Source organism: Hevea brasiliensis, chromosome 1 (assembly GCF_030052815.1).
Source record: "Hevea brasiliensis isolate MT/VB/25A 57/8 chromosome 1, ASM3005281v1, whole genome shotgun sequence".
Classification (NCBI taxonomy): Eukaryota; Viridiplantae; Streptophyta; class Magnoliopsida; order Malpighiales; family Euphorbiaceae; genus Hevea; species Hevea brasiliensis.
Genome location: NC_079493.1, coordinates 117198655 through 117342833, shown reverse-complemented (window position 1 = coordinate 117342833; position 144179 = coordinate 117198655). Strand labels below are relative to the sequence as shown.

The following is a 144179-nucleotide window of genomic DNA, read 5'->3' as shown; positions in this document are numbered from 1 at the left end:
TGCAACTACTCATCATTTTCATCATTCATATCCTCAGACTTTAGTCAATGATTGCATAGATTTTTCATGTTACATTGCAGATTCCGAAAAATATTTGCAAGTTGTGTACTTCTCGGTGGTTAATTTATATTGTAAAAAAAAATCTGCAATTGGACTTGTTCTTAAATATATTTTCCCACCTTATCGTTGTTAACTTTGGAAATTTCAAGTTTTAGCAAACAATAGCATGGATTTAATTTGCCGTATTTATATGAATGACAATGGATAAGATATTCGTAAAAATCACTCTATTCGAACTCGATACCTAATTTTTTTTTAATATTTGAATTTATTTTAAACTTAATTAAAATTTATTTTTAATTATTTAAACTTATTCCAAATTCTATTATTATTATCTGAAAAATACTTCAACCCGTTTAATTTTGTATATATTAATTAACAATTTAAAAAAATTATTAATAATTTATAATTTTATAAATATTTAAATTTTATTTAAAATATAATATATAAAATTTATGAATATTATTATAAATATATATATATATATATATATATATTTATATTTAATTAATTATCTAACATATAAAATATAAACTCGATTATATATTATTCAAACATATTTTATTAAAATTTGATGGGACTGAGTATTCACTATTCCTGTAGCTTGATGCATTCAACCAACATTCAAATCCATGGTATTTTGAGAACAAAATATCAGATTGATTGCTTGAAACTATAACAAGTCGTCAGTCATAATTTTTTTTTTTTAATGAACCTTTAGCATACCCATTTGATGTCCAAATTATTGAAGAATCCACTTTGGAGTTTCATCTTTTAACTAGGAACATAAATTCAATGTCTGCCAAATGCCAATCCATAGGTTTGATTGGAGGTCATTTTCTTTATGTATATTTTTCAACATAATTTGTCATTTTGTCTATAGTCGAATCATCTACATTGCACAAGAGTGAGTGTTAGATATATAAAGATATAATATATCTACCATATCTAAATTGATTTACCATACACATTTTTATTCTCTCTTTGAAATTAATAACTATCACATCTATGAGCAGCATTCCTCAAGCCCTATCGGTGCGTAGAGATAAGATGTAGACCCATTACTCAATTATATGTTGACAAGCATTTGTTGGTCCATTAAATTATTATATAGTCCAAGCCCATTGAAACACTCGCTTTTAAATGAGCAAATTTTGTTCTATTTGGATCCCTTCTTTAATTTAGGGAAAATCAATGACTCAGGCTTGTGCTCACTTCTATTAGACAATCAACTTATTTTGGGTAGATTGGTCTGGGTTGAGCTTTGTAAAGGGCAACTCATCCTCCGCCAGTCCACCTTAAATGTCAGCCAAGCCCAATGCAAAATGGGATATTTAAAAGCTTTGTTCAACATCTTCTCATCCAAGCATTTAATCCATTTTGGATACAATGGGTTTATTACTTACTGGTAAAGGTGACAGTGTATAGAGTGAGTATTAGGATTTAGATCTCATTAAATACAATTCCTCTCTTTATATTACTTGCAAAAAATATAATCAAATCTAAATGTGAGACCTCTTACCAACAAGAATTAGATACAACAGTAAGGCTTCCTGCATTATTGCATTTTATATAATAATGTATTATTAAAAGGGGCAATCATAAACTTTAAATGAATCAACTTTCTGTGAATCCTAAAATGGATATAAAGGGATATTTTAATAAATAAGACTTAGATTGCATAATGTAAATGAAGGTAATTATGAAAAAAGTTCATTTTATTGATATTTGTTAGTGATTAAGATTCTTAAGTAACATGTGAATGTGAGGGTGTGAGAAATCCAGAAATATATTGTCCAGGGGAGAGAAGTTTTCGGTTTAAACCGAAAAATCTAACCGAACTGATTGAATTCGGTTCAATTGGTTCGGTTTTAAAATTCAATTGGTTCAGTTTGATTTATAATTTTAATAATTTCGGTTAATCGGTTCGGTTCGGTTATTTTCATTAAAAAAAATCGAACCAAACCGAACCGAAAGTATTAATATATATAGGAAATCAAAAAAATAAAACCGAATTGAATCGAACCAAACTGAAATCAAAGAAAATCGAACCGAACCGAACCTTAAGATTTTTGAGTTTTGATTTCTAATTTTCTTTGTTTTTATGTTTTTATTATTTAGATTTAATGTTAAAAATATAAAATTTTATAAATTTTGGTTTGATCGGTTTAAAATCGAACCGAATTGATATTTATCGATTCGATTCGATTCGGTTTTCTTATCAATCGGTTCGTTCAATTTTTTAAATTTTTAATTTTTGATTTTTGATTTTATCGGTTTGGTTCAGTTCGGAACCGAACCGACCGTTTGCACACCCTTGTCCACGGTCCACAATGAATGTGCAAAGGGTTAGACACTGGCACAGAGCCACATTAATGTCTCCCATCCAGAAACAATGGTGCCTAGATTGACTTTCCCATGACACAGGCCATTTTATTATTTTCCTCTTTCTAGTGCACCAACCTGCCATGGATTTGTCTACTTCAATTATTTGTGCCAAACACTATCTATGGTTTCTTCTTTTTTAATTCCATTAGCTCACATAGGAGAGAAAACATTATGCCTTCTTTTAGAATAAATTATTTATATAAAAAAAATTAATTTTAAAATGTGAATTTGTGTGATCAAAGAATTAAGTTGAATTTTCTTATCGTTCATGCAATAATTTCGTATGCTTGTTTGATTTATAATTTTATTTTATTTTATTTGCATTCAATAATTTTTGTATCATATTAAGGTGATGTCACCCATTAATTTTTACATACAATATTAAATTAATCATTTTCATTGGATTAAAGATATATCATTTATTTTAAAATTAGTAAATTTTTGAATAAATTTAATCATTAAATAGGTCTTACCCAACTATCCAATATAAATAACTAAAAATGTAATATAAATAATTCAATATATAAAAAATATTTTTAATATAAAATTATATTTCTGTCTTGGATGTGGGGCCATGAATACGCTTGTCAATTAAAGCTTTTGGGATCTTATATCGATTATAGATGAGTATATATAAAATTATAAAAGTTAACGTGCTTGATAAAATTATCGTGATTTTATTAAGAAATATGTTCCTTCCATGTGCTTGTGTGTGTACATTTATCTTTAAAAAAAAAAAAAAGGTAAAATGCTAATGGGTGAGTCAATGTGTGTGTGTTTAGGGTAAAAACTTGGGGCAAGCCCATCCACAATGTGTTGGTTTTTTGGAATCTCATATCGATTGTAGATGGTTATGTGTCCCTTCTCTAAACTTGTGTGTGCGTATTAATTTTCGATAAATTAATTGGCTTAGCCTGATTTTCAGTAGCTGAAAATATATTATTCATCTGACATACTCAAATTCAAGTCCCACTCCTTCATCTCTACTAAAATAAACCTATAAGAGTTATATATATATATATATATATATATATATATATATATATATATATATAATGGATATGTAAATGTTTAAAACAATGTTGGTAATGGACATCCATGAACAAACAAAATTACAATAACAATGTAAAATTATGGTGACAATGACATTTTTATAATAAAATGTGCAACTACTCATCATTTTCATCATTTATATCCTCAGACTTTAGTCAATGATTGCATAGATTTTTCATGTTACATTGCAGATTCCGAAAAATATTTGCAAGTTGTGTACTTCTCGGTGGTTAATTTATATTGTAAAAAAAAATCTGCAATTGGACTTGTTCTTAAATATATTTTCCCACCTTATCGTTGTTAACTTTGGAAATTTCAAGTTTTAGCAAACAATAGCATGGATTTAATTTGCCGTATTTATATGAATGACAATGGATAAGATATTCGTAAAAATCACTCTATTCGAACTCGATACCTAATTTTTTTTTAATATTTGAATTTATTTTAAACTTAATTAAAATTTATTTTTAATTATTTAAACTTATTCCAAATTCTATTATTATTATCTGAAAAATACTTCAACCCGTTTAATTTTGTATATATTAATTAACAATTTAAAAAAATTATTAATAATTTATAATTTTATAAATATTTAAATTTTATTTAAAATATAATATATAAAATTTATGAATATTATTATAAATATATATATATATATATATATATATTTATATTTAATTAATTATCTAACATATAAAATATAAACTCGATTATATATTATTCAAACATATTTTATTAAAATTTGATGGGACTGAGTATTCACTATTCCTGTAGCTTGATGCATTCAACCAACATTCAAATCCATGGTATTTTGAGAACAAAATATCAGATTGATTGCTTGAAACTATAACAAGTCGTCAGTCCTAATTTTTTTTTTTTAATGAACCTTTAGCATACCCATTTGATGTCCAAATTATTGAAGAATCCACTTTGGAGTTTCATCTTTTTAACTAGGAACATAAATTCAATGTCTGCCAAATGCCAATCCATAGGTTTGATTGGAGGTCATTTTCTTTATGTATATTTTTCAACATAATTTGTCATTTTGTCTATAGTCGAATCATCTACATTGCACAAGAGTGAGTGTTAGATATATAAAGATATAATATATCTACCATATCTAAATTGATTTACCATACACATTTTTTATTCTCTCTTTTGAAATTAATAACTATCACATCTATGAGCAGCATTCCCTCAAGCCCTATCGGTACGTAGAGATAAGATGTAGACCCATTACTCAATTATATGTTGACAAGCATTTGTTGGTCCATTAAATTATTATATAGTCCAAGCCCATTGAAACACTCGCTTTTTAAATGAGCAAATTTTGTTCTATTTGGATCCCTTCTTTAATTTAGGGAAAATCAATGACTCAGGCTTGTGCTCACTTCTATTAGACAATCAACTTATTTTGGGTAGATTGGTCTGGGTTGAGCTTTGTAAAGGGCAACTCATCCTCCGCCAGTCCACCTTAAATGTCAGCCAAGCCCAATGCAAAATGGGATATTTAAAAGCTTTGTTCAACATCTTCTCATCCAAGCATTTAATCCATTTTGGATACAATGGGTTTATTACTTACTGGTAAAGGTGACAGTGTATAGAGTGAGTATTAGGATTTAGATCTCATTAAATACAATTCCTCTCTTTATATTACTTGCAAAAAATATAATCAAATCTAAATGTGAGACCTCTTACCAACAAGAATTAGATACAACAGTAAGGCTTCCTGCATTATTGCATTTTATATAATAATGTATTATTAAAAGGGGCAATCATAAACTTTAAATGAATCAACTTTCTGTGAATCCTAAAATGGATATAAAGGGATATTTTAATAAATAAGACTTAGATTGCATAATGTAAATGAAGGTAATTATGAAAAAAGTTCATTTTATTGATATTTGTTAGTGATTAAGATTCTTAAGTAACATGTGAATGTGAGGGTGTGAGAAATCCAGAAATATATTGTCCAGGGGAGAGAAGTTTTCGGTTTAAACCGAAAAATCTAACCGAACTGATTGAATTCGGTTCAATTGGTTCGGTTTTAAAATTCAATTGGTTCAGTTTGATTTATAATTTTAATAATTTCGGTTAATCGGTTCGGTTCGGTTATTTTCATTAAAAAAAATCGAACCAAACCGAACCGAAAGTATTAATATATATAGGAAATCAAAAAAATAAAACCGAATTGAATCGAACCAAACTGAAATCAAAGAAAATCGAACCGAACCGAACCTTAAGATTTTTGAGTTTTGATTTCTAATTTTCTTTGTTTTTATGTTTTTATTATTTAGATTTAATGTTAAAAATATAAAATTTTATAAATTTTGGTTTGATCGGTTTAAAATCGAACCGAATTGATATTTATCGATTCGATTCGATTCGGTTTTCTCTTATCAATCGGTTCGGTTCAATTTTTAAAATTTTTAATTTTTAATTTTCGATTTTATCGGTTCGGTTCGGTTCGAAACCGAACCGACCGTTTGCACACCCCTTGTCCACGTTCCACAATGAATGTGCAAAGGGTTAGACACTGGCACAGAGCCACATTAATGTCTCCCATCCAGAAACAATGGTGCCTAGATTGACTTTCCCATGACACAGGCCATTTTATTATTTTCCTCTTTCTAGTGCACCAACCTGCCATGGATTTGTCTACTTCAATTATTTGTGCCAAACACTATCTATGGTTTCTTCTTTTTTAATTCCATTAGCTCACATAGGAGAGAAAACATTATGCCTTCTTTTAGAATAAATTATTTATATAAAAAAAATTAATTTTAAAATGTGAATTTGTGTGATCAAAGAATTAAGTTGAATTTTCTTATCGTTCATGCAATAATTTCGTATGCTTGTTTGATTTATAATTTTATTTTATTTTATTTGCATTCAATAATTTTTGTATCATATTAAGGTGATGTCACCCATTAATTTTTACATACAATATTAAATTAATCATTTTCATTGGATTAAAGATATATCATTTATTTTAAAATTAGTAAATTTTTGAATAAATTTAATCATTAAATAGGTCTTACCCAACTATCCAATATAAATAACTAAAAATGTAATATAAATAATTCAATATATAAAAAATATTTTTAATATAAAATTATATTTCTGTCTTGGATGTGGGGCCATGAATACGCTTGTCAATTAAAGCTTTTGGGATCTTATATCGATTATAGATGAGTATATATAAAATTATAAAAGTTAACGTGCTTGATAAAATTATCGTGATTTTATTAAGAAATATGTTCCTTCCATGTGCTTGTGTGTGTACATTTATCTTTAAAAAAAAAAAAAAGGTAAAATGCTAATGGGTGAGTCAATGTGTGTGTGTTTAGGGTAAAAAACTTGGGGCAAGCCCATCTGTCAATGTGTTGGTTTTTTGGAATCTCATATCGATTGTAGATGGTTATGTGTCCCTTCTCTAAACTTGTGTGTGCGTATTAATTTTCGATAAATTAATTGGCTTAGCCTGATTTTCAGTAGCTGAAAATATATTATTCATCTGACATACTCAAATTCAAGTCCCACTCCTTCATCTCTACTAAAATAAACCTATAAGAGTTATATATATATATATATATATATATATATATATATATATATATATATATATATAATGGATATGTAAATGTTTAAAACAATGTTGGTAATGGACATCCATGAACAAACAAAATTACAATAACAATGTAAAATTATGGTGACAATGACATTTTTATAATAAAATGTGCAACTACTCATCATTTTCATCATTCATATCCTCAGACTTTAGTCAATGATTGCATAGATTTTTCATGTTACATTGCAGATTCCGAAAAATATTTGCAAGTTGTGTACTTCTCGTGGTTAATTTATATTGTAAAAAAAAATCTGCAATTGGACTTGTTCTTAAATATATTTTCCCACCTTATCGTTGTTAACTTTGGAAATTTCAAGTTTTAGCAAACAATAGCATGGATTTAATTTGCCGTATTTATATGAATGACAATGGATAAGATATTCGTAAAAATCACTCTATTCGAACTCGATACCTAATTTTTTTTTAATATTTGAATTTATTTTAAACTTAATTAAAATTTATTTTTAATTATTTAAACTTATTCCAAATTCTATTATTATTATCTGAAAAATACTTCAACCCGTTTAATTTTGTATATATTAATTAACAATTTAAAAAAATTATTAATAATTTATAATTTTATAAATATTTAAATTTTATTTAAAATATAATATATAAAATTTATGAATATTATTATAAATATATATATATATATATATATATATTTATATTTAATTAATTATCTAACATATAAAATATAAACTCGATTATATATTATTCAAACATATTTTATTAAAATTTGATGGGACTGAGTATTCACTATTCCTGTAGCTTGATGCATTCAACCAACATTCAAATCCATGGTATTTTGAGAACAAAATATCAGATTGATTGCTTGAAACTATAACAAGTCGTCAGTCCTAATTTTTTTTTTTTAATGAACCTTTAGCATACCCATTTGATGTCCAAATTATTGAAGAATCCACTTTGGAGTTTCATCTTTTAACTAGGAACATAAATTCAATGTCTGCCAAATGCCAATCCATAGGTTTGATTGGAGGTCATTTTCTTTATGTATATTTTTCAACATAATTTGTCATTTTGTCTATAGTCGAATCATCTACATTGCACAAGAGTGAGTGTTAGATATATAAAGATATAATATATCTACCATATCTAAATTGATTTACCATACACATTTTTTATTCTCTCTTTTGAAATTAATAACTATCACATCTATGAGCAGCATTCCCTCAAGCCCTATCGGTACGTAGAGATAAGATGTAGACCCATTACTCAATTATATGTTGACAAGCATTTGTTGGTCCATTAAATTATTATATAGTCCAAGCCCATTGAAACACTCGCTTTTTAAATGAGCAAATTTTGTTCTATTTGGATCCCTTCTTTAATTTAGGGAAAATCAATGACTCAGGCTTGTGCTCACTTCTATTAGACAATCAACTTATTTTGGGTAGATTGGTCTGGGTTGAGCTTTGTAAAGGGCAACTCATCCTCCGCCAGTCCACCTTAAATGTCAGCCAAGCCCAATGCAAAATGGGATATTTAAAAGCTTTGTTCAACATCTTCTCATCCAAGCATTTAATCCATTTTGGATACAATGGGTTTATTACTTACTGGTAAAGGTGACAGTGTATAGAGTGAGTATTAGGATTTAGATCTCATTAAATACAATTCCTCTCTTTATATTACTTGCAAAAAATATAATCAAATCTAAATGTGAGACCTCTTACCAACAAGAATTAGATACAACAGTAAGGCTTCCTGCATTATTGCATTTTATATAATAATGTATTATTAAAAGGGGCAATCATAAACTTTAAATGAATCAACTTTCTGTGAATCCTAAAATGGATATAAAGGGATATTTTAATAAATAAGACTTAGATTGCATAATGTAAATGAAGGTAATTATGAAAAAAGTTCATTTTATTGATATTTGTTAGTGATTAAGATTCTTAAGTAACATGTGAATGTGAGGGTGTGAGAAATCCAGAAATATATTGTCCAGGGGAGAGAAGTTTTCGGTTTAAACGAAAAATCTAACCGAACTGATTGAATTCGGTTCAATTGGTTGGTTTTAAAATTCAATTAGTTCATTTGATTTATAATTTTAATAATTTCGGTTAATCGGTTCGGTTCGGTTATTTTCATTAAAAAAAATCGAACCAAACCGAACCGAAAGTATTAATATATATAGGAAATCAAAAAAATAAAACCGAATTGAATCGAACCAAACTGAAATCAAAGAAAATCGAACCGAACCGAACCTTAAGATTTTTGAGTTTTGATTTCTAATTTTCTTTGTTTTTATGTTTTTATTATTTAGATTTAATGTTAAAAATATAAAATTTTATAAATTTTGGTTTGATCGGTTTAAAATCGAACCGAATTGATATTTATCGATTCGATTCGATTCGGTTTTCTCTTATCAATCGGTTCGGTTCAATTTTTAAAATTTTTAATTTTTAATTTTCGATTTTATCGTTCGGTTCGGTTGAAACCGAACCGACCGTTCACACCCCTTGTCCACGTTCCACAATGAATGTGCAAAGGGTTAGACACTGGCACAGAGCCACATTAATGTCTCCCATCCAGAAACAATGGTGCCTAGATTGACTTTCCCATGACACAGGCCATTTTATTATTTTCCTCTTTCTAGTGCACCAACCTGCCATGGATTTGTCTACTTCAATTATTTGTGCCAAACACTATCTATGGTTTCTTCTTTTTTAATTCCATTAGCTCACATAGGAGAGAAAACATTATGCCTTCTTTTAGAATAAATTATTTATATAAAAAAAATTAATTTTAAAATGTGAATTTGTGTGATCAAAGAATTAAGTTGAATTTTCTTATCGTTCATGCAATAATTTCGTATGCTTGTTTGATTTATAATTTTATTTTATTTTATTTGCATTCAATAATTTTTGTATCATATTAAGGTGATGTCACCCATTAATTTTTACATACAATATTAAATTAATCATTTTCATTGGATTAAAGATATATCATTTATTTTAAAATTAGTAAATTTTTGAATAAATTTAATCATTAAATAGGTCTTACCCAACTATCCAATATAAATAACTAAAAATGTAATATAAATAATTCAATATATAAAAAATATTTTTAATATAAAATTATATTTACTGTCTTGGATGTGGGGCCATGAATAAACTTGTCAATTAAAGCTTTTGGGATCTTATATCGATTATAGATGAGTATATATAAAATTATAAAAGTTAACGTGCTTGATAAAATTATCGTGATTTTATTAAGAAATATGTTCCTTCCATGTGCTTGTGTGTGTACATTTATCTTTAAAAAAAAAAAAAAGGTAAAATGCTAATGGGTGAGTCAATGTGTGTGTGTTTAGGGTAAAAAACTTGGGGCAAGCCCATCTGTCAATGTGTTGGTTTTTTGGAATCTCATATCGATTGTAGATGGTTATGTGTCCCTTCTCTAAACTTGTGTGTGCGTATTAATTTTCGATAAATTAATTGGCTTAGCCTGATTTTCAGTAGCTGAAAATATATTATTCATCTGACATACTCAAATTCAAGTCCCACTCCTTCATCTCTACTAAAATAAACCTATAAGAGTTATATATATATATATATATATATATATATATATATATATATATATATATATAATGGATATGTAAATGTTTAAAACAATGTTGGTAATGGACATCCATGAACAAACAAAATTACAATAACAATGTAAAATTATGGTGACAATGACATTTTTATAATAAAATGTGCAACTACTCATCATTTTCATCATTCATATCCTCAGACTTTAGTCAATGATTGCATAGATTTTTCATGTTACATTGCAGATTCCGAAAAATATTTGCAAGTTGTGTACTTCTCGGTGGTTAATTTATATTGTAAAAAAAAATCTGCAATTGGACTTGTTCTTAAATATATTTTCCCACCTTATCGTTGTTAACTTTGGAAATTTCAAGTTTTAGCAAACAATAGCATGGATTTAATTTGCGTATTTATATGAATGACAATGGATAAGATATTCGTAAAAATCACTCTATTCGAACTCGATACCTAATTTTTTTTTAATATTTGAATTTATTTTAAACTTAATTAAAATTTATTTTTAATTATTTAAACTTATTCCAAATTCTATTATTATTATCTGAAAAATACTTCAACCCGTTTAATTTTGTATATATTAATTAACAATTTAAAAAAATTATTAATAATTTATAATTTTATAAATATTTAAATTTTATTTAAAATATAATATATAAAATTTATGAATATTATTATAAATATATATATATATATATATATATATATTTATATTTAATTAATTATCTAACATATAAAATATAAACTCGATTATATATTATTCAAACATATTTTATTAAAATTTGATGGGACTGAGTATTCACTATTCCTGTAGCTTGATGCATTCAACCAACATTCAAATCCATGGTATTTTGAGAACAAAATATCAGATTGATTGCTTGAAACTATAACAAGTCGTCAGTCCTAATTTTTTTTTTTTAATGAACCTTTAGCATACCCATTTGATGTCCAAATTATTGAAGAATCCACTTTGGAGTTTCATCTTTTTAACTAGGAACATAAATTCAATGTCTGCCAAATGCCAATCCATAGGTTTGATTGGAGGTCATTTTCTTTATGTATATTTTTCAACATAATTTGTCATTTTGTCTATAGTCGAATCATCTACATTGCACAAGAGTGAGTGTTAGATATATAAAGATATAATATATCTACCATATCTAAATTGATTTACCATACACATTTTTTATTCTCTCTTTTGAAATTAATAACTATCACATCTATGAGCAGCATTCCCTCAAGCCCTATCGGTACGTAGAGATAAGATGTAGACCCATTACTCAATTATATGTTGACAAGCATTTGTTGGTCCATTAAATTATTATATAGTCCAAGCCCATTGAAACACTCGCTTTTTAAATGAGCAAATTTTGTTCTATTTGGATCCCTTCTTTAATTTAGGGAAAATCAATGACTCAGGCTTGTGCTCACTTCTATTAGACAATCAACTTATTTTGGGTAGATTGGTCTGGGTTGAGCTTTGTAAAGGGCAACTCATCCTCCGCCAGTCCACCTTAAATGTCAGCCAAGCCCAATGCAAAATGGGATATTTAAAAGCTTTGTTCAACATCTTCTCATCCAAGCATTTAATCCATTTTGGATACAATGGGTTTATTACTTACTGGTAAAGGTGACAGTGTATAGAGTGAGTATTAGGATTTAGATCTCATTAAATACAATTCCTCTCTTTATATTACTTGCAAAAAATATAATCAAATCTAAATGTGAGACCTCTTACCAACAAGAATTAGATAGAACAGTAAGGCTTCCTGCATTATTGCATTTTATATAATAATGTATTATTAAAAGGGGCAATCATAAACTTTAAATGAATCAACTTTCTGTGAATCCTAAAATGGATATAAAGGGATATTTTAATAAATAAGACTTAGATTGCATAATGTAAATGAAGGTAATTATGAAAAAAGTTCATTTTATTGATATTTGTTAGTGATTAAGATTCTTAAGTAACATGTGAATGTGAGGGTGTGAGAAATCCAGAAATATATTGTCCAGGGGAGAGAAGTTTTCGGTTTAAACCGAAAAATCTAACCGAACTGATTGAATTCGGTTCAATTGGTTCGGTTTTAAAATTCAATCGGTTTGATTTGATTTATAATTTTAATAATTTCGGTTAATCGGTTCGGTTCGGTTATTTTCATTAAAAAAAATCGAACCAAACCGAACCGAAAGTATTAATATATATAGGAAATCAAAAAAATAAAACCGAATTGAATCGAACCAAACTGAAATCAAAGAAAATCGAACCGAACCGAACCTTAAGATTTTTGAGTTTTGATTTCTAATTTTCTTTGTTTTTATGTTTTTATTATTTAGATTTAATGTTAAAAATATAAAATTTTATAAATTTTGGTTTGATCGGTTTAAAATCGAACCGAATTGATATTTATCGATTCGATTCGATTCGGTTTTCTCTTATCAATCGGTTCGGTTCAATTTTTAAAATTTTTAATTTTTAATTTTCGATTTTATCGGTTCGGTTCGGTTCGATTCGAAATCGAACCGACCGTTTACACACCCTTGTCCACGTTCCACAATGAATGTGCAAAGGGTTAGACACTGGCACAGAGCCACATTAATGTCTCCCATCCAGAAACAATGGTGCCTAGATTGACTTTCCCATGACACAGGCCATTTTATTATTTTCCTCTTTCTAGTGCACCAACCTGCCATGGATTTGTCTACTTCAATTATTTGTGCCAAACACTATCTATGGTTTCTTCTTTTTTAATTCCATTAGCTCACATAGGAGAGAAAACATTATGCCTTCTTTTAGAATAAATTATTTATATAAAAAAAATTAATTTTAAAATGTGAATTTGTGTGATCAAAGAATTAAGTTGAATTTTCTTATCGTTCATGCAATAATTTCGTATGCTTGTTTGATTTATAATTTTATTTTATTTTATTTGCATTCAATAATTTTTGTATCATATTAAGGTGATGTCACCCATTAATTTTTACATACAATATTAAATTAATCATTTTCATTGGATTAAAGATATATCATTTATTTTAAAATTAGTAAATTTTTGAATAAATTTTATCATTAAATAGGTCTTACCCAACTATCAATATAAATAACTAAAAATGTAATATAAATAATTCAATATATAAAAATATTTTTAATATAAAATTATATTTCTGTCTTGGATGTGGGGCCATGAATAAACATCAATTAAAGCTTTTGGGATCTTATATCGATTATAGATGAGTATATATAAAATTATAAAAGTTAACGTGCTTGATAAAATTATCGTGATTTTATTAAGAAATATGTTCCTTCCATGTGCTTGTGTGTGTACATTTATCTTTAAAAAAAAAAAAAAAGGTAAAATGCTAATGGGTGAGTCAATGTGTGTGTGTTTAGGGTAAAAACTTGGGGCAAGCCCATCTGTCAATGTGTTGGTTTTGGAATCTCATATCGATTGTAGATGGTTATGTGTCCCTTCTCTAAACTTGTGTGTGCGTATTAATTTTCGATAAATTAATTGGCTTAGCTGATTTTTGATGGTGAAAATATATTATTCATCGACATACTCAAATTCAAGTCCCACTCCTTCATCTCTACTAAAATAAACCTATAAGAGTTATATATATATATATATATATATATATATATATATATATATATATATATATAATGGATATGTAAATGTTTAAAACAATGTTGGTAATGGACATCCATGAACAAACAAAATTACAATAACAATGTAAAATTATGGTGACAATGACATTTTTATAATAAAATGTGCAACTACTCATCATTTTCATCATTCATATCCTCGGACTTTAGTCAATGATTGCATAGATTTTTCATGTTACATTGCAGATTCCGAAAAATATTTGCAAGTTGTGTACTTCTCGGTGGTTAATTTATATTGTAAAAAAAAATCTGCAATTGGACTTGTTCTTAAATATATTTTCCCACCTTATCGTTGTTAACTTTGGAAATTTCAAGTTTTAGCAAACAATAGCATGGATTTAATTTGCCGTATTTATATGAATGACAATGGATAAGATATTCGTAAAAATCACTCTATTCGAACTCGATACCTAATTTTTTTTTAATATTTGAATTTATTTTAAACTTAATTAAAATTTATTTTTAATTATTTAAACTTATTCCAAATTCTATTATTATTATCTGAAAAATACTTCAACCCGTTTAATTTTGTATATATTAATTAACAATTTAAAAAAATTATTAATAATTTATAATTTTATAAATATTTAAATTTTATTTAAAATATAATATATAAAATTTATGAATATTATTATAAATATATATATATATATATATATATATATATTTATATTTAATTAATTATCTAACATATAAAATATAAACTCGATTATATATTATTCAAACATATTTTATTAAAATTTGATGGGACTGAGTATTCACTATTCCTGTAGCTTGATGCATTCAACCAACATTCAAATCCATGGTATTTTGAGAACAAAATATCAGATTGATTGCTTGAAACTATAACAAGTCGTCAGTCCTAATTTTTTTTTTTTAATGAACCTTTAGCATACCCATTTGATGTCCAAATTATTGAAGAATCCACTTTGGAGTTTCATCTTTTTAACTAGGAACATAAATTCAATGTCTGCCAAATGCCAATCCATAGGTTTGATTGGAGGTCATTTTCTTTATGTATATTTTTCAACATAATTTGTCATTTTGTCTATAGTCGAATCATCTACATTGCACAAGAGTGAGTGTTAGATATATAAAGATATAATATATCTACCATATCTAAATTGATTTACCATACACATTTTTTATTCTCTCTTTTGAAATTAATAACTATCACATCTATGAGCAGCATTCCCTCAAGCCCTATCGGTACGTAGAGATAAGATGTAGACCCATTACTCAATTATATGTTGACAAGCATTTGTTGGTCCATTAAATTATTATATAGTCCAAGCCCATTGAAACACTCGCTTTTTAAATGAGCAAATTTTGTTCTATTTGGATCCCTTCTTTAATTTAGGGAAAATCAATGACTCAGGCTTGTGCTCACTTCTATTAGACAATCAACTTATTTTGGGTAGATTGGTCTGGGTTGAGCTTTGTAAAGGGCAACTCATCCTCCGCCAGTCCACCTTAAATGTCAGCCAAGCCCAATGCAAAATGGGATATTTAAAGCTTTGTTCAACATCTTCTCATCCAAGCATTTAATCCATTTTGGATACAATGGGTTTATTACTTACTGGTAAAGGTGACAGTGTATAGAGTGAGTATTAGGATTTAGATCTCATTAAATACAATTCCTCTCTTTATATTACTTGCAAAAAATATAATCAAATCTAAATGTGAGACCTCTTACCAACAAGAATTAGATACAACAGTAAGGCTTCCTGCATTATTGCATTTTATATAATAATGTATTATTAAAAGGGGCAATCATAAACTTTAAATGAATCAACTTTCTGTGAATCCTAAAATGGATATAAAGGGATATTTTAATAAATAAGACTTAGATTGCATAATGTAAATGAAGGTAATTATGAAAAAAGTTCATTTTATTGATATTTGTTAGTGATTAAGATTCTTAAGTAACATGTGAATGTGAGGGTGTGAGAAATCCAGAAATATATTGTCCAGGAGAGAAGTTTTGGTTTAAACGAAAAATCTAACGAACTGATTGAATTCGGTTCAATTGGTTCGGTTTTAAAATTCAATTAGTTGATTTGATTTATAATTTTAATAATTTGATTAATCGGTTCGGTTCGGTTATTTTCATTAAAAAAATCGAACCAAACCGAACCAATATTAATATATAAAGGAAATCAAAAAAATAAAACCGAATTGAATCGAACCAAACTGAAATCAAAGACAATCGAACCGACCCGAACCTTAAGATTTTGAGTTTTGATTTCTAATTTTTTTTGTTTTTATGTTTTTATTATTTAGATTTAATGTTAAAAATATGAAATTTTATAAATTTCAGTTTGATCGGTTTAAAACCGAACCGAACCGAAATTTATCGATTTGATTCAATTCGATTTTCTCTTATCAATCAGTTCGATTCAATTTTTAAAATTTTTAATTTTCGATTTTCGATTTTATAAGTTCGGTTCGATTCGAAATCGAACCGACCGTTCTACACACCCTTGTCCACGTTCCACAATGAATGTGCAAAGGGTTAGACACTGGCACAGAGCCACATTAATGTCTCCCATCCAGAAACAATGGTGCCTAGATTGACTTTCCCATGACACAGGCCATTTTATTATTTTCCTCTTTCTAGTGCACCAACCTGCCATGGATTTGTCTACTTCAATTATTTGTGCCAAACACTATCTATGGTTTCTTCTTTTTTAATTCCATTAGCTCACATAGGAGAGAAAACATTATGCCTTCTTTTAGAATAAATTATTTATATAAAAAAAATTAATTTTAAAATGTGAATTTGTGTGATCAAAGAATTAAGTTGAATTTTCTTATCGTTCATGCAATAATTTCGTATGCTTGTTTGATTTATAATTTTATTTTATTTTATTTGCATTCAATAATTTTTGTATCATATTAAGGTGATGTCACCCATTAATTTTTACATACAATATTAAATTAATCATTTTCATTGGATTAAAGATATATCATTTATTTTAAAATTAGTAAATTTTTGAATAAATTTAATCATTAAATAGGTCTTACCCAACTATCCAATATAAATAACTAAAAATGTAATATAAATAATTCAATATATAAAAAATATTTTTAATATAAAATTATATTTCTGTCTTGGATGTGGGGCCATGAATACGCTTGTCAATTAAAGCTTTTGGGATCTTATATCGATTATAGATGAGTATATATAAAATTATAAAAGTTAACGTGCTTGATAAAATTATCGTGATTTTATTAAGAAATATGTTCCTTCCATGTGCTTGTGTGTGTACATTTATCTTTAAAAAAAAAAAAAAAGGTAAAATGCTAATGGGTGAGTCAATGTGTGTGTGTTTAGGGTAAAATACTTGGGGCAAGACCATCTGTCAATGTGTGTGTTTTTTGGAATCTCATATCGATTGTCGATGGTTATGTGTCCCTTCTCTAAACTTGTGTGTGCGTATTAATTTTCGATAAATTAATTGGCTTAGCTTTGATTTTGATGGCTGAAAATATATTATTCATCTGACATACTCAAATTCAAGTCCCACTCCTTCATCTCTACTAAAATAAACCTATAAGAGTTATATATATATATATATATATATATATATATATATATATATATATATATATATAATGGATATGTAAATGTTTAAAACAATGTTGGTAATGGACATCCATGAACAAACAAAATTACAATAACAATGTAAAATTATGGTGACAATGACATTTTTATAATAAAATGTGCAACTACTCATCATTTTCATCATTCATATCCTCAGACTTTAGTCAATGATTGCATAGATTTTTCATGTTACATTGCAGATTCCGAAAAATATTTGCAAGTTGTGTACTTCTCGGTGGTTAATTTATATTGTAAAAAAAAATCTGCAATTGGACTTGTTCTTAAATATATTTTCCCACCTTATCGTTGTTAACTTTGGAAATTTCAAGTTTTAGCAAACAATAGCATGGATTTAATTTGCCGTATTTATATGAATGACAATGGATAAGATATTCGTAAAAATCACTCTATTCGAACTCGATACCTAATTTTTTTTTAATATTTGAATTTATTTTAAACTTAATTAAAATTTATTTTTAATTATTTAAACTTATTCCAAATTCTATTATTATTATCTGAAAAATACTTCAACCCGTTTAATTTTGTATATATTAATTAACAATTTAAAAAAATTATTAATAATTTATAATTTTATAAATATTTAAATTTTATTTAAAATATAATATATAAAATTTATGAATATTATTATAAATATATATATATATATATATATATATATTTATATTTAATTAATTATCTAACATATAAAATATAAACTCGATTATATATTATTCAAACATATTTTATTAAAATTTGATGGGACTGAGTATTCACTATTCCTGTAGCTTGATGCATTCAACCAACATTCAAATCCATGGTATTTTGAGAACAAAATATCAGATTGATTGCTTGAAACTATAACAAGTCGTCAGTCTAATTTTTTTTTTTAATGAACCTTTAGCATACCCATTTGATGTCCAAATTATTGAAGAATCCACTTTGGAGTTTCATCTTTTAACTAGGAACATAAATTCAATGTCTGCCAAATGCCAATCCATAGGTTTGATTGGAGGTCATTTTCTTTATGTATATTTTTCAACATAATTTGTCATTTTGTCTATAGTCAAATCATCTACATTGCACAAGAGTGAGTGTTAGATATATAAAGATATAATATATCTACCATATCTAAATTGATTTACCATACACATTTTTTATTCTCTCTTTTGAAATTAATAACTATCACATCTATGAGCGCATTCCCTCAAGCCCTATCGATGCGTAGAGATAAGATGTAGACCCATTACTCAATTATATGTTGACAAGCATTTGTTGGTCCATTAAATTATTATATAGTCCAAGCCCATTGAAACACTCGCTTTTAAATGAGCAAATTTTGTTCTATTTGGATCCCTTCTTTAATTTAGGAAAATCAATGACTCAGGCTTGTGCTCACTTCTATTAGACAATCAACTTATTTTGGGTAGATTGGTCTGGGTTGAGCTTTGTAAAGGGCAACTCATCCTCCGCCAGTCCACCTTAAATGTCAGCCAAGCCCAATGCAAAATGGGATATTTAAAAGCTTTGTTCAACATCTTCTCATCCAAGCATTTAATCCATTTTGGATACAATGGGTTTATTACTTACTGGTAAAGGTGACAGTGTATAGAGTGAGTATTAGGATTTAGATCTCATTAAATACAATTCCTCTCTTTATATTACTTGCAAAAATATAATCAAATCTAAATGTGAGACCTCTTACCAACAAGAATTAGATACAACAGTAAGGCTTCCTGCATTATTGCATTTTATATAATAATGTATTATTAAAAGGGGCAATCATAAACTTTAAATGAATCAACTTTCTGTGAATCCTAAAATGGATATAAAGGGATATTTTAATAAATAAGACTTAGATTGCATAATGTAAATGAAGGTAATTATGAAAAAAGTTCATTTTATTGATATTTGTTAGTGATTAAGATTCTTAAGTAACATGTGAATGTGAGGGTGTGAGAAATCCAGAAATATATTGTCCAGGGGAGAGAAGTTTTGGTTTAAACGAAAAATCTAACCGAACTGATTGAATTCGGTTCAATTGGTTGATTTTAAAATTCAATTAGTTGATTTGATTTATAATTTTAATAATTTGGTTAATCGGTTCGGTTCGGTTATTTTCATTAAAAAAATCGAACCAAACCGAACCGAAAAGTATTAATATATATAGGAAATCAAAAAAATAAAACCGAATTGAATCGAACCAAACTGAAATCAAAGAAAATCGAACCGAACCGAACCTTAAGATTTTTGAGTTTTGATTTCTAATTTTCTTTGTTTTTATGTTTTTATTATTTAGATTTAATGTTAAAAATATAAAATTTTATAAATTTTGGTTTGATCGGTTTAAAATCGAACGGAACTGATATTTATCGATTCGATTCGATTCGGTTTTCTCTTATCAATCGGTTCGGTTCAATTTTTAAAATTTTTAATTTTTAATTTTGATTTTATCGGTTCGGTTCGGTTGAAACCGAACCGACCGTTCACACCCCTTGTCCACGTTCCACAATGAATGTGCAAAGGGTTAGACACTGGCACAGAGCCACATTAATGTCTCCCATCCAGAAACAATGGTGCCTAGATTGACTTTCCCATGACACAGGCCATTTTATTATTTTCCTCTTTCTAGTGCACCAACCTGCCATGGATTTGTCTACTTCAATTATTTGTGCCAAACACTATCTATGGTTTCTTCTTTTTTAATTCCATTAGCTCACATAGGAGAGAAAACATTATGCCTTCTTTTAGAATAAATTATTTATATAAAAAAAATTAATTTTAAAATGTGAATTTGTGTGATCAAAGAATTAAGTTGAATTTTCTTATCGTTCATGCAATAATTTCGTATGCTTGTTTGATTTATAATTTTATTTTATTTTATTTGCATTCAATAATTTTTGTATCATATTAAGGTGATGTCACCCATTAATTTTTACATACAATATTAAATTAATCATTTTCATTGGATTAAAGATATATCATTTATTTTAAAATTAGTAAATTTTTGAATAAATTTAATCATTAAATAGGTCTTACCCAACTATCCAATATAAATAACTCAAAATGTAATATAAATAATTCAATATATAAAAAATATTTTTAATATAAAATTATATTTCTGTCTTGGATGTGGGGCCATGAATAAGCTTGTCAATTAAAGCTTTTGGGATCTTATATCGATTATAGATGAGTATATATAAAATTATAAAAGTTAACGTGCTTGATAAAATTATCGTGATTTTATTAAGAAATATGTTCCTTCCATGTGCTTGTGTGTGTACATTTATCTTTAAAAAAAAAAAAAAGGTAAAATGCTAATGGGTGAGTCAATGTGTGTGTGTTTAGGGTAAAAAACTTGGGGCAAGCCCATCTGTCAATGTGTTGGTTTTTTGGAATCTCATATCGATTGTAGATGGTTATGTGTCCCTTCTCTAAACTTGTGTGTGCGTATTAATTTTCGATAAATTAATTGGCTTAGCCTTTGATTTTCAGATGTGAAAATATATTATTCATCTGACATACTCAAATTCAAGTCCCACTCCTTCATCTCTACTAAAATAAACCTATAAGAGTTATATATATATATATATATATATATATATATATATATATATATATATATATATATATATATATATAATGGATATGTAAATGTTTAAAACAATGTTGGTAATGGACATCCATGAACAAACAAAATTACAATAACAATGTAAAATTATGGTGACAATGACATTTTTATAATAAAATGTGCAACTACTCATCATTTTCATCATTCATATCCTCAGACTTTAGTCAATGATTGCATAGATTTTTCATGTTACATTGCAGATTCCGAAAAATATTTGCAAGTTGTGTACTTCTCGGTGGTTAATTTATATTGTAAAAAAAAATCTGCAATTGGACTTGTTCTTAAATATATTTTCCCACCTTATCGTTGTTAACTTTGGAAATTTCAAGTTTTAGCAAACAATAGCATGGATTTAATTTGCCGTATTTATATGAATGACAATGGATAAGATATTCGTAAAAATCACTCTATTCGAACTCGATACCTAATTTTTTTTTAATATTTGAATTTATTTTAAACTTAATTAAAATTTATTTTTAATTATTTAAACTTATTCCAAATTCTATTATTATTATCTGAAAAATACTTCAACCCGTTTAATTTTGTATATATTAATTAACAATTTAAAAAAATTATTAATAATTTATAATTTTATAAATATTTAAATTTTATTTAAAATATAATATATAAAATTTATGAATATTATTATAAATATATATATATATATATATATTTATATTTAATTAATTATCTAACATATAAAATATAAACTCGATTATATATTATTCAAACATATTTTATTAAAATTTGATGGGACTGAGTATTCACTATTCCTGTAGCTTGATGCATTCAACCAACATTCAAATCCATGGTATTTTGAGAACAAAATATCAGATTGATTGCTTGAAACTATAACAAGTCGTCAGTCCTAATTTTTTTTTTTTAATGAACCTTTAGCATACCCATTTGATGTCCAAATTATTGAAGAATCCACTTTGGAGTTTCATCTTTTTAACTAGGAACATAAATTCAATGTCTGCCAAATGCCAATCCATAGGTTTGATTGGAGGTCATTTTCTTTATGTATATTTTTCAACATAATTTGTCATTTTGTCTATAGTCAAATCATCTACATTGCACAAGAGTGAGTGTTAGATATATAAAGATATAATATATCTACCATATCTAAATTGATTTACCATACACATTTTTTATTCTCTCTTTTGAAATTAATAACTATCACATCTATGAGCAGCATTCCCTCAAGCCCTATCGGTACGTAGAGATAAGATGTAGACCCATTACTCAATTATATGTTGACAAGCATTTGTTGGTCCATTAAATTATTATATAGTCCAAGCCCATTGAAACACTCGCTTTTTAAATGAGCAAATTTTGTTCTATTTGGATCCCTTCTTTAATTTAGGGAAAATCAATGACTCAGGCTTGTGCTCACTTCTATTAGACAATCAACTTATTTTGGGTAGATTGGTCTGGGTTGAGCTTTGTAAAGGGCAACTCATCCTCCGCCAGTCCACCTTAAATGTCAGCCAAGCCCAATGCAAAATGGGATATTTAAAAGCTTTGTTCAACATCTTCTCATCCAAGCATTTAATCCATTTTGGATACAATGGGTTTATTACTTACTGGTAAAGGTGACAGTGTATAGAGTGAGTATTAGGATTTAGATCTCATTAAATACAATTCCTCTCTTTATATTACTTGCAAAAATATAATCAAATCTAAATGTGAGACCTCTTACCAACAAGAATTAGATACAACAGTAAGGCTTCCTGCATTATTGCATTTTATATAATAATGTATTATTAAAAGGGGCAATCATAAACTTTAAATGAATCAACTTTCTGTGAATCCTAAAATGGATATAAAGGGATATTTTAATAAATAAGACTTAGATTGCATAATGTAAATGAAGGTAATTATGAAAAAAGTTCATTTTATTGATATTTGTTAGTGATTAAGATTCTTAAGTAACATGTGAATGTGAGGGTGTGAGAAATCCAGAAATATATTGTCCAGTGGAGAGAAGTTTTGTTTAAACTGAAAAATCTAACCGAACTGATTGAATTCGGTTCAATTGGTTCGGTTTTAAAATTCAATTGGTTCATTTGATTTATAATTTTAATAATTTCGTTAATCGGTTCGGTTCGGTTATTTTCATTAAAAAAATCAACCAAACCGAACCGAAAGTATTAATATATATAGGAAATCAAAAAATAAAACCGAATTGAATCGAACTAAACTCAAATCAAAGAAAATCGAACCGAACCAAACCTTAAGATTTTTGAGTTTTGATTTCTAATTTTTTTTGTTTTTATGTTTTTATTATTTAGATTTAATGTTAAAAATATGAAATTTTATAAATTTCGGTTTGATCGGTTTAAAATCGAACCGAATTGATATTTATCGATTCGATTCGATTCGATTTTCTCTTATCAATCGGTTCGGTTTGATTTTTAAAATTTTTTATTTTCAATTTTCGATTTTATCAGTTCAGTTCGATTCAAACCGAACCGACCGCTTGCACACCCTTGTCCACGTTCCACAATGAATGTGCAAAGGGTTAGACACTGGCACAGAGCCACATTAATGTCTCCCATCCAGAAACAATGGTGCCTAGATTGACTTTCCCATGACACAGGCCATTTTATTATTTTCCTCTTTCTAGTGCACCAACCTGCCATGGATTTGTCTACTTCAATTATTTGTGCCAAACACTATCTATGGTTTCTTCTTTTTTAATTCCATTAGCTCACATAGGAGAGAAAACATTATGCCTTCTTTTAGAATAAATTATTTATATAAAAAAAATTAATTTTAAAATGTGAATTTGTGTGATCAAAGAATTAAGTTGAATTTTCTTATCGTTCATGCAATAATTTCGTATGCTTGTTTGATTTATAATTTTATTTTATTTTATTTGCATTCAATAATTTTTGTATCATATTAAGGTGATGTCACCCATTAATTTTTACATACAATATTAAATTAATCATTTTCATTGGATTAAAGATATATCATTTATTTTAAAATTAGTAAATTTTTGAATAAATTTAATCATTAAATAGGTCTTACCCAACTATCCAATATAAATAACTAAAATGTAATATAAATAATTCAATATATAAAAAATATTTTTAATATAAAATTATATTTCTGTCTTGGATGTGGGGCCATGAATACGCTTGTCAATTAAAGCTTTTGGGATCTTATATCGATTATAGATGAGTATATATAAAATTATAAAAGTTAACGTGCTTGATAAAATTATCGTGATTTTATTAAGAAATATGTTCCTTCCATGTGCTTGTGTGTGTACATTTATCTTTAAAAAAAAAAAAAAGGTAAAATGCTAATGGGTGAGTCACTGTGTGTGTGTTTAGGTAAAAACTTGGGGCAAGCCCATCCACAATGTGTTGGTTTTGGAATCTCATATCGATTGTAGATGGTTATGTGTCCCTTCTCTAAACTTGTGTGTGCGTATTAATTTTCGATAAATTAATTGGCTTAGCTCGATTTTCAAGAGTGAAAATATATTTTTGATCTGACATACTCAAATTCAAGTCCCACTCCTTCATCTCTACTAAAATAAACCTATAAGAGTTATATATATATATATATATATATATATATATATATATATATATATATATAATGGATATGTAAATGTTTAAAACAATGTTGGTAATGGACATCCATGAACAAACAAAATTACAATAACAATGTAAAATTATGGTGACAATGACATTTTTATAATAAAATGTGCAACTACTCATCATTTTCATCATTCATATCCTCAGACTTTAGTCAATGATTGCATAGATTTTTCATGTTACATTGCAGATTCCGAAAAATATTTGCAAGTTGTGTACTTCTCGGTGGTTAATTTATATTGTAAAAAAAAATCTGCAATTGGACTTGTTCTTAAATATATTTTCCCACCTTATCGTTGTTAACTTTGGAAATTTCAAGTTTTAGCAAACAATAGCATGGATTTAATTTGCGTATTTATATGAATGACAATGGATAAGATATTCGTAAAAATCACTCTATTCGAACTCGATACCTAATTTTTTTTTAATATTTGAATTTATTTTAAACTTAATTAAAATTTATTTTTAATTATTTAAACTTATTCCAAATTCTATTATTATTATCTGAAAAATACTTCAACCCGTTTAATTTTGTATATATTAATTAACAATTTAAAAAAATTATTAATAATTTATAATTTTATAAATATTTAAATTTTATTTAAAATATAATATATAAAATTTATGAATATTATTATAAATATATATATATATATATATATATATATTTATATTTAATTAATTATCTAACATATAAAATATAAACTCGATTATATATTATTCAAACATATTTTATTAAAATTTGATGGGACTGAGTATTCACTATTCCTGTAGCTTGATGCATTCAACCAACATTCAAATCCATGGTATTTTGAGAACAAAATATCAGATTGATTGCTTGAAACTATAACAAGTCGTCAGTCCTAATTTTTTTTTTTTAATGAACCTTTAGCATACCCATTTGATGTCCAAATTATTGAAGAATCCACTTTGGAGTTTCATCTTTTTAACTAGGAACATAAATTCAATGTCTGCCAAATGCCAATCCATAGGTTTGATTGGAGGTCATTTTCTTTATGTATATTTTTCAACATAATTTGTCATTTTGTCTATAGTCGAATCATCTACATTGCACAAGAGTGAGTGTTAGATATATAAAGATATAATATATCTACCATATCTAAATTGATTTACCATACACATTTTTTATTCTCTCTTTTGAAATTAATAACTATCACATCTATGAGCAGCATTCCCTCAAGCCCTATCGGTACGTAGAGATAAGATGTAGACCCATTACTCAATTATATGTTGACAAGCATTTGTTGGTCCATTAAATTATTATATAGTCCAAGCCCATTGAAACACTCGCTTTTAAATGAGCAAATTTTGTTCTATTTGGATCCCTTCTTTAATTTAGGGAAAATCAATGACTCAGGCTTGTGCTCACTTCTATTAGACAATCAACTTATTTTGGGTAGATTGGTCTGGGTTGAGCTTTGTAAAGGGCAACTCATCCTCCGCCAGTCCACCTTAAATGTCAGCCAAGCCCAATGCAAAATGGGATATTTAAAAGCTTTGTTCAACATCTTCTCATCCAAGCATTTAATCCATTTTGGATACAATGGGTTTATTACTTACTGGTAAAGGTGACAGTGTATAGAGTGAGTATTAGGATTTAGATCTCATTAAATACAATTCCTCTCTTTATATTACTTGCAAAAAATATAATCAAATCTAAATGTGAGACCTCTTACCAACAAGAATTAGATACAACAGTAAGGCTTCCTGCATTATTGCATTTTATATAATAATGTATTATTAAAAGGGGCAATCATAAACTTTAAATGAATCAACTTTCTGTGAATCCTAAAATGGATATAAAGGGATATTTTAATAAATAAGACTTAGATTGCATAATGTAAATGAAGGTAATTATGAAAAAAGTTCATTTTATTGATATTTGTTAGTGATTAAGATTCTTAAGTAACATGTGAATGTGAGGGTGTGAGAAATCCAGAAATATATTGTCCAGGGGAGAGAAGTTTTCGGTTTAAACTGAAAATTGAACCGAACTGATTGAATTCGGTTCAATTGGTTCGGTTTTAAAATTCAATCGGTTTGATTTGATTTATAATTTTAATAATTTCGGTTAATCGGTTCGGTTCGGTTATTTTCATTAAAAAAAATCGAACCGAACCGAACCGAAAGTATTAATATATATAGGAAATCAAAAAAATAAAACCGAATTGAATCGAACCAAATTGAAATCAAAGAAAATCGAACCGAGCCGAACCTTAAGATTTTTGAGTTTTGATTTCTAATTTTCTTTGTTTTTATGTTTTTATTATTTAGATTTAATGTTAAAAATATAAAATTTTATAAATTTTGGTTTGATCGGTTTAAAATCGAACCGAATTGATATTTATCGATTCGATTCGATTCGGTTTTCTCTTATCAATCGGTTCGGTTCAATTTTTAAAATTTTTAATTTTTAATTTTCGATTTTATCGGTTCGGTTCGGTTCGAAACCAAACCGACCGTTTGCACACCCCTTGTCCACGTTCCACAATGAATGTGCAAAGGGTTAGACACTGGCACAGAGCCACATTAATGTCTCCCATCCAGAAACAATGGTGCCTAGATTGACTTTCCCATGACACAGGCCATTTTATTATTTTCCTCTTTCTAGTGCACCAACCTGCCATGGATTTGTCTACTTCAATTATTTGTGCCAAACACTATCTATGGTTTCTTCTTTTTTAATTCCATTAGCTCACATAGGAGAGAAAACATTATGCCTTCTTTTAGAATAAATTATTTATATAAAAAAAATTAATTTTAAAATGTGAATTTGTGTGATCAAAGAATTAAGTTGAATTTTCTTATCGTTCATGCAATAATTTCGTATGCTTGTTTGATTTATAATTTTATTTTATTTTATTTGCATTCAATAATTTTTGTATCATATTAAGGTGATGTCACCCATTAATTTTTACATACAATATTAAATTAATCATTTTCATTGGATTAAAGATATATCATTTATTTTAAAATTAGTAAATTTTTGAATAAATTTAATCATTAAATAGGTCTTACCCAACTATCCAATATAAATAACTAAAAATGTAATATAAATAATTCAATATATAAAAAATATTTTTAATATAAAATTATATTTCTGTCTTGGATGTGGGGCCATGAATACGCTTGTCAATTAAAGCTTTTGGGATCTTATATCGATTATAGATGAGTATATATAAAATTATAAAAGTTAACGTGCTTGATAAAATTATCGTGATTTTATTAAGAAATATGTTCCTTCCATGTGCTTGTGTGTGTACATTTATCTTTAAAAAAAAAAAAAGGTAAAATGATAATGGGTGAGTCAATGTGTGTGTGTTTAGGGTAAAAACTTGGGGCAAGCCCATCCACAATGTGTTGGTTTTTTGGAATCTCATATCGATTGTAGATGGTTATGTGTCCCTTCTCTAAACTTGTGTGTGCGTATTAATTTTCGATAAATTAATTGGCTTAGCCTGATTTTCAGTAGCTGAAAATATATTATTCATCTGACATACTCAAATTCAAGTCCCACTCCTTCATCTCTACTAAAATAAACCTATAAGAGTTATATATATATATATATATATATATATATATATATATATATATATATATAATGGATATGTAAATGTTTAAAACAATGTTGGTAATGGACATCCATGAACAAACAAAATTACAATAACAATGTAAAATTATGGTGACAATGACATTTTTATAATAAAATGTGCAACTACTCATCATTTTCATCATTCATATCCTCAGACTTTAGTCAATGATTGCATAGATTTTTCATGTTACATTGCAGATTCCGAAAAATATTTGCAAGTTGTGTACTTCTCGGTGGTTAATTTATATTGTAAAAAAAAATCTGCAATTGGACTTGTTCTTAAATATATTTTCCCACCTTATCGTTGTTAACTTTGGAAATTTCAAGTTTTAGCAAACAATAGCATGGATTTAATTTGCCGTATTTATATGAATGACAATGGATAAGATATTCGTAAAAATCACTCTATTCGAACTCGATACCTAATTTTTTTTTAATATTTGAATTTATTTTAAACTTAATTAAAATTTATTTTTAATTATTTAAACTTATTCCAAATTCTATTATTATTATCTGAAAAATACTTCAACCCGCTTAATTTTGTATATATTAATTAACAATTTAAAAATTATTAAAAATATATAATTATATAAATATATATATTATTTAAAATATAATATATAAAATTTATGAATATTATTATAAATATATATATATATATATATATATATATTTATATTTAATTAATTATCTAACATATAAAATATAAACTCGATTATATATTATTCAAACATATTTTATTAAAATTTGATGGGACTGAGTATTCACTATTCCTGTAGCTTGATGCATTCAACCAACATTCAAATCCATGGTATTTTGAGAACAAAATATCAGATTGATTGCTTGAAACTATAACAAGTCGTCAGTCCTAATTTTTTTTTTTTAATGAACCTTTAGCATACCCATTTGATGTCCAAATTATTGAAGAATCCACTTTGGAGTTTCATCTTTTAACTAGGAACATAAATTCAATGTCTGCCAAATGCCAATCCATAGGTTTGATTGGAGGTCATTTTCTTTATGTATATTTTTCAACATAATTTGTCATTTTGTCTATAGTCGAATCATCTACATTGCACAAGAGTGAGTGTTAGATATATAAAGATATAATATATCTACCATATCTAAATTGATTTACCATACACATTTTTTATTCTCTCTTTGAAATTAATAACTATCACATCTATGAGCAGATTCCTCAAGCCCTATCGGCACGTAGAGATAAGATGTAGACCCATTACTCAATTATATGTTGACAAGCATTTGTTGGTCCATTAAATTATTATATAGTCCAAGCCCATTGAAACACTCGCTTTTAAATGAGCAAATTTTGTTCTATTTGGATCCCTTCTTTAATTTAGGGAAAATCAATGACTCAGGCTTGTGCTCACTTCTATTAGACAATCAACTTATTTTGGGTAGATTGGTCTGGGTTGAGCTTTGTAAAGGGCAACTCATCCTCCGCCAGTCCACCTTAAATGTCAGCCAAGCCCAATGCAAAATGGGATATTTAAAAGCTTTGTTCAACATCTTCTCATCCAAGCATTTAATCCATTTTGGATACAATGGGTTTATTACTTACTGGTAAAGGTGACAGTGTATAGAGTGAGTATTAGGATTTAGATCTCATTAAATACAATTCCTCTCTTTATATTACTTGCAAAAAATATAATCAAATCTAAATGTGAGACCTCTTACCAACAAGAATTAGATACAACAGTAAGGCTTCCTGCATTATTGCATTTTATATAATAATGTATTATTAAAAGGGGCAATCATAAACTTTAAATGAATCAACTTTCTGTGAATCCTAAAATGGATATAAAGGGATATTTTAATAAATAAGACTTAGATTGCATAATGTAAATGAAGGTAATTATGAAAAAAGTTCATTTTATTGATATTTGTTAGTGATTAAGATTCTTAAGTAACATGTGAATGTGAGGGTGTGAGAAATCCAGAAATATATTGTCCAGGGGAGAGAAGTTTTCGGTTTAAACCGAAAAATCTAACCGAACTGATTGAATTCGGTTCAATTGGTTCGGTTTTAAAATTCAATTGGTTCAGTTTGATTTATAATTTTAATAATTTCGGTTAATCGGTTCGGTTCGGTTATTTTCATTAAAAAAAATCGAACCAAACCGAACCGAAAGTATTAATATATATAGGAAATCAAAAAAATAAAACCGAATTGAATCGAACAAACCAAAGAAAACCGAACCGAACCTTAAGATTTTTGAGTTTTGATTTCTAATTTTTTTTTGTTTTTATGTTTTTATTATTTATATTTAATGTTAAAAATATAAAATTTTATAAATTTTGGTTTTATCGATTTAAAACCGAATCGAATTGATATTTATCGATTCTATTCGGTTCGATTTTCTCTTATCAATCGGTTCGATTCGATTTTTAAAATTTTTAATTTTTAATTTTCGATTTTATCGGTTCGGTTCGGTTCGAAACCGAACCGACCGTTTGCACACCCCTTGTCCACGTTCCACAATGAATGTGCAAAGGGTTAGACACTGGCACAGAGCCACATTAATGTCTCCCATCCAGAAACAATGGTGCCTAGATTGACTTTCCCATGACACAGGCCATTTTATTATTTTCCTCTTTCTAGTGCACCAACCTGCCATGGATTTGTCTACTTCAATTATTTGTGCCAAACACTATCTATGGTTTCTTCTTTTTTAATTCCATTAGCTCACATAGGAGAGAAAACATTATGCCTTCTTTTAGAATAAATTATTTATATAAAAAAAATTAATTTTAAAATGTGAATTTGTGTGATCAAAGAATTAAGTTGAATTTTCTTATCGTTCATGCAATAATTTCGTATGCTTGTTTGATTTATAATTTTATTTTATTTTATTTGCATTCAATAATTTTTGTATCATATTAAGGTGATGTCACCCATTAATTTTTACATACAATATTAAATTAATCATTTTCATTGATTAAAGATATATCATTTATTTTAAAATTAGTAAATTTTTGAATAAATTTAATCATTAAATAGGTCTTACCCAACTATCCAATATAAATAACTAAAATGTAATATAAATAATTCAATATATAAAAAATATTTTTAATATAAAATTATATTTCTGTCTTGGATGTGGGGCCATGAATACGCTTGTCAATTAAAGCTTTTGGGATCTTATATCGATTATAGATGAGTATATATAAAATTATAAAAGTTAACGTGCTTGATAAAATTATCGTGATTTTATTAAGAAATATGTTCCTTCCATGTGCTTGTGTGTGTACAATTATCTTTAAAAAAAAAAAAAGGTAAAATGCTAATGGGTGAGTCAATGTGTGTGTGTTTAGGTTAAAAAACTTGGGGCAAGCCCATCTGTAAATGTTTTGGTTTTTTGGAATCTCATATCTATTGTAGATGGTTATGTTTCCCTTCTCTAAACTTGTGTGTATTAATTTTCGCTAAATTAATTGGCTTAGCCTGATTTTCAGTAGCTGAAAATATATTATTCATCTGACATACTCAAATTCAAGTCCCACTCCTTCATCTCTACTAAAATAAACCTATAAGAGTTATATATATATATATATATATATATATATATATATATATATATATATAATGGATATGTAAATGTTTAAAACAATGTTGGTAATGGACATCCATGAACAAACAAAATTACAATAACAATGTAAAATTATGGTGACAATGACATTTTTATAATAAAATGTGCAACTACTCATCATTTTCATCATTCATATCCTCAGACTTTAGTCAATGATTGCATAGATTTTTCATGTTACATTGCAGATTCCGAAAAATATTTGCAAGTTGTGTACTTCTCGGTGGTTAATTTATATTGTAAAAAAAAATCTGCAATTGGACTTGTTCTTAAATATATTTTCCCACCTTATCGTTGTTAACTTTGGAAATTTCAAGTTTTAGCAAACAATAGCATGGATTTAATTTGCCGTATTTATATGAATGACAATGGATAAGATATTCGTAAAAATCACTCTATTCGAACTCGATACCTAATTTTTTTTTAATATTTGAATTTATTTTAAACTTAATTAAAATTTATTTTTAATTATTTAAACTTATTCCAAATTCTATTATTATTATCTGAAAAATACTTCAACCCGATTAATTTTGTATATATTAATTAACAATTTAAAAAAATTATTAATAATTTATAATTTTATAAATATTTAAATTTTATTTAAAATATAATATATAAAATTTATGAATATTATTATAAATATATATATATATATATATATATATATTTATATTTAATTAATTATCTAACATATAAAATATAAACTCGATTATATATTATTCAAACATATTTTATTAAAATTTGATGGGACTGAGTATTCACTATTCCTGTAGCTTGATGCATTCAACCAACATTCAAATCCATGGTATTTTGAGAACAAAATATCAGATTGATTGCTTGAAACTATAACAAGTCGTCAGTCCTAATTTTTTTTTTTTAATGAACCTTTAGCATACCCATTTGATGTCCAAATTATTGAAGAATCCACTTTGGAGTTTCATCTTTTAACTAGGAACATAAATTCAATGTCGCCAAATGCCAATCCATAGGTTTGATTGGAGGTCATTTTCTTTATGTATATTTTTCAACATAATTTGTCATTTTGTCTATAGTCGAATCATCTACATTGCACAAGAGTGAGTGTTAGATATATAAAGATATAATATATCTACCATATCTAAATTGATTTACCATACACATTTTTTATTCTCTCTTTTGAAATTAATAACTATCACATCTATGAGCAGATTCCTCAAGCCCTATCGGTACGTAGAGATAAGATGTAGACCCATTACTCAATTATATGTTGACAAGCATTTGTTGGTCCATTAAATTATTATATAGTCCAAGCCCATTGAAACACTCGCTTTTAAATGAGCAAATTTTGTTCTATTTGGATCCCTTCTTTAATTTAGGGAAAATCAATGACTCAGGCTTGTGCTCACTTCTATTAGACAATCAACTTATTTTGGGTAGATTGGTCTGGGTTGAGCTTTGTAAAGGGCAACTCATCCTCCGCCAGTCCACCTTAAATGTCAGCCAAGCCCAATGCAAAATGGGATATTTAAAAGCTTTGTTCAACATCTTCTCATCCAAGCATTTAATCCATTTTGGATACAATGGGTTTATTACTTACTGGTAAAGGTGACAGTGTATAGAGTGAGTATTAGGATTTAGATCTCATTAAATACAATTCCTCTCTTTATATTACTTGCAAAAATATAATCAAATCTAAATGTGAGACCTCTTACCAACAAGAATTAGATACAACAGTAAGGCTTCCTGCATTATTGCATTTTATATAATAATGTATTATTAAAAGGGGCAATCATAAACTTTAAATGAATCAACTTTCTGTGAATCCTAAAATGGATATAAAGGGATATTTTAATAAATAAGACTTAGATTGCATAATGTAAATGAAGGTAATTATGAAAAAAGTTCATTTTATTGATATTTGTTAGTGATTAAGATTCTTAAGTAACATGTGAATGTGAGGGTGTGAGAAATCCAGAAATATATTGTCCAGGGAGAGAAGTTTTCGTTTAAACTGAAAATCTAACCGAACTGATTGAATTCGGTTCAATTGGTTCGGTTTTAAAATTCAATTGGTTCATTTGATTTATAATTTTAATAATTTCGTTAATCGGTTCGTTCGTTATTTTCATTAAAAAAATCGAACCAAACCGAACCAAAGTATTAATATATATAGGAAATCAAAAAATAAAACCGAATTGAATCGAACTAACTGAAATCAAAGAAAATCGAACCGAACCGAACCTTAAGATTTTTGAGTTTTGATTTCTAATTTTCTTTGTTTTTATGTTTTTATTATTTAGATTTAATGTTAAAAATATAAAATTTTATAAATTTTGGTTTGATCGGTTTAAAATCGAACCGAATTGATATTTATCGATTCGATTCGATTCGGTTTTCTCTTATCAATCGGTTCGGTTCAATTTTTAAAATTTTTAATTTTTGATTTTCGATTTTATCGGTTCGGTTCGAAACCGAACCGACCGTTTGCATACCCTTGTCCACGTTCCACAATGAATGTGCAAAGGGTTAGACACTGGCACAGAGCCACATTAATGTCTCCCATCCAGAAACAATGGTGCCTAGATTGACTTTCCCATGACACAGGCCATTTTATTATTTTCCTCTTTCTAGTGCACCAACCTGCCATGGATTTGTCTACTTCAATTATTTGTGCCAAACACTATCTATGGTTTCTTCTTTTTTAATTCCATTAGCTCACATAGGAGAGAAAACATTATGCCTTCTTTTAGAATAAATTATTTATATAAAAAAAATTAATTTTAAAATGTGAATTTGTGTGATCAAAGAATTAAGTTGAATTTTCTTATCGTTCATGCAATAATTTCGTATGCTTGTTTGATTTATAATTTTATTTTATTTTATTTGCATTCAATAATTTTTGTATCATATTAAGGTGATGTCACCCATTAATTTTTACATACAATATTAAATTAATCATTTTCATTGGATTAAAGATATATCATTTATTTTAAAATTAGTAAATTTTTGAATAAATTTAATCATTAAATAGGTCTTACCCAACTATCCAATATAAATAACTAAAATGTAATATTAATAATTGAATATATAAAAAATATTTTTAATATAAAATTATATTTCTGTCTTGGATGTGGGGCCATGAATACGCTTGTCAATTAAAGCTTTTGGGATCTTATATCGATTATAGATGAGTATATATAAAATTATAAAAGTTAACGTGCTTGATAAAATTATCGTGATTTTATTAAGAAATATGTTCCTTCCATGTGCTTGTGTGTGTACATTTATCTGTAAAAAAAAAAAGGTAAAATGCTAATGGGTGAGTCAATGTGTGTGTGTTTAGGTAAAAACTTGGGGCAAGCCCATCTCACAATGTGTTGGTTTTTGGAATCTCATATCGATTGTAGATGGTTATGTGTCCCTTCTCTAAACTTGTGTGTATTAATTTTCGATAAATTAATTGGCTTAGCTCGATTTTCAAGAGTGAAAATATATTTTTCATCTGACATAATCAAATTCAAGTCACACTCATTTATATCTACTAAAATAAAAATATAAGAGTTATATATATATATATATATATATATATATATATATATATATATATATATATAATGGATATGTAAATGTTTAAAACAATGTTGGTAATGGACATCCATGAACAAACAAAATTACAATAACAATGTAAAATTATGGTGACAATGACATTTTTATAATAAAATGTGCAACTACTCATCATTTTCATCATTCATATCCTCAGACTTTAGTCAATGATTGCATAGATTTTTCATGTTACATTGCAGATTCCGAAAAATATTTGCAAGTTGTGTACTTCTCGGTGGTTAATTTATATTGTAAAAAAAAATCTGCAATTGGACTTGTTCTTAAATATATTTTCCCACCTTATCGTTGTTAACTTTGGAAATTTCAAGTTTTAGCAAACAATAGCATGGATTTAATTTGCCGTATTTATATGAATGACAATGGATAAGATATTCGTAAAAATCACTCTATTCGAACTCGATACCTAATTTTTTTTTAATATTTGAATTTATTTTAAACTTAATTAAAATTTATTTTTAATTATTTAAACTTATTCCAAATTCTATTATTATTATCTGAAAAATACTTCAACCCGTTTAATTTTGTATATATTAATTAACAATTTAAAAAAATTATTAATAATTTATAATTTTATAAATATTTAAATTTTATTTAAAATATAATATATAAAATTTATGAATATTATTATAAATATATATATATATATATATATATATTTATATTTAATTAATTATCTAACATATAAAATATAAACTCGATTATATATTATTCAAACATATTTTATTAAAATTTGATGGGACTGAGTATTCACTATTCCTGTAGCTTGATGCATTCAACCAACATTCAAATCCATGGTATTTTGAGAACAAAATATCAGATTAATTGCTTGAAACTATAACAAGTCGTCAGTCCTAATTTTTTTTTTTTAATGAACCTTTAGCATACCCATTTGATGTCCAAATTATTGAAGAATCCACTTTGGAGTTTCATCTTTTTAACTAGGAACATAAATTCAATGTTGCCAAATGCCAATCCATAGGTTTGATTGGAGGTCATTTTCTTTATGTATATTTTTCAACATAATTTGTCATTTTGTCTATAGTCAAATCATCTACATTGCACAAGAGTGAGTGTTAGATATATAAAGATATAATATATCTACCATATCTAAATTGATTTACCATACACATTTTTTATTCTCTTTTGAAATTAATAACTATCACATCTATGAGCAGATTCCTCAAGCCCTATCGGCACGTAGAGATAAGATGTAGACCCATTACTCAATTATATGTTGACAAGCATTTGTTGGTCCATTAAATTATTATATAGTCCAAGCCCATTGAAACACTCGCTTTTAAATGAGCAAATTTTGTTCTATTTGGATCCCTTCTTTAATTTAGGGAAAATCAATGACTCAGGCTTGTGCTCACTTCTATTAGACAATCAACTTATTTTGGGTAGATTGGTCTGGGTTGAGCTTTGTAAAGGGCAACTCATCCTCCGCCAGTCCACCTTAAATGTCAGCCAAGCCCAATGCAAAATGGGATATTTAAAAGCTTTGTTCAACATCTTCTCATCCAAGCATTTAATCCATTTTGGATACAATGGGTTTATTACTTACTGGTAAAGGTGACAGTGTATAGAGTGAGTATTAGGATTTAGATCTCATTAAATACAATTCCTCTCTTTATATTACTTGCAAAAAATATAATCAAATCTAAATGTGAGACCTCTTACCAACAAGAATTAGATACAACAGTAAGGCTTCCTGCATTATTGCATTTTATATAATAATGTATTATTAAAAGGGGCAATCATAAACTTTAAATGAATCAACTTTCTGTGAATCCTAAAATGGATATAAAGGGATATTTTAATAAATAAGACTTAGATTGCATAATGTAAATGAAGGTAATTATGAAAAAAGTTCATTTTATTGATATTTGTTAGTGATTAAGATTCTTAAGTAACATGTGAATGTGAGGGTGTGAGAAATCCAGAAATATATTGTCCAGGGGAGAGAAGTTTTCGGTTTAAACCGAAAAATCTAACCGAACTGATTGAATTCGGTTCAATTGGTTCGGTTTTAAAATTCAATTGGTTCAGTTTGATTTATAATTTTAATAATTTCGGTTAATCGGTTCGGTTCGGTTATTTTCATTAAAAAAAATCGAACCAAACCGAACCGAAAGTATTAATATATATAGGAAATCAAAAAAATAAAACCGAATTGAATCGAACATAACTGAAATCAAATAAAATCGAACCGAACCGAACCTTAAGATTTTTGAGTTTTGATTTCTAATTTTCTTTGTTTTTATGTTTTTATTATTTAGATTTAATGTTAAAAATATAAAATTTTATAAATTTTGGTTTGATCGGTTTAAAATCGAACCGAATTGATATTTATCGATTCGATTCGATTCGGTTTTCTCTTATCAATCGGTTCGGTTCAATTTTTAAAATTTTTAATTTTTAATTTTCGATTTTATCGGTTCGTTCGGTTCGAAACCGAACCGACCGCTTGCACACCCTTGTCCACGTTCCACAATGAATGTGCAAAGGGTTAGACACTGGCACAGAGCCACATTAATGTCTCCCATCCAGAAACAATGGTGCCTAGATTGACTTTCCCATGACACAGGCCATTTTATTATTTTCCTCTTTCTAGTGCACCAACCTGCCATGGATTTGTCTACTTCAATTATTTGTGCCAAACACTATCTATGGTTTCTTCTTTTTTAATTCCATTAGCTCACATAGGAGAGAAAACATTATGCCTTCTTTTAGAATAAATTATTTATATAAAAAAAATTAATTTTAAAATGTGAATTTGTGTGATCAAAGAATTAAGTTGAATTTTCTTATCGTTCATGCAATAATTTCGTATGCTTGTTTGATTTATAATTTTATTTTATTTTATTTGCATTCAATAATTTTTGTATCATATTAAGGTGATGTCACCCATTAATTTTTACATACAATATTAAATTAATCATTTTCATTGGATTAAAGATATATCATTTATTTTAAAATTAGTAAATTTTTGAATAAATTTAATCATTAAATAGGTCTTACCCAACTATCCAATATAAATAACTAAAATGTAATATAAATAATTCAATATATAAAAAATATTTTTAATATAAAATTATATTTCTGTCTTGGATGTGGGGCCATGAATACGCTTGTCAATTAAAGCTTTTGGGATCTTATATCGATTATAGATGAGTATATATAAAATTATAAAAGTTAACGTGCTTGATAAAATTATCGTGATTTTATTAAGAAATATGTTCCTTCCATGTGCTTGTGTGTGTACATTTATCTTTAAATAAAAAAAAAGGTAAAATGCTAATGGGTGAGTCAATGTGTCTGTGTTTAGGGTAAAAAACTTGGGGCAAGCCCATCTGTCAATGTGTTGGTTTTTTGGAATCTCATATCGATTGTAGATGGTTATGTGTCCCTTCTCTAAACTTGTGTGTGCGTATTAATTTTCGATAAATTAATTGGCTTAGCCTGATTTTCAGTATCTGAAAATATATTATTAATCTGACATACTAAAATTCAAGTCCCACTCCTTCATCTCTACTAAAATAAACCTATAAGAGTTATATATATATATATATATATATATATATATATATATATATATATATATATATATATAATGGATATGTAAATGTTTAAAACAATGTTGGTAATGGACATCCATGAACAAACAAAATTACAATAACAATGTAAAATTATGGTGACAATGACATTTTTATAATAAAATGTGCAACTACTCATCATTTTCATCATTCATATCCTCAGACTTTAGTCAATGATTGCATAGATTTTTCATGTTACATTGCAGATTCCGAAAAATATTTGCAAGTTGTGTACTTCTCGGTGGTTAATTTATATTGTAAAAAAAAATCTGCAATTGGACTTGTTCTTAAATATATTTTCCCACCTTATCGTTGTTAACTTTGGAAATTTCAAGTTTTAGCAAACAATAGCATGGATTTAATTTGCCGTATTTATATGAATGACAATGGATAAGATATTCGTAAAAATCACTCTATTCGAACTCGATACCTAATTTTTTTTTAATATTTGAATTTATTTTAAACTTAATTAAAATTTATTTTTAATTATTTAAACTTATTCCAAATTCTATTATTATTATCTGAAAAATACTTCAACCCGCTTAATTTTGTATATATTAATTAACAATTTAAAAAAATTATTAATAATTTATAATTTTATAAATATTTAAATTTTATTTAAAATATAATATATAAAATTTATGAATATTATTATAAATATATATATATATATATATATATATATTTATATTTAATTAATTATCTAACATATAAAATATAAACTCGATTATATATTATTCAAACATATTTTATTAAAATTTGATGGGACTGAGTATTCACTATTCCTGTAGCTTGATGCATTCAACCAACATTCAAATCCATGGTATTTTGAGAACAAAATATCAGATTGATTGCTTGAAACTATAACAAGTCGTCAGTCCTAATTTTTTTTTTTTAATGAACCTTTAGCATACCCATTTGATGTCCAAATTATTGAAGAATCCACTTTGGAGTTTCATCTTTTAACTAGGAACATAAATTCAATGTCTGCCAAATGCCAATCCATAGGTTTGATTGGAGGTCATTTTCTTTATGTATATTTTTCAACATAATTTGTCATTTTGTCTATAGTCAAATCATCTACATTGCACAAGAGTGAGTGTTAGATATATAAAGATATAATATATCTACCATATCTAAATTGATTTACCATACACATTTTTATTCTCTCTTTGAAATTAATAACTATCACATCTATGAGCAAGATTCCTCAAGCCCTATCGGTACGTAGAGATAAGATGTAGACCCATTACTCAATTATATGTTGACAAGCATTTGTTGGTCCATTAAATTATTATATAGTCCAAGCCCATTGAAACACTCGCTTTTAAATGAGCAAATTTTGTTCTATTTGGATCCCTTCTTTAATTTAGGGAAAATCAATGACTCAGGCTTGTGCTCACTTCTATTAGACAATCAACTTATTTTGGGTAGATTGGTCTGGGTTGAGCTTTGTAAAGGGCAACTCATCCTCCGCCAGTCCACCTTAAATGTCAGCCAAGCCCAATGCAAAATGGGATATTTAAAAGCTTTGTTCAACATCTTCTCATCCAAGCATTTAATCCATTTTGGATACAATGGGTTTATTACTTACTGGTAAAGGTGACAGTGTATAGAGTGAGTATTAGGATTTAGATCTCATTAAATACAATTCCTCTCTTTATATTACTTGCAAAAATATAATCAAATCTAAATGTGAGACCTCTTACCAACAAGAATTAGATACAACAGTAAGGCTTCCTGCATTATTGCATTTTATATAATAATGTATTATTAAAAGGGGCAATCATAAACTTTAAATGAATCAACTTTCTGTGAATCCTAAAATGGATATAAAGGGATATTTTAATAAATAAGACTTAGATTGCATAATGTAAATGAAGGTAATTATGAAAAAAGTTCATTTTATTGATATTTGTTAGTGATTAAGATTCTTAAGTAACATGTGAATGTGAGGGTGTGAGAAATCCAGAAATATATTGTCCAGGGGAGAGAAGTTTTCGGTTTAAACGAAAAATCTAACCGAACTGATTGAATTCGGTTCAATTGGTTCGGTTTTAAAATTCAATTGGTTCATTTGATTTATAATTTTAATAATTTCGTTAATCGGTTCGGTTCGGTTATTTTCATTAAAAAAATCAACCAAACCGAACCGAAAGTATTAATATATATAGGAAATCAAAAAATAAAACCGAATTGAATCGAACTAAACTGAAATCAAAGAAAATCGAACCGAACCGAACCTTAAGATTTTTGAGTTTTGATTTCTAATTTTCTTTGTTTTTATGTTTTTATTATTTAGATTTAATGTTAAAAATATAAAATTTTATAAATTTTGGTTTGATCGGTTTAAAATCGAACCGAATTGATATTTATCGATTCGATTCGATTCGGTTTTCTTATCAATCGGTTCGGTTCTTTTTTTAAATTTTTTATTTTTTAATTTTCTATTTTATCGGTTCGGTTCGTTTTAGAACCGAACCGACCGTTTGCACACCCTTGTCCACGTTCCACAATGAATGTGCAAAGGGTTAGACACTGGCACAGAGCCACATTAATGTCTCCCATCCAGAAACAATGGTGCCTAGATTGACTTTCCCATGACACAGGCCATTTTATTATTTTCCTCTTTCTAGTGCACCAACCTGCCATGGATTTGTCTACTTCAATTATTTGTGCCAAACACTATCTATGGTTTCTTCTTTTTTAATTCCATTAGCTCACATAGGAGAGAAAACATTATGCCTTCTTTTAGAATAAATTATTTATATAAAAAAAATTAATTTTAAAATGTGAATTTGTGTGATCAAAGAATTAAGTTGAATTTTCTTATCGTTCATGCAATAATTTCGTATGCTTGTTTGATTTATAATTTTATTTTATTTTATTTGCATTCAATAATTTTTGTATCATATTAAGGTGATGTCACCCATTAATTTTTACATACAATATTAAATTAATCATTTTCATTGGATTAAAGATATATCATTTATTTTAAAATTAGTAAATTTTTGAATAAATTTAATCATTAAATAGGTCTTACCCAACTATCCAATATAAATAACTCAAAATGTAATATAAATAATTCAATATATAAAAAATATTTTTAATATAAAATTATATTTCTGTCTTGGATGTGGGGCCATGAATACGCTTGTCAATTAAAGCTTTTGGGATCTTATATCGATTATAGATGAGTATATATAAAATTATAAAAGTTAACGTGCTTGATAAAATTATCGTGATTTTATTAAGAAATATGTTCCTTCCATGTGCTTGTGTGTGTACATTTATCTTTAAAAAAAAAAAAAAGGTAAAATGCTAATGGGTGAGTCAATGTGTGTGTGTTTAGGGTAAAAAACTTGGGGCAAGCCCATCTGTCAATGTGTTGGTTTTTTGGAATCTCATATCGATTGTAGATGGTTATGTGTCCCTTCTCTAAACTTGTGTGTGCGTATTAATTTTCGATAAATTAATTGGCTTAGCCTGATTTTCAGTAGCTGAAAATATATTATTCATCTGACATACTCAAATTCAAGTCCCACTCCTTCATCTCTACTAAAATAAACCTATAAGAGTTATATATATATATATATATATATATATATATATATAATGGATATGTAAATGTTTAAAACAATGTTGGTAATGGACATCCATGAACAAACAAAATTACAATAACAATGTAAAATTATGGTGACAATGACATTTTTATAATAAAATGTGCAACTACTCATCATTTTCATCATTCATATCCTCAGACTTTAGTCAATGATTGCATAGATTTTTCATGTTACATTGCAGATTCCGAAAAATATTTGCAAGTTGTGTACTTCTCGGTGGTTAATTTATATTGTAAAAAAAAATCTGCAATTGGACTTGTTCTTAAATATATTTTCCCACCTTATCGTTGTTAACTTTGGAAATTTCATACCAATTTCTGTACAAGGACAGATAACATTTTTTTAATTTAGCACTATTTAACGTTAAATCAATTAACTAATTCATTAATTAGATAATTTAATCTAACAATAAAGGTGAAGGTAATTAAAATAAATATCAATATTTATTGACCGAAGTTGATTTCCGAACAAATTTTATCTATAAAATTAAAGAGTTTGAATTTGTTGAGAGGACTTTATTAAATATTACTCTCGTGAGTATGAAATGTTATATAATTAAAAAAAAAGGGTGTAGATTCAAAAGTCATCATTATATAATTTAATTAGTTCAAAATTATTATTAAATTAATAATTAATAGAGTTGAAATAGTTCTATGATTGAATATTTATTTTATAATATAAGAGATTAAATTGTTTTTAAAACTGTAAGTTTTTAAATTTAAATTTTAATATAAAATTAATTATAAAAAAATGCATATATTTTTTATAATAAAATATTTCATATATATATATTTTTTAAGTCTAGGCATTTATTCACTCTACAGCCCGTCAATCCTGCAAGGTATTTTTCTAAGCAAAATATTCCAATCGGCACTGATTTAGTAACTGTTACAAATTAATTTCTTTTTCATAATTATTGTTATATAAATGGAAAGTCAATTTCTTTATATATATATATATATATATATATATATATATATATATATATATATATATATATATATTGAATAAAAATGGACTTGATACAGAGGATTTGGGGGTCAAAGCCCCGGCCCCGCCAGACCAGAATACGACAAAATACCATGCTAATTAAATCATATTTCTAAACATTATAATTTGAAATTTAAATTTTGTAAATTATTGCAATTATTAAATTATTTCACTAAATTTTTATTTTTTTATATAATTCTTGAAATAAAAATTTAAAACACTCTAATAAAGTAGGAAAAAAAGTTTTGCCACCTTTTTTGTTTAAAATAAAAAAAATGGAATGCCCTCTTACTTATTATACACAATATTGCTAAATTGAGACTCAGTTTACTTATATATGTAGTTAACAATAAAATCATTATAAGTCATAGGTTACCAAATAAACATATTGATTTAGTTATTCGTCAAATCTTGTTCTATCTTCTCATTCTAAATCAATGAATCAATCAAATCACCGATCGTCATTTCACCAATCTGAGCATGACAAACAGCAAGACGAATTGGTTAATTTCTTTTGAGAACATATGAAGAAATTTAAATAAAAATATGAAGAAAAACAATCTAAGTGCCCAAAGCAATTTTAAACACAATTGGTTGATTTCTTCATTTGTTAAAAAAAAAAAAAATTGTAAATTCCAATATATGGATTCCTCACAAAAATTTAATTATATTTGATATTCCTCAGTAAACTCCGATCTTTGCAAAAATTGACTCATCAATTCTACAATTAACCGTACAAACAAACAAGTAAAACTTTCGAGTAGCCGAGTCAACACACCGATTCAAACCGATCAAAACTAAAACCCTCCAAATTAATGAAGAGGATAACTCACAAATCTCCGGCTTTAGACATGACGGAGAGCCGGCTGGGTCTCGTCTCGAAAGCGGCGCGACGCCGAAGATGATGCGAAGAAGGACGAATCAGAGCCGACAATGCTCTCTTCACTAGCTCTCCCTCCACACCTCCGATCCTTACAAGCGAATTCGTCATAGCCGATCGCCTAAAGTTCAATTTACTACCAGAGTGATAAGATGCCGACGCTGACTGTGTGCTGCTGCTTTGATGATTAAAGCCATTATTTCTCATCAATGCCTTATGGAAAGCGCACCGGAAAGAGCCAGGATGTGTCGTAGGGGAACACGAGCACGTTCTCTTCTGATTGGACAATGCATTGGCATTGGAGGTGTGCCTTGTCATAGAAATGGAACGGTTGGGAGAGATTGGACGATCGATTGAGAAACGTAAGGACGGCGAAGACTGATGATTGTTCTGATGATGGTGATGATTGTACATGTTCACGCGTGTGGGGGAGGTGGCGCGTGCAAATAAGGTGTTGGAGGTGGAGGAGGAGAAGGAGGGGGAGGAGGAGCGAGATGCGAAACTGGAGGCGGTCGATGAAGCGAAGGACGACGATGCCGATAATGGCAGCATCGGTGGTGGTGGCTTGCGGCACGTGCAAAGAGAATGACCATTCGATTTGTTTCTTGAGGTCGCCATTTTTGTACCAGTGACGAGCAAGAAAAGAAACAAAATATATTTTTGTTTTTTCGTTTTTTTTTAAAGGCTGCTTAAGGAAGGCAAATTCGGCAAACCTGGAGCGAAGCAAGACGGACATATATGGAGGGCACGGGATGGGCGGATTGTAAATAAGGGGTGGTTAGGAGGGTAGTTTTTAGGTAATAAATTAAATTTTAAAGGGCGGTTAGCACATAGGATCAGTGTAAGTAACTGAGGGCGGATTGTAAATAAATTGCTTTACTTTGCGAAGATCCGTTGGTCAGAGGAGGGACAGAACGTGGGTTAGGGTTTCGTTTTCGGGTCCTAATGAGAAGCCAAGCCGGGACCTTGTTCATTCCACGCACTTTTTAGGAGAGTGTCATTCACGCTCTTTATTAAAAAAAAATATTTATTTAATTATTTACACTTTTTTTATTGTAATTAACCAATTTTGGGTCGGACTAATATTAAAATTTGGCAAACTTAAGGATTTATAAGATTATAATAAAATTAAATTATATTAATTTGTCACAAATTTTTAATTATAATTATAAATTTAGAATAATATTCTCAAATTAACTTTTTGTAAATGTAAATATTGCACTTCCTATTATCAAACACATTTAGTGATCAATATTAATTAAATATAAAATTGAAAAATGTTTAATGCATTTTATGTGAAGCTTAGTTTTAGATATAGTTACATCGTTGGAGGATAAACAATTCGGAATGATATGAAACACAACTTATTCTCTCTTTTTGGAAACTAAATTTTATAAAAATTAAATTCAATTGATTTTTTTATTAATTTTTATATTTAAAATGAGAAATTTGTTTTTTTAAAATTCAATTTTAAATAAATAAAAATTAAATAAAATTATGTGAAAATTTAATTAATTTTTTTATAAATAATTTATTTTAAAGAAAGTCATTATCGTTATGAAGTTTTTATTTATAGTAAGTTAAAATGAAATGAATTAAAAGCTGAATAAGAAAATATAACTAATATAATGTTACATTAATTATACCTTGATGATTATTACATTCTAGTATAGTCTACTCATGATATTTACCCACCCTGTTTGGGAAATTTTTTTAGGATAGAAGGAAAATAAAAGATGAAAAATACAAAAAATTTTTATCTAGTATTTTTTTAATATAAATAAAAAATAGAAAAGAGAAAGAAAAATAATCTTTATTTGAAAAGAAAATAAAACAATTATATTTTCATAAATTTATTATTATACATTTATTTATATGTATATATAATTTTAAAATAAAATATATTTCTTCATTATTTTCTCTTTAAATTAGAGAAAAAAATATCTAAAAAAATTCCATTTGTCTCATAAAGAAAATTTCAACATTTGAGCACTTAAAAAATATTTTCTCAAAGAAAATTAAATTATTTTTTTGAAAAAATAATTTTATCTTTTAAAAAAATAAAACCATTTTTTAAATTTTAATAATATTATTAAAACATAAAAAAAATTATATATTCATATATGGATCATGATATAATATATATTATTGATTTAATATTATAATTAAATAAAAAATTTATGAAAAATATTTTTTTAAAAGATAATTTAAAAAAAAATATTTTTAATATATAAATTATTTTTTAAAAAAATAAAAACAAAAATAAAAATGATTTTCCCTCTCTCTATTAATTTTTTCCTCACTTAAAAAAAATCTTCGATTAATTTTCTCCAAGTTATTTTTTTTTTCCTACTTTCCACGTATCCAAACAAAGTTAACAAACGCTAACGATAAAGAAAACGAATCTAACCGTTTCAGAGGTTGTACGAAACAATGCAGTGGAGCGTGTTGGGAGTTGCCACCTGTGTGGACAGCTTTCACAAGTCACCTGTCAGTTTGACGTTGGCATTCTGGGTTCTTGTATCTGCCGCCCACCGTCTTATGACACCGGTTGACCATAGTAATAAAATATGTCCAAACAGTACCCTTCCCACTTCTATGGTCGTGGTCCCATCTATATTTTTTTAAGAAACCCATCAATTTTTTTTTAATAAAAATACAATTAAATATTTTTATTTTCAATTTAAAATAATTTCAATCTCCGATTATAATTTTGCAAATAAATTTATTATTAGTTAAAATAAAAAATTAATATATAATATATGTAATCAAAATGCTAGGATAATTATTTAAAAAAAAATTCTATCATAAAGGCTCTATTTACTTACAAAAATATATTTTTATATTTTTTAATATTAAAAATATTTAAAAAAATTAATCAATAAAAAAATATTTTTCTGATAAAAGAAAAAATTAAACCATTTATAAGTAAAATGACTTTTATTTTTTAAAAGTAAAATTTATTTTTTATTTTCTAAATTTTGATAATTTTATTAAAATATAAACACGCTTATATATATATATAATAAATATATAATATTAATTTAATATTATAATTAAATAATAAAAAATATTTTTATAAAAAATATTTTATTAAAAAATATTTTTTATAAAATATAATTTTCATATACAAGTTATTTTTTTGTGAAACAAACGAATCCTAAACCCAAAATCCCCCACCCCAAACCCAAAACCTCCTTACATAAATCTTCGCTGCTTCTCCTCCTCCTCACGTCGATCTCCCTCTCGCCGTACCCTTGCCTTCCACCTTCATTTAGTAGTCCTTGCTCATTTTGCAGTCCCCTAGCCTTGATAATGTAAATTCATACTTGTAAGCAACAACATTCTCTCATACTCTTCTTATTTTCATTTTTCCTCATTTCATCTTGTTCGCTTTCTTAGATAATTTTGCTTACTCCTTCTCTATCATATCATTTTTTTTTTGGTAAAAACAAAATTGATTTCTCTTTGAAACTAAACCGAATCGAATTAGTCAGCTTCAATCTAATTTAAAATTAATTTTAATTATGATTAGATCAGCCTCATTTTTGAATTGTGCTGATTTGGTTTCAATTGTGATTGAGTCTAGACTGAGGGCACATTTGGCATTATTATAATAATAATTATTAAAAAAATTAATTTTTTAAATATACTAATTAGATAATAATAAAAAAATAATTTAAAATTAAAATTAATAATTTTTAATCATAAAAATATTAAAAATAATAAAATTATTTTTTTAAATAATATTTAAAATAATATTTTTATTAAAAAAATAATTTTAACTTCTTAAGCTTAATACCAAATAGGCATTGAGTAGTAAATGAAGTCAAAATTTAAAATTATTATTATTTTAAATTGAGAATATGAGAGTTTAATTATAAATTAAAAAATGATTTTATAATTAAATTAAAGAGTTTTTTTTTAACAGTTATGACAGAATTATGAGATCCTTGCGAATTACAATATATTCAAGCATCTTGAGAATTCTTAATACATATATAACCCTTGCTCTGAATAATGTGAGCGAGTTCAGGAAGCCGAGCTAGTTGACCAGGTCAAAGCCATGTTTTGACGCAACGCACTAATACTCAATATGATTAATTAATAAATGAACACACACACACATATATATATATATATATATATATATATATATATATATATATATATATATATATATATATATATATATATATATAAAAGATACAATTTATTATAAATTTAAAAAATAAATATATAAAATTAATATATATTAATAGATAAATTTTATCATATATGCTATACCTTAGATTTATAGATTAAATATAAAATCAGAAAATTTTTTTATGCTAAATCATAATATATATATATATATATATATATATATATATATATATATATATATATATATATTATCAGTTAAAAAATTATAATAGAATATTTATAATAAAGATAAATATTAAAAATTATCGTTTTCATCATTATATAATTTTGTAATATAATTATATTATTTAAAAAAAATAGATATTAAAGTATTATATCAATTTTTTACATAAGATTTAAAATTAAAAAATAAATATAAACTCAAATAACTATTTATAACCTTAATAACATAAAATTAAAAAAATATAATAATTAAAATTAAATTGACGTGAAAAATTAAAGATTAATAAAATAATAAAATAAATATATCATATAAAAATAAATGTATATTTAAATTGATTAAACCAAAATTTGTATAAGAGTTGAGATCAATAATTTTATCTACCTGTATAAATATAAATAAAATAATTTTTAATTTTTTTATGAAATAAAGAAGAGTAAGAAAAATGAAAGGGAACATAAATAAAAAATTATATTTACCCATAAATGAGAGAAAGAGCAAAAATAACTTGTATTTAATTCTTAAATAACAATTATCAATAAATTTTAATTTATAAACATAAAAATTTGAATAATTAATTTTTAATTAAATTTTTATATTTTTTTCTATGACAATCAAATAATTTTATTGTTTTAATTTAACTTATAATAAATAAATTATAAATTATTAAAGACTAATAGAAAATATGAGGGGCCGATTAACAAAAATAAAAATTTACAACTCCATTAAAGATTTTTTTTATAAATATTTAGAGAAACTAATAAAAATTTTAAGAGATTAATTAATGAGAAATTAAATTTTATTATCCCTATTAAAATATTTTAAAAAATATATGGATCCGAAGACTTATAATATAATAGTGCACTCTATTTAAAATGTTAGTTATTAATTTTAGAGGGGCCAATAAAATTAACAAAAAATTATTAATCACATAATTATATATATAAAAAATAAAATTGATGAAAGTTTTGGGGGTGACCGGATAGGTAACAGAAATTCATATATATACACACACATCAAGCAATGATTAAAGAAATAAAAAAATGGCATTGCATATAACATTAACACTTCATTTGTATTGATTGGTTACAAACTTAGTATTACACTCACATTTTAAAGATTTACAATTGCATTGAAAAACCTCAAATAAGGGAAAAGAATTAAAGAAACAAATTCAATGAAAGATTCATAGGAAACAAGGAAGAAAAAAGAACTAGGAAGCAAAATATTGCAGATGGTGAGCTTAGTTCACAATACTGCATTGCCTCCTGATTTCACCATTAGTTCCTGTAAGAATATCGAGAGAACCCATGTGCACCATTGCCTTGGCAAACTTGGCAGCCCATTTTCTAGCATTCCTTGCATTGTTCACCACCATCTTCTGTGTAGAAGCACTGCTCATCAATGTCTGATCCGAAGTCAATAATCCGCGATTCTTCTTCAGCTCCATGTAGTATTTGTTGTCCATGCGATTAGGCGTAGGATCAAGTGCAACTGTTGGAGCTGCACCAGCCTCACTAGCACTGTTTGGAGGGCACTTCGTTTTCAAGAAAGCAGCATACCTAGGATCCATGGAGGGATCTTGAGCATGAGTGGTATTGAAGGTGTAGAGACGGCTGGAGAAGGAAGAGCAGTGTGAGACACCAATGGAATGTGCTCCTGACAGCGTCACCATCTCATCCACTGACATTCCCTTGCGGGCAAAATTGTCTGCTAGTTGCTGTGCATTGAAGAAAAAAGGTGGGAGGTTTTGTCCCACTTCGTCGTCTCTTGACACACGTCCATCCCGTCGTCCTGCTGGCATGGCGTAGTTTATCCCTCCAAGCTTGTAGGAACTGTCGCGTGCAGCAAAAGCAAGAATGTCTGCACACGACACAGTTTGTGGACATAAGGCTTCAATTTCAGCCTTCGCTTCATCAATAACCTCAAAACCTCGTAAGCTAGGATTGTTAGCTACATGTTCTCTCTCCGATGGGTTCCCTGGTGTGGATTTCAGCAACACAGAAGCATCACAGCCCTGCAAAACGCAGAACGAATTGATCAGTACTGTATAAATATTGAAGCAACACAAAAGGACTACTTTTAAAATGAGCAGATATGGTTTGAGCATGTATACCCTGACAAAGCAGTCGTGGAAATGCATCCTAATCAGGCCAGCGCCTAACCCTGGATTTTGAGACAGTGCTTTGTTTACTGCTTTTCTCACAATTGCTTCTGCTGATGGACAAGATGATTTATAGAATCCCACTCTAAGGGATGCAAAAGACACCGTAGCTAATGAGCAAAACACAAGCAATATTGTAAGAGAATTCAACTTGAAGCTGCAAATAGAAGTCATTGTATACATGAATATATTCTATTAATGATGAACTTTCTTGATTAAAAGAAGGAAGTATTTATAGGTGGAGAGAATAGACAAGCCAAACGAGGTGGATATTGAAATTGGTGTGTATGATAGTGAAGAGAATGGGTGAAGTGTGTTGGTATTTATAGGTGGAGAGATTTGTGAAAGAGGTTGGGTTTGGTGTTACTTCTTGAAACCCAGGACGCGTATAGCTAGCTGTAGGAATGGGTGTGCTGGTTGAAGTTTTCTTTCATTGAAAATTTCTACAGTAGCCTCGCGGAATTTTCCTTTTCTGCAACTTGCTATTTCCACACTTTTGCATGGGATTTTACGTGTTTTGGATAGCGTGCAATTGATGGATAGCTTCCATTTTCTTTGACTTGTGCTGTCAATAATGAAGAAGAAGCGACTTGCATGTATCTTCAATAATTTCTTAAAAGAAACTTCAACTCTCTAAACGAAGAAGAAAAAGAAGAAATTTTCAGATTATGATCAAGTCTTGGTTGGACAACAATTATATGTACTTTCAGAGTCCACGGTTTTCAAAGTTTTCGCTGGTTCGTACGGAAAATTCAGGCTAAAATTTAATTTAATATAAATTTGATATATGTAAAATTTATATATTTAATAAATAAATTTTATTATATATTTTATATTTTAAATTAAATAAAAAAAATTCAATTAATTATATTGCAATCTTTAAATATTGATGATCATAATCTTCTGAATTTTTAAGCAGATAAGTACTTAAATTTATCTCTTACAAAAAATCAAAATATAAGAAAAATAACTTTAAATTATGACTTCCATCTCGAAAATAGACGTCATTTTCTTAAGCTACTATTCTAAAGGACTCATTTTCCTACTAATATAAATTTTTTCCCTATATTATTATCAATCAAATCATTTTTTTTTTAAATTCTATTAGCCTATCCAATCAAATCAAACATTGTGCTTCATGTCTGTTAGCATAATTACAGCAATCAGCATGATTATAGGAGATTTGTGTAACATAATTACAGCAATCAGCATGATTATAGGAGATTTGTGTAGCATAATTATAGCAATTATTATTCTTGTCCAAATTAGTTCATATTCTCATGTATAAATAGATGTAATATCTCTGTAAATGGGACACAGACAAATACACAATCCTTTTCTTCATTACTTGTATTCTTTCTTCTAACATGGTATCAGAGCCATAAAACTTTTATTTCTAGTTTTTTGGGGTCTCTCTGCTCTCTCTACAACCTGTTACGTTCATTCTTTCATACCTATTATTATACCATTTTTTTTCCTCATCTTGTTATCAATGGAGAAATCGATATTTCAAAACCTATTGCAACAGCTTGGTTCCAACTATAATCTTTGAGTTCAAGGAATGAAAAGTTTTTTGATAGGTCGTAAGCTTTGGCGTATTGTTACTGGAGATATCACTACGCCGACAAGAGAGAACGATGAAACTGATGCAAAATTTCTTTGGACCGTCTTGAGGATTGGGATAGTAAAAATCATCGGATCATCACCGTTTCGCAATACCTCTGTCTCGTCCATCCACATCCGGTTTGCTAATTATGACTCGCAAAAGAAATCAGGATTTTTGGCTAATCGATATCGCACCACCGGACTTGCCCACTATTATCGATTGTGGACTACTCTTCATAATCTGAAACAAGAAGCGAGTCAATGCGGAATGATTTTCTTGCCCAGTCCAACCTATTTGGAATCAAATATCTCAAGCAAAAATCAGTGAAGATCATCTTCATATCATTCAAGTTCTAATGGCTCTTCGATCAGAATATGAGGCCGTTCGAGCGTCCCTGCTACATCGAAATCCACTCCCATCATTGGATACTGCTATTCAAGAGATTATTTTTGAAGAGACTCATCTCAGTTTGGATAAAACTCCTCAATTTGAAACTGCTCTTGCAACTACTCGATCCTCACATCGTAAATCGGCAATCAACTCGTAAGAATTGTAATCAAATTGGTCATGCTTTTGCATATTGTCCTACCATAAAATGCGAGATATTGTCATGGTTACGGTCATATTCTTGAACATTGTCCCACACGCCCTCCAAGATCAAAAGGAGGGCATTCTAAATTCAAGAATGTCTCAAAGCACGGATCTTCCTCTGTCACTGCTTTGTCGCTCATCGAGGGCTCTCGCCATCACCATGAGTGATCTTGAGGCACTATTCAAACAGTTATCTCTTCTAATTCTCCTGCTGCCATGTCCGCCACTCCGGTAATTCTTATTGGCTTTTGACTCTGCATGTTGTAATCATATGACCACTAATCTTAAATTCTTGTCTTACAGAAACTGTATCTTCCTTACCACCAATCCATACCGCAAATGGTACTAAAATGAACATCACACATCTTGGTCATGTGTCTACCTCAAATCTTCATCTCCGACACCTATTATATCCCTAATTTGGCACTCAATCTTATTTCATGGTCGTTGTGTGAAAAAGGACTAAATGTTATTTTTCTCACCATGGTGTCCAGTGCAGGATCCACAAACGGGGAGATTCTTGGGGAGGGTCGCAGAGTGGGTCGATTATTTGAGCTTGCATCTTTACATCTTCCTCAGATATTTGTATCTGCAGCTACAATCCTTAATTCCTCCATTCACTAATGGCATCTTCGTCTTGGTCATACTTCTGCCAGTAAAATTCAACCTTTAATTTCTCGTAGATTATTAAAATCTACTAAGTTTGAGACATTTAATTGTTTAAATTTTCAGCTTGCAAAACAACCTGCATTATCTTTTTCTCATAATAATATTACTTCAGACACTCTTTTTGGTTTAATTTATTCTGACATTTGGGGTCCTTCTATTTCTTCAATAAATGGTTTTCGTTATTTTGTGATATTTATTGATGATTATTCTCGGTTTACTTGAATATATTTTTTGAAACATCGATATGAGTTATCACAAATTTACATTACATTTGCAAAAATAATTAAAACTCAGTTTTCTTGTGACATTAAAATTCTTCGAACAGACAATGCCATGGAATATCGGGATTCTTCTTTACTTCAGTTTCTTAGTCAACAAGGTATCGTTGTTCAACGTTCTTGTCCTCACACCTCTCAACAGAATGGGCGAGCCGAACGTAAGTATCGCCATATTCTTGATTCTCACGTACTCTTCTTCTTTACGCCTCATGTCCGTAAAAATTTTGGGAGAAGCGACTTTTCATGCTGTTTATATTATTAATCGTCTTCCTACCTTGGTTCTTCATAATTTATCTCCTTTCGAAAAGTTATTTGGACAACCTCCTGATTATTCCATCCTTAAACCTTTTGTATGTGTTTATTTTGTTCTTTTACAACCTCATGAACATACCAAATTAGAACCCCGTGCTCGTCTATGTTGTTTTCTTGGTTATGGCATTGAACACAAAGGGTATCGTTGTTGGGATCCTGTTTCTAATAAGTTACGCATCTCTCGTCATGTTACCTTTTGGGAAAATACTATGTTCTCTTCTCTTTCCAAATTTCATCACTCTGTCAATCGACTCTCTATTTTCACCGACTCCTCCAAAGAGTCGTTTCAAGTCTGATCCAGTGATTGTGATGTGCTCAATATTAGCCCAACTACACCTTTGTTGAATCAAGGCTTGTTGATCCAAAGACTGCTGCATCTCCTCCTAGCACTACTCTTCGTCGTTCTACAGTGTAAGAGAAACTCCTCATTATCTTTCGATTTTCATTGTTACTCTACTATTGCAACCCTTCATGAGCCTCATTCTTATCGTGAGGCAAATCGACCCTCTTTGGCGACAAGCTATGACTGATGAACTTGTGCTTTAGAGAAAACTCATACTTGGGATTTAGTTGATCTTCCACCAAACAAGACTCCTATTGGTTGCAAATGGATTTACAAAATCAAGACCCGTTCTGATGGAACTATTGAACGCTACAAAGCTCGCTTAGTAGCCAAAGGGTACACTCAAGAGTATGGTATCGACTATGAGGAAACTTTTGCTCCGATGGCCCGATTAACATCTATTCGCGATCTCTTAGCTATTCTGCAGTTCGTAAATGGAAACTTTTCGGATGGATGTTAAAAATGCTTTTCTTCATGGTGATTTAATGAAGAGGTTTATATGCATCCTCCTCCTGGTTATCATTCTCCTCATAAGGTTTGCAAACTTGGCGAGCCTTATATGGATTAAAACAAGCTCCTGTGGCACAGTTTGCCAAATTTAGTTCCACTCTTGCTCAACTTGGTTTTCTCTCTAGTCCACATGATTCTGCATTATTCACTCGTCGAACTGACAGTGGTATTGTTCTTCTGCTGCTTTATGTTGATGATATGATAATAACAGGAGATGATTCATCTGGTATTTTAGAGTTACAACATTATCTCAATCAACATTTTGAAATGAAAGACCTGGGTTCTCTCAGCTATTTTTTGGGCCTTGAAGTTTCTCAAAATTCTGATGGCTATTATCTATCTCAAGCCAAGTATGCATCCGACTTACTTTCTCGAGCGAGCATCATCGATAGCAAAACAAAGATCAACCCCTTTGGAGCTCAATTGCAAACTTACACCTCTTGATGGCACTGGTCTTGATTATCCTACTTTTTTTGGTGAGCTTGTCTGGAGTCTTGTTTATCTCTCAGTTTCTCGACCTGATATTTCATATCTTTGTTCATCCGTCACCGGTTTATGTCTGCTCCTCGCTCAACTCATTTCTCTGCAGTACTTCGAATCCTTCGTTATATCAAAGGCACTCTTTTTCATGGTTTGCACTTTTCCGCTACCTCCTCCCTAGTATTATCTGGCTACTCTGATGCTGATTGGGCTGGTGATCTGACAGATCGTCGCTCTACAACTGGTTATTGTTTCTTCTTGGGTAATTCTCTTATCTCTTGGCGTAGCAAAAAGCAAACTGTTGTTGCACGTTCTAGCACGTAATCGAATATCGTGCTCTTCTTGATGCTACATCTGAATTACTTTGGTTACGGTGGTTATTAACTGATTTGGGTGTCACTCATTCTTCTGCCACAATACTCCATTGCGATAATAGAAGTGCCATACAGATTTCTCATAATGATGTATTTCATGAGCGTACCAAACACATCGAAATTGATTGTCATTTTGTACGTCATCATGTTGCTCATGGCACCATATGTTTGATTCCTATCTCCTCTGTCACCAAACCGATATATTCACCAAAACGCATCCTCCCGCCGCTTTCGGGATCTCTTAAGCAAACTCAAGTTGCTTTGTGCTACCACCTTGAGTTTGAGGGGGTGTTAGCATAATTCTGAGAATCGGCATGATTATAGGAGATTTGTGTAACATAATTACAAGAATCGACATGATTATAGGAGATTTGTGTAGCATAATTATAGCAATTATTATTCTTGTCCAAATTAGTTCATATTCTCATGTATAAATAGATGTAATATCTCTGTAAATGGGACACAGACAAATACACAATCCTTTTCTTCATTACTTGTATTCTTTCTTCTAACAATGTCCATTCTCACCAAATAATTACACGAATTATCTAGGAAACAATCTTTATTAAATAATTGTTTTTTTAAATATTTTTTGAATTTTTTATTTCTTAATTTTTTAATATTATAAATATTATGATTTATTTTAAAATAAATTTAAAATTAGTATATTTAATTTAATTGATAATTAGATTTATTATCAATTTTATGGATGAATTAACTGGGGTAAAATTAAAAATTTAAACGAAATGAAATATTTTAATATTTTTATTTAAATTTATTTAGAAATATATACGTAATACAATAATTAAGTTATGATAAATAACTCGAGAAAAGGTGATAAATTATTTTTAAAAATTATATTTAATTAAATTAATTACATAATGTAGAATTCTTTATGAGGAGAATATTAAGATTCAACTAATATAATTTTTTAAAAAAATTTAAGAATTCAAAATTTAATTCGCGATAATAAAAATAAATAAATAAATAAATGAATAGAATTGGGATAAAGTAGAATGAAGGAATTGGTATGATAATAGAAAACAAAAGTAAATTAAAATAATATTTTCTAACTAATTTTTATTATTATATCAAATAACAAAAAATATTTTTTTCAAAAAATATTTTTTCAAAAAAATTTTATAAAGTCAATAATTTCTTATATTTTAATTCTATCAAACTGAAAAAAAATTAAGAATGAAAGGAAAAACTTTCAGTGTGAGAATGACTAAATCATTGAGTTTTAAATATCAAGAAATATTGTGAATATTATTTGTTTAAAAATTCAAGTTAAATAGTCAAAATTTCACACAAATATCTAGCATGACAATAAAAAAGGTCAAATATTGGTCAAAGGACCATGAGACTGAAACAAAATCGAATAAAATACCTTCGATTGCCTAACAAGGCTAGTAAAAGATATACCGAGTAATAATCATGCTAGTAATTAAGTAAGATCGGATCCCATGTATCGAGTAATAATTATGCCAGTAATAAAGTAAAAGCGGATTTCATGGAGACAACTCGACATATCAGCCGAGATTATCTCTATAAACGAAGTAATGACTGTTTTTTTAAAAGGCTTATAAATACCAACTGAGTAACTAGAAACAAGGTATGCATATTCGCATTCTCAAAATCTCATCACAGTTTTCTCTATATTTTCATATTCATTTGAGTGTCGGAGTGGCTTACTATAAGGCCATCCACTTTATCTTTTTTCTTTATTGTAGGCTTATGTGATATCAGGACAGATACCAAGAACTCAAAGTAGCATCAATTGTGATATAACCTAAAAACAAAAAAATAATTTAACCAATAAAAATTGATAATAAAAGAAAACAAGAACATTTCTTAACTGCCTTACAGTAGAAATTTAGCATTAACCACAGAATAAATCTCAACATTAACCACAGAATAAATCTCACACGGGACATTAAGATATTGTTTTGTTACACAAATCCATTCAAAATACAAGCCAACAACTGCAGCACAGATAAATAGACAATAACTAATTAACTACCACCTACTATACATCTGTGTAATGCTCCATTTGTTCAGCCTAATACACAGAAAGCCATTGTATTACACAAAGATTATTCCAGGATATACATTTCGAAAATAGCCCTAGGAGTCTTCACACTTTAGCCTAATACACAACGATTTACCGTTGCTATACGGTGAAAAAGAGAAGCCAAGGGAAATAAAAGTTAAACTAATTTGTACTGATGAAATTACTAACTAAATATTGACGGACCTTTTACCAATAATACAATTTCATAGGTAAAAGTGGTACTTAATATTGACGATAAAATTGGCGACCAAATAAAAAAGATATCGACGAATAAATTCATTGGTAATTACTGATCAATTATATTTAGTTGGTCATATTAAAAAGAAAATTAAAAAAATTATAAACATGAAAAATTTTCCAAATGAAACTTCTCTGTTGGTAATTACTAATGAACTATTTTTTGCATGTAATATTAAGAAGAAATTAAAAAAAATTTAAATAAATTACCTACAAAAATTTTGATGTTGATTATTACCGACGAACTCGTTTTTCGTTAGTAATATTAAGAAGAAAAAAGAAAAAAATTTAAAAATCTTAAAAACTTTTACTTATGAAAATTTTTTGTCAATAATTACAACGAACTATATTAAGTTAGTAATATTAAGAAGAAAATAGAAAAAAAATTTAAAAACTTAAAAAATTTTATGTACGGAAATTTTTCATCAGTAATTACTAATGGACCCTATTTAATTGGTAATATGAAGAAGAAAATAGAAAAAAAAATTTTGAAAAAGCTTAAAAAATTTTACCTATGAATATTTTTATTCGCCAATTACCAATAAACTGTATTTAGTTGGTAATATTAAGAAGAAAATAAAAAAAAAATTAAAAAGCTTAAAAAATTTTATCTACAAACATATTTCATCAGTAATTACCAATGAATTGTATTTTGTCAGTGATACTAAGAAGAAAATAGAAAAAAAAAATTAAAAAGCTTAAAGAATTTTACCTATGAACATTTTTTGTCAGTAAGTACCAACGAATCGTATTTTGTCGGTAACACAATGAAGAAAATAGGAAAAAAAAAGGTTAAAAAATTTTACCTATAAATATTTTTCATCGATAAATACTAACGAATTGTATTTTTTGATTAAGAAGAAAATAGAAAAAAAATTGCAAAGCTTAAAAAATTTTACTTATGAACATTTTTCGTTGGAGTTTAAAAAAATTGTACCTATGAATATTTTTTGTACGTAATTATTAATGTCACACCTTACCCCTTTGTAAGGCATAACATGATCCCGTAGAATACCTAATGAACTACCGAACTTCACCTACCGATAACTCATTAAGTATCCTACAAGGGATTTTAAAATAATTTTCTTATTTTTGATAAGTGGTGAACATTTCTAATAAGTATTTAAAACATGTAATTAAGTGGAAAGCTAGTTGGAAATTTTGGCCCATTTTATTTTTCCGCAAATTTTATAAAAATTTTGACAGAGTTCTGTCTGTATTTTGAGAAACCAGTTCTTCAAATACCTGTAAAAAGCACTTCTAAAAATTTTTCTCAACAACTGCTTCAATTTCATACTCAATCTCAATCAATTTCTCAACACATTTATCAACTTTCAAATTTCAAATCCACTATCCAATGATCATCACAATACTAGCAATCCATTTCATTCAAATTAAATAAAATAGTTCCATTCATATTTCATTAGAAACAAAACAATTTAGATACATTATTACAAAATTTATATTAAGAGAATTTCAAACTACAATATATATTACAACTTTATATAATTTTTATACAAACTGCTCAAGATCCACTTTTACATGTCCATACATTTATGTGCAATATATACATCAAAAGAAATATTTACAGTTATGGTATAAATTATACCCGAAGACTTTAAGCTGATAGCTCCTCACACCTCAGCAGCTCAGTCTGCTGCTCCTCTAGTCTCTGTATCTGCGACAGCAATAGAAGCTATCGCTGAGTACTAGGACTCAGTGGTGCACAACATATTAAAATAATCTTTATGCAAAACTTAAATCACATTTATTCAAAAATTTTGCTGAACATGAGAATTAAGTACAAATCATGCATTGTGAGATTTTAAATGCAAACCAAGTTCATTTCAAAGTATCAAAACACATTTCATAAAACCCATAGTTAGATTATGCCATTCGAAACAAATAGAATCTCAATAGCCAGAGGCTAAAGAGAAATCACATCACAAGGCTAGCTAGCTCAAATATATGGATATCCATTCACATCCTCTTCTACTGGCACACCTCAACACTTCTCCAGAGAAGGAATCAAAATTCGAAACTAATTACTCCCACTAGTCGTGCTAGTGAGGTGTTCAAATATATGGTCATGACACTGTGGTTTTAAAACTTATCTTAACAATTTGCTAAACATTGTCATTTCAATATACATAATAACTTTCAACAATTTAAATCAAAACATCATAAGAATGCCATAATCCAATATTTCACATTATTCAAAACAGTATGCAAAAGATGATTACAAAAAGTATACGTTGTGCACAAACCTCAAACGAGTCGCCTGTTGGCCTTGACTTGACTCCTCGGGTTCTGTCCCGGTATTCTTTTCCACTGAAACACACAATTTCACAGTGTTTCAGTACCATAACTTAGCATAAATCCAATAATAAATTTAACTTCATTTTTACTTATCTCTAACGTGCTAAATTCGACGTTCCTGAAATTTTGTATTTCGGGTTACTATTCACTGCACTATTCAAGTCAAACTATTGACTTTCTAAGGCTTAATAGGTATGGGAATTCCAACTTCACCCACATACCACATTTTGGTCACTAAACTTGTTGGTTTTGGTCATTTTCTCAAAACTTAGGCCTTTTAGGCAAAATTGTCAAATTTTCAATTTTGGTGTCTCTAATTGTACTATTTCATTAGTTAGTTTACTGTTAGAATTTGATAAAACTTTCTTCATAGAAAATGTTCCTTATTGTCTTAAGTTTATTCTCCTTTCTGAATCACCCCAATTAGAGTTTTGTAGCTCAAGTTATAAGCAAATTATATTTACTGTTCATGCTGCAGAATTTTATTATGGCAGATTATTGATTCCAACTTCGTTCAGCAATTTGATCAAGTTAGGTCCATAATTTGGTCTAATTTTTTTTATATGAAATGTTCTACTATGTCTTAGATTTCCATCGGTTCAAGAATCGCCTAAATCGGAGTTTTCTAGAGAGAGTTATAGCCATTGAAATTTTACTGTTCATATGACAATCTGCAGTTCTGCAGATTCAGATCACCAACTTTGCTCAGTATTTTGATTGGGTTAATGGCATAATTTGGGTTGGTGTTCTTCATAAAAGTTTTAGATCTATATCTTATCTAATTTCTGGTAAAATTTCAGGTCATTTTGACCTGCCTAGCTCGAGTTATGACCAAATGAACAAACACTGTTCATTTGGTCAGTTTGTGCAGAGGCAGCCTGCGATTTTCCGACTTCGGCCACTTTGTTCACTAGGTTTTAGTCACTTTTTGAGCAGGCTTCCTAAATGAAAATTGTGTCATTTAGTGCCTATTTTCATCCCCAATTGGTCACATATCCATTTGGCTTGTAAAATTTCATTTTTGGTCCCTCAAAGAAGGTTTTGTCTTGCTGCAGCAACATGACCTTATCCAATCCGAATTGGCTTTTAATTCCAACACTTCTAACACACTTAATTAGGTCACAAATGACCATTTCTCACTTCACATTAGGTCAAAGATACCATTTACAAGTTTCTCACATTTTTTGTCTCTAAACCCTAATGTTCAAAACCCTAACTCACTAATTTTGTTGCATTTAACCAATTCAAATCATTCTAACATCACTCCATCACTCAATTAAACTTCCATACATATTGAATTCAATCAAATTCATGCATACACACATCAAACCCTAGCTGGCCTAAATTCAGCTTTGGTCCCTCACAATTATTTTTGTTTCATTTTAAGTTACTTTCTAAGTTAGTTAAACTAAGAACATAGAAATTTAACAAAAGAATTCAAATTTACATACTAACCTTTGTTTGATTTTCCAATCACTAATTTTCTTTCCTTTTTTCTTCTTTCTTGCTTCTTCAATCTCCTCTTCTAGTAGCCCAAACAAAGCTTAATCATAATTTAGTGGAATTTTTGGGGAATTTTTGGGGTTGATTCAAGCTTTGAAAGCTTGAATTTCATGGCTATGGAGGAAACTAAGGAGAAAAAAGAGAGAGAGGAGAGATGCACGTTTTTTATTTAAAGAAGAATGATTTTTTTTCTTTTATTTTGTCTTTTATCTCTTTAGGAAGACCAAAAATCCAAATAAGTAAATAAATTAATTTTATTCTTTATGGCATCATGCATGAGGTCATGCATGATGTCATCACTTTTTAACTTTTCCATTTTTTCTTTTTTTTTTTAATTTTTTTTATTAGTTCTTTAATTTAATTCTCGATTCAAAAATTTTCTTTTCTCTGATTTTATTTAACAGTTAGGTCAGAAGTCAGCTCTCGGGGTCAATTGACCAAATTGCCCTTCGCCGGTTCAACCCGGTTTGCAAATAATTTCATATTTCTTTCGGCTCCCTGACCTAATTATTTGACTGGCTTAACAGTTTTTTTTTTCGTGATTTTCTCTTTTCCACTGTGTTTATAAGGGTCCTAAGGACCGCGGCGTCACATTTTACGGTTCGAAATTTGAGTTTAAAATGACTTCGCAGTCGTTCCCGAGAAGGTCACCTATCGCTGTGACTCTCGGCTCGTTTAACTTCTTCTGTTCTGTTTTTCTTGTTTACACTTAACTAATTGGACATTACTAATTATTTATGTTTATGGCTTCCCCAGTTGTCTTAAGTATGGTTCTAATCCCCTTAATTATCCGGACCGACACCGGTCACCGGAATAATGAAATATACCAGGCTATACAAATGGGGTGTTACAATTAACGAATCATATTTAGTCAGTAACATTAAGAAGAAAATAAAAAAAATGTAAAGCTTAAAAAATTTTACGTACGAAATTTTTTTATCAATAATTATTAACGAACAGTATTTAATCAGTAATACTAAGTAAAAATATAAAAAAAAATTTTAAAAAGCTTAAAAATTTCACATACAAAAATTTTTCATCAGTAATTACTAACGAACCGTATTTAATAGGTAAAACTAAAAAAAAAAAGAAAAAAATTTAAAAAGCTTAAAAAATTTTACCTATGAATATTTTTTGTCAATAATTACTAATGAACTATATTTAGTCAGTAATACTAAGAATAAAATAGAAAAAAAATTTGAAAAACTTACAAAATTTTACATACGAATATTTTTCATTTGTAATTATTAACGAACTGTTTTTAGTCGATAATACTAAGAACAAAATAGAAAAAAGTTTTAAAAAGCTTAAAAAATTTTACCTATAAAAAATTTTTCATCGGTAATTACCAACGAATTGTATTTAGTCAGTAATACTAAGAAAAAAATAGAAAAAAATTAAAATGCTTAAAAAATTTTATCTATAGACATTTTTTATTAGTAATTACTAACAAATCGTATTTAGTCAGTAATACTATAAAGAAAATAGAAAAAAATTTGAAAAGCTAAAAAAAATTTACTTTTGAGCATTTTTAATCGGTAATTACCAATGAATCGTATTCAGTTGGTAATACTAAGAAGAAAGTAGAAAAAAAAATTTAAAAACTTAAAAAAAATTTACCTATGAATATTTTTAGTTGGTAATTATCAATGAACCATATTTAGTTGGTAATACTAAAAAGAAAATTAAAAAAAAATTTAAAAACTTAAAAAATTTTATCTACAAAAAATTTTCATCGATAATTACCAATAAACATTAATTTCATCGGTAATCCATTGGTAAATCATAAAAAATATAAAATTTCTACATCGTTGTAAATAGATTAGAGAGGAATTAATTTCTTTATAATAGGAAAGCTACTCTACAACATACGGTAATTGTGGTATAGGCACTATGTAGTGCTTGCTTTGAGCCTCACTAATTATTTTTTTAAAATTCATTTAAATCTTAAAAACTAAAAAATAATTTTACATTTAAATTAAAATAATTAATAATTAATATTTAATTTAAAAATTTTTAAAAATTAAAAATTAAAAATATAAAATAAAAATTACCTACGAAAAGTTATCAAGATAACTTGTTATTGTCGTCAGTAATTATCTATAATAATTTATTTTTGTTAGTAATTACTAACAAAAAGTGTTGTTAATTGTTAGTAATTACTAACAAAAAGTGTTGTTAATAAATAGTTGATAATTTTTATGCATACGATCCTCTACAAAATTAAGTAAAAAATTTTTAATTTACCTATGAAATAGTTCGTTAATGAATTTAGTGATATTTTTTTTATCGGAAAAAATTATTTAAGCTAAAATTTGTGAATGCAAAAATTTCGTCGATAATTTTTCAGTAATCCTAATTACTAATGAAAAATAGATATATTTGATTGGTAATTTTCATAACTATTTTTTTAATTTCTTGTAGTGTTAAAGACTAATAGAAAATATGAAGAGCTGATTAACAAAAATAAAAATTTATAGCTCCAATTAAAGATTTTTTTTATAAATATTTAGAGAAATTAATAAAAATTTTAGGAGATTAATTAATGAAAAATTAAATTTTATTATCCCTACTAAAATATTTTTAAAAATATATGGATCCCAAGACTTATAATATAATGGTGCACTCTATTTAAAATGTTAGTTATTAATTTTAGAGGGCCAATAAAATTAACTAAAAATTATTAATCACATAATTATATATATAAAAAAATAAAATTGATGAAAGTTTTGGGGGTGACTGGATAGGTAAGAGAAATTCAAATAAGTACACACATCAAGCAAAGATTAAGGAAGGAAAAAAATGGCATTGCATATAACATTAACACTTTATTTTGTATTGATTGGTTACAAACTTAGTATTACACTCACATTTTAAAGATTTACAATTGCATTGACAAACCTCAAATAAGGGAAAAGAATTAAAGAAACAAATTTAATGGAAGATTCAAAGGAAATAAGGAAAAAAAAAAGAACTAGGAAGCAAAATATTGCAGATGGTGAGCTTAGTTCACAATACTGCATTGCCTCCTGATTTCACCATTAGTTCCTGTAAGAACATCGAGAGAACCCATGTGCACCATTGCCTTGGCAAACTTGACAGCCCATTTTCTAGCATTCCTTGCATTGTTCACAACCATTTTCTGTGTAGAAGCACTGTTCATCAATGTCTGATCCGAAGTCAATAATCCTCGATTCTTCTTCAGCTCCATGTAGTATTTGTTGTCCATGCGATTGGGCGTAGGATCAAGTGCAACTGTTGGACCTGCACCAGCCTCACTAGCACTGTTTGGAGGGCACTTCGTTTTCAAGAAAGCAGCATACCTAGGATCCATGGAGGGATCTTGAGCATGAGTGGCGTTGAAGGTGTAGAGACGGCTGGAGAAGGAAGAGCAGTGTGAGACGCCAATGGAATGTGCTCCTGACAGCGTCACCATCTCATCCACTGACATCCCCTTGCGAGCAAAATTGTCCGCTAGTTGCTGTGCATTGAAGAAAAAAGGTGGGAGGTTTTGTTCCACTTCGTCCTCTCTTGACACACGTCCATCCCGTCGTCCTGCTGGCATGGCGTAGTTTATCCCTCCAAGCTTGTAGGAACTGTCGCGTGCAGCAAAAGCAAGAATGTCTGCACACGACACAATTTGTGGACATAAGGCTTCAATTTCAGCCTTCGCTTCATCAATAACCTCAAAACCTCGTAAGCTAGGATTGTTAGCTTCATGTTCTCTCTCTGATGGGTTCCCTGGTGTGGATTTCAGCAACACAGAAGCATCACAGCCCTGCAAAACACCGAACGAATCGATCAGTACTGTATAAATATTGAAGCAACACAAAAAGACTACTTTTAAAATGAACAGATATGGCTTGAGCATGTATACCCTGACAAAGCAGTCATGGAAATGCATCCTAATCAGGCCAGCACCTAACCCTGGATTTTGAGACAGCGCTTTGTTTACTGCTTTTCTCACAATTGCTTCTGCTGATGGACAGGATGATTTATAGAATCCCACTCTAAGGGATGCAAAAGACACCGTAGCTAATGAGCAAAACAAAAGCAATATTGTAATATAATTCAACTTGAAGCTGCAAATAGAAGTCATTCTATACATGAATATATTCTATTAATGATGAACTTTCTTGATTAAAAGAAGAAAGTATGGAGAGAATAGACAAGCCAAACTAGATGGATATTGAAATTGGAGTGTATGGTAGTGATGAGAATGGGTGAAGTGTGTTGGAATTTATAGGTGGAGAGATTTGTGAAAAAGGTTGGTTTGGTGTTTCTTCTTGAAACCCAGGACGTGTATGGCTAGCTGCTGGAATGGGTGTACGGGTTGAAGTTTCTTTCTTTGAAAATTTGTACAGTGGCCTCCCAGAATTTTCCTTTTCTGCAACTTGCTATTTCCACACTTTTGCACGTGATTTTATGCGTTTTGGATAGCGTATAATGGGTGGATGGCTTCCATTTTCTTTGACTTGTGCCGTCAATAATGAAGAGAAAGCGACTTGTATATATCTTCAATAATTTCTTGAAAAAAACTTCAACTCTCTAAACGAAGAAGAAAAAGAAGAAATTTTCAGATTATGATCAAGTCTTGGTTGGACAATAATCACATGTACTTTCAGAGCCCACAGTTTTTGAAGTTTTCATTAGTTTTTATGGAAAATTTTTGTTTAAATTTAATTTATTATGTATTTAAAATATATTAATTTTATATATTTGATAAATAAATTTTATTATATATTTTATATTTTAAATTTATGATAAATTAAATATAAAAAAAAATCTAGTTAATTGCATTACAATCATTAAATGTCGATCACTACAAGAAAAAAGGAGATTTGAAACCGAATATTCGGTTTCAAATCAGTTAAAATCGGTTTCTAAATACATTTAGAAACCGATTTGAAACCGAAATATTCAGTTTTAAATCCGCAAGTTTCTAAATGAATTTGAAACGGAAAATGGCGTCCGTTTCAAATTCTGAATCTATTTTCAAACCACTATTCCGTTTCAAATTTAGAAACCGCATATATTCGGTTTCAAATTCCGTTTTAATTTAAAAACTGATATTTCGGTTTCAATTTTTTTGAAACAGAAATTCCGTTGCAAATCGGTTTCTAAATTCTGAAACCGATACTTGTGTTGTTGGATTAGAAACGGAAAAATTCGTTTTTAATCCGTTTCAAATTACTAGTAGAAAATTTTTATTTTTTTATTTAATATATTATTTCCTGTATTGAAGCATATAATATAATATTAATTTTAAATGCTCAATATCATAATATTTATAATATCAGGCTATCAAATATCAAATATCAGTCAATATTATATATAAATATGATGGTGAAGGGTTATGACAATAATATATTGTATGGAAAAATAAAATATCATAATAACAAAAAAACAAGCTACTTGTCATCAACAAGATAATCACTCATCACCACTATCAGCCTCTCTACCATCATCTTGATGAGTCGCATGTGGAGTTGGGGCTGTAAACTGCGTACCCTGCATCATTTGTGACATCATGTTTTGCATCATTTGTTGCATGCGCTCCTCCAATGTCTGCTCACGTTGTCTATATCTCTCCTCTAGCATCAACTCGCGTTGTCGATCTCTCTCCTCCATTGCAACCAAACTATCCTTGAGCGTTGCAATAGTCTGATGCAATTGTTGAATCTCTTCCTGCATTGCCTCTGACTGAGCACAATAGGATGCAGTAGAAGATGATCCATGTGATGAGCTAGGGTAAAAAATTGATGCTTGAGATCCAATGCCATAAACCCTGTTCTTCTTCTCCCCCCCCACAACTTGATAATATAGTGCGACCTCATCTACAATAGGAGGGTCACTGCACCCCTCTTGTGGTTGAGACGACTGCTCCTTAAGCGCCAAAAATGCATCCTGCATAAGTCAATACACATATTTTAAATTTATTTTTCTTGGCAATTGAATAAACAAACTCACTTATTCATTTTTTTCATATAATTGAAAGACATAAAATACTTGTTCACTTACCTTAATTGATTGCGCTCGTGAATCAACCATATCGGAGGTGCCTTTCCTAGTGTGGGTCTTATGGAAAAGTTCATAAGGAAAAGGTCTTCGGCCAAGTGGGCTTCTGAAAGATATAATGATTTTAGTGATGTTTATAATAATGTTCGATTATTTGCTACTAATATGTAGACAGACAATAACAAAACTAGTAAATATGAAATCATTACCATCCTATAGTAAATATGAAATCATTACCATTCTATCTGCGTGAGTAGCATGTGGCCCAGAACCCCTGTGTGTCTAGAGATGCACGCTTTAACTCCCCTATCTCACTACAACAGTTAGCTGAATTGATGTCTCTTGGCTTTAAACTCTGGGCTACTCCATGCCTCCTTCCATTTTTGCATTGTACTATTAGGCACGATGACCTTGGATTTTCCTTTCCTGACATTGCACATTAGGGCCTTATAGCGCTCTGTGACCTTACGCCTCAAGCTTCCTTTACTAGTGGAGTCACCTCTTGCCAATCAAAGTATTTCGGTATAAAATAAATAAAAATTAAGAGTTGTATTAGTATGATAATATTTTAGAAAAAATTGACAAGATTTCCCTAAATTTTGGACAATCCAACCTAGTTATTAGGTATTAATTGCACTGTTAAAAACACTTCATATATTCTCAACAATAAATAACATCCACCCCAACTACAACAACTCACAACAATATATATTTTCAATATCACACAAGCTGTACATATAGATCATTTAAGCATTAATATACTTCAATTGTGTTCTTTTACATTAATTCACAAATTCTCATCACTTAAATGATATTTGTTCATAACATTCTTTTTTGAGGTTTCATAAACTATGCAAATTAGTTATCGATAGCTAATATTTAAATATTTATTTTATTACTTGAAATTCATCCCGAGAAAACTCTTTTGTTTCAAAGTGATAGTTTTCCAACAATTGCCCCTCTGGGTCCATCCTCTCCTTGAAGATATTCTTCATCTTCTTAGCACATTCCTCGATGGATGTAACTTTGTACAAAAGAAAGAGCAAATATATTGATTTTATGTAAATGTAGAAACACAAGACTTCAATTCCCAATGATATGAAATACCAAATCATAGATAAAGTTAATTAATTTTAAATACTTACGTGCCATTAATGAGCTTTATTCTTTTCTTTCTTCCAAATGTAGTGAGTGATAGGCCATCCATCGATGATATTGGTGCTGCCCCAACTGAATGACCTTCATGACCAGAGGTTGATCCAATTGCAGGCTCAGAAGATGGGGTAATAGGTGGTGGCGGTGGAGGTGGAGGTATAGCTCGATGCTGTGTTGAAGCAGTTGACCCCTCTGGATCTGGTGCCGACCTCCCAGTGGATCGTGAAGGAACCTGAGGCTGACCATGTAGATTGGTCTAGTTGATCATTGGGCTCATCCCGCATGTAATCGCCTTGACGTGAATGACCCAACAAACCTCCCTGCGACCGTTGCCTCGCATCCTGCATAAATAATTGTATTAATTAGTTAGCTTCATTCAACTTATGATACATAATACAGATGAAATTAGTTAGAGTTTATACTTCAAGTTTAGAAATATAAATTCATTAAGAGAAATACCTAATTCTAATTAGTATCACTATCATATACATCATCGCATTCCTCATCACTTTCTGAGTCCAATTCAAGCTCTTCTTCATCTTCAACATCCTCTTCATTAATTTCAACTAGTACACCGTTTTGATCATTCAAGTATTGTTGTTGATCATCATCATCGTCAATTTGAATCAAAGGGACTTCCATTTCATCTTCTTGAAATGGTTCTTCCCGTGCAGGGGGGGTTGTGACATTCACTTGCTCAGGAAGATCAATAACAGATCTCGCTTTGATTTTGAACACAGCCCACCAATCATCCTTGTCACGTTTTAAGCTTGGATATATGGAATAATTCACCTGCAGCTTGGATATCAAGAACAAATGGATCATACCTATTGAAGGATCTATTATGATTAATATCCACAAGTTTATATTTTGGATGAATCTTTGTTCCCACATTTGGTGTTGGATCAAACCATTCACATTTAAAGATTACTTTTCTTTTGATTGGTAATCCAGGGTACTCCAATCGTAGCACTTCAATTAATTGTCCATAGTAGTCACTTTCATTAGTACTGTAATTAGTCCCCTTGATACATACCCCACTGTTCATCGTTGCCCTATGCGAACCATAACCTTTAGTGTGAAATTTATAACCATTAACTACATAACTATTGTAGCACATAACACTTCTTAATGGACCCTTTGATAGATCCTTTAAAACGGCTTGATATATTGTTGGAGGGATTGTGAACATATTTATTGAACCACTTATCAAATTCACGCTCTAGTTTCTCATCAACTTGTTTATCATTGATATTTGGATTGGCCATGTGTAACTCATTAACAAAAATGCTGCACACAATGAAAATAGTTAATTACATGTTTGGAATCAATAATGGCATTGCAACAATTATAATAATTGAATATTAGAAAAACTTACTCAATGTACGGTTTTACTTCTATACAATTCAACAAGATGTACATTTGTCGCTTGAAATTCTTGTTCTCGTGAGATATCTAACCTTTCCTTTCCAGTGGCCTACCGAATGAGTGAAAATTGATAGATTCCTAGATGTTCATCCATATGTTCGACTGTATCATCATTGCGTGGAACCTTTCGATGCCTTGTGTTGACATGGGGTTCAAAATAATGAGCGCAGAATGACGATGCTTCTTCAACTAAGTATGCATTGCATATGGAACCTTCCACTTTGGCTTTATTTTTCACATTATTTTTTAACTTCCTAAGGTACCTGTGCCATTTACTATTTAGTCACAACAAAGTTTTTATTTCTCCATGTAATGATAGTTTATAACAATACATTAAACTAGTTACCTCTCAAATGGATACATCCACCGATATTGCACAGACCAAAGAATCCATGCTTCATAAGCCAAATGCACGGGAGATGTTCCATGGAGTCAAATAAACTTGGAGGGAATATAAGCTCTAGATTACATAATAAAATAGGAAACTCTTCATTGAGCAGTAACATGGCTTCTTCTCTAAGTGTTGTTGAAGTTAACTCTCTAAAGAAATTGCTCAATTCGGTCAATGCTTGCCACACATTTTTTGGAAGCAATTCCCTAAATGCTATTGGGAGTAATCTTTGCATAAAGACATGACAATCATGGCTTTTCATCCCAAACAACTTTAGTTTTCTCATGTCTATACACCTACCCATGTTTGACACATAACCATCTGGGAATCTAAGATTTTTAAGCAATTCACACAACATCGCTTTTGATTGTTTGTCTAATGTGTAACATGCTTTAGGATACTTTCCTGTTGCCATATCCCTCTCTAACTCAGGTCGGTGACAAAACTCTTTCAAATCTTCTCTTGATTTTGCATTGTCCTTCGTCTTCCCTTCAACATTCATCACAGTATTAAAAATATTTTCAAATACATTTTTCTATATGCATGACATCCAAGTTGTGGCGAAGCATGTTAGTACTCCAATATGGCAAATCCCAAAAAATGCTCCGTCTCTTCCAACCCGTGTTTTTTGCTTTGCAACTGTTATTCTCATCTGCACCCATATCTGTGACACACATTAATCCTAGATGTTCTATTTGTTCTAAAATTTCCTCACCAGATAGAATGGGGGGAGCACTTTTTGTAATCGCTTTGTTCTTTCTAAAAGCAATTTTATTCCGTCTGAAAGGATGGTTAGTGGTAAGAATTTACGGTGATTGTCAAACCATGATTGTTTACCACCCTTTGTCAATGTGAATGCATCCAATCGTCCCTACAATATGGACAAGCGGTCTTGCTCATTGTGCTCCAACCGGATAACATTGAATATGCAGGAAATCACTTATTGTCCATAATAACGCAACCCTCATATTAAAATTATTCTTCTTTGATGCATCATATGTCTCAACTCCAACTTCCTACAACTGTTTCAACTCGCAATAAGGGGTGTAAGTACACATCCAATTTGTCTTTTGGGTTTCTCGGACCAGAACTAGTACCGGTAGGAACATATACTCTTCATTCAAACATAAACAAGGAGGCAAAATGTAAGGAGTTACAATGACTGCCCAAGATCAATATTGTTGTCGGTCGACCGAATGGTTGAAACCCATCGGTGCCAGTCCTAGCCTTACATTCAACCTCAAGAAGAAATGAAGGATGTGTTTTATTAAAATGCTTCCATGTAGTTGCATCCGAACAATGACACATTACCCCATCTTCATGGTCATGCTCAAGATGCCATCTCATTTCTTTTCTTTGTTGCATTCGAAGCATATAATCTTTGCAATCTCTGTGTGAGAGGAAAGTAGTACATTTTCTTATGTGGCACATTGGTTTGAAAATTAGAAGCGCCTCGACTATGTCGTTTGAACCGTGGATGGTCACAAAATTTGCAATTCGTTAACTCACTATCTTCAGCCCAATATAACATACATCCATTAGTACAACAATGAATCTTCTCAACAGGTAGGCCCAATGCTTGAACCAACTTCTTCATACTGTAAAAGTTTTCAGTCATTAAATTTTCATCCGGTAACACCTCTTTCATAAGTTGACAAATGTCATCAAAACACCTTCGACAAATGATGTTATGCCTTGATGTTCAACATCCTTGCAACAACTGAGAGCTGCGAATGGCTTTCACAACCTGGCCACACCTCTTGATTAACAGCTTGCAACATGTCATACAATTTTTGAGCTGATGGATTTGGAGGCTCCTCCATTACATCCTGAAAGAAATCAGGACCTGCTGCATCCATTACCATTTGCTCATAGGTATTGCTTGTGCTATTATCAACCTCTTGAACAGACTCCGCTATCATAACATTTATGTTTTGACTATCAATATTACTTGTGCGGGGTTCCCCATGTAGAATCCATTTATAATAATATGGCACAAATCCATGCTTCATCAAATGTAACCGAATTGTATTCTCATCAGCATAATTACGATTCTGACACTTTCGATGATTACATGGACACTTCAGTTTATCCCCATCCATCCACTCTGGATGTTGCTTAGCAAATGTTATGAATTGTTCAATACCTTCTATGAATTCTGAGGTCAATAGACCATCTTTTAACCTAGCATACATCCATCTCCGATCTGATCCCATTTTCCTAATAGCTGTGTAATAATTAAGTGAATATTAGTAATGATATGTCATATATCATAATTACATCATATCCAAAATCATGAGTTGAAAGGTAAGGCCATAAAACAATTAGAATTGTATCATCTCTACCAATAAGAGAAAGATAATGACATGTCATATATTTGTAAAAATTCCAGCTGCATCTCCCATTAGTTCTCCAAGTGCACAACATAAAATTTGCACCCAGAGAACAATGAGAGATGTTACAAAATTTCTACAAATAGAAAAAATTATCACCTCAAAATTGATATGCATGCATCTACAAATTAAAACGCCATATTAAAATATTACTTACATGTCAGAAACTGAAATCAATGCACAAAATAAAGAGAGATAGTGACCAAAAGAGAATGAGACAGACTGTAGTTAAAAAAAAAAAAAAAAAAGAAATTCAGTAAGTAAATTATTGTATAAAATATAACAACTCAAATAAAAAAAATAAATAAATAACTACATTATATGGCATAATAGTATAAAATTAAAAAACATAATAATCATTAAAATTAAAGGACATGAAAAAATAGATATTAGTATAGCAATAAAATAAACATACAATCTTTTATTTGTAATTTTATTTATTTCTTCAATTTTCAATAAAGTTTCTTTACTTTATTTTTATCTCTTTCTTCTTGAAGTTTTGGATTAAACCTTTGCTGTTCTTTGAAGATTTGTTCATGTAATTATCTCTACACACTACACATTGCATCACATTGACTAATAGAAAACTTAATTTAAATTGGATAGACGGACTAAAGAATAAAATAGAAAGACTAAATAACAATTTTTCCTAAAATAAAACCTATATTTCTCTTCTCTATCTTCTCAAACCCCGCACAACATGGTGGCTCGAGAGTTTACGGTTCTACCATGCAACATGGGGCGCTTGGCATGATGTACTAGTCCATTTTCACAATGACAAGATCCATCTTCTTAAATGTAAAACTAAAATATTATCTCAGATCCAACAATTGGCATTCATTGCAAGCGTAAGATTATTAAAGGCATTTGAAATGTAATCAAGCCTCTGTTTGCTTATACAACCATGAATGAAACAAATTCTCATCTTTGAAAAATGCAAAGAGAAAAGGGACCTCACTCAGTTTCAACCCAACCTAAGTGATATATACTTGCCTTCACTTAAAATTCTACTGAGTATTTAATAAAATAGATCTATTGCTAAAGATAGCAACTTCAAATCCAATTTGACACCTGATGATGTAAGAAAAATCGCACCAAATTGGTAAGGTTAAAGATAATAGAGATAGAGACAAACCAACAGTGTCAAGGGCTCGAAGAACCAAATGGAATATACATACCTATAAAAAAAAAAAAAAAAAAAAAACACGAAATTAGAATTCATTTATGAAATCATACAATCATACAAATGATTTCCCAGGCTGTATTCTACTGCTTGTATTCTATGATGTTAATATGTCAGTATTCAGGTTAATTATACTAATGGCTACCAAACTCGAAGATTAATTTTATATTAGTCATGTGATTGGCAAAGAATTATATCATAAAACTTAAATTTTGTTTCAACTTCGGTACTCTCACATATCCTAATTGTATGCAATTTATCAAAACCAAATGTGTAAATGAATGCTTCATGGTTCATGACAGCATTCCCGTGAGACTTTTCCAAGAATCTGGATGTTGTACCAAATTGAAACAAAACTAAAGTTGCATGCATGGCCTAATTACAAGAAGTAAAAGTTATATGATAAAAATGAAACTAAATTATAGTTAAATAACCATTTGTACAATTAACTCGTCAATAACCAGTTATCCAGAATTTGAAACAACAAAATTTTAACACTTCCTGAGAATTGTCAATCACTTATAACAGTAATAAGTAAAACTAACTGCTTCAAATCGAAATATTTTGCTTCAGTTAGTTTTACATTGCCGAGTGCACTATATGTTTTTAATTTCCTTTTGTAGGGCAATTAGATTATCAAACACCAACTTTCCCTTCCTTCTCTATGTACCGTTTCGTGACAAGAAACTCATAATTTTAGCCTGATAAATAAGACAGACTAAAATCTCTCCATTTCGCTAAACATATTCCAACATAGTATACCCATTTATTTATAAAGTGCAATTCCCCAAAAGCCTCAAAATCAGACGCCAAAGACAACTTCTTTCCTCGATACCTCTGCTTATACTAGCCAATTATTCACAGAAACAAAAGCATGATATGCATAATTGAGCCAGAGACAATCGCTTTCCTTTGGATAAAAAGAAAAGATAAAAATTAATACCAATCGTAGATGCGCCTCCTGATTTTATTTCCCATTTCTTGCCTCAACACGAAACAAAAGATGAGCCTTGGCACATATTCATGGAGCTGTGCCTCAAGATAAATAGCCCCTTTGACTCAAGGTCCGTCAAGTATCAAACTCCTAATCCAGAAACTCAAGAGGATATTAAAGTTAGGGCTTTTGAAAACCCCAAAATATAATTTTAAGAAACTAATAATCTACCACCAAACATAATACTAAACCTTTAACCAAGTAATCGAGACATTAAGCGAATCGACTGCGTGATTAGATGCCTCCAAGCCATGACCTGGTTAGGGACCAAAGAGGTCTGATCCTCTATGCGTCGTTAGCTCCTCTGAGTGTCAGAAGATTCGGGTACGTTTGGATAGCGAGAAAAGGAAGGAAAATGATAAGGTGTGAGGGTGCAAGGAGAGAGAGGTGTGGAGAGGTAGGCTATGGAATTGTGCAGTGGGAAAGTAAGACCGAAAGAGTTTCAATTTGGGAAAAAAAATCCGATTTCCATTAAAACAGCAACGTGGTCGTCTGCCTGGCTTTAGGTTGTTCGCTTCACATCTCTGAATTGCGTTGATGGTAAATTCCTCTTTTGCCCATCGATAACACAATTGAGTTTTTATAAAATAATAATAATAATAAAAATCACTTCAAAAAACAATACTAAAATAAAAATAAAAAATAAAAAACCACTACTCGTCAAGGTTTTATTACCTCTATCAGTAATAAGTAAAACAAAGTGATAAATCCTGCTGTTTGTTTTCCATTGTCATCCATTGGTTTTATATTATACTTGAATTTTCTCTTCTCCTTTTTGATTGGTATAGTATTTTGCAAAGAATTAACAAAATTATTGACATAGAATGGAGCTAGTATTAAATTAGTATTTACTTGTAAATATTTTTTTATTTTTATAAATATAATTAATTATTGATTTAAATTATTTTAATAGCGTAAGTTTATGAAAGACATTTCTCTAGAATGGTATAAAAAATTAATATAGTTGAAAAAAAATTAATATAATATATATATTTGAAATTAAATTATCCCCTATAGTTTTATGAAAATAAAATTAATATAATTCTATATAATTAAAATTAAAATTAAATAAAAATAATTAGATAACACTTTAATTTTTGAAACCGAAAGCTATCGGTTTCTAAATATAACTAAAAGAATTAGAAACCGATATAAATCGGTTCCTAATTTATTTTAAAATTTCATTGATTTTGAAACCGACAGAAATCGGTTTCTAACTTTACTTTAAAATTTATTAAATCAAATATATAATCGATAAATTTTGAAACCGAAAGTTATCAGTTTCTAAGCATCAGTGAAAAAATTAGAAACCGATAATAATCGGTTTCTATTTTGAAAATTTAGTAAATAATATAGAAATTATAAATATAATTAGAGAACAATTTAATATTTGAAACCGAAAGCAATCGGTTTCTAAATTACTTTCAATTAGAAACCGACATAAATCGGTTTCTAAATATAATAAAAGAAAATAGAAACCGATAGGAATCGGTTTCTAACGTTTTAAGTAAAATTTGAAACCGAAAGCAATCGGTTTCTAAATTTGTTGAGTAATTAGAAACCGAAAGGAATCGGTTTCTATTTTATTTTAAAATTTAGTAAATAAAATAGAAATTACATTACTTTTGAAACCGATATAAATCGGTTTCTAAATTGTTAGGTAATTAGAAACCGATATGAATCGGTTCCTAATTTATCCTTAAAATTTAATAAATAAAATTAATGATTAGATTTATTTTGAAACCGAAATAAATCGGTTTCTAAATATAACAAAGGAAAATTGAAACCGATAGGAATCGGTTTCTATACAGAATTTAATTTTTAGTAAATAAAATGGAAATTATATGAATGTTGAAACCGATACGAATCGGTTTCTAAATATAAATAGATAATACTTTTATTTTGAAACCGAATGAAATCGGTTTCTAAATTAAAGTGAAAGAAATTAGGAACCGATATATTCGGTTTCTAATATGACAAATATTAGAAACGGAAAATTATTCGGTTTCAAAAATCGGTTTGTAATCGGTTTATAAACAGTTGCTAAATTTGCCATCAAAATGTTCTTCATAATTTAGAAACCGACGAGTTTCCGTTTCTAATTTCGGTTTCTAATCAGTTGCTATTTGGTTTTTAATGTATTTAAGTTGTTCTACCAGATTTCCGTTTCAAAATCCGTTTCAAATTATAAACCGATATAAATCCGTTTCTAAATTCGGTTTCTATTCTGATATTTTCTTGTAGTATCGTAACTATATGAATTTTTATGCAGGTAACTACTTAAATTTATCTCTTACAAAAAAATCAAAATGTAAGAAAAATGACTTCAAATTATGACTTCCCATCTCGAAAATGGACGTCATTTTCTTAAGCTACTATTCCAAAAGACTCATTCTCGTACTACTATAATTTTTTTTCCGCATAATATTATCAATCAAATCAATTTTTTTTTTTTTAATTCTATTAACCAATCCAATGAAATCAAACATTGTGCTTCATATCCATTCTCATCAAATAATTGCACGAATTATCTAGGAAACAATCTTTATTAAATAATTGTTTTTTAAAATATTTTTTGAATTTTTATTTCTTATTTTTTTAATATTATAAATATTATGTATTTATTTTAAAATAAATATAAAAGTAGTATATTTAATTTAATTGATAATTAGATTTATTATCAATTTTATGGATGAATTAACTAGGGTGAAATTAAAAATTTAAAAGAAATGAAATATTTTTACTTAAATTTAATTAGAAATATATACATAATACAATAATTCATGTATGATAAATAACTCGAGAAAAGGTGATAAATTATTTTTAAATATTATATTTAATTAAATTAATTATATGATGTAGAATTCTTTATGAAGAGAATATTAAGATTCAACTATTATAATTATTTCTAAAAATTTAAAAATTTAAGAATTCAAAATTTAATTTGCGATAATAAAAATAAATAAATGAATAGAATTGGGATAAACTAGAATGAAGGAATTGGTAAAATAATAGAAAGAAAAAGTAAATTAAAATAATATTTTCTAACTAATTTTTATTATTATATCAAATAATAAAAAATATTTTTTTCAAAAAATATTTTTTCAGAAAATTTTTATAGAAAATTTTTATAAAGTCAATAATTTCTTATATTTTAATTCTATCAAACTGAAAAAAAAATGAATGAAAGGAAAAACTTTCAGTGTAACAATGACTAAATTATTGAGTTTAAAAAATCAAGAAATATTGTTAATATTATTTGTCTAAAAATCCGAGTCAAATAGTTAAAATTTCACACAAATATCCAGCGTGACAGTCAGAAAGATCAAATTCTGGTCAATGAACTATGAGACTGAAACAAAATGAACAAAATACTTTCGATCACCCAACAAGGCGAGTAAAAGATATATCGAGCAATAATCATGTCAGCAATTAAGTAAGATCGTATCTCATGTACCGAGCAATAGTCACTCCAATAATGAAGCATGAGCATATTTTATGGAGATAATCTCGGCATATCAGTCGAGATTATCTTCATGGACGAAGCAATGACTATTTTCTTAAAAGCCCTATAAATACCAACTAAGTAACTAGAAACAAAGTATGCATATTCTCATTCTCAAAATCTCATCACATTCTTTTCCATATTTTTATATCCAGTTATTTGACTTGAGCATCAGAGTGGCTTGCTAAAAGGCCATCCACCTCATCTTTTTTCCTTATTGTAAGCTTAGGTGATATGAGGACAAGATCCCAATAACTCATGGTAGCATCTATTGTGATATAACTTAGACAAAAAGATAATTTACCCAATAAAAATTGATAACAAAAGAAAACAAGAACATTTCTCAATTGCCTTACAGTAGAAATTCGGCATTAACCACAGAATAAATCTCACAAGGGACATTAATATATTGTTTTGTTACGCAAATCCCTTCAAAATACAAGCCACCGACTGCAGCACAGATAAATAGGCAATAACTAATTAACTGCCACCTGCTATACATCTGCGTAATGCTTCATTTGTTCAGCCTAATACACAGAAAGCCATTGTATTACGCAGATTATTCCAGGATATACATTTCGAAAGCAGCCCTAAGAGTCTTCACTCTTCAGCCTAATACACAATGATTTACCGTTACTTTACGATGAAAAAGAAGCCAAAAGAAACAAAAGTTAGATTAATTTGTACCGATAAAATTACTGACTTTTTATTGACAGACTCTTTACCAATAACACAATTTCGTAGATAAAAATGGTGCCTAATAGTGACGATACAATTAGCGACCAAATAAAAATGATACCGACAAAAAGATTCATTGGTAATTACCAACCAATTTATATTTAGTTGGTAATATTAAAAAAAGATTAAAAAAATTAAAAATTTAAAAAAATTTTACTTACGAAACTTTTTCGTTTGTAATTACAAACGAACTATTTTTTTGTTTGTAATATTCAGAAGAAATTTAAAAAAATTTTTAAATAAAGTACCTACAAAAAATTTTTACGTCAATAATGACCAACGAACTCATTTTTCGTTGGTAATATTAAGAAAAGAAAGAAAAATCAAAATTTTTTCATCGATAATTACCAACGAACTGTATCAAGTTAGTAATACTAAGAAGAAAATAGAAAAAATATTTAAAAACTTAAAAAATTTTACCTACGAAAATTTTTCATCGGTAATTTACTTACGAAAATTTTTTATTGGTAATTATCAATGAACCGTATTTGGTTAGTAATACTAAGAAGAAAAAATAAATTGAAAAGCTTAAAAAATTTTATCTATGAATATTTTTATTCGGCAATTACCAATAAGTTGTATTTAGTCGGTAATAGTAAGAAGAAAATAAAAAAATTTTAAAAAGCTTAAAAAGTATTTCGTCAGTAATTATCAATAAACCGTATTTAGTCAGTATACTAAAAAGAAAATAGAAAAAAATTAAAAAATTTATAGAATTTTACTCACGAATATTTTTCATTGTTAAGCGCCAACAAATCGTATTTTGTCGATAACACTAAGAAGAAAATAGGAAAAAAAATTTTAAAAATTTAAAAAATTTTACCTACAAATATTTTTTGTTGATAAGTACCAACGAATTGTATTTTTTGATAATACTAAAAAGAAAATAGAAAAAAAATTAAAAAGTTTAAAAAATTTTACTTATGAACATTTTTCGTTGGAGCTTAAAAAAATTTTACTGACGAACATTTTTCGTGGGTAATTATCAACAAACCATATTTAATCAGTAATATTAAGAAGAAAATAAAAAAAATTAAAAAACTTAAAAATTTTACGTACGAATTTTTTTCATCGATAATTACTAACAAACTGTATTTAGTCAGTAATATTAAAAAGAAAATAGAAAAAAAATTTTAAAAAGCTTAAAAATTTTACCTAAAAAAATATTTTATCGGTAATTACTAACGACCTGTATTTAGTCATTAATACTAAAAAGAAAATTAAAAAAAATTTAAAAAGCTTAAAAAATTTTACCTATAGACATTTTCTGTTGGTAATTACCAACGAACCATATTTAGTCGGTAATACTAAAAGGAAAATAGAAAAAATTTTTTGAAAAACTTATAAAATTTTACCTGCGAACATTTTTCATCGATAATTATCAACGAACTGTATTTAGTTGGTAATACTAAGAAGAAAATTAAAAAAAAAATAAGAGCTTAAAAAATTTTACCTATAAAAATTTTTAATCGGTAATTACCAACGAATTGTATTTTGTCGGTAATATTAAGAAGAAAATAGAAAAAATTTAAAAAGCTTAAAAAATTTTACTTATGGACATTTTTCATTTGTAATTACTAACAAATCATATTTAGTTGATAATACTAAGAAGAAAATAGAAAAAAAAATTTAAAAGCTTAAAAAATTTTACCTATGAATATTTTTTGTCAGTAATTACCAATGAACTATATTTAGTCGATAATACCAAAAAGAAAATTAAAAAAATTTTTAAAAGCTTAAAATATTTTATCTATAAAAATTTTTCATTGATAATTACCAAGAAATATTGATTTCATCGGTAATCCGCTGATAAATCACAAAAAATATGAAATTCTCATATCGTTTATAAATAGATTGGAGAGAAATTAATTTCTTTATAATAATAGGAAAGCTACTCCTCAATATATGGTTATTATGGTATAGACACTATGTAGAGTTTATTTTGGGCCCCACTATTTATTTTTTAAAATTCATTTAAATCTTAAAAACTAAAAAATAATTTTACATTTAAATTAAAATAATTAATATTTAATTTAAAAATAATAAAAAAATTTTTAAAACGTTAAAAATAAATTAAAAATTAAATTAAGTTAAAATTGTAAATTAAATTAAATTAAATTAACAAAAATTAAATTAAATTAAATTAAAAAGTAAAAAATTAAATTAAAATATGAAATAAAAATTACCTATGAAAAGTTATCGCTATAACTTGTTATTGTCATCGGTAATTGCCTACAATAATTTATTGTTGTCGTAATTACTATCAAAAAGTGTTATCAGTAAATAGCCGATAATTTATATGCGTACGATTCCCTATAAAATTATCTTTAAAAAAAAAATCTTAATTTGGCTATGAAATAATTCGTTGGTAAATTTAGCGATACTAATTTTTTTCATAAAAAAAATTCATCGATAATTTATCAGTAATCCTAATCACCAATGAAAATAGGGATATTTTATCGATAATTTTCATAACTATCTTTTTAATTTATTGTAGTGTTAAAGACTAACAGAAAATATGAGAGGCTGATTAACAAAAATAAAATTTACAGTTACAATTACAGATTTTTTTATAAATATTTAGAGAAATTAATAAAAATTTTAGGAGATTAATTAATGAAAAATTAAATTTTATTATCCCTATTAAAATATTTTAAAAAATATATGGATCCCAAGACTTATAATATAATAGTGCACTCTATTTAAAATGTTAGTTATTAATTTTAGAGGGGCAATAAAATTAACTAAAAATTATTAATCACATAATTATATATATAAAAAATAAAATTGATGAAAGTTTTGGAGGTGACTGGATATGTAAGAGAATTTCATATATATACACACACATCAAGCAAAGATTAAAGAAGGAAAAAAATGGCATTGCATATAACATTAACACTTCATTTGCATTGATTGGTTACTAACTTAGTATTACACTTACATTTTAAAGATTTATAATTGCATTGACAAACCTCAAATAAGGGAAAAGAAATAAAGAAACAAATTCAATGAAAGGTCCAAAGGAAACAAGGAAACAAAAAGAACTAGGAAGCAAAATATTGCAGATGGCGAGCTTAGTTCACAATACTGCATTGCCCCCTGATTTCACCATTAGTTCCTGTAAGCACATCGAGAGAACCCATGTGCACCATTGCCTTGGCAAACTTGGCAGCCCATAGCATTCCTTGCATTGTTCACCACCATCTTCTGTGTAGAAGCACTGCTCATCAATGTCTGATCCGAAGTCAATAATCCGCGATTCTTCTTCAGCTCCATGTAGTATTTGTTGTCCATGCGATTAGGCGTAGGATCAAGTGCAACTGTTGGACCTGCACCAGCCTCACTAGCACTGTTTGGAGGGCACTTCGTTTTCAAGAAAGCAGCATACCTAGGATCCATGGAGGGATCTTGAGCATGAGTGGTATTGAAGGTGTAGAGACGGCTGGAGAAGGAAGAGCAGTGTGAGACACCAATGGAATGTGCTCCTGACAGCGTCACCATCTCATCCACTGACATTCCCTTGCGGGCAAAATTGTCCGCTAGTTGCTGTGCATTGAAGAAAAAAGGTTAGAGGTTTTGTCCCACTTCGTCCTCTCTTGACACACGTCCATCCCGCCGTCCTGCTGGCATGGCGTAGTTTATCCCTACAAGCTTGCAGGAACTGTCGCGTGCAGCAAAAGCAAGAAGTGGATTAATTACGAATAAGGTGTGAGGAGAGCTGAGGTGGATTGGTCAGTGCGTGAGATGCTATTCAAAATAGCGTCCCAACTCCGGACGCTATTCATATTAACGTCTTAACTCCGGACACTAATATGAATAGCATCCTGATGCGTCCTCACGCCACCCCTACACCACCCATACCTTCACTGCAGAATTAACTCAGGACGCCATTGATAATGGCGTGCAATGGAGTAGATGGAATATTTTGTCCCATCGAAATGCAGGGCGCTAGATGCTAATGAAACTAGCATCCTGTGTGCAGCTGCTCCTGTCGCGTCAGTTGGTAGGGGGCGGAACGCTAATTATATTAGCGTCCTGTATACATTTCCACCCGAATCTCCTGTCCCATCTCAAGTGCCATTGAGGGAAGACAAGCGGGACGCTATTTTTATTTGCGTCTAGAGTTCCTCCCGCTCCATTTATCTCACCCTGCACTCTCATTTATGCCATTCGTCTCAAAACAGCAGCGATCCAAATTTTTCCAAAACCCTCGTTCATTCCCTCTTTTACACCATTGTCTCATTTTGGTGGAGCAGCTTTCTCTTCGGTGTGGAGCATCCTTACAGCCGGGTGGAGCAAGAAGGAGATAGGTGCAGTGGTAGACCACAAAGAGAAAAAGAAGAAATTTGAAAAAAAATAATATTCAGGTGTGTATTTTGATTGTTTAATAATTTTTAACATGCAATATATGAAATGCTTGAGTGTTAATATGTTTATTATTCTGGAAATAATGTATTTTTTTTTGTATGCATGCATGTTGGTATGTTTGTGAGAAACTTTTGGTGAGCAAGTTGATATTTTTGTATGCATGGCTTAAGAAATATATTTTCGTGACAATTTTTAACATGCAATATATGAAATGCTTGAGTGTTAATATGTTTATTATTCTGGAAATAATGTTTTTTTTTTGTATGCATGCATGTTGGTATGTTTGTGAGAAACTTTTGGTGAGCAAGTTGATATATATATGTATATATAGTAATAGCATACTACTGTTAAAATGAGTAAAAGTTATTTGGAAAATATTACAAGAAATTAGATTTTTAGTGTATAATAGTAAAGAAGGTAAAGAAAAAATAATATAAATTTGTAGTATTAAGAAAAATATTAGGAAAGAGAAAATAAAAATTATAAATGTAAATTATGTTACAAAATAAATTTTATATTAAGTAATATAATTTTGTATCACAAAATATAATAGTTTAATAAGTTGAATAGAAAATATTAGTTTAAAGTAAAATAATAGTTTAAGTTTTTAAAAATTAGTAAAAGGGAAAAATTAATAGAAAATTGAGTTCATAATATATTATAGTAAGGGATGTAATAAAAATAAAATATAAATTTATATTATTAAAATATTATTAAAAAATGAAAAATTAGTAATATAAAAAATTGCCAAAAATAAGTAGCATTTTAATTAAAATGAAATTAATAAAAATAAAATATAAAATTATATTATTTAGATAATATTAAAGAAACAAAAAAAATAGTAAGATAAAAAAATTGCCGAAAATCAATTCTATAACAATTAAAATGTAATTATTAAAAATAAAAAATTAATATTTTTAAAATATGATTAAAAAATGAAAACAATAGTAACATAAAAATTTGTCGAAAATCAATTGCATATTTAATTAAAATGTAATTATTAGAAATAAAATATTAATTTATTTTATTAATTAAAATAAAAAAAAAGAAAAATTAATAATGTAAAAAGTTGTTGAAAATAATTTCTTTATTAAGTAAAATATAACGACCTATTATCAACCAGACCATTTATGCTGATAGTTGTTGCGATTTTTATTTTATCAGAAAATGTCAATTCTAACTTTTGCTACTTTATATTGGGATGGAGAAATCATTATGGATGATGAAGGCTATGAATATTATGGGGTTTATCAACCGTCATTACTATTGGAAAACGCATGAATTTTGGTATTTTAGGAATGAAAATTGTCCGTGAAATTAATCTTAAAGGTGGACATGAATCTATATCGAAAATCTTATTCAGACAACCCATTATAAAAAAATGGCTTATTTAAATGGGACTACATGGGTTTGGCAAATGATGACGATGTGAATATTATGTTTAATTTCATTGATGAAATTGGAGGTATGTCATCGATTTAATTATATATTGACATTTTTCAACCATCTGCAAATGTTGTTGATGAAGCAGGCCCATCAAATACTTGTTACACTGAAGCACTTCAGTCTACGGATGATTTTGATTCTGCTAGCAGTGATTATTGTCCCAATGATGATGAGGATGATGAGGACGAAGACGATTCTGATGAAGAATGGATTGATAGTGATGATTGGGACATGAATGAGGATTAGTCATCATAATGAGTTAGTAGTATATTTGCCTTTTTACTATAATACTCATGTTGCAAACCCAATAATGTTGCTTGTCCCTCCTCCGCCTTATAGTGAAATAAATTTTTCATTGCTAACGGTTGATCCATGGTCAACACCGCAGTGTAATTCAATGTAGGATCCATTAAAAGAGTTTGAATTAGGAATGATATTCTCATCTAGAGAGGATGTCCAAAAAGCTGCCAAAGAATATCATTTACATAGGCACCATGAGTCTTGTAATGAGGAGACAAAGAGTAGAACATATGCTATCAGGTGCAAAGACATAAAGAGCAATTATAAGTGGAAATTGCGTGCCTCACGGGGGAAAGGAAGTGATATATGGAAAATTACGTGATATAACGTACCACATACATGTGTTAATCCATCACTGTCACAAGATCATAAGCAATTGGATAGCAAATTTATATCTAATTTCATTCTCGCTATTGTACGTGAACAACCCATTGTGAAGATAGGAGCGTTATAGTCCGAAATCAAAGATAAGGTTGGATATATGCTAAGTTATCGAAAGACCTGAAAGGCTAGGCACAATGCAATTATTAAGATCTTTAGTGATTGGGAGGAATCTTATGGAATGTTGCGACAATTTATACTTATTTTGTGCAAACAGAACCCTGAAAACATGTTCTTCATTAAAGATGATCATTTTTTTGTTAATAATAGATTAGATCATACTTATCGGGTTTTCGATAGAATGTTTTGGGCATATAAATAAACAATAGAAGGATTCAAGAACTGTCGACCGGTTATATTCATAGACTCAACTTTTTTATATGGGAAGTATAAAGGATATTTATTTTGTGCAACAACACTTGATAGTAATAACGATATTTTTCCAATTGCGTGGGCAATAGTCGACAATGAAAATACAAGGAACTGGGATTGGTTTATGTCTTGTTTGAGGGTGTTTGTGACAGATCGTAAAGGAATATGTGTTATATCAGATAGACATATTTCCATAAAAAAGGCAATACATCAAGATTGGTGGCAACCTCCTGATGGGCATCATCGATACTGCTTAAGACATATCCTCAGATAGACATATTATCCCTCCAAGCTTGTAGGAACTGTCGCGTGCAGCAAAAGCAAGAATGTCTGCACACGACACAGTTTGTGGACATAAGGCTTCAATTTCAGCCTTCGCTTCATCAATAACCTCAAAACCTCGTAAGCTAGGATTGTTAGCTACATGTTCTCTCTCCGATGGGTTCGCTGGTGTGGATTTCAGCAAGACAGAAGCATCACAGCCCTGCAAAACACCGAACGAATCCATCAGGACTGTATAAATATTGAGGCAACACAAAAAGAATGCTTTTAAAACGAGCGGATATGGTTTGAGCATGTATACCCTGACAAAGCAGTCATGGAAATGCATCCTAATCAGGCCAGCACCTAACCCTGGATTTTGAGACAGTGCTTTGTTTACTGCTTTTCTCACAATTGCTTCTGCTGATGGACAAGATGATTTATAGAATCCCACTCTAAGGGATGCAAAAGACACAGTAGCTAATGAGCAACACACAAGCAATATTGTAAGATAATTCAACTTGAAGCTGCAACCGAAGTCATTGTATATATGAATATATTTTCTTAGTGATGAACTTTCTTGATTAAAAGAAGAAAGTATGGAGAGAATAGACAAGCCAAAGCAGATGGATATTGAAATTGGTGTGTGTGTTAGTGAAGAGAATGGGTGAAGTGTGTTGGTATTTATAGGTGGAGAGATTTGTGAAAAAGGTTGGGTTTGGTGTTACTTCTTGAAACCCAGGACATGTATGGCTAGCTGTGGGAATGGGTATGCTGGTTGAAGTTTTCTTTCATTGAAAATTTCTACAGTTGCCTCCCAGAATTTTCCTTCTCTGCAACTTGCTATTTCCACACTTTTGCATGTGATTTTACGTGTTTTGGATAGCGTATAATGGATGGATGGCTTCCAATTTCTTTGACTTGTGCTGTCAATAATGAAGAGAAAGCGCGACTTGTATATATCTTCAATGATTTCTTGAAAGAAACTTCAACTCTCTAAACGAACAAATAAAAGCAGAAATTTTCAGAATTTAGGATCAAGTGATGGTTGGACAATAATTACAGGTACTTTCAGAGTCCACGGTTTTTTAAAATTTCACTAGTTCGTAGCATTGCAATCATTAAATGTCGATGACGTAACTATCTGATTTTTTTTAATCAGATAACTGTTTAAATTTCTCTTACAAAAAATCAAAATGTAAGGAAAATAACTTTAAATTATAGGAAAATGACTTATAGGAAAATGACTTCCCTTCCCATCTTGAAAATGGACGTCATTTTCTTAAGCTACTATTCTAAAAGACTCATTCTTCTACCAATATAATTTTTTTTCCCTGTATTATTATCAATCAAATCAATTTCTTATTGCTCAAAAAAAAAAAATCAATTTCTTTTTTTAATTCTATTAACCAATCCAATTAAATCAAACATTGTGCTTCATGTCCATTGTCACCAAATAATTACGCGAATTATCTAGGAAACAATCCTTATTAATTATTTTTTTAAAAAATATTTTTTTGAATTTTTTATTTCTTAATTTTTTTAATATTATGAAATATTATGTATTTATTAAAAAATAAATTTAAAATTAATATATTTAATTTAGTTAATAATTAGATTTATTATTAATTTTATGGATGAATTAACTAGAGTGAAATTAAAAATTTAAACGAAATGAAATATTTTAACATTTTGATTTAGAAATATATACAAAATACAACAATAAGCATAAATTAAATAATTCGAGAAAAGGTGATCAATTATTTCAAAAAATTATATTTAATTAAATTTATGTGATGTAGAATTTTTTACGAAGAAAATATTAAGATTCAACTTATTTTTAAAATTTTTCAAAAAAAAAAACTTATTTTTAAAAATTTAAAAATTTAAGAATTTTAATTTTAATTTGCAATAATAAAAATAAATAAATAAATAGAATTGAGAAAATTAGAACGAAGGAATTGGTAAAATAATAGATAGCAAAAGTAAACTAAAATAATACTTTCTCACTTGTTTTTATTATTAAATTAAATAATAGAAAATATTTTCTTTTCAAAAAATATTATTGCAGAAACAACTCTTATAAAGTCAATAATTCTTTATATTTTATTTCTATCAAACTAAAAAAAGAAAATAATTTAAGAATGGAAGAAGAAACTTTCAACATGTCAGTCAAAGTACAAAAACTAAATCATTTGAGTTTTGAAAATCAAGAGACATTATGATAAAACCTAAAGACAAAATAATAATTTACACAATAGAAATCGATGATAAAAGAAAACAAGAACATTTCTCAACCGCCTTACAGTAAAAATTCAGCATTAACCTCAGAATAGATCTCACAAGAGACATTAAAATATTGTTTTGTTACACAAATCCATTCAAAATACAAGCTACCGACTGCAGCACAGATAAATAGGCAATAATTAATTAACTACCACCAACTATACATCTGTGTAACGCTCCATTTGTTCAGCTTAATACACACAAAGTCATCGTATCACACAAAGATTATTCCAGGATATACACTTCGAAACAGCCCCAGGAATCTTCACTCTTTCAGGTTGTTCGATAATGCAAGCTGCTTGTTTGCTCATCATGGCAAAACCAACTTCTGCAAAGCTTGCATTAAGACGAAAATAATCCGATTGACAGCTTCTTTAACTTTAAAAGGAATCACGCTGCACTAAAGCAGTTTTCCCATGTTCCATATTTTGAGCTGAAGCTTCCTCCTCCACTCTGCTGTGCATAATCGGAAATAACAGCTCGGGCACAAACATCCCATGTTCTTGCAATTTCCCCAAGTGACATGGGTTGTGAGAGGCTGCGGAGACAGATGCTAAACCTTGACTTCGCCTTTACTGAAAGATCCTCGTACTCCTTACTGTTGAAGTAGCAAGACACCAGTTGATTAACAGCAATTAAAAGGAAATATTCTATTGCAAGCAGGAATGAATAGAGGCAAAAATGAAATATTATACTGTTCATCATATCCAATTTCGCTGTTGCACAAAGAACGAGACGTCAAAATTTAAGCTAAACCATGCTGGCATACTTCGTGCATAGCTTATGAACAAAGTTGCTTGAGACTTATTTTAAATCACTCTCCTTAAAAATGGTCAAGACTTTTTCTTATTGTGCCAAAGTTGGATTATATTAATTCTTCATTAGCAGACAGCAGAATTCTAATAATCCTTTTAACCAGTTGATCAGATAGCATAAGACCAAGTCCAAGGATACCCAAACAACAACTTAAACTATTCCATCTGGAATGTCTAATTTAATCTAGGCATCCAAGAACAGGTAGAGTCCTCCAACGTTTTATCATAACAAGGCATCCACCATGTAAGAATACGACATTGAAAGTTCCCATCTCCATATGAATAGATGCCCCACTCACCAAAATTTCTGACAATGCCACTGATAATAAAATTAGAATGCTGTGCTCCCTTACCTGATTTCAACCGGTAATTTGTCTAATAGAATTGGAGAACAATTAGGATAATTTGTAGGCACGAGCAATCTAAGAGGCTGAATTGGTGACTGCACAGTAATAAAGCAACAATAAATACAGATAAAGTAATTGCACATGAAATATATCACTTAATATTAGGTCTGAATGCCCACCATTTGTGCTGAAGCATACTGTGATTTCAAATTTGGACTAAGAGCTACAGCATTGAAAGAACACTTAACAATGGTTCCTTCACTCCCTTCGGCAGCAGCAGCCGCTGCAGTTGGATCAACATCTTCCTCACTAATATCAACCACTGTGTCTATAAGTCGCTGATTTATTTCCCGTATCTCTTCCAAAAGGGCATGATTAGCCTGCAAAGCAACCATGCCATTTATCCATCCATAAAAAGCCAAAATGAGTGTTCTAAGCAAAACCAAGGTGGAAATAACACACCATTCAACATTTTGCCACATTGAAAACTACCAGTAAAGTTTCCTCTGTATCAAGATCTAATGGTTTTTGTTTCTCATACGAAATTTCCTTAAAACAAAATATGAAATGGCAAAACATCTCACTTATACTGCTATTCAGAATTTTGAATGAAGTATATGAAACGCTTATAACAAACAAATGCCTTTTTTTTTCTCTGTTAGCATGGGTAATTATCAAAATGATGACAAGGAAAACTATGGCAGTTACCTGCAAAGTATAGCAAATTCTTCTAACATCAAACATGTGAAAATTGCAGAGGAAAACATTGTAAATATAATGTACAGAAATGAACCTTTTGTGAACCAAGACAATCTCATAGCATGAGAGATTACAAGGAGTATAAACCAATAAAATTTTTATATACCACAAAATCCATATATTATAGTTCGACCAGAAGGCAAAATGTACCAAAAACAATACCTCAATTCTAGGCCTCTTGACACTTGATGTTGCAGTAGACTCCAAATCAGATGTCTCTGGACCATTCAACTGCTTAAAGCTGTCAGTTATGCTGCTAGCTGATGATACAACATTCAAGGGCATGGCGCTTGTATATCGCTTCATTTTCCTTGTCCCGGTCATTCCATCGTGGGTCACAATATTTCTTGCCTGAAGACGACAATTTGTCATTGCTACCAAATCCTCACCAACTGCAGCTCTAGACCCATTACCTGGGGCTGATCCGGCAATTCTGTTTATCATACTGACAACTGAGCCAATGTCACCGACTGAGGCACTCAATGCATTAGGGGACATAGACTTAACCTGGGAATTACATTTATAGCACGTGTATGTCATTCAATATCAATAATAAAATACCAACAGGAACATTCTCAAGATAAAGACTAAAAAAAGGCATGACCAACCGCTTTAATCAAGCGCTCAAGAGGTTGCTCTGTGACACTTGACTTGCCAGAAGCAGTGGTTAAAGCATTGCCATGTGCACCATCAGAACCGGTGAACTCTGCAAGCAAAGGTGAGGCTGATATCCCAGGAGTGCCAATTGCAAGGGATGGAGCAGTTGCTTGAGCACCAGTTGTTTGTTGCTGTCCAACATTTCCAGCATTTGAAAGAGAGGAAATACCAGATACTGGTTTCTCAGAATCTCCTGGTATAGGGGATGGAGCTAAAGGAGTAGAAGGAGATGGGACAACAAAAGGAGAATTTGCAGACTGTAAAGGGGTTCCGGTTTTTGTTAGAGATGATGGTACATTTTGCTGATCAACTTGTGGAGATGAATGCTGTGATAATTGAGGGGAGGCAGCCTGAAGCAGCTGAGTTGAAGAAATAGGAAATGAAGATCCTGGTTTCATCTGTTGATGGGAATAAGTTGTGCGCTGACCTACAGGGAGGTGTTGCTGAAATACACCTGGCTTAACACCCATCCCCTGTCTGATCTTAAGCTCATTGACATCATTCATCTGATGAACCTGTGGCATTTGGTGCCCCTGCATTTGTGAAGGCATCTGCTGCTTTGCCTGCTGGTGCAATTGCTGCTGCTGCTGTTGGTGCAACAACTGCTGCTTCTGCATGAACTGTTGCTGCATCTGGCGCTGTTGAAATTGTTGTTTGAGCTGTTGACTCTGCAAGATCTGTTGTTCTGGCTGTTGTTTTAGATGCTGATGTTGAAGCATATTGGGATTTGACTGAAGTGGAATATTTGGCTGCAGCATATTTAACCCACTCTGTGATGACAAATTGTTAATATTGGCCTGTTGGGCAGCGCTCACAGGATTCTGTTGTAGAGATCCTACTACTGGCTGCTGCAATGAGCTCATTGCATTTCCTTGGCTTGAATCTAAATTGGACGTTGGCTGCAGGGAATTCATCATGTTTGGCTGTGATGTGGAAAACCCTGATAAAGAAGGCAGAGAATTATGCTGCAAACTTGACATATTGTTCTGCTGCAGTGTTGGCAGAGAACCTTGCAAGCTCACTGATTGCATGTGAGGGTTCATTTGATTGTCATGGGACTGCACTTGAGGAACTTGAGATTGTGGTTGCTGGATGTGGGGCTGGGGAAGTTGTCCTTGTTGAAGTGACGTCATAGGCTTTCTGGGTCTATTTGTATTTATAAAATTTGTGATCTGCTTCTCATAAGAACCCAACTTCTCCTTATAACCAGGCAAAACATTACTTTTTGAAACCTGTAAGAATGCTAATATGCGCTCTAACATGGTCTTAAATATTTTTAGCTTCTCGAGCTGCTCTGACTTGGGTTGCTGTGGAAGAGAATCATGCTGGAAAACAAAGAATAATGTACTTATAAGCTTCAAGAATTGTGTTAGATTAATAATATATATATATATATATATATATATATATATATATATATATATATATATATTGCAGGTGGCCTTTTTTTTGAGCGGGGGGCAGGGGAAACGAGGTAACCAATGCAGATGATATACTGATAGTCAACATATAGTCGGGCAATGCCAGAGTGAACCACAGATTAGCACAAGGTCACCATTATTACAGTAAATGAACTGGAAAATAGTAATTTACCAGTAATGCATAGGCAATGACTTGAGAAACAAATATGTAGCAAGTTAAATTACCTGCTGTAACTTTGTGGCTATTTTCTGGTACATCTCATTTAGTTCGGGCAAGTACATTTCCTTCATGGCTTTGATCTACAAGTTCAAAGTATCATTAGATCACTACAAAACAAATAATTTATTTCTTCAGGTAACACAATACAAAATAAGTGTTTCAGCCACATTTGTAGAGAGAATCAAAGAAACGTAGAGTGAGGGCTAAAAGGCATAGAATGACACAATACAAGAGAATGTTATTACTAGACGGCTGATATGGCATATTTATCTCACAAAAAATGGAAAACAATGAGAAATTTCTGTAATCTACCTTTTAGTTGAGATTAAGGCTTATTTCAAACACTTAATGTCTGGTTTTGTTTTTGCAAACAACAAACAAATGTCACAAAGTGTAATCCATATAAATCTTAAAGCCTTAGGACAAGCAATCATAACATTACAATTAAGCATTCCTAATTCCCATGGAGTTGTGTTCTCGCCTAAGCATCACAAGAGTTTTTGCCCTGATCAACTCATAGATATGATGATAAAAGATAAGCAAGTAACAATTCAACAATTCAATTTCATCTTTATGAAATTTTGAAATTAGAATAGCAGATGTGGTCATGAATCAATGGAATAACATTCACCTATTCTTCTGTTAATCTTTTTTCTTTAAATTCAGCCGTTGGAGTATATAACTACTAACTAATTACGAATTTCACTATTAATCACAATTATAAAGTATTGACTGAACTGAGCTACATAAAAAGAATATGCTCAAAAGGAATCAGATACAGAATAAAATTTTTAGAGGAAAAAGCATCATAAGATTTTGTTATTCTAACCAAATTAATAGCCAAATGAATAAATTATTGAACTTAAAAGATGAAGCTTTCTGTAATTCCATATTTCTTGTTGTCAGAATGAATACAATCATTCCTAGCTAACCACAGTTATTTCCAAACCAATACTTCCCTTGTACCCAGCCAAATCCCAAAATAGAACTCCCATAAATTTGGCCCTATGGCAAATACACTTCGTCCATGTCATAGCAAATACCTTTTGGTAGACTTCCTCTTGCCAATCGCCTCCATTTGCATGTCCAGTTTGTGCTGTCGAATCAAGAGATGCTACAAAAATAAAACATATACACACACGTTATGTTGACTAAACCTTGCATATTTTGCATAGACTCCACAAAGAATCTTCATAAAAAAAAAAGGATTTACAGTTACAAGAACAACAAAAACAAAGAGATCAATTGGGACGCATCCTGCAAGTGTAACTAAACATGTACAGCAATCAAAACCACTAGAATGTATATGATGAAACATTGCTGTAAGGAAACTTTTTAATAAATCAATTTTAGTATGCTCAACATTAATTACTCCCACAACAAAAAGCAATGTCATAAACAACATTTGTAACACTTGTAACATAAAAACCATAATAAACAAAATTTGTAACGCAACATAAAAACAATAATAAAGCAAACAATGTTCCTAAGTGCCACAAATAATCACTTGCTCGAAAAGGAACCTCAATTACTTTAACCAAGAAGATACCTCAAAGATATTTATCAAGAGGCGAAGTGGTTGACAAAAGGGTGACTTGATGGCGCTATCAGTCATAATAATGAAATTACTCAACTCAACTAAGCCTTTATTCCAAAAATTTGAGGTCGGCTATATGGATTCGCTTTCTCCACTTTAAACGATTTTGGGTTAAATCCTCAGATGCTTCTACGTCATGTTGTATTACTCTCCTCCAAGTTAATTTAGGTCTACCCATTTTTTTTCTTTCTATTCTCTAACCTAATGTACTCTACTTGTCTAACTGGAGCCTCCGTATGTTTACGCTTCACATGACCAAACCACCTCAATCTCCCTTCTCTCAACTTATCCTCAATTGGTACCACTCCTACCTTTTCTCTAATATTCTCATTACGGACTTTATCTAGTCTAGTATGGCCACTCATCCACCTTAACATTCTCATCTCTGCAACTCTTATCTTAGACGCATACGACTCCTTCAATGCCCAACACTCACTACCATATAACATAGCAGGTTGTATAGCTGTACGGTAAAATTTTCCTTTCAACTTATTGGGAATCTTGCAATCACATAAAACTCCCGTGGCACGTCTCCACTTCAACCATCAGGCTTTAATCCTATGACTAACATTCTTCTCACATCCCCCGTCTACTTGAAGGACTGAGCCGAGATATTTAAAGTAATTACTTTGGAACAGTACCACTCCATCCAAACTAACTCCTTCCCTATCGCCAGTTTGGCCTTCACTGAACTTGCAATGCATGTATTCTGTCTTCGTTCTACTTAACTTAAAGGCCTTTGACTCTAGAGTACTTCTCCAAAACTCTAGCTTTCTATCGACTCCTCGCGTCTCATCTATCAGAACAATATCATCCGCAAACATCATGCACCAAGGAATACTCTCTTGTATATGTTTCGTCAATTCATCTAAAACTAATGTAAAAAGGTAAGGGCTTATAGCTGATCCTTGGTGTAATCCAATTGAAATTGGAAAATCTCGTGTCACCTCCCACTGTGCGCACAATAGTACTTGCTCCTTCATACATATCTTTCAACACTTGTATGTACCTAATAGATACCCTCTTTTGTTCTAACACACTCCATAGGATATCTCTTGGAACACTATCATAAGCCTTCTCCAAATTAATAAAAACCATGTGTAGATCTTTCTTCACATCTCTATATTTCTCCATCAAGCTTCTAATGAGAAATATCGCTTCCAAAGTTGAACGACCAGGCATGAAGCCAAATTGATTGAGAGAAATAGAAGTATCATGACGTAGTCGATGCTTCACAACTCTCTCCCACAACTTCATAGTATGGCTCATGAGTTTAATTCCCCTATAGTTCGAGCAACTCTGTATGTCTCCTTTATTTTTAAAAATAGGTACTAAAATACTCCTCCATTCATCAGGCATTTTCTTTGAGTTTAGAATCTTATTAAATAATGAAATTAATAAGATAATAACTGAATGTGTAATAAATTTGTCAAAGTCAAACTAAAGGAGAAGACAAGGCATGTAAATTGCACATCTATTTCTATTACCCATGACACACTTAAAAGCCAGAACCAAAAGAAAAGGAAGCAGAAGTTTTACTTATTAACAAGGCCATTTAATTATTTACAAAAAGTTGTCCTTGCATAAAAAAACATTTCATAAGAGCCTGCATCACCTTCCTTTTTGCTTTCATAAGTACAAGCAGCATGCAATAAATTAGTGATGGCGAAATGATCATGATTTAATCAACTTCTTAATCTTTCTCTGTGCTACAATAAGTTCAATTTAAGGAACAAAACTCACAGTCCCAGACTTTAAAAGTCATATGTATTGCAAATGGTACAATACAGTTGAGGACATGACAGTTGTGACCACAGACGCAATGGGTAAACCGTAACAACTGAAAAGATTAATGGCAGTTATAATGATTTCAACAAGTACACCAGTGTTAGCAGCGCATAAAGCTATGCCAAGGGGATAGGCATTACTTCAACCATTCTTCCCAAAGTTCATTTTACCATCAACTCTGAACTCTGGAGAGACAGAAGTGTGATACAAACAGGGATATGTACAATAAATAAACATGAAAGTGCAAAATAGAAAAAGCTCAAAACTTAGAACATGACTAGAAGCTGTGGAGATGTAATTACATACTTGATGATGTTTCTGGAAGAGGTCTTTGTGATTGATACAATTGCTTTTGTTGATCAATTACATTCTGTTGTTGAAGCAAGGAACCTGGTCCTTGACTTGATGCTTGGAGCCTTGGCTGCATATCTAGTTGTAATGGATTAGACTGTTGTTGCAAACCCAGCTGTTGTTGTAACTGTGTTGGCTGTGATTGAATCTGTGACATCAATTGTTGTTGTGGAAGCTGTGGTTGTGACTGCTGCCCTTGAGTTGTCAACATATTAGTTGCAGTTTGCTGCTGCAATGGAACCTTGGGCTGTTGCAGCATGTGTACAGAGTGCTGATTAGCTTGCATGCTTGAGTTGCCAGTCTGGGTTCCAAGCAACTGCTGCTGTTGTTGCTGCTGTAAACCAGGGACATTACTTTGCGAGCCTAATTGCTGTTGATGCATACTTGGGAGGTTATTTTGCTGAACCATTAACTGCTGCTGCTGGTGTTGTTGTTGTTGCTGCTGCAGATTTTGAAGGTTATTCTGCTGGCCCAGTAATCTCTGCTGCTGCTGCTGCTGCTGCTGCATGTCTCCAACATTGTTTGGTTGTCCAATTAACTGATTTTGCTGCATATTAGTGCCATTAGGTTGTTGGCCCATTAGCTGCTGTTGCTGATGCTGGGGTGGCAACAGTTGCTGCTGCATCATTGGTGTTTGTTGTTGATGAATGCTAGCAGGCTGTTGCAGTTGTTGTTGCTGCCTGAGGACTGAGTGTGAATGTTGTTGAAGCATCGATTGCGTTGATTGTTGAACAGCAGGAGGCTGACTCTGTTGAAGACCAGAAATTACCGATTGCATCATAGTAGGCTGCATAACAGATGATGTTTGCATACTAGATTGCTGAGAAGATTGCAACTGAGTTTGCTGTAATAGGTTTTGCTGCTGCTGCTGCTGCTGGATGTGAGATTGCACAAGTGAATGTGGTCGATTTCCTTGCTGGATCTTTTGCTTCATAAGTTGTTGCTGTAATTGTTGCTGAAAAAGATATTGCGGAGTATTTTGGGATTGTTGTTGCTGCTGTTGGGGAACAACCTGTTGCCTTCCCGCCATTTGTCTCTGAGAATTGTTAAAAATATTGGAGGTTACCCCTTGTCCTGTTGAATTCCCTGCTGTGTTCTGTGGAACTCCAGAAATGCTCTGTAAGTTAGGATTCTGGCCAACAACACTAGGTATAGAAGTCTGTGTTAAACCAGAAACAGCAGGCAGTGCAGATGTTAAACTGGGAGAACTTTGAAACCCAAGAGATGTAATATTATTCTGAATGTTCTGGGATAACAATTGCTGACGTGCCTGATTAACTTGCAATGGCATAGTAAGTGACTGCCCTTGATTGTGATCTTGGGGCTTTTGGGACTTGGACTCCATTGTAAGCATCTTCAAAGATATTTTCCGTAGATAATCTGACTGAAATCATATATCATTAACAAAAAAAAATTAGATCTTACAACAATACACTGCACAAATGTGGCTGTCAAGTTTTTCCTTAATGTAAGGGCGTTAAGGTTTTTTTTTCCAGCGTGTATGTGTGTTTATTTCTTTCTTTTTTTTCTTTTTTTTGGTTGTTGTTGGGGGGGTGCGGCCCGCGGCGAATGGTAGCCTACATGCCCAATCATTAGCATATAGTGGCTTTTCAATAGTTTCTGCTTTTCCCCCCTCCCTCCTTAAATTATTTTTTTTCTTCTTTTTCTATTTGTTCTCAGAAAACACCTCCTATCCTTCCACAAAAATTGACTGCATTTCTAAGCAAGAGAATTAACAAAAGGATAGTAAACTCAACCATTAAATATATACCTGGCTTATGGCAGCAGTGTAAATCTTTTCCTCAAACCGCTCAGCAATTTTCTTGAGTTCATCTAGTCCCTCTTGACCAGAAAATGGAAGATGTCTCTTCAATGTCTCCATTCTACACATGGAAAACATTGCATTTGTCAATTACATTACAGGAACAAGGAAACTAGTAGCCAACCACAGAAGAGAACTCTAAAATGGTAAACCATGATAACTAAAGGATTGTATTAATATCAAATCATGAGCTGACTTCCTGTCAGCCAAATTGTACAGGCATGAAAGCACACATGACATCATTTGTTTCCACATCATAGTTCTTGTTCTCATATTTTTCAGGAGGTAATAGATTCTCAAAGTTGTAGTCAGTCAACTTCTTTCTTGAAATGTTTATGAAAATAAAAACACAGTTAAATTTTTATCAAATTTATAGCTGCATTAATACCTAACTTGGAGATGTTTTAAGTGTATATTACATCAACATTTATAAAGTGGCTTATAGAATTACTTTATAATGGAAAAGGAACAAAGGATTAAGCCTTTCAATTTATAAATTTGCATCACATTCACCTTAAGTAACATCGCAACAAAGATTCTAGGCTACTTTTTGCTCATGACAAGTGTTGGCACTAGCTGCATATCATTTTTTATCAGATGATGTAACCCACTTTTACTCATGGTTTTAATTCTATCATGACCAGTTTTGAAACAATAATTCTAAAAGCCTTCAACTCAGAACAATAATTCTATTAATAGCAGCCGTTACGTAACGTAACAACCGTTTTCTGAAACCATGCTTTTAGTAGTTAAAAGTAATAAGCATAATTTATCTTGTTTCTATTTCTACCTACAAAGTTAGATCTTCAATGTTATATTGCCATAATTATATTACACATTATCAGAATAAGTATTCAAGACGCTCATATAAAAGCAAAAAAATTAATTTTTAACCAAAAAAATCTCAAATCCACCATGGCATTTTGTGTTTTAGGAATTAGGTGCCAACAGCAGAAACCTAGCTCTAGCTCTAGCTCCTAAATGGTGCTGGGTTACACTAGCAATTTTAAACAGGCTTAAGCAAGCAAATACAACATGTTAGCAACAGAAAGATATTACCCCTATATTCCAGCTTAAGTTCCATAACCACTTATTTTGATACCTTTTGTGCACTTCTCATGCATTGCGTAAGGAAAAAAAGAAATTGGGAGTAACCACTAGATAATTTACCTCAATCTATAGTTTCAAAAAAAGGCCATTACGCTACGTAACAGCCATTATTTATAGGTTTTTTGGGCTGCCTGTTAAATAATGAGTTTTAAAAATTGTAGCTACCATAACTGTTATGACCATCACCGACCGTCACCAGCCATTACATAACACTGTTACCCGACCAACTCAGCATTTCCGGATTTATTTCACATCTGCTTCACCTCCATGGCTGGCTCCATTTACTTGAAAATGAAACTAATCTGCTATAAAAGGATTCTTTCTTCTTTGACTTATTCAATTATTATGTTAAAGGGCATATATTCTCCCTTTTTTTTTCAGTTTTCACTAGCCATTCAACAACCATTTATTGTTACTCAAATACTCAAAGTCTCAACTTTCTCTCAAGTCTCAGGTCTCAGCCATTTTCTCTCACTTTTCAAACTCAACATTTTGGTGGTTTGGTCACTGAAAGAGTCGTATACGTCTAAGATAAGAGTTACAGAGATGAGAATGTTAAGGTGGATGAGTGGCCATACTAGACTAGATAAAGTCCGTAATGAGAGTATTAGAGAAAAGGTAGGTGTGGTATTAATTGAAGATAAGTTGAGAGAAGGGAGATTGAGGTGGTTTGGTCATGTGAAGCGTAGACATACGGAGGCTCCAGTTAGACAAGTAGAGCATGTTAGGTTAGAGGATAGAAAGAAAAAAAAGGATAGACCTAAATTGACTTGGAGAAGAATAATACAACAAGATCTAGAAACATTACACATTTCTGAGGATTTAACCCAAAATCGTTTAGAGTGGAGAAAGCGAATCTATATAGCCGACCCCAAATTTTTGGAATAAAGGCTTAGTTGAGTTGAGTTTCAAACTCAACATTCTCTCTTTTTTCTCTCCACATTTACAATAAAATCTACTAAAGTGAAGGCCTTTAACTTCAATCTTCTACAAATTTTTTAGTTCAAAAGCATCAAAAGTGAGTTATTATTTGTTTTCCCTAATTCTTAGAACTGTTTTTAATTATTTTTAGGTAAATACATAAATAATTAAAAAATAATATGAAAGTATTTAATGGATATATTTGCTAAATTAGTACATACTACATAAATCATATTTTTTTTAAATTGATTACTATTAATAATGTATAAAAATAATGAATTTTAATATCTTTATTTTATATATTTAGGCTTCTTATGTAGCTGTATATTTTAGTTTTAATTATATATTTGAATATGTATGCATTAGTGATAGGCCGTTACCATTCCGTCATGACAGTTACAGCCTGTTTCCTCTACTCATGACTGCGATTTAAAATCATGGCTCAATCTCATTTTCTATACAAATTATTGAATTATTTGAAATATAAATTACTAATTTTACAATACTAACACTGATACATACAAAAATAACCTAAAATGCAAATATGTAAATGATGGTTAAGCCACACATTCAAAATAGATAAAAAAAAAAACTAACATTTTGTTGACAATTCTTTGTCGCGAATCAGGCTGCAACTGAGCTCTCCAATCACCGGTGTCAATTCCAGGGTCGCCACCTTGGGCATTAGGCCTCCAGTTAGTGTTATCCATCAGATTCCAACCAAGGAAAATAAACTGCCGGTAACCCTAAAACAAAGGAGAATTTTGTATCAACTGCGCAGAAAATAAAATTTTCTTAGTAGCTCTACAAAAGTATCGATTCTATGGCAAATAACACGAACAATAAAAAGGGCAAAGTTTAAATTATTTTCGTTAAAAAATAAATTGGTAAAGTTGAACTTTACCCTCTAGATTTTAGAGGGTTAACTAATCCAAGACCAATAAAGATGTTAAAAATTCAAGGAAAAAAAAAACTCCTATCTCTAAAACCCATCACTTAGAGGCGATCAATTTCTGGGTTTCAATTTCATAATAGAGAATAATATATTAGAATTGACCGACTACCCGATTCTTCAATACAAAGATTGATCTTGAAGGTTTTAAAATTTTAGAGAGAATCAGTTAGATTTTGAGAAGAGATCAACAATTTTTGAATAAAAACTAGCTGAGTTTCAAGATTCTTCAACAAAATCATTATTTTTCAAAAGAAAAAAAAAATTGGTCGATTCTAAGAAGACGAAAGCAACCTCACGTAGATAAAGTTCTTTTTGATATTTAAACGAAGAAAAGGAGGAAGCACCTTCAGAGTGGAACCCTTCTCGCTGTACCTGTTGTTCGTTATCAGGAAGACATCAAAAGAACAAGAAGAAGAGGTGGAGACGAGCTAAAGATAACGCAAACAGAGACAACCTTTTAATATTCCTGATTCTGATATATAGGATTTTTTTTTTCCGAATTTAAAAAATTAGAAATTAGAATAGTGTTTTCCATATTTAAATGAACAAATAAGTCCAATAATAATTATAATCACAAGTCAATTTTATTCTAAATAAATATTAAAATTTAAATAAACATATATTAGAACTGCAGAATACAAATTATAAATACAATCATTGAATCGTACATGTAATAAAAAATAAAAAAATAAAAAATTAGCAACAGACTTAAAATTGAAATTAATGTCTAAAATAGTCATATACACTAAAAAATAACTAATATATATATTTATTAATATATTTTTAAAATAAAAAAATTAAATAATTAATTTTATTAAAATAAAAAATCTAAATAATAATTTTTTATAATAATTTAACACATAACTTTATGAAATTTAAATAAAAATTAAGGTAATAAAAATTAAAAATCTAAATAATGTGACCTTCTTCATTACTATCGAAAAAATGCATCCATCAATTTTTTTTTTATTAAGGTAATATTCTCTTTTCTATTTCAATTTCAAACCTCTTCATGTCTATAAATGAATAAAAAAATAATTATTATTTTAAAATAAGATGCCCTCAACATATATAAAGAGAATTTTCTTTTATTGATATCTATTTTTATGTGAACTTTTTTCTTAATTCACCTTTTTTTAACTTTTTTTATACGTGAGATTATGAATTTTATATTTATATAAATTTTAAATTTATGTAAATATTAAAAATTAATTTAAATAATAAAAATTTAAATAATAATTAATTTAAAAAATAAAGAATATTTTCAACAAAACTAATGTCTCCCTTCTCACATTTAGATAGAATAAATTAAAAAAAACAAATTAGAATGAATTAATTCAATTTTTTAATTCAAGTAATTTGATTCCATTATTATTTTTAAAAATTTTAATTTTTAATTTAAATTATTATTTTAATTAAAATATTAAACTAACTAAAACAGTTGTTTAACTTAACTTTATTTAATGACTAAAGTAAAACTAAAGGTATATTATTTATCTAATATAGCAGTTTAAGTCTATACTTCTCTAATTCCTTACACATACAATAATAATAATAATAATAAAACTAATCGAAATTTTTGGGCTGATTGAAGAAGGCTGCCATTAGGCCTATCTTCATTGATCATTACGTACGCCCAGAAAGCTTAATTAACCCAAGCTAAGCTTCATTGGTCCTCACCCAGGTTCAGCTATCTATTATAAATTGGGAATCGAAAAGAAATTAAATAGTGAAACAAAGAGAAAAAATATATATATGAAAAAAAATAATTATTAGAATATGAGAAAAAAATAAATTAAATACATTTTACTTTACGTTATTTGGATAAATTATAACACATGAAAAAAATATAATTTATCTCAAAAAAGAAAATATGAAAAATAATTGTTATACCTTTTTTTCTCCTTATGTCTATGATATTATAAAAAGATATTTAAATATTTTTCTATAAATTATATTAAGTTCTCTCTATTTCTCATTAATTTAGAGAAAAATATCATAAGTTAATTACAAAAAAAGTTGAGAAATTAATTTTTTTATTCATTCCTCTTTTTTTTATCTAATTAAAAAAATTGAGACAATTTAAATTTTTTTCTTTTCTCTTCTGTCTGTTTCCCTCATTCTAAAAAAAAAAAAAAAAGATGACTTTTTATTTCCTCTTTTAATTCCCTTCTCGAATATTATTTTATTTGTGTTGATCTCCGATCTTCACTTCTCCTCTTTGCGCTTGCTTGGCTTACGTGTTTCTTCAATCTTCTTCGATTCTCACCACTGACCTTTGCTGTGTTTTCTGATTGCCATGAGAGGACAGAGATAGAGAGACAAAGAGTGAGCAAGAATGAAAGAGAGGGGCTATAGAGCGAGCAAGAGAGAGTGATGAGAAGAGATAGAATGAATTTGAGAAAAGATGTGTGTATGTGCTTATCATATAAAAATTAAAATTATTAAATCCAAGCACTGAGAAAATACCTGGCCTTTGGCAGCATCATAAATCTTTTCCTCAAACCTTACAACAATATTATTGATTTCTAGTTGTCCTTCTTCACCAGAACATGGCTGATGGCTCTTTAATGTCTCTGCTTTGTACACACCACATTAATATTGACCACGCATGGAGTTTGAAGTAGTAAAGATAAAATTTCCAACTAATAATCCACACCGACAGAGTCAAAATCAAGCCATCAAAATGACAAATAGATTCAAACTTGAGTAGTCAACACTTTGCCCTCTCTTTTTGGGAGTGGGAGAGTAGGAAACCAAATTTGCAGAATTATAACCTTTCAAGTAATTAAATACATGATTGTCATTTTCATCGAAATCATCCATGAATTTGAAAGTCAACTGACCTCATTCAATTTAAAGTAACTAATGATTTAAATCACATTTATTGATAAAAAAAAATATAAGATATTAAATTAATAAAAGTTAAATTATAATCCCCCATACATTAAAGCGCAAAACCTCGTAGTACTTTTTCTTTTTACATAGTTTTTCCTTTTTCATTTTTATTTATTAAAACTTATTTTAAGAGAGAGACTAATTTTATGATATGAAAATGATAAATTAAGTTTCAATCATAATTAATGATCAAGGTGCATCAATGGTAATTAGGAGTAATTCAATATCAGTAGAGCAATATAAGTTAATAAAATCAAATATTTGGTAACACATCCAGGAACTTCATTACAAGCACACTTTAGTTAGTAAGAGAGTAACTATATATGGGCACAATATACCACTATTAAATTCTGCAAAGAAAGTCATTTTAATGTGGGTAAGGATGTTAAAATTTTTGGCACAAGAATATCCTTTGAGATTTGTGAAGTCTTTGAAATATCCTTCAAATTTTCAGGGAGAGCGAGCATATAAATTTTCAAAAACTTTACACTCTAGATTTGAATTTGGTTCAAATTCTGTGTATTTATTACAAGCTTAAAAATTAAAAATTTAAAATTATTATTTTTAAATTATTATTTTAAATCAATTTTATTATCAGTTTTACATGATACACTTCTATGAAAATTCTTTTTATTAGTCAAATAAATTATTTATAAATTTTAAATTAAATATTTAAAATATAAAATTTAAATCCAAATCCTATAATCCAAATGCAACCTTATTAAATTTACATTTGATTACACAGATTGTCCCTCTCACCAAAATCCACCCGGAACTTTGGTAAAATGCTCTTGTGATGCTTCCAGTTTGAACCTTTCTGAATAAAATTACTCTCATGCCATGGCAGAGTAGCTGCTGCCTTCCTCCTCAATGTCTACGGGAGTCTCCCGATGACTTTCTCTCTTAGTGTCTATTTAACATTTACTTTTAGGAGGTTAAAATTATTTTTTTTAAATAAAAATATCATTTTAGATGTTATTGGAAAAATAATTTTATTATTTTAATATTTTTATAATTAAAATTATTTAAATATAATTTTAAATTATTTTTTAATACTCTCTATTTAATATATTTAAAAAAAAAATTTTAACAATAATTTTAACAACAATACTAAATAAGCATTTACGTGTGCAATTTTCAATAATGCTTTTATGACATTGTGTTGCTGAGTACCAAGATAGCTCTAACGTTGTTCTTCAATCCGTTGCACTAGAGACAAAATGACAAGGATATATTTGTATGCTCCTAGAATATATGTTTTCTTTCACAAAAAATATGAGATTTACTACTCTTAAATTAAAAAATAAATAACATTTGTTAGACAACAAGAACAATGAATATGTTTTTTTTATTATTATTAACAATGTGATATAATTAAAATTATAATATAATCGTAATTATATTATATTTAATTATGTTGTTTAGTGATCTTTATATATAAATATATATATATAATCATTATTATTTATTTTAATTTTTTTATTTATTGTCATTATTACTATTACTACCACTATTTAATTATCACTGCTACTACCATTATTTCACCTTGTTACTATCAGCACCACCATTGGTTGTCACATTTACTACCACTTAGTCATTATCAACATCACTAATTCATCTTGTCACCATTATCACCACCTAAGTATCAGTATAGCTGTCACTACTTAAATATCACTATAGCTATCTTGCCATTATCACCACCACCTAAACACCACTGTAGCCACTATCACTACTATTTAATCATTATTATCACTATCAATTAACTATTAATTACTGTAATAATTATCATTCATTATTAATATTATAAATAAATTAAATATTAAATTAAATTTATTATTATATTATATTATTTTTATCTTATAACTAAATATAAGAATTAAATGATAATTATATTATATTATAATTTTAATTATATTATATAATTAATTACGTTAATCTCTACTTAGCATAGCTTAAGGTTTTTTTTTTTTCCTTTTAATTTCAGTTGGACAGATGTCTTGATTGGAATTGCGATGAAGTCTTTGGGCGTTGATGTGACTGAAAGAAAAAAAAAAACATATGACGTGGTTTGGGGCCCTGATTGGACAAAAATAACTCCCATCAATCAAGTTGCCCAAAACGGTGAAATTTGACATCTCGATAATAATAAAGAATTTACGTGCTTTTTCCCCGTTCTGATTAAAGAACTAAAGTTTGATTCATTATTTTTAATAGTGAAAATGCAATTTCCTCTAAAAAAAATGTAATTTCCTCAATTAAAATGAAAATACTCCTCCGTCTTCTAGCCATGTTCATCCAGAAAACCAATTAAAAACCCCATGAATCCATAAAATTCCTTCATTTCCTACGCAACCTTGCATGGATAACATCTTTTATATACACCAAAAATTCGAGTTTCAGTGGATGTCAAATCAACAATAAGAAAAAAAGAAAAAATCTATTTGACAGGAAGGGAGGGAAAGAGGGTCAAGACTCAAGAAACAGTCACCCCATTGTGGCCATTACCGTTAAAAGGACAGAACCTGGTAAGCTTGGGCTTGAAGTTCCTTCTTCTTTGAATATCATGGCTTGATGGCTTGATTATTTGCATGAGAAACGCCTTTATAAGGTTAGCTTTTGAGGGCATCATTACTATTTTCTTTGATTTTGACGATTCTCCGGTTGCTGTTCTTGATGATGATGATGACAACTCCATCCGGTTCATATGAGCCGTTGATTTTGCATAAATTCCTCTTGGATTCCTGTGCAGGCTGCACTTGAATGAGCCTGGATGGGTGGTGGGTGAGCAGAGGCACGCACGTCTTGTTGAAGAAGATGAGTTATTCTTGGTGGCCATTGAAATGAGCTAATGTGTCTGTCTCTGTTTCTTTATCTTTTATATTCATGGAATTTTTTTTAAGCTAAAGCTGCTTTTTTTTTTTTTTTAATTTATATATATAAAGCTGGTAGCTGAAAATTGAGTGTGTAGGTGTGAAGGGTTTCTGTTGCTGTTGTATGTTATTGAAGGGGATTGCATCATCTAATTTACCCTTGTCTTTTCCTCATGCCTTTGCATAGATGAGGTGGTTTTTAAGTCTTTTCACCTTTTGAAATTCATAATAAAATTATTATTAGGAAATCTGTTTCTTTCAAATCATCAAGATTTTTTTTTTTCACTTACAGCCTTTTGATTTTTTTTTTCTTAATAGGAAAAATTGGGAATAGGGATTCGAAGTTGAATGTGTTATGAGTATGATTTGAAACTAAACAAGGTTAGGTAAGAACTTAGAAATTTTTGTCTAAATACCCATGTGAATATATATCCGCTAGCCGCTTTGAAATAAAAGGAAAGTGTTAGAAATATAATTTGACTCACTCGTACGGGTCAATTTAAATTTATTAAATTTAAAATTAAAACTAATAATAATTTATATATATTATCAAATGGTGGTAAAATTTAAAAATTATATATACTGATAAAAAAATATAATTACATGAAAAAATATAATTTTTTTTAATAATTATATACATAAAGTGATGTAATTATTTAGTCAAAAAGTATCATGAATTATAAATAAATAAATTTTTACCAGAGGTATGAAGTATTTACAAGTGATTATATATTGACATTACTCTTAACTCTTTAAAAGACTCTTTTAATTCATTTATAAAATATTTTTATAAATAAAATATATATCTAAACTGTGATTACTCTACATTATTCAAGTAATTATATGATATATTAATAAAATAAATATAATAAAAATTTTAAAATTGTATTGAGAAGGGTTAAAATTCATATATTTAAATTTATACGTTAAATTTTATTTTTTCTTTAAAAAGGGAAAAAAATGTTAGCCATTAAAAACTGAATTGGTGTAATTAAGTGGGTTTTAATGGCGATTGCCCAAAAAAAAAAAGATAATAGAAAAAGAGCAACATAAGGCACTTTTGACACCACCACCAAGTATTCTTTTTCTTGGGGTTACTTTGCATAGTCGGTTGATTTTGAGTCTGCATCTTTTGTCATGTTGCCAAGGGCATAAACATAGCAAGTGAATGATGCAATATCCTTTCGGTAAGAGAAATGGACGCATGTCATGTGAGGTTGGGCACGTACTCTTAGATTTTGACTAGTGGACTGACACTTCATCAAGTTCAAGAAAACGGACACTAACAAGAACAAAAGTGGGTCTCTCTCTCTCCACCTTTCATTTCTCTCTGCCTAACCAGGTGCTCTGTTTTCCAGTGTTGTATTGTTAGATATCTGGGTTTGCATGATCTTGCCATTTTATTATTGTTTGGGCACATAGAATGGCAGGAAACTGCTGTGCTTTTATTGTTAGAACATTGGTTTGAATTGGATAATTTAGTAGTGTTGAAATTATTGAACTCTCCTCCTGCATTGGCATTAGTTTTTTTTTTTCTTTTTATTATTTTTTATTTTTATTTTGTTTAATTTTTTATTTAATTCAATTGAAATTGAAATTTCAAATTCCATAATTTTAAATTCTATTTAAACTTTATTAGTTAACTATTGAAGGATCAGATCAATGATACGTCTGATCCATTAATATTGTACCTTAAAAATGATCAACATATTAGTTTTTGTGTTCTTAAATTATTTTGATAAAGTCCAGATGAAAACGAACTAGTTAAATTGATCAAATCTATGAATTATCTCTTGCTTGGTGGAGGTAAATTAGTTTAATAACCTAAGTTTTCAAAAATTATAAAATTTTTGCTTGTTTGATTTTCAAAAAGTTAAGGAAACTTTACGAGAAGTGCTTGCTTAATTTAATAATTACTTTCTAAAAAGTTTTTAAGAAATAATTTAGATTATATTTAATAGAGCGTAATGTGATGTAATATAATTAATTATATAATATAATCAAAATAATTATCATTATATTTTTATATTTGATCAGAAAATAAAAATATAAGTAGTGTAATGTAACGATAATTTTAATTTTAATATTTTATTTATAATGTTAATAATAATTAGTAGTGGTTGTAGTGATAAGTAGTCGAGTGGTAATGGTAACTAAGTGGTAGTGGCGATAGTGGTAAAAACGATGCTTAAGTGGTGTTGTGGCGAGGTGAGGTAATGATGGTGATAGTGGCAGCAAGATAAGGTAGTAGTGTTAGTAGTGACTAAATGGTGATAACGGTAGTCAAGTGGTTGTGATGATAATAACGATGGTAGTAACAAGGTCGTGATTGTAATGGTAACAAGGTGGTGGTTGTGGTAATAATGGTGGTGGTAGTAGTGATGATAATGTGAATAGTGGTGGTAGTGATGACAATGTGGATAGTGGTGGTAATAACAGTGATAGTGAAATAGTAGTAATGATGATAATATTGATAATAAATAAAAAAAATTAAAATAAGTAATTGATACATGCATTTTGCATAGTCATTTAGATTTAATTTCATGGCCATTTTATTTATTTGTTAGTCACTTTTAGCTAATTTTATTAGTTATTTAGATAGTTTTTCATAATTGTCAATTTTTGGGTTAAATTGTAATGTTTGCTTTATTTTGTAGGCAAAATAGTATTTTTGAGAGACTAAAAAGAAATTATGCCAGTGAGGAGTGATTCTTATAGCCAAAGATATTAAAAACGAAGCTTGAAAGTTGAAGAATGCAAAATGGCGGAAATATGCATAACCTGATGCACAAGTTGTACAGTTCTGCACAGGGAGAAGAAGCAAATTCTTAAACTTGTTGAAATCTGCATGACTTACCTGCATGACTTTTCATGCCCTGCTTATGCATATTCACGGAAAACTGCATAACTTGCTGCATAACTTATGCAGTCTCACGCCCTGCTTATGCAACATCACAGGAAGCACTTGAAACCACCAAAATTGCTCAGAATCTGCATAGAAAGCTTGCACAACTTGTGCAAGTTTTCATAATGAGCTGGCAAAAGAATTTTTATACGTAAATCCCTTTCTCAAACACACCATTTTTTGGGTTATTTATCAGAAAGTATAAATAGTGCCCTTACCTTATTTTTGGCCATAAGAAGAAAAAGAGGAAGATAGAGAGAGGGGTAGAAGAACAGAGCAACAGCCGACTTCCATTTTTGAGAGCAGAATCTAGCTTATTCTTCTCTTCTTTACCATTTTCTACATTTCTCCTACTAGGTTTCTTTAGTTTTAGTTTATTTTCATGATTTATTTCCTTTTTTACTTAGAATTTCTTGTGTTAAACATAGATTATGAGTAGCTTTCTTTGATTCTGGAGTTAGAGATGTAATATTTGAGTTATTTTTGTGGATTTGAACTGGGTTAATCCCAATTTAATGAATTTATGAGATTTAATCCATTTCTTGTGTGCTTATTCACATGCTTAATGAAGGACCCCATTAAGTTATGTTCTTAATCTTTGGTTGAAGCACTGAAACGAGAAGACCAAGTAATAGATAATCAAGAAATTAGACTTAATTAGCTTAGATCTAGAAATAGACTAAGGATTAAGAGGGATTAATAGATCGATTAAAAAACCTAATGGATCTTGGTTAATTTTAACTCTACGAAAATAGGATTAAGTTAATTAAGGCACTATTTGTCTTACTCGAAAGAGATTTCAAATGATTTTAGAATTGGTCTACTTTAAACCCATAAATTTCAAAGATTGGGCTAGGTAGGAAAATCCCAAATTGACTTGAATATGAACCTTAACTCCAGAATCGTCTTTTATCAATTATTGCTTGGAATTTTAATTTTGAGTGTTTAGTTTAATCTCATTTTATTAATTTTCATTATTAATATTATCAATTTCTTTATTTTGTGAATTATTAAATTAGTCATTGTTCGAATTTAGTTTTGTATTTTCATATCTCATGCTTTAAATTTCTAAATTTCTTTTATTTGTTTGATTGAAATATAATTTTAACATAATTTATTTTACATAAAAAATTTAATTGAAAACACGACTATCTGTGGGAATGATATCTTTTTCTATACTACTTGAACGACCCGTGCACTTGCGGTTGAGACACATCAAGTTTTTAGCGCCATTGCCAGGGAGTTGTTTGTTTAAGGTTGAATTTTTGGTTGTTTTAGTAATTTTAGATTTTTATTTTTGTATATTATCTTTTCACTTTGTGTTTCTGGTTGTTTTCATTTTGTTGTTTAATATTAGATGATTTGGTTGTTTAGTTAATTTGAACATTTTCTTTTTAATTTTCTTTATTATTACTTTGCTTTATGTTTTTCTTTTTTAATTTTTCTTTTATATTTTTAATTTTGTTTTCGTTTGCTTATCTTGTGAGGTTCATTGAAATGTTTCATGTACAAGTCTTCACAAGTTTTGCTTAACTTCACTTAGACCCTTTTTATGCCACTTGGGGAAGATTCAATGATATGGCAGAGAGATTTTTCAACCACAACCTTTCAAATCAATCTCTAATTCTTTATTTCTATAATGGTTTGGATGAAGCAACAAGAAATTGGGTAGATTATGGTGCTTGGACAACTGGTGATCATGTTCTTCAAAGAGGTCATGATAATGTCATTCACTTATTGAATGACATGACGAATTTTGATTATCATTGGCATTGGAACCCTTCACTGCAGGGTTTGAGTCACCAATATCCTCCATACCACTACCAATATAATATTTCACACCAACCATTTGAGTTTGAAGAAGAGAAGGGAGTGGGACTTGAAGAGGAAGAAGATAAATTTGAAAGTATCTTCAACCAATTATTGAAGATTCAAGAAGATTAGCAAATGAAACTTAAAGAAATGGTAGTTGAATTGGATGATCTTCAAACATCAATGAAGAAAAATGAGCTATCAATCAAGATGATGAATGGATCTTATGAGGAGAAACTAAAAAATCAATGTGGGAACAATGAGTTAAGCTATGACAAAGCTTCATGGGAATTTGAATCTGCAGAAGAAGTGGAGCCTTAATCAGGAAAAGAAAAATCCCTTGAAGATGAGTTATCAATAGAGTTTCCACAAGAAAAGAAGTTACTTGAAGAAGAAATGGAATTTAAAGTTGAAGAAAATAACACTTTTATCCTTAGAGGGTCATTGGAAGAGGGTTTATATGTAAATGAGTCAATAATGAAATTGGTAGTTGAGGAAATTGATAAAGCCATCGACTTGAGCTCAATGATGGTGCTTACACATACACCATTGGAAGACCCTTTTCTCTCATGGATACCTCCCTCAACATTTTATATCCTCCATGAGCTAAAGCTTTTTTCAACCCAAGCATGTGATTCCATTCCAAGTGTTGTTCGTGCTACATGAAAATTTGCTTCAAATTTTACCAATCTTGAGGGCACTTTACATCAAGATCCATATGTCATGTTATATGACAATTATATTATGGAAAGAAGCCGCTTTTTGATGAGCATACATGACAATAGTCAAGCTAATGACCATAACTTAGCACTTTTGGGAGGCACCCCAAGTTCTTTTTTTTTTTAATTTTGTTTTGGTTAATTTAATTTTATTTGTTTTGTTTTTCTTAGTTTTCAATCACTCTTAGATTTAATTTTTGACAATTGTCCAATTTTGCTTTATACATATGCTTGCTAGATGGAAGATAAGAAAATGCAGATTGAGGGAGTTTTCTATTCTTTTAATATGTGCTTATTAGGTTGCATAATTGATTTGACTCTAAATTTGATTTGTGCTTATTCTGCAGCATATTTTATCAAATTGGCAAGAATGAGAGTTATTGTCAAAAGCTTGAATTGTGCAAAAGGCATCATTTAAAGGAGTTCATCTCTTACTTTTTATTCTGATAAGTGGTTGAGGTGATGTGATCAATTTATTTTCTTGATGTTGATGTTTGATGTGAGAGGGTGTGTTTGGATTGAAAAGTTGAATGATTCATTTATTTGTGAAATTGAGAATTGAGTTGGGGTGTATATTTGATTTTAATGTGTTGGGTTTGAATCCAGATTTTTGAGATAGATATTTCTTGTTACAAATATCAATTTGGTTAGATTTTAGGCTTTAGAATGTGTATTCTTTGAATGAGAATGAGTTGGCATCATTTGATATGGTCTTTAGTATTTTAATGTTGCCTATTAACTATAGAAATTAAGATTTCTGTAGAATTTACTGTTTATAAGGTAAATTCTGTAGATTTTACAGTTCACAGAGCAGTTTTACAGAAATTAATACTTTTCACATGCATATTTGTGTAGAAATTACTGTTCACAGCAGAATTTGGTGCTTTCATTTTGCAAAAATAGTATATTTGTTCATGTTTGGTCTTAATTTTGGTGTTAATGAAGTTTATGCTGTTGATATTTTTCATTTCAATTAAGTTTTAGACACCAACAACTGTTTTTTTAATGCATTTTTAAGTTGTAGCAATGTTCATACTTTTTTATTCACTCTGCTAAAAACTACACAGTTTAGTGCACAGCTTATGCAGTTTTACTGCTACTTACCAATTGTGCAGAAAATACTATTCACAATACACATTTATACAGAATTTTCACAGAATTTACTATTTATGATAGTTTTTGCACAGTCCATATACTAACTTATGTAGTAACTCATTTCTAAGAAATCCATCCATTTTAATAGCATTGTTGAGGCACTTTTCAACCTTAATTATTTCCAATTGCCAATTCTTCATTCAAGGTAAATTCTTCTCACTTTTTGCAACATGATATACATCATTGCTATCACAAGTAAGCTTTAATTTTATTTTAAAACTGTGAGATATTTCATATCTATTTTATGCACTTGCTTATTTTAGCCCTTACTTGTGATTTATTAATTTGTTGCACTTTTATGTGCCAACTTTTTGCATCACATCCCATCTTTGCATTTATTTTAACATTGAGGACAATGTCCACTTTGAGCTTAGGGGTGTATATAAGATTTTTACTTATTTTTGCTTAAATTTTTTTTTTAGCATTTTAGTTTAAGTGCATTTCATTTCATACAATACATACATCATACATTCATATTGTAAATATTTTATACACATATACATACATACCATACTATATATAGGAACCATATACAAAATTTGCATATAAATTTCTTATATTTAGTTAATGCATTCATTTTTAAGAACCATGCACATGCATTCATAAAATAAAATTTTTACCAAGCCCTTTGAGTTATGAGAAGTTGCTTATAAGAGTGATTTAGCTCACCTTTGGTTGGGTTTGTGGATTGAAAGTTTCCTAAGAGGTGCAAAGTTTCGAAGTGTTTATCCTTTTGATGCATGCATTTTATATCATCATTTAGGTATAATTTTTGTATATAATTTATCCTTGTTTATAACTATTACTATAGATATTAGCATATATTTAGTCAAATTTGCCTTTTTACATTTCTTAGCTTAATTTTTGGAATTTATTTATTTTGTAGGTTAAATTTGGAGAATTATAGTGTATTTTGATCAGAGCAGCCATTTGGAAGAAATTAGAGTTGAATTGCAAAATTTTGAAGTTGAGTTAAAGAAACCGAAAGTTGCACAATCTGTGACACAGCTTGTGTCACAGGTTGTCTCGTTATCAGATATGAAGTTTTTCTCGGGCAGAAGGTTTCACAACCTGTGTCATAAGGCACGACACAACCGATTCAGCTTGTGTCATTTTAATGAAAATGGCTGACGTGGCACTTTCGTCCCTCTGATTTAATGCATCACTTTCTCCAGAATCTTTTGCCTTTTTACCCATTCTAGGGCAGACCTTTGAACCATATAAAAACTTCTTTTTCTCTTTCTTTCCAAGAAGGAGAAAATTAAGGAGATTTTGCAAGGAGAGACGAAGGAGAGAAGCACGTGAAATCTGGTCTTGCTGCAGCAAAAAGGACTCCTTCTGCAACACTCCAACAGTAGATTCTTCATCATTTCACTGGGTTTTTCTGTCTCTTAGCTTAGATTTTTATTATTTCTTCATTTCTATACTTGGGTTTGTCTTGAAACTATTATTTGTGAGTAGATCCTTGAGATTCTAGAGATAGGTTTGTAAATATTACTTTATATTGTGGTTTTTGAATTGATTTAGTCACTTAAATGAGATTTGCTGTATTTTGATTTATTGCTTGTGAGCTTGTTGCCTTGCTTGATGAATGGGCCCTTATTAAGTTAAGTTTTAATCATTGACAGATGGACTGAAAAGTGAATGTTTGAGATAGATAATCTTGCAATAAACTTAGTTTTCTTGGTGTTAGAGATAAGCTAAGAGGATTAAGGGGACTTTCAAAAATCAATTAGAGCTTTAATTGGGTTTTTATCATGTTTGAAATATCGTGAAAACAGGGTTTGATTTGATAAATACCAACTTTGAAATGCTTGAAAAAGGTTTCAAAGAACTAAGAATTGATTTCCCTCAAAATTGCAATTCTCATGTGTTTGGCTAAATTGGGGATAAACCACATGCAAACAATATTGAAAAATCGATATCTAGAATCACTTTAATTTTTATTGAATTTAGATTTAATTCCTCCCAATTTCATAATTAGTAATTTCAATTTAAATTTTGGTAATCTAGTTTAATTAATTTAGTTAATTGTTTGATTTAACTTAAATTCCTCAAATACCAATTTTAAATTTTAAATTTCATTTTTTTTAATATCTTTAAATTTTACCATTCTAATTAGCTTATCATTTTATTTCCAATTTAAGCACGATTCTCTGTGGGAACAATATTATTTTTAAAACTATACTACTGTGACCCGTGCACTTGCGGAAACTATTTCACAGCTAACATCACCTTTGCCTATATCTTCTTAGCCAAAAAGCCACCCAACTAGTCATTTAGAGATGGAAGTGTTTAGAGAGAGCTATAGGATAAAAGGTAGTCAAGTGATGTCTCGCCAATTATAGAATAAATTTTCTAGACGTTTCGAGGTGAAATACCAGCTTGTACTTGAAAAGAGAGATGATTAGGCATTCTTTGATTTAAACCTTCTCATTTTAAACGTTTTGCCTTTTTCTTAATTAAAATTAACCCTTGTAAACCCCTTTGAGCCTTTATATTCCTAATTTTTCTTGAAACCCTTATTGCTACCTAGCTAATGAACCAAACACTCCAACCCTTTTCATGAGAATAATTATTTATAATATTAGGTACACTATAAAAAAAAGAAAAAAAAAACAAAAAAAAGGAGAAAGAAAAAAAAATAATAAAAGGGAGAAAAAATGTTTATCATGATGTAAAAATACTAGTATGTATGTACTTTTCATTATTGTCATTCAAATTAAAAGAAATCCACCCAAAGTAATTAAAAGAAATGAGTTTGGGGGTGATATTTTTAGAAACAATCATCAAAAGAAGATACAAGATGCAAGCTTAAAGTATCAAAGTGTCCCCCCATTTTATATATTTTGTAAAATATGCTAGCAATTGAAAATTTTCATTGTGTATTTCTCTCCTCTTTCTATATAGAAAAAAAAGGAAAGAGAAAAAAAAGAAAGAAAAAGAAAAATTATAAAAAAAAGAGAAAAAGAAAAAAAGAGAGGAAAGAAAAAAAAAAAGGTAACAAGAGGTGTACCTTATGTTTTCAAGATTGAAAATATTCTCATGCTTTGAATCCTTTTTACCCTTTTTCTTCTTAGCCTCATTTTGAACCTCATAGCCCCATTACATTCCTAAAAAGACCTTTGATCTCTTGATAATACTTGCTACATTAGTGGAGATAGGAGTAGAGAGTTTGCCTATGGGATTGGAAATTCATTCATTCATTCATTAAATTCTATCATTCTATATAGAGACACTTTGGCTATTGATTGATCTAGAATTCTTTTTGAGCATGACTTTCCCATACGATTGGCTGGTTTGGGAATTTTGGATGATAATTAACTTGATGGCTAAGTGGTGAAAGCTTGGATAAGCATTAGATTCTTTACATTTTGAAGGATGGGTATATGGATTGTTGATATGGCTAAAGGTATGTTAAGTTGCTTTAATAGGTGATTTTCATAGCTCTTTGGACAAGGCACCCCTAAAATTACATTATATTTTAAAGTTTGCTTGAGAACAAGCAAAGATTTGAGTTTGGGGGTATTTGATACATGCATTTTGCATAGTCATTTAGGTTTAATTTCATGGCTATTTTATTTATTTGTTAGTCACTTTTAGCTAATTTTATTAGTTATTTAGATAGTTTTTCATAATTGTCAATTTTTGGATTAAATTGTAATTTTTGCTTTGTTTTGTAGGTAAAATGGTGTTTTTAAGGGACTTAAAAGAAATTATGCGAGTGAGGAGTGATTCCAATAGCCAAAGATGTCAAAAACAAAGCTTGAAAGTTGAAAAATATAAAATGACCGAAATGTGCATAACCTGTTGCACAAGTTGTGCAGTTCTGCACAGGGAGAAGAAGTAAATTCTTAAACCTGTCGAAATCTGCATGACTTATGCAGGTTCACGCCCTGCTTATGTAGCTTCACGGAAAACTGCATAACTTGTCACATAACTTATGCAGTCTCACGCCCTGCTTATGCAGCTTCACGGAGGGAACAATTGATTTGGCCGAAACTTGCATGACTTGCTGCATAACTTATGCAATTCTACTCCTCACTTATGCAACTTCACGAAAACTGCATAACTTGCCGCATAACTTATGCAGTCTCACGCCTCACTTATGCAACATCACAGGAAGCACCTAGAACCACCAAATTTGCTCAGAATCTGCATAGGAAGCTTGCACAACTTGTGCAAGTCTTTATAATGAGCTGGCAAAAGAATTTTTATACGTGAATCCCTTCTTCAAACACACCATTTTTTGGGTTATTTGTCAGAAAGTATAAATAGTGCCCTTACCTCATTTTTTGCTATAAGAAGAAAGAGAGGAAGACAGAGAGAGGGGCAGAAGAACAGCGCAGCAACCAACTTCCATTTTTGGGGGCAGAATCTAGCTTCTTCTTCTCTTCTTCACCATTTTCTACATTTCTCCTATCGGGTTTCTTTAGTTTTAATTTATTTTCATGATTTGTTTCCTTTTTTACTTAGAATTTCTTGTGTTATACATGAATTGTGAGTAGCTTTCTTTGATTCTGGAGTTAGAGATGTAATATTTGCGTTATTTTTGTGGATTTGAACTGGGTTAATCCCAATTTAATGAATTTATGAGATTTAATCCATTTCTTGTGTGCTTATTCACATGCTTAATAAATGGCCCCATTAAGTTATGTTCTTAATCTTTGGTTGAAGCACCGAAAGGAGAAGACCAAGTAATAGATAATCAAGAAATTAGACTTAATTAGCTTAGATCTAGAAATAGACTAAGGATTAAGAGGGATTAATACATCGATTAAAAAACCTAATGGGTCTTGGTTAATTTTAACTCCACGAAAATATGATTAAGTTAATTAAGGCATTCTTTGTCTTACTCGAAAGAGATTTCAAAGGATTTTAAAATTGATCTACTTTAAACCCATAAATTTCAAAGATTGGGTGAGATAGGAAAATCCCAAATTGACTTGAATATGAACTCTTAACTCCATAATCATCTTCTATCAATTATTGCTTGGAATTTTAATTTTGAGTGTTTAGTTTAATATCATTTTATTAATTTTTATTATTAATATTATCAATTTCTTTATTTTGTGAATTATTAAATTAGTCATTATTCGAATTTAGTTTTGTATTTTCATACCTCATGTTCAAATTTCTAATTTTTTTTATTTGTTTGATTAAAATACAATTTTAATATAGTTTATTTTATATCAAAAATTTAATTGAAAATACAACTCTCCGTGAGAACGATATCTTTTTTTTTATACTACTTGAATGACTCGTGCACTTATAATTGGGACACATCAGTAATCATAATTATATTCATTTTTACATGCAATAATCATTATGTTACTTTAAAAACTATTGATTATATTATGTAATTCTCATTTTATTATATTAATTTTTTCTATTATCAAACAACGTAATTAAATTTGTAACGTAATCACGATTATATTATAATTTTGATTACGTCGTATTAAACATGGTCTTAAATCAAATAAAGCCTTAATCACTTGAAGGTTTTAGAGTAAATCAAATTAAATCAGTTGAATTTTTTAACTTTTTTTTTAATTTAATCATTAAAATGTTATAATGTTAAAGTTGAGAAATTTCCGAGAATCAAATCAATTGGTTATCTAACTTTATTAGCCATTCGGCCAGCAATTCAATGTTGAAGTGTCTAAACTCTCTTATTAATTCAAAAACTAAAATTGAACAGAAATTTTATGGGTTTAAATTAAAATTAAATCATTTTTTAATTGTACTGAAATCAGATTAAAATTAACTTAATCCGATTAAATTTAAATTGATATTTAAAAAAAAATTAATCAAACTGAATCAAAATTAAAATTAAAAAACTCTATATTCTAATCTCACACCCTCAAATTTACAGACTAAAATCATTGATTTCTAATCGAAATCGGAGGTCAGCTGGGTCTACTAGTAATATAATGTTCAGGTTTCTGACTGATAGTGCCAGAGAACATAAACACAATTTCTAATTTGCCTCTATATGTAATATGAAACCAAGAACATGAAACCTTATTTTCAGTACAAGTATATAATCCCTAAAAGGCCTAACCATCCTACAACACTTAGGATTTGTTTAGTAGGAGATAAGTGCAAGTTCTCAGAAAGAGCGAAAAATTAACTTGTTTAGTCAGGAGCAAGTGTTCAGAAGTAAAAATATCATTTTTTCTTTATTTCCAGAACTGAGTCACTTGTAACTTTAACCAAACAAGGCCCCCAATAATCTGCAGAATCAAACTCAGGAAACTCATTGCACACCACTTTCTTCTGCTATAGACTCCCGCGCAGATAGATTTATAAACTGCTTGCAATATACCCGGTGACGCCTCTCTCTTGCATGCAACACCCAAAAGATCAAAGAAAACATTACTGCAACCGAAACCATGACAAACCCAATAAAGATCCAATCACTATAACGATTCAGGCCTGGACAATGTTGCTCAATGATACCACTGAAGGTTTTGCGAACAAAAGTACAATCTACTAGCTCAACAAGGAAGGGACTGTAGATATGCAGTGCATAGCTCACATTTACAGTAAACATTATCTGATTGTAAAATTCAGGTGTCAGACGGCCTGTTGTGGTACAAGTACCATTTTCTGAGACTTGGCAGACGTACTTGCTCCATTCCTGCATTAGAGATGAAAAAATTGGCAGAACAGATGCAGGATTACAAGACCCATGTTTTGTAAATGCAGTAAGATTTCAAAATGTCACTACAAAGAAGCAAAGACTTTTATGCTTGTTTCAGCTTACCTGCGATGCATTGGTGAAGTAAACTTCACCAGCAACGCATTTCCGATCTGTCATATCAGAATTGAATTGATTACAAAGGAGAGGCACTGCAGGACCGGATTGATTGTAATACAAACGTTTAGTCTCTGGTGGTAAGTTGGGAGGCAGGTTTTTTGGTGGGTCTTTATTGGAGACATTGGTGATGAATGTGTTAACAACACCAACTAGCTGGAAGGTGACTTTTTTGCTTTCTGACAATGTTTGCTGGGCAGTTGCTTTGTCTACACAGGGGAGAATATCATCCAAAGCTGTATGTGCTGTGGGGTGTTGGACCCATTCGTCCATGGCAACACATGTATCTCCAACTACACTGCATTGGAAATAGGAGAAAACTGAGCTAAATTAATGATATTGGGCATCTCAAACACGATCACTTCTGTAGCATCCACAAAGAATTAGGAAAACAAGACAAGCAATATGACTTACTTATGAAGAATGAGAAACAAGCAGCACAAAATCAAAGCAATTGTTGCAAGGATCCATCCCGTAATAGCCAGTCTGCAATTAATTAGTCAATGAAAATCAGCATTACAAGAACATTAAGCACTGAATTAACTATGGAAATGAATGAATTAATGAATGTTAGCTAATGTACTTACATGTAGACGCAAGATTGCATGCCAAAAATTGATAGCACTGCAGCCAATGAGTATAAAATAGTGTGACCTTGAAGGAAATATTTATAACTAAGAATTTAGAACAATTATCATCTAATTGTGGTGATTAGTATGCTTACAGAAACCTAGAAAAGCAAAAACGAGCATTACAGCAGCAACTATGATTAGAATCACCCGTCTGAAAGACAAACAGAATGCTTCGATTAACAAATTGAATTAGCAGCGGATAGTATATTCACATACTAACTTATAAAAACTTTTACTCACACAGTATCAAGAGCTTTCTGTATTGTATCTGAATTTTCATCAGTGTTCTGCTGAAGAATAGTAGCTGAAGCATTTATCAAGCTGCCAACTTTGCTGATGCTCTTCTGGGAGCTAGGAGGCAGATAAAATTGATCTACTCCAACTCCCTTCGCAGCAGATAGATACTCTGATACAATAGTGAGATTCTCAACAGTATTTTCTGCTTGATTCACAACATATTTTAGGGTACTTGTTGAACTGCTGTGAAACTTTTCCTGTCCAGTGTAAAGGACAATGCATCCAATACTGAAACCATGAAAGAGGTGAAGATTTTAGAAACAGTTCATTATTTAAGACAGGAGTATATGTGCATATTCAATCTCATAAAGAAAGAGATGGGATGGACGTACATTGCAGCAACAGTGAAGAATATGAGAAAGATAAGAGAAAGTGCATAGGCAGTTCGAGAATAGCCATAATTCTTCAGTTGACAGCAGCAGCGACGAATACAGAGGACCAATAAGGTCACAGCGAATCCCAGAAACCATATTACAGCAATTAAAAACAGAGGAGCAGCAGTATAGGCAACAGACTGCATAAGGAAAAAAAATGCCTCAGGGAGGACAACGGAATCATGTAGTATCTTCAAACCAAAAGAATTGAGAAATTATGCAACAATATATGCTTGCAACAGGACGAACCAAGCACTTATAATAATAATAATAATAATAATAATGAGAAACTTTGCAATTTATCATAAGAAGGCGATGAACAGAATAGAATAGAATATATCTTTATTACCACCTCTCGATACGTGTTAGACTCGACTTAGTACGTGGCCCAATAGAAAGTGTAAAATGGGATAAATAATAACATGAAACCTATGCATGTGCAAAGGTTTCATTATAATCGTGATAAACCTCGTTATAATCGATGATTATAATTAAATCATAATATATACAATGATTGCATTAAATAAAAATTTTATAAAAATGATTCTGATACCATATTAGAAGCCTAAGTCAACCTTAAAATTAATTCAGGTAATAAAGCTAGAGGTGATATTAAGCCTTAGTCTCTTTGTATTTTTTTAAAAGTGAAATTTTAATTTCCAACATTGAAATTGTCACAATATATACAATGAAACCAAGCAAAATCCAGATGAAAAAAAAAAAAAATCAATCTACAATCTTTGAAAAGAAAACTCAACAGTGTTCAACTACTTGCTACAACACAATTAAAACTTAAATAGCCTATCAAGAACAAAACAAAACATTTATCAGGCCATTAATTTGGTTGCAGAGAAACTCACATAGAAATAATGCTCTTCTCTGATATTCCATCCACCTTTGTAGTACTTAAAATTGTCCAAAGGATCTCTCCTATGCGTTCGCTTTGCAGCTAATATCATAGAATTGTTTTCTGCAAGAACAGACCTCCTCCCCCTTTCCCATGAAACCAAGTTTAACTCACTCTTCTCAACACTTCCTGTAGAAAAATGCAAGTCTGGCATTGTGTGGTGAAAACAACAAAGTTCTTATAAAAACAAAGCACAAAGCAAGAACATTTAATCCGAGCGACTAATTAAATAATTAAAAGAGAAAAACAAGAAACAAGAAAGAAGATCTAAACCTCGAACGTGGAGTGGTAGTGGCTGGAGGTGAATTTGAGAAGCTCCACCAGAAAAGAAGGTTGAAGAAATGAGGAGGAAAGTTGGAAGGAGAAGGATTGCCACTGATTTGATACAAAGCATATTATTTTTCTCGTTAGTTTTGTCCCTAATAATGGATGTAATAATAAACAGCTTAGAAATTTATTTATAGATGATAATCAATATCGAATAGAAAGGGATCGAGCAGTGCTTGAATACTCGTTTTTGTCTTCTCACTTGAAGGGATCATCTCTTGTCCGTCTGAGCATGTACCTGTTTTTGGTTTTGCATAGTTTGAGTTCTTTTTTGTTACTATTCACCTACCATTTTCTTTTTGAAAATGATGCTATAGGACAATATGTTTGTCGAGTAAATCATTAGATATACTAGGTATACTAAAAAAATTGTATAACAATTACTCATAAAAAAATAATTTAAATAGTATTAGACATGTTTGTGAGTGATTAAAAGCACTGTATTATTTGCCATTTGTAAGAATATACTAGAGGGGTTTAATCCCGCACTAAAAAAAAATAATTAATTTTATAACCGATTGAAATCGATTATTATTAGTAACTAATTTTATAATCAATTTTAATTTTTTTTAAATAAAATAATTATTTGTAATCTTTTTTTTTTTTATTTATAACTGATTCGTGAACCAATTACTAACAACAATCCATTTTTAAAATCAATTTTACAATTGATTTTTTTTCTCCAAAAATTTTCACCCATTTTTTTATTTTATTTATTTATAATAGCAGCCGAGTATGAATTAATTGCAAAATTTTCACTACTATTCATTTTCTTTATTCAATACTCTTTTTTTTTTCACTTTATTTTTTCTGTTTACTCTCATTTTCTTAGATAACTTTTTCATTCTCATCTATTTTACTTATCACCTTTTCCTTTATAACATATATTTTTTCATCATTTTTTCTTTTTTTTTTTAATTTATTTTTTAACATAAAATAAAAATTTTTATACAAATATATTTTTTATTAATAAACTATTTGTAGTATTATATATATGGTAATTATATATATATTAAATTTTTTTTAGTAATTTGTCTTATAAATATTTTTTTATATTTAATTTTTTGTTAATATTTTTTATAATAGTTATTATTAGTAATTTTTTATAATACTTTTAAATTAATTTTTTAATATTATTTTTTCATTAATAATTTATTATTTTAGTAATTTTTAAAAATTTATTTATTAAAATTTTTTATTTATTATTTGAAAATTTATTTTTAAAAATTTTTAAATTAATAATTGACTTTTTTATTGCTAAATTAGTTATAAATAACAATAATTTATAAAATAATTACAAAATTATAAAATTAGAGACATTAAATTTTTTACAACCGATTATGTTTTGGGTGCTACTAGCAACCAATATTTTCTTACCAAAAGTTTTTTTTTAATTTAATTAATTTAATAATCGATTTGATTATCATTTGCTATTTGTAATAAGTTTTATTGTAACCAAATGAATTGGATTAGCAATAGATTTTAATGAATTAGCAATACATTTTAATGAATTAGCAACAGATTCAATTCTTGACTAATCTTTTTTTTTTTTTTTTATCAGGAGCTCCATATGAGTATTTTAAATTATTTATTTAAAAATAAATAAATTTATATATTATATGAAAATATTTTTATTATTCATCTAAAAAATATTTTTACCATTAATTTTATGCTATGTTTTATGTTATAGATTTGAATGTTAACCTAATAATTATCTACTAAAATTTTGCTTATTTCATGGGAATATTTACTCAATATGATCATATACTATAAATAGGATAATTATTTAATAAATAATATTTAAAAGCTATTGTCAACTACACAATGCCTTTGTATTTTTTTTTATATATATTAGAAATTTGATATATATAACATTTATTAAATAATTATATAAATTATATTAACAAAAATAAAATAACTATTGACCTGTGATAATTGTGAAGAAATGAATTTTATCAATTTTATCGACTTGTGACTTAGAATAATTAATTGAATAAATATATAAATTATTTTATTACTATGTTAACTTTATTTGTTAATTTTTTATTTTATAATTTTTTATATCATAAAAGTATAAAATTTTCTCCATTATGCTATAAATTTAATATATTAGAATTTATTTTTTTATTAATATAAATAAATTTATCAATAAGAATTTTATTCTAAATATTTCTTTTATTACAAAATATTATTAGTTAAAATATAAAATTATTATATTAAAAGTTTTAAAATATTTTCCAAAATATTATATATTAAAATATAATTAGATTTATTTAATAATTATTCATAAAATATATTAAACTACTAATTAAAAAAATTATTAGTTTTATAATGCAATTACAATTTGATTTGAATTCAATTCCATCTCATTTTTTTATATTTTTTTTAAATTAATTTTTTACATTAAAAGAAGTGAATTTTAGAATTGATAAAAAATAAATAAATTTAATTTTCAACCTGGAATAGAATTCCACAAGAGATTGTGCGCATATACATCTCTTTCATTGAATATACACATTGTTCTTGACAAGCAAAACACAATCTAATCTCTACAAATGGCCAACCCATCTCCTATGTACTTAGCGCTTTAAGAACATTAGTCTTCATGGCGCCCTCTTGTTCAATTCGGGGAAGTGATACCATCTATTTGAAACATTTGTAATCCGTCTTGAACTTCCTGGCTCTGCGCATAATCACCAGTCATCACCCTCCTATAGACGACCACATGTTTCTGACACGCATTTCATCAAACAGTTTTCTCGCATAATATTGTAAACATGTAGTTTCAGCCTTAATGCTTCGCACCAAGATCCGATGTGCCTGGATTACATGTATTACAATACCAGGGGGAAAGACATTAACTGCAGACTCAAAATCAGGCTATTCCTCCTGCGAAATGATTTTGATCATTTCTAGCTATAATCTTCTTGGTATATTTCCTGTGTCGTCTCTTTCTTGCATAAACCATCCATAAGATGGAAGAACACATAACAGAAGCTGCAACCATTACCAACCCAACATAGGTCCTGTAACTATACCGCCTAAGGCCTGGGCAGTAATTCTCACTGATCGCACTGAAAGTTTTCAGAACAAAACTGCAGTCTCCGAGCTCAACAAGGAATTGCCCAGAGCTATACAATGAGTAGCTAACATTCACAGAAGCTGTCATCTGGTCATATGCAGTGGGGGTCAAGCGGCCTGTGGTATTGCAAATACCTTCTGCCGAAACTTCACACTCATATTTTCTCCATTCCTATGTGAAACAGAGGCCATTTAATTACCAAAAACTTGAAGGAGAACAAAATTTAGAGAAGGGATAAGTTTACTTACCTGAGCCACATTGCTAAAGTTCACTTCTGCATGAGTACAATCCCTTTCTGTCAAATCAGAATTGAAAGGATTGCAAAGGAGAGGCACCGGTGGACCTTTTTGATTGAGATAAAGAACTCCAGCTGTAGGTGGTAAGTCCCTGTTGGCAACCTCAATTATGTACTTGTTAACAACGTTAATCAAATAAGAGGATGTTTCTTTGGTTGCTTTCAAGGTTTCTTGTGCAGTTTTATTGTCCATACATGGCAGAAACTGAAGGCTCAGTGATGCATTAGCTGTGGGGTTTTGGAGCCAGTCATCCACTGCAACACAAGTGTCCGCCACCACACTGAAGTTTGACAGAATGGGTTTGTTTAGATGACAATTTTTCATTTCTTTTTCAGGGACAGGATTTATCAGAATGAGAGATTATTATCATTTTGAAAGATTTCAAAGATGTTAAACAAGATTTTCTTTAGAATCAAATGAAGTGCATTGCTTACTTGTGAAAATCTAAATTCATGTAATTCAATGGAGCTTACTTGTGAAAAATGAGAAATATCCCACATAGAATGAATGCTAATGTGACAAGAATCCATCCCAGTATAACCAATCTGCAAATATTTGATAAAAGATACCAAAGAAGAATTTATATATATAGGAAAGACAAAACAAGCAATGAAAGAAACACCACACAATACTCACACATAAATGCAGCATTGTATGCCGAGAAATGAAAATACTGGAATCAATCATTACAACAACATAGTGAGGCACAATCATTAATATTCTTAGGTGACTGGAAATGGAAATATTCAGCATGAATTTTTCAAGGAACAAATTAATTAAAAAGCTTACAGAAACCAAGAAATGCCAAGAATAGCATCACAGCAGCAACTATGTTGAGGGCCAGCCTCCTTCAGGGAAGAACAAGAGATTTCTTAGATCAGTGCGCAACTGATTTCTCGAAAACAAAAGTACAACATATTGAAAGAAAATGAAATGATTTACTAACGCAGGGTTTAAAACTTGTTGAATGTTTTTTGCGTTTGCTACTGATTGGAGTTGAGGAACATTAGCTGTAGCATTAATCATTTCATCCACAACATCAATTTCATTCTTGAGATCAGGAGGAAGAGGAAGATGATCTACTGAAACCTTGGAAACTGAAGCAAGTGCTTTCATTATGTTCATAAAATTTTCAAATATGGATAAGGCTTTCTGCAGAATGAATTCCAGCATATGTGATATGCTATTGCTGAAGTTTTCCTGGTTTATGTGTAGAACAATACATCCAGCGCTGGAATCAAAAGCCGAATCAACTTAGAAACTTGCAAAGACATAGTTAATAAAGCTTCATATTGCAGCTCTTTTTTGTTTCTTTTTTTTAAATATTAATTAACCGATGAAGCCTATAGTCTAATAAACATAGAAATAGAGCTAGGAAGGTTGACACCTACGTCACTGCAGTGGTGGAAAGTGTGAGGAAGATAAGTGAAAGTGCATAAGCAATAGGAGAATAGCCGTAGCTCTTTCTTTTCCTGCAGCAGCAGCAGCAGCAGCATAGGCAAGCAAGACAAAGGAAAAGGCCTAATAGCAGAAACCAGACCACAGCAGTGATGAATAAAGGAGCAGCAGAGAAAGAAACAGACTGCATTCAGAACATATATCTGTTAATAAGAAAATGACAATTTCAAGTAACTTGCAATTTAGGAACCAAAATAATATCAAAATGAGAGGGAAAAAAACTCATATAAAATCATGTGATATGAACAATTTAGATAAGCAATAATAATATAAATTAAAAGAAAATCAACCAACTTGGAATCTCGAGCCTAATTTTGACAAGCTTGATCATACTCATCTCTATTGCCTAAAACTGCACTATTTTTCTGTCATCACACGCATTAGATAATAAGCAGTTTTCTTATTGTCTAATTTACGTATATATTAAAAAAGCACGCAAAAAAAAAAAGTTGATACGCTAAAAAGAGAGTCAGTAAAAATGTTTTCAACTTTCATTAGCATTGACAAATAGGCTAATAAAAGATAAAGAAAAGTCACAATCTTGAAATAGAAATGATGAAAAACCAAAGCAAATTAAATTGCATGGTAAAGATCTAATTCTGGAAATTAAAATAAAGATACAAGAATTGCAGAAAGGAAATTTACAGCCCAGTAATGAGAATTTCTGTAATCCCATCCGCCCGTATAATAATTGAAATTTTGAAGAGGGTCTCTTCTATGTGTCTTTTCTGCAGCTAATATCAAAGTTGAGTTGTTATTAGCACTCTCATTTTTTCCCTCAATAAACGACCTTCCCTTCCCTGGTATCAAAATATGATGATACTGCTCATTATTCTTCATCCCTGCAAAATTTCGAATCCATTTTCAAAAACCAAACCACAAAGATTAATTCTTTGCAATAAAAAAGGATTTCTTGATGACCAAAATATATTGTAAAAACAAATAAATAGAGAGCAATATATTGTAAAAGCAAATAAATAGAGAGCACATTTAGAGAAAGATACCTTCAAGTTGTTCGTATGGTATGTGGTGAAACTCAGAAGCTTCAAGCGAGAGTGACAAAAGGGTTGAAGAAGTGAGAAAGAAAATTTGAAAAAGAAGCAAAAAAGGGAGTGATTTGGTGGAATCCATGTTTTTGCTGTCTTTTTCTTGCTAGATTTATGAGAAAGAAAGGGTTCATCATTGCATGCACAAAATCTTGGTTTTTATAATACAAGGAAAAAGTGCTGTGGATGTTGAATGATTAAGACATGTTTTCTTCTTTAGGGTGAAATGAGTAGCTATTTTTAGGGTTTTGATTATCTATTAAGATGTTACACATGAGGTCTAGGATTAAACTGCAATCTGTACAGCTTTAAATAAACCATGTTGAACACGGTTATATATTTGCCATTTTTGTTAGTAAACTCAGGTTAATTAAAGAATAGATTATAAAGGCCATCTGCTTTGTTGGTTTACCATTTCTATTGTGTAATTATACAAATAGATTTAAAAAAATAATTAATTTAAATCTCATCTAGAGTTTTACTTTCCCACTTTGGTAAAAGCTATAGTTCATGATTTATGAAAGAGCTTATATTTATGTTAGCATAAGAATATAACGATCGGGAACTACTAGAGGAATTGTCCGCTTTGACTATAAATCTCACGGTTTTGTCCCATAAGTGGAATGAAGAACTTCCCAGGAGGTTACCCATCCTAGGATTTCTCTCAAGCGAGCACGCTTAACCCTGGAGTTTTTCCAACTCTCCAGGCCATTCCACCAAAAGGCGCCTCTAATGATTAGTTCCCCCATTTTATAAATCATTACTTTTTGAACCCAAGACCATCTCCGTGCTTTGCCGATGTGGGATTTGCCTAAGGGACCTTTCTCCCCTCCTTTTGGGACTCAACGTCCTTGCTGAGGTTTGCCCCACCATCGCCCAAGAGGACACGCGAGCGGCTCTGATACCAATTATAACGATCGGGCTCTAACCATTAGAGGAATTGTCCGCTTTGGCTATAAGCATCACGGTTTTATCCCATAAGTGGAATGAAGAACTTCCCAGGAGGTCACCCATCCTAGGATTTCTCTCAAGCGAGCACGCTTAACCCTGGAGTTCTTCCAACTCTCTAGGCCATTCCACCAAAAGGCGCCTCTAATGATTAGTTCCCCCATTTTATAAATCATTACTTTTTGAACCTAAGACCATCTCCGTGCTTTGCCGATGTGGGATTTGCCTAAGGGACCTTTCTTTGGAAGAACTCCAGGGTTAAGCGTGCTCGCTTGAGAGAAATCCTAGGATGGGTGACCTCCTGGGAAGTTCTCCATTCCACCTATGGGACAAAACCGTGCGGCTTATGGCCAAAGCGGACAATTCCTCTAGTGGTTGGTTCCCGATCGTTACAAAGAAGCATTAAAATTTAGTATTATGAATATATTCAATAATTTTCATAAATTTTAAGATTTAATTTCCTAATTATTTAAATGTAGAAAAAAATTATATCCCTTTAAAAGTAATAAAAAAACATATAATATTAGACAAGAAACATCCATTTAATCGCATTAAAGAAAAATAATATTATTAAAATAAAATTGAAAAAAATAATAATTATTAAAAAAAGCACTTCAAACAGTGGCGGAACTTGGTCATCAAGTTTGGGGTGCCAAACCTAAATTCATATTTAAAATTTTTTCTTATATTATATAAATAATATATAAATATAAATATAACACTTTATAGATAAATAATAATAAAATATAATATGTTCACTAAAAATATATAATGGATATTTTGATATTTTAAAATTAAAATAAGAAAAAAATTACACATCTTATTTTAAATGGTAAATGATGTTCATTAAAAGAAAATCATTCATAAAAATAGAATTTAAATTGAATGTTTGAGCAATCTCCTTGTCAATAAAATAAAAAAGTAATTAGAGTAATTGTAAATAAATAAAAATCTAAAAGTGATAGCTTTATCATTGTGAAAGTAATTATCAATTTAAATTAAGTTTTTAAATTTGAAATTTTTATTTACTTATTAAATAAATAAATAAATAATCATAAATTGATAAATTATAAATAAAAAAGAAAAACCAATGAATTTTAATTTATCAGAAGTAATTGAGATATCTTTCAATTTGTCCTGCAAAATTTTTTCACATTCTCAACTTTAATTTCTTCTCTTAATTGTTCTACATTTTTTTTCTTTTCTGTGAGTTATTTTGTTGATAAGAGTTCACTTTGTATTTTTAAACTATTTAGAGTCCTACTTTTCACTATACTTGGAAGTCTTACTTTAATAAAATAAAGGAAATCTTATTATAAAATAAGTTCTAGCTGCTTACCATGATAAAATTTTTGAAAGTTGGCCCCTCGGTCACCACAAGATTCGCCACTGACTTCAAAGTAAGCAAAGTCAAATGTTAATGCTAACCAAACCAAATATGCCTTTGTAGTTTTTGAACGAGCATGCAGAAAGTATGAATAAGGTAAAAATATTTCAACCTTTTACTTTGCAGATTTTTCAGAGAGAGAGTTTTTTTGAGAATTTCTTTTAGTTTCTGAGACAAAAGTCTCCGGTCTGCCTATTGTAGCAACCCTTCCCTGTCCTTTCCGGGCGGGGGGATCCTCCAGAATACGGGTCCCACATGATGAATATTTCAAGGCAGCTGTTCAAAACCAGTCTGATTATCAAACAACCCACCCATTGGTATCCAGTTTTTTCCAGACGTGGGTTTTCTTTCCCTTCTCTGTGTGGGGCTGTATATAGATGCTTTGGATTTGAAGTTTGTGACTTGCAGGTCGGTTGTTCATGGTGAAGGAATCTTACAACCCACCCAATATCTGTTTTTTGTTGCATGCAGGGTCAAGTTTGATTGAAGAGGAAGCTTCCCTTTTCTTTCAATCTGCGTTTGTGTGGTTCTAGTGTCTAGAGAAGCTTCGTCCTTTAGTAACTTAGACTCTTTGTTTTTAGCCCGTAGGGGGGTGTAGTTCAGATTTAGGATCTTCAGGCTCCAATAACCGGCTACTCTAGCCGCCTGACCCTTGAAAGCTTAGAAGCTATAGATGCTCTGACATTCAACTCTTTCGCAGATCATCAAAGATGGTGGATCTTTGTCTTAGGGGTTCTTACTCTGTCTCCTGGAAAGGATGTTTCTTTAGTGAGCGCTAATGGGTGCTGTTCATGTGTGAAAACTTGAGTGTTTTCTTCCAAGCAGAGGCTGGCGGAGTGGAAGACGAGCGGTGGGCGGTGCTATTCGAAGCAAAGCATCGTTTTCCTTCTTTGGTTTATGGGCCTCTGAACCGAATTCTTTAGTAGAGCTTGTTAGGCCCCCTTTTTTAACTCTGTGATCTTTGGGCTTTTGTTGGGTTGATTTTATGAGCCCATATCTGTATTGATGAGTGAAATAAACTCTTTTATCTTTTGACAAAAAAAAAAATTGTAGAAGGTTTGAATTGCATTGAAGATCATAAACAAAACTACAATACAAAGGTGTTTAGTTTAACTATCTATTTTTAACTTTGGATTTAAAAATATATTTTTAATTTATAAGTCAATTAAAAAACAGTAAGTGATGGTTTAGTAAAATTACTTGAAAGAAATTTTTGAGTAGTTTAAATATTTAATTAAAATGTGTTAAAAATAATTTTATTTATTAAAATGACTAAATGGATGTCTAATTGACTAAGTGGGTGGTGTGATTGTTAAAATAAAAATAATGTTGATATTTTAAAAATTATTAGGGTAATATATTTTTTTATTTAATAATTTTAAAATAAATAAATAAATAATAATCGACTTGATTTATATTTTATTTTAGTAATTTTTTAATTTATAAATTAAATTAAAAATTAATCTATTTATAATTTTTTTTATTTATAAGTAAATTTGACTAATTTATGAACCAGATCAAATACTTTTTAAATATCAAAAACTCCCATTAATTGTATACACAATCTTTCATATATTTTGCAGTTTTTACCTTTTAATAAATTCTTACTTAGATTTCATTTATCATATACTCAAAATACAAATATGTAATATCCATATATTTAATAGGTGAATCTCACTATATATATTGTATCATGAGTTTATAATAAAACGAGCCTAAATAAGAAAAATCCCTTCCTTTCATTATCCATTATAATACTAATTAATTATCATCTTTTATCAGATTTTCCGGCAAATGAATTAATCTTGGTTAGTCTAATAGACACAGTCATCCCATTTCGCAGACTGCAACATCTTTGTCGCTCCTCAGGCAGGGGAAGAATTTTCCATCGGATCTTGGCATTTCCCATGGAAGCTGCTTGGTGGGGAAGGAAAAGAGGAAGAAATTGCTTCGCAAAGTGAGAAGAGATTATATGATAACATGGCGATTCTATGTAAATAATCCTGCATGAAATGATAAATAAACTCGAAGGATATGAGACTTTAATAAATCTTATAAATGATAATCATATAGTAAATAAAAATTAAAAAATTTTATACAAAGATATTAGAAACTTAAATTTTGATACTATATTTATATTTAAATATTTTTAAAAATCATAAAAACTCTAGAAAATAAAATTTCTACAATAAAATCTCTGGTTTGTTTCTATTATGACCTGATCTTTAGATCGTAGATTTGTATAGTTAGACAGGACATCCTTTTCTTGTTATGACATACATACATAGAATTAGATTACTTAAAGAAATTATAGTTAAAACCCCAAATGATTACTAACTACGCGTCTCGGAGCATCTTCTGCAAATTAAAACCAATAAAATCAATACAAATATTTCAATTAAAGTCGCTTATTACTTTAAGTGGAGAGCATGAAAGTGGTCAAGAAGTTGTTTATAAGATATGTTTGTTTATAATAATTTTTAAATTTATAAATTGAGTTTATAAATTAAAATAAAAATAATTAAAAATTTAATTTTTCATTTTAATACTTATAAACCTTGTGTTTATAAGCTAATTTAATAAAATATTTTTATTATATTTTCTTATTTAAAGATAAATATCATACGCAGTCTCTCAATTTTTAAAGTATTTTTAAAAAAGTTACTGAATTTTATTTTATTTTTATAAAATTCATTAAATTTTTATTTGATTTCATAAAAGTGACTGTAATAAAAATTAAAGATTTTTAGGTTAATATACTGACTTATTAATTATTTTATAAATAAAATTATCTTATTTTATTATTTTTTTTAAATGGTGTATAAAACGCATCCAGCTATCTCTTCGCTATTAAATCCCTTTCCTTTCTCCATTTTTTCTCCATTAGCAACTACTAATTTAGTAATTTTTGTAACAACCTAATTTTTTTTTACATATAAAATATTTTTAATTAGACTATTAATTTATTACTATTTTATTCATGGTGTTAAATTAGTATTTTCATAATAATAATAATATATTTTTTTAATTTTATGAATATTATTTTACATGTATTATTACTATTATTATTTTAAATTATTATTTGTAATATTGTTATTATTAAATTCAATTAGAGTTGTTTAAGGTTAAATTATATTATATGTAAAAATAATTAAATTTTTTAGAGTATTATTATTATTATTATTATTATTATTATGACCAAAGTTTTATTTAATTTAAATAATAAAAGTAGTTTGGACCTATTTGAAGAGAGAAAAAGGACCTAGGTAGATAAGCTATAAAAGTTCAGGAACCTATGATGTAATTAAAAGTTAAAAAAAAAAAAAAACCCTAGCTGCTCTCTCTCTCCCTTCCACGTTCTCTCTCCTCTCCCTCTCATCACTCTCTTTTCTCCCTCTTGGTAGCCACCATTATTTCCGGTGGCTTGCCCATTCGTCGACGGCAGTTTAGGTTCTTGTGTGGGGTTCAAACTTCTCCAGCAATTCTGGCATCTCTTTGGTGTATGATTATCGGTGCTAGAATCCTTGAGCCATGAGTGTTCTTTTGGGATCTCCCTTGCCCTTTTTCATGGAGTTTTCCACCGATGGAGAGTAGAGAGAAATAGTACCTTTCCGATAAGATTTTAGGCGATTTGACCGTCAGATCAGAGATTCGAAACCACCGTTGAACTCAAAGAGATGAAACCTTCGAGATGGGACCAAGCCTGCTCTGATCGGACATTGTTTGGAAAAGGCGATCATCGGACGGCTCAGATCATATAGTGAGATTTTGAAGTTTTTTTATGCTCATAAATTGAATACAATTATATGATAATTATTAATAATTTATGAACTTCGTTTAAGTACAATCAGATCGACAATAGCTCACCAGCACTAGATAATGAGTTTTCGGGCCAGTTTAGGCGCCTGGTGGGCTGTCCAGAAAGGTGGTCGTGTTTGCGATCATTTCCAGTGTTTTTAGACATTCTATACATGTTCCAAGTAGCAGAATTTACAAAGGTAGTCTCTAACTCAAGTTATGTAGTTTTTGCTTTACTTAAGCTAGCTGGTCAAATCTGTCAAATATTCTTGATTTAGTGAAATTAAATAAAATGAGTTTAATTAATATAAGAGTGATGTGACCTTCAGAAATATTTTTATAATTTTTGAAGTGTTGAAAATAATTATTTGGGCTATAGAGAAGTTAGAAACCTGAGCTAAAGTTTGGATAATTAGATTTTGATTAGGTTTCTTATAGACCCCAGATGGGTATTATAATTATTGTTCTGGGCCTGAGGCCCTGTGTATTACTATTGTTGTGTTTTTTTACAGGAGTTTAGGTCCAGTTATAGGGGAGACTTTGTCAAAATTTTGACATGATGTTAGGAATTATTCTTATTTCTTTAATTAAATTAATTGGTTAATTTTGTCAATAATTTTATTGAGGTCGGTGTGTCTAACAGGTGATTGGGCTGGCCATCTCTCCTTTTGGTCGGACCAGCTGCAATCGAGTCAATCAATATGTGAGTTAGATATTGATTATTTTTGTAATTTCAATATTAATTATATATATATCAGGCATGCTCATGCATTTTATAAATACTCAATTATACACATAAATAGTTATGTATTAGGGGCATTTTGATTACTGCATATTTAATTATTGTCATTTGTTTGTGATTGCTGCCTTGAGGATAATTTGGAGCTTGGTGTATTATTTATATATAGTATATATGGATATGAATTAGACCGGTAGTCGTGGCTTAAGCTAGTCTCATTGAAAATCGACCCTCATGGATATGGAAAGTCACGGTAACGCACGGCCTTGAGTTAATCTCGCTAGCCCCCATACTTGAATTTAAGTGAAAAGTCCGGCTTAAATTGAGCTCGCTGGCGAAATTTGAATTGAGAGAGCTGTATAGAGGATTAGCTCTCATATTTATGTATTGATGTGATACACTGGGTGCATGAGCAGTTCCAAATTATGCTCTCATGTGAATATTAATTGAATTATTTATTATATGTATTGGATGTGCATTTCGTGATATGATTGTACTAGTTGTAGGTAGTTACAAAAATTACATTTATAATCAATATCTAAACTCATTGAGTCGAACGCTTACTTTTGTTCCAAAATTTTTTCCCAGATATAGGAGAAGTAATTTTCTTGAGAGTCTAACCTGCTCTTTTTCTCGCAGGGTATAACCTTATTAATTAGAAATTTTTATTTATTCATTAGCTTATTTAATTATTTGTTTTATCTTTAGAACTCTGTTGTGACACTATTTTAATTAAATTATTATATTATTAATGAATATTAATGGTATTAAATGGCTTATGCATGTTTAGTTATCAGAGTTGAACTGGGCTCTCCTAATTATAGATTTTTAGTAGTTAGCGAATTAAATTAGCCCAAATAAATTTATAATATTTTATTTTATTTTATTTTGTTTGAAAGTTGAACCTTGAATTTGGGTCTAGCCATGGGTTTGTGAGTAGTAAGGTTTACTACAAGTTTCAGAGACTTTATACTGACCTAAGTTCTAGTGTCGGTCCAGCCCGTAAAATCGAGTCGTGACAATTTTATTCGTAAAATAGTTAACAGGTAAGTAGGTTAATCTGAAAACTTTTAATTTTCAATGACAGTAACTTTTATAAAATAGAATTAAAGTTCAGCGAGTTTTATTAAAAATATTAAAATTTAGAGATTTTTATAAAAATATTCATAAAGTTAAGTGACCACATGCGATAATTATTCCTTTATTTAATTTTTAAAATTTTATCATAAATTTTATTTAATATCCTTTTTAACCATTTTTATAATATATGTACTTATAAATTTTTTTTTACCAAATATATTAATCACTTATTAGTTACTTATAAACATTTTAACTAAATATATAATTGTTTAAAATTTTAAATATTTATAAATTTAAATTAGTTTATAAACATTATAGGCTAATTTATAAGTTAAACAACAGTAATCACCCATTAATTGTTATATCCATTAAAGGAGAGTCAATACAATCCTGCTATCATCATCACAATCAAATATTCACTTAGACCATGGAACAGCCCACCAATTCTTTGCTTTTTTTTTTCTTCTTTCTTTATTTTTAATCTCCCTTAAGAAATATTTCAAAATAAATAAAGCTTTCAAAATGATGGATTTATATTTAAACACCACTGAAAAAAAATGAAACGAAGAAAAGAATTAAAAGGATTACCGCTAAGTGGTGTTATTAATGTGAAGTAATTAAAAGGATTACCGCTAAGTGGAGTAATTAATGTGAAGTAAGCGATCGCAGCTATAGACTGAGCAATAGGCTTGTAATGTCATCAAGAGCAAGAGAAATATTGCAGCAAGTAATGTAAGAAACTGCCAAGAACCAAACACATAACGCTTCATGAAATTCTCAACTTTTATCTTCCACCTTCCATTGTAGTACTTGTTAACGTCCTCAATCGCCTTGTCCAAGATTGGCACTTTGGTTAGTCTAATTGACTTGCTCATTCCATTCCAGAGATCTGCTACTTCTCCATCACTCTTTAAGTGGTTCAGAATGATACCTTTTTCTCTGAGCAACTTCACATCCTCTTCTGTATCAATAATCCCATTCATCAATTCTGTATAACGTGTAAAAACCAACGGTCCTGATGCATTTGATGCTTCATATGCTACTAAGTTTCTTAACACCACCTCTGTGTTCACATCTAAGCTGACTATGGGAAGGTAGAATGTAACTGTCTTAGCATCAAAACTAATGCTTGAGATGTTACTAGTGGTGGGTAAGAAACGTACCCCGCATTTGGAAAGCTCAGCGACACAAGGAATTGTGATCTGCTCCACCAATGGTGGCTTGTTAACTTCATTGTTGGAGCCGCCCTCATTCTCTGCTTTCACTTCTTGTTTTTCTTGGTCAAAGAACAGGTATTGAACAGGTTTTTTCAAGATGGAAAACCCAGGAAGGTTGGAGAGGATTGTCCATGGCAATTTCAGTGCGAGTTTAACAGGTCTAGAAAATAGTATTCTTTTGAGAAGCTGTATTGGTCCTTTGTTTAGCTTTGAAATTAGTTTCCATATCTCACTGAAGAGATCTTTTATGTAATTTGAATTCCCAGATGATCCTTCTTTCCCTTGCATGACCTCTCCCTGATCCTCCGCCTCAGTTATCTCTGGCCCGGCCGCAGATTCCACTTTCGGCACAATCATGTCGTACAAGTAGTCTAGCAAGTGTGAACACTGCGAAACAGGGATTTTTCGCATCTCCATCATCTTGAAAGGGGAAAGCTCTTTGTAAAATCCTACTAGCATCGTATGCAGCATTTCATCGGCCAATTCTAATGTTGAGAATTGAACTTCCAGGATCTTTCTCAAAACAAATAGTGGAATTTGATTCTCAAGCATCACCATATCTCTAAGAATAGCATTGTGAGCTGATTTTCTCCCTGCAAAATCAACCAAATGAGACATTCTTGAGGAAAGTCTCGTAATCGTCAAACCTTCTTTGATAGGGTAAATTTGAAGGAACTCCAGCAAGAACGATGCATCAATAGCCATCATCCAAGCTAAAGTTTCAGCACTAAAATCCAAGAACTTGTGGTAACAAGCTCGAATCTTCGGCTCAAGCTTCATCAAGTGATCAACAATGTGTTGAAACTTGAGGTTCTGGAGTTGTTTCTGGGTTCTTTTCGCCGCGGCGAGTTTGTACCGCTCCATCTCATAGACCTCCGGTCGCCAATAATGGTAAGGACCGATAGCAACCTGTTGTGGAGTGTAGGAATTAGGATCGGAAGCCATCAGGATTTTGGGGACATTGAAAATGGAAGCAGGAACTTCAGAATCACTTTCGAGCTCTTCCTCAAGTGATCTACGAATGCTGATGATCCACAGATGCTCATCAAAGTTTGGATTTGGGTTGGAGGACACGAAGGAATATTGGAGAGAAGACATGTTCTTGCTCTATGGAGATCAACTTAATTATAATATTGGCAGTTTTTGCTGTGTATATTTACTGATGGTGGAGTTTTAGAGTACTTCAAGTATTTATTGGCTCAAAGCGGTCACTTTTGCTAATGTTACGTTCCCCTTGTTGAAATTAAGCAATAGGAAAATTGCTTTTCTCATGTTTTATAATTGGACAATGATTTTGCGTAAGAAATACGAAAGGTTAATTTTTATCTATTGTATTAAAATTTGTTTTTTAATTTCAACATAAATAAATTAGATTATTTTAATCTACTAATTAAAAACATATAATTTACCTAATATATGCCATATTCGAGTTCATACCCCTCAAATTTTTTTTTTAAATTATAATATAATTTTAGAATTTAATTTTTTATAAGTACGCTTTACCGTTTATTATTCGGTTATTGACTCTGAAAGTATTATTGACTCTGCACTTATTTGTATTAATTTATTAAAAAAAAAAAAACATGTAACACGAGATGACTTTTAATTGAACAAAGGAAATTAGGATGAAGTAGTTTGGCATATGGATATGCATGGCCGCAGGAAAATTCAATGAATAGTGAAAAAGAAAATGAAATGATTTAGTTCAACACGGTAACATATTCTTGTTTTCTTTCACGTGGTTTGGGTATTAAAAATATATCAATGGAAAGTACCATCTCGCTATGGGGTCAATTTTTCCTTGGACAAAATTATGAAGGAAAATTATTGTACCCACTCTGTTCATATATATTTAATTAACAAAAATTTAATAAATTTTAATTTTAGATAAGTTTTATCATAACTTTAAATAAGTTTTATTGTAATATATATATATAAGGGAAGGGCATTGGGATTGTTCAAAATGTTTTTAATTATTTATATTATTTACAATTATTTTGTTTTAATTATTTAAAATAATTTTAATTTTTATATAAATTTAAATTTTTAATCATAATTATACTTAACTTTCACTTAATTTATATTTTGTATAAAAAATATTAATTAATATAAATACTAAAAAAATAATTCTAATGGGATCCAAAAAAAATATTGTAGGAATAGTTTTTTTTATATTTTATTCTAATTTAATTATACACATAATTTTAAAATTTATATAAATTTAAAATTTTTAATTTTAGAGTTCATATAAATTTAAAATTCTTGATATTATTGTTATATAAAATTTTATAAAAAGTAATTAATTAAAATAAAAAAATTAATAAATAAAAAATTATAAATTTATAATAAAATAATGATAAAAACCTGCCGCTATTGAACTTTAGCAACAATTATATTAGTAGCTAATAAAAGCTATTTTATTTAAATTCATCGTTAATACTTTATTCAATATAAATTTATCGCTATCCATTATTAAATATTTAAATAATTTTAATTTTTAATATTACTATAATTTATATAAATTAAAATTTTAATATTATTTCACTTATTACTTTATTACTTGATACGTCTCGTATACTTCCAGATAACCAACATCAATAATTTTATATCAAAATACTAAACTTTTTATAAAAAAATTTATTCATTTAATTTTTGAATTAAAATTCAAATTGATTAGGTTATTCAAATGAATCCATTTTAGATCAAATCGTTTGATTGATCTTTAATTTTTCAAGTCAACTGAATTCAAATTATTTTAAATTTTATATAAATTAAAATAAATTACAGATATTATGAGTATACCTTAAAAATTGCTGTACAAGAATATACCACCTATATTAAGAAGAGTGCTTAAAAAATTATATAAGTGACAAAGCCCTCATTTTTTTTTATCATTCTTTTATATTTTTTATATAAAATAATTAAATTATTATATTAAATATTTATAAATTTTAAGTATTAAAATCTTATCTTATAAAACTATAATTATTTATTTTTTTTTAAAAAAAAAATTTTAAATCTTTAAGTTTACAATTTCATATATTATTAAAACTTTATATATATATATATATATATATATATATATATATATATATATATATAGTCATCTTTAACAAAATTAGTCTAATTAGAGAAATTAGGCCAAACCGTTAAAAAAAATTGAAAAAATCAAAATTTTATGCGAATTATTAATTTTACTCAATTTTTTTATTAATTTAACCTAATTTTAAATTTTAGTGATTATTTTAGCTATGATTCAAATATGGATGTGGTAGTTCAATTAGCAAAGTTTATTGAAAATATATCGTCTTATTAGGTAGATCTCTTAATTAAAATATAATAAATTTAGATGATCGGACTACCTCATATGCACTAGAGTTCTCCAATTTTGAAGTTGGATAAAATAAATATTAAAATTTAAAATTGAACTAAAATTATTAAAAAAAAATTTGATCAAAATTGACAATTGGACTAAAATTTTGACTTTTTTTAACAGTTTGGCCTAATATTTATAATACTATAAATGAATGAATAAATTTGTGAATAGATAAAAATATCATGAATATAATTATAAAATTACTGTTTAATATTCTTAAGCAATTCTATTTAAATTAGTAAAAAAATTTATAATTCTAATCCTAATAAAAACGAAATTTCAATGTCATAAAACTTCCCAGTAACCTAAGAATCTTAATCGGGACAATTTTATTGCCAGCGCCACAGCCTCGCCATCTTGGAAACTATGGGTGATATTGCTAAAAATATTACAAGTTGATGCTGCTATTGTTCCGATAACGAAGATAAGAAAAGTACAAAGTCACACAATTCTGATTGCTGAACTCCCAACAGGTAAGTGTATTCCATATTTTGTACAATTTCATATATTCATTCAAATTATTAGAATTGAATCAAATTAAAATAATGGTTTTGATGAAGATTTTGTATCTTATATTCAATAGCTTAAGCTTCCTATCAAGCCAGCTGATTTTAAGTAGGACATAAATGGATTGAATCGAGCTGAATTTTGAAAGGCTCAAACTTAAAAATTTTTTCAAGCTCGAGCCGCACTCAAGTTCAGCCCATATCAAACTCAAGCTGAATATTAATAAATTCAAGTTTGATTCATTTAAAAAAGAGCTCGAAACATGCTAAGTTAGGCCAAGCTTTTATCGAACTAAGTTTCAAGATCAACTCATTTACAATCCTGGTGAATTTTAGGTTTAAAATTATGACTTTCAAACTATATTGTTTTTATTAGCTCTCATATAAAAATAACTTAATTTTTATTAAAAAAAAAATAAATTACAAATAACTATATTTTATAAACACATTTTATATATTAATTATTTCATAGATTTAAATAATATATAAATATATATATATATATTAAATCATTTATAAATAAATAATAAATATTTATAATATAATAAAATATAATAATTAATATAAATATTTTTACAAATAA

General features: G+C 29.5%; 7 protein-coding genes, 2 long non-coding RNA genes and 1 pseudogene across 14 annotated transcripts; 2 read left to right on the top strand and 8 right to left on the bottom strand.

The window, feature by feature from the left end:
- Window positions 1–44914: 44914 nt before the first annotated feature.
- Window positions 44915–45846, bottom strand: LOC110651085 (transcription factor bHLH133-like). Its single transcript, XM_021806269.2, has one exon. It carries the CDS (start codon window positions 45755–45757, stop codon window positions 45089–45091), a length of 669 nt encoding a protein of 222 aa, XP_021661961.2. The 5' UTR covers window positions 45758–45846; the 3' UTR covers window positions 44915–45088.
- Window positions 45847–50554: 4708 nt separating this feature from the next.
- LOC110671576 (peroxidase 5-like) lies at window positions 50555–67189 on the bottom strand. Of its 3 annotated transcripts, none has more exons than XM_058148469.1 (2): window positions 66843–67189; window positions 50555–51522 (listed from the first exon to the last, which is right to left on the bottom strand). In XM_058148469.1, the coding sequence occupies exons 1-2, from the start codon at window positions 67071–67073 to the stop codon at window positions 50749–50751; spliced, it is 1005 nt and encodes a 334-aa protein (XP_058004452.1). In that variant the 5' UTR covers window positions 67074–67189; the 3' UTR covers window positions 50555–50748. The 3 variants fall into 3 exon arrangements, with proteins under 3 accessions (XP_058004452.1, XP_021689761.2, XP_021689755.2); XM_021834069.2 differs by lacking the exon at window positions 66843–67189 and adding an exon at window positions 51622–51975; XM_021834063.2 differs by lacking the exon at window positions 50555–51522 and adding an exon at window positions 65774–66743 and having other exon boundaries at window positions 66843–67188.
- A 1153-nt stretch (window positions 67190–68342) lies between these two features.
- Window positions 68343–69076, bottom strand: LOC131180738 (uncharacterized). Its single transcript, XM_058148294.1, has 2 exons — window positions 68987–69076; window positions 68343–68872 (listed from the first exon to the last, which is right to left on the bottom strand). Exons 1-2 carry the CDS (start codon window positions 69014–69016, stop codon window positions 68399–68401), a joined length of 504 nt encoding a protein of 167 aa, XP_058004277.1. The 5' UTR covers window positions 69017–69076; the 3' UTR covers window positions 68343–68398.
- Window positions 69077–83829: 14753 nt separating this feature from the next.
- Window positions 83830–88613, bottom strand: LOC110671605 (peroxidase 5-like; annotated as a pseudogene).
- A 1534-nt stretch (window positions 88614–90147) lies between these two features.
- LOC110671588 (mediator of RNA polymerase II transcription subunit 15a) lies at window positions 90148–103451 on the bottom strand. Of its 2 annotated transcripts, none has more exons than XM_058148454.1 (11): window positions 103292–103451; window positions 102590–102738; window positions 99911–100022; window positions 98095–99523; window positions 95447–95517; window positions 94409–94483; window positions 92714–94087; window positions 92268–92612; window positions 91526–91726; window positions 91353–91441; window positions 90148–90782 (listed from the first exon to the last, which is right to left on the bottom strand). In XM_058148454.1, exons 2-11 carry the CDS (start codon window positions 102700–102702, stop codon window positions 90575–90577), a joined length of 4017 nt encoding a protein of 1338 aa, XP_058004437.1. In that variant the 5' UTR covers window positions 102703–102738; window positions 103292–103451; the 3' UTR covers window positions 90148–90574. The 2 variants fall into 2 exon arrangements, with proteins under 2 accessions (XP_058004437.1, XP_058004441.1); XM_058148458.1 differs by having other exon boundaries at window positions 102590–102765; window positions 103292–103426.
- A 4580-nt stretch (window positions 103452–108031) lies between these two features.
- LOC110665996 (uncharacterized) lies at window positions 108032–108899 on the top strand. The gene is made up of 2 exons (XR_002497083.2): window positions 108032–108453; window positions 108595–108899. It is a non-coding gene; the product is annotated as an uncharacterized LOC110665996 (long non-coding RNA).
- Window positions 108900–121421: 12522 nt separating this feature from the next.
- On the bottom strand, window positions 121422–124913 carry LOC110666003 (uncharacterized). Of its 2 annotated transcripts, none has more exons than XM_021826332.2 (9): window positions 124610–124913; window positions 124290–124483; window positions 123388–123569; window positions 122999–123283; window positions 122851–122909; window positions 122714–122750; window positions 122541–122612; window positions 122076–122424; window positions 121422–121949 (listed from the first exon to the last, which is right to left on the bottom strand). In XM_021826332.2, exons 1-9 carry the CDS (start codon window positions 124728–124730, stop codon window positions 121566–121568), a joined length of 1683 nt encoding a protein of 560 aa, XP_021682024.2. In that variant the 5' UTR covers window positions 124731–124913; the 3' UTR covers window positions 121422–121565. The 2 variants fall into 2 exon arrangements, with proteins under 2 accessions (XP_021682024.2, XP_058004239.1); XM_058148256.1 differs by having other exon boundaries at window positions 124290–124465; window positions 124610–124911.
- Window positions 124914–127088: 2175 nt separating this feature from the next.
- Window positions 127089–130841, bottom strand: LOC110666004 (uncharacterized). 2 transcript variants are annotated; one of them, XM_058148438.1, is made up of 9 exons: window positions 130504–130841; window positions 130145–130341; window positions 129433–129623; window positions 128988–129272; window positions 128831–128889; window positions 128678–128714; window positions 128515–128586; window positions 127994–128321; window positions 127089–127916 (listed from the first exon to the last, which is right to left on the bottom strand). In XM_058148438.1, the coding sequence occupies exons 1-9, from the start codon at window positions 130628–130630 to the stop codon at window positions 127539–127541; spliced, it is 1674 nt and encodes a 557-aa protein (XP_058004421.1). In that variant the 5' UTR covers window positions 130631–130841; the 3' UTR covers window positions 127089–127538. The 2 variants fall into 2 exon arrangements, with proteins under 2 accessions (XP_058004421.1, XP_058004424.1); XM_058148441.1 differs by lacking the exon at window positions 130504–130841 and having other exon boundaries at window positions 129433–129562; window positions 130145–130309.
- On the top strand, window positions 128005–128581 carry LOC110665998 (uncharacterized). The gene is made up of 2 exons (XR_002497084.2): window positions 128005–128124; window positions 128208–128581. It is a non-coding gene; the product is annotated as an uncharacterized LOC110665998 (long non-coding RNA).
- Window positions 130842–138856: 8015 nt separating the features above from the next.
- Window positions 138857–140861, bottom strand: LOC110666006 (putative UPF0481 protein At3g02645). The gene has a single exon (XM_021826335.2). The coding sequence runs from the start codon at window positions 140810–140812 to the stop codon at window positions 139130–139132; it is 1683 nt and encodes a 560-aa protein (XP_021682027.2). The 5' UTR covers window positions 140813–140861; the 3' UTR covers window positions 138857–139129.
- Between the last annotated feature and the right edge of the window lie 3318 nt (window positions 140862–144179).

Bases quoted from the DNA above. Each gene is read 5' to 3' on its own strand.
- LOC110651085 (XM_021806269.2), bottom strand. From the start codon at position 45,757: ATGGCGACCTCAAGAAACAAATCGAATGGTCATTCTCTTTGCACGTGC.
- LOC110671576 (XM_058148469.1), bottom strand. From the start codon at position 67,073: ATGTATAGAATGACTTCTATTTGCAGCTTCAAGTTGAATTATATTACA. The intron at 51,523-66,842 runs GTATACATGCTC...TGCGTTTTGCAG, and splicing joins TCCATGACTGCTTTGTCAGG to GGCTGTGATGCTTCTGTGTT.
- LOC131180738 (XM_058148294.1), bottom strand. From the start codon at position 69,016: ATGGTTGATTCACGAGCGCAATCAATTAAG. The intron at 68,873-68,986 runs GTAAGTGAACAA...TGACTTATGCAG, and splicing joins CACGAGCGCAATCAATTAAG to GATGCATTTTTGGCGCTTAA.
- LOC110671588 (XM_058148454.1), bottom strand. From the start codon at position 102,702: ATGGATAACACTAACTGGAGGCCTAATGCCCAAGGTGGCGACCCTGGA. The intron at 94,484-95,446 runs GTATTTGCTATG...TTGAACTTGTAG, and splicing joins AAGAGGAAGTCTACCAAAAG to ATCAAAGCCATGAAGGAAAT. The intron at 91,442-91,525 runs GTGGGCATTCAG...ATTACTGTGCAG, and splicing joins AGTATGCTTCAGCACAAATG to TCACCAATTCAGCCTCTTAG.
- LOC110666003 (XM_021826332.2), bottom strand. From the start codon at position 124,730: ATGCTTTGTATCAAATCAGTGGCAATCCTTCTCCTTCCAACTTTCCTC. The intron at 124,484-124,609 runs GTTTAGATCTTC...ACACAATGCCAG, and splicing joins ACTACCACTCCACGTTCGAG to ACTTGCATTTTTCTACAGGA. The intron at 122,910-122,998 runs GTGAGTAAAAGT...TTTGTCTTTCAG, and splicing joins CAGAAAGCTCTTGATACTGT to ACGGGTGATTCTAATCATAG.
- LOC110666004 (XM_058148438.1), bottom strand. From the start codon at position 130,630: ATGGATTCCACCAAATCACTCCCTTTTTTGCTTCTTTTTCAAATTTTC. The intron at 129,273-129,432 runs GTAGGTGTCAAC...TTTTGATTCCAG, and splicing joins CTTTCCACCACTGCAGTGAC to CGCTGGATGTATTGTTCTAC. The intron at 127,917-127,993 runs GTAAGTAAACTT...TGTTTCACATAG, and splicing joins ACTTTAGCAATGTGGCTCAG to GAATGGAGAAAATATGAGTG.
- LOC110666006 (XM_021826335.2), bottom strand. From the start codon at position 140,812: ATGTCTTCTCTCCAATATTCCTTCGTGTCCTCCAACCCAAATCCAAAC.